Source organism: Salmo trutta, chromosome 15, assembly GCF_901001165.1.
Source record: "Salmo trutta chromosome 15, fSalTru1.1, whole genome shotgun sequence".
In the NCBI taxonomy this organism is placed as follows: domain Eukaryota; kingdom Metazoa; phylum Chordata; class Actinopteri; order Salmoniformes; family Salmonidae; genus Salmo; species Salmo trutta.
In genome coordinates, this window is record NC_042971.1 from 57,161,940 (window position 1) to 57,306,118 (window position 144,179).

At 44.4% G+C, this 144,179-nt stretch overlaps 4 protein-coding genes and 2 long non-coding RNA genes across 8 annotated transcripts; 3 read left to right on the forward strand and 3 right to left on the reverse strand.

The window, feature by feature from the left end:
- Positions 1-5,658: 5,658 nt before the first annotated feature.
- Positions 5,659-10,128, reverse strand: LOC115149425 (notch-regulated ankyrin repeat-containing protein A). The gene is made up of 2 exons (XM_029692271.1): positions 5,976-10,128; positions 5,659-5,943 (listed from the first exon to the last, which is right to left on the reverse strand). Exon 1 carries the CDS (start codon positions 9,614-9,616, stop codon positions 9,278-9,280), a length of 339 nt encoding a protein of 112 aa, XP_029548131.1. The 5' UTR covers positions 9,617-10,128; the 3' UTR covers positions 5,659-5,943; positions 5,976-9,277.
- A 942-nt stretch (positions 10,129-11,070) lies between these two features.
- Positions 11,071-14,250, forward strand: LOC115149426 (uncharacterized). The gene is made up of 3 exons (XR_003866865.1): positions 11,071-11,701; positions 11,828-11,988; positions 14,102-14,250. It is a non-coding gene; the product is annotated as an uncharacterized LOC115149426 (long non-coding RNA).
- Positions 14,251-17,220: 2,970 nt separating this feature from the next.
- On the forward strand, positions 17,221-17,706 carry LOC115148265 (uncharacterized). Its single transcript, XR_003866621.1, has 2 exons — positions 17,221-17,355; positions 17,430-17,706. It is a non-coding gene; the product is annotated as an uncharacterized LOC115148265 (long non-coding RNA).
- A 680-nt stretch (positions 17,707-18,386) lies between these two features.
- exd3 (exonuclease 3'-5' domain containing 3) lies at positions 18,387-81,120 on the reverse strand. 2 transcript variants are annotated; one of them, XM_029692272.1, is made up of 21 exons: positions 81,040-81,120; positions 78,685-78,759; positions 72,972-73,036; positions 72,329-72,490; positions 71,774-71,959; positions 71,499-71,552; positions 71,268-71,407; positions 71,074-71,180; positions 70,819-70,892; positions 70,616-70,654; positions 70,284-70,450; positions 70,001-70,148; positions 69,527-69,728; positions 65,931-66,040; positions 65,148-65,334; positions 62,662-62,810; positions 62,217-62,438; positions 62,078-62,131; positions 61,829-61,960; positions 19,288-19,354; positions 18,387-19,154 (listed from the first exon to the last, which is right to left on the reverse strand). In XM_029692272.1, exons 2-21 carry the CDS (start codon positions 78,707-78,709, stop codon positions 18,778-18,780), a joined length of 2,667 nt encoding a protein of 888 aa, XP_029548132.1. In that variant the 5' UTR covers positions 78,710-78,759; positions 81,040-81,120; the 3' UTR covers positions 18,387-18,777. The 2 variants fall into 2 exon arrangements, with proteins under 2 accessions (XP_029548132.1, XP_029548133.1); XM_029692273.1 differs by lacking the exons at positions 18,387-19,154; positions 19,288-19,354 and adding an exon at positions 59,066-59,735.
- A 349-nt stretch (positions 81,121-81,469) lies between these two features.
- LOC115149429 (hsp90 co-chaperone Cdc37-like 1) lies at positions 81,470-99,964 on the forward strand. Of its 2 annotated transcripts, XR_003866866.1 has the most exons (9): positions 81,470-81,745; positions 83,219-83,497; positions 91,996-92,086; positions 92,210-92,325; positions 92,724-92,846; positions 94,135-94,311; positions 94,416-94,487; positions 98,303-99,428; positions 99,465-99,964. XR_003866866.1 is itself a non-coding variant. In XM_029692274.1 (8 exons), exons 1-8 carry the CDS (start codon positions 81,638-81,640, stop codon positions 98,420-98,422), a joined length of 1,086 nt encoding a protein of 361 aa, XP_029548134.1. In that variant the 5' UTR covers positions 81,470-81,637; the 3' UTR covers positions 98,423-99,964. The 2 variants fall into 2 exon arrangements, 1 of the variants encoding a protein (XP_029548134.1); XM_029692274.1 differs by having other exon boundaries at positions 98,303-99,964.
- A 2,172-nt stretch (positions 99,965-102,136) lies between these two features.
- LOC115149430 (GTP:AMP phosphotransferase AK3, mitochondrial) lies at positions 102,137-116,164 on the reverse strand. Its single transcript, XM_029692276.1, has 5 exons — positions 115,678-116,164; positions 112,672-112,791; positions 105,486-105,658; positions 103,497-103,615; positions 102,137-102,787 (listed from the first exon to the last, which is right to left on the reverse strand). Exons 1-5 carry the CDS (start codon positions 115,823-115,825, stop codon positions 102,667-102,669), a joined length of 681 nt encoding a protein of 226 aa, XP_029548136.1. The 5' UTR covers positions 115,826-116,164; the 3' UTR covers positions 102,137-102,666.
- Positions 116,165-144,179: the final 28,015 nt, after the last annotated feature.

Genomic DNA, 144,179 nt, shown 5'->3' on the forward strand with positions numbered 1-144,179 from the left:
CCTAGTGGTTAGAGACAGGTAGCCTAGTGGTTAGAGACAGGTAGCCTAGTGGTTAGAGCGTTGGGCCAGTAACTGCTCGATCAAATCCCTGATCTGTCGTTCTGCTGTTAACCCACTGTTCCCCGGTAGGCCATCATTGTAAATAAGAATGTGTTCTTAACTGACTTGCTCAGTTAAATAAATAAAGTAATCCTTTAACTCTGTAGATAATGCATTGATCCAGTGGAGCTGTATGAACAATGTTCAGTTCACCTTCTTCATTCACCTCTGCTGAAGTATGAGAGAACACTTGACAACAGTGCTAACACATTCAGCATACACAAAACATACTTTGAGCAAATGAAACCCCTGCATGAGATCGTTGGCAGTGCATACCACCCTACCACACCCAGCTTCTTTCAGGCAAGATGAACACACACACACACACACACCGACACACTCCCCACTGAAACACACACAGTCATCTTCTCTGTCTCTTTTCGTTGGGGGGACTGTTAAAATCGTTTCCAAATTCCTGCTCTGATGTGTGGCAGGCACATGAAAAATCTATTAGTGGACCTCTCTGCTCTGCTGTTTAGCAGCTCTGCTTTGGGACAGCAGCCAACTCAGCCGCCGGACAATGAAAATCCAACTCAACAAAAACATCCTGCAGAAGTGAGAGCATGAGGGAGACGGAGAGAGGGGTGGAGAGAGAGAGACGGAGAGAGAGAGCGAGGGAGGGAGACAGAGAGAGGGGTGGAGAGAGAGAGACGGAGAGAGAGAGCGAGGGAGGGAGACAGAGAGAGGGGTGGAGAGAGGGAGATGGAGAGGGGTGGAGAGAGACGGAGAGAGAGAGCGAGGGAGGGAGACAGAGAGAGGGGTGGAGAGAGAGAGACGGAGAGAGAAAGCGAGGGAGGGAGACAGAGAGAGGGGTGGAGAGAGAGAGGGAGATGGAGAGGGGTGGAGAGAGACGGAGAGAGAGAGCGAGGGAGAGAGACGGAGAGAGAGAGCGAGGGAGGGAGACGGAGAGAGGGGTTGAGAGAAAGGTGGAGAGAGCGAGGGAGGGAGACGGAGAGAGGGGTGGAGAGAAAGGTGGAGAGCGAGGGAGGGAGACGGAGAGAGGGGTGGAGAGAGAGAGGGAGATGGAGAGGGGTGGAGAGAGATGGAGAGAGAGCGAGGGAGGGAGACGGAGAGAGCGCGAGGGAGGGAGACGGAGAGAGGGGTGGAGAGAAAGGTGGAGAGCGAGGGAGGGAGACGGAGAGAGGGGTGGAGAGAGAGAGGGAGATGGGTGGAGAGAGATGGAGAGAGACGGAGAGAGAGAGCGAGGGAGGGAGACGGAGAGAGCGCGAGGGAGGGAGACGGAGAGAGCGCGAGGGAGACGGAGAGAAGGGTGCAGAGAGAGCGACAGGAGCACAAGGGAGAAAGAGAATGGAGAGAGAGAGACGGAGAGAGAGAGCGAGAGAGAGAGAGAGAGAGAGAGAGAGACGGAGAGAGAGAGCGAGAGACGGAGAGAGAGAGCGAGAGCGAGAGCGAGAGAGAGAGAGAGAGAGAGAGAGAGAGCGAGGGAGGGAGGGAGACGGAGAGAGCGCGAGGGAGGGAGACGGAGAGAGCGCGAGGGAGACGGAGAGAAGGGTGCAGAGAGAGCGACAGGAGCACAAGGGAGAAAGAGAATGGAGAGAGAGAGACGGAGAGAGAGAGACGGAGAGGAGAGAGAGAGAGAGACGGAGAGAGACGGAGAGAGAGAGCGAGGGAGAGAGACGGAGAGAGAGAGCGAGGGAGAGAGAGCGAGGGAGAGAGACGGAGAGAGAGAGAGGGGAAGGGAGACGAGGTAGAATAGAAGGGCAAGCAGCAACTATGTGGTCTCAAGTCAACAGCAACTATGTGGTCTCAAGTCAACAGCAACTATGTGGTCTCAAGTCAACAGCAACTACGTGGTCTCAAGTCAACAGCAACTATGTGGTCTCAAGTCAACAGCAACTATGTGGTCTCAAGTCAACAGCAACTATGTGGTCTCAAGTCAACAGCAACTACGTGGTCTCAAGTCAACAGCAACTACGTGGTCTCAAGTCAACAGCAGGGGTGACTTTAGCCTTTCAACACAAAGCTTTAGTAGTCTTGGTTTATTTACCACTACAATACATCTAAAGATATGTACTACATGGAATTAGGCTGCAGACAGTTCTACATCGAAATAGATTTAATGCAGATAAGGAGGCTGCAGAGACAGAGACAGCACACTGTAAGCAGCACACATTTCACATTGTATAGAACACTTCCTTAGACAGTCACATTTAACTCCAAAGCAGGAAATGTCAAACTTGTAGTGTGTTTGATGATTAAAAAGGCTGCTTAAGTTCGTAATTTCCACTTTGAAATGTCAGACTTGATTTACCCTTACGAAAAAATGTCATAACCCCTACAAAAATGTCCATTAATTATAAAACACGTGTGTGAGAGAGCAAGAGACAGAGAGATACACAGAGAGAGAGCGAGACACACAGCGACAGACAGAGACCGACAGAGAGAGAGCGACACACACAGCGACAGACAGAGACCGACAGAGAGAGAGCGACACACACAGCGACAGACAGAGACCGACAGAGAGAGAGCGACACACACAGCGACAGACAGAGACCGACAGAGAGAGAGCGACTGACAGAGAGAGAGCGACTGACAGAGAGAGCGACTGACAGAGAGAGAGCGCGACTGACAGAGAGCGACCGACAGAGAGCGACCGACAGAGAGCGACCGACAGAGAGCGACCGACAGAGAGCGACTGACAGAGAGACACACAGCGACAGAGAGAGAGCGACCGACAGAGAGAGAGCGACCGACAGAGAGAGAGCGACCGACAGAGAGAGAGCGACTGAGAGACACACACAGCGACAGAGAGAGAGCGACTGACAGAGAGAGAGCGACCGACAGAGAGAGAGCGACCGACAGAGAGCGACCGACAGAGAGCGACCGACAGAGAGCGACTGACAGAGAGCGACTGACAGAGAGCGAGCGACTGACAGAGACACACACAGCGACAGAGAGAGAGCGACCGACAGAGAGAGAGCGACCGACAGAGAGAGAGCGACCGACAGAGAGAGAGCGACCGACAGACAGAGAGCGACCGACAGACAGAGAGCGACCGACAGACAGAGAGCGACCGACAGACAGAGAGCGACCGACAGACAGAGAGCGACCGACAGACAGAGAGCGACCGACAGAGACAGACAGAGAGCGACCGACAGAGAGAGAGCGACAGACAGACAGAGAGCGAGACAGAGAGCGACAGACAGAGAGCGACCGACAGAGACCGACCGACAGAGAGAGAGCGACTGACAGAGGGAGAGAGAGGGAGACCGCCAGAGGGAGAGAGAGAGCGACCGCCAGACAGAGAGCGACCGACAGAGACCGACCGACAGAGAGAGAGCGACTGACAGAGGGAGAGAGAGCGACCGCCAGAAGGAGAGAGAGAGCGACCGCCAGAGGGAGAGAGAGGGAGACCGCCAGAGGGAGAGAGAGGGAGACCGCCAGAGGGAGAGAGAGGGAGACCGCCAGAGGGAGAGAGAGGGAGACCGCCAGAGGGAGAGAGAGAGGGAGACCGCCAGAGGGAGAGAGAGAGGGAGACCGCCAGAGGGAGAGAGAGAGGGAGACCGCCAGAGAGAGAGAGAGAGAGGGAGACCGCCAGAGGGAAAGAGAGGGAGACCGCCAGAGGGAGAGAGAGGGAGACCGCCAGAGGGAGAGAGAGGGAGACCGCCAGAGGGAGAGAGAGGGCGAGACCGCCAGAGGGAGAGAGAGAGCGAGACCGCCAGAGGGAGAGAGAGAGGGAGACCGCCAGAGGGAGAGAGAGAGAGCGACCGCCAGAGGGAGAGAGAGGGAGACCGCCAGAGGGAGAGAGAGAGAGCGACCGCCAGAGGGAGAGAGAGAGCGACCGCCAGAGGGAGAGAGAGGGAGACCCCCAGAGGGAGAGAGAGGGAGACCCCCAGAGGGAGAGAGAGAGCGACCGCCAGAGGGAGAGAGAGAGCGACCGCCAGAGGGAGAGAGAGAGGGAGACCCCCAGAGGGAGAGAGAGAGGGAGACCCCCAGAGGGAGAGAGAGAGGGAGACCCCCAGAGGGAGAGCGACCGCCAGAGGGAGAGAGAGAGCGACCGCCAGAGGGAGAGAGAGAGCGCGACCGCCAGAGGGAGAGAGAGAGCGACCGCCAGAGGGAGAGAGAGAGCGACCGCCAGAGGGAGAGAGAGAGCGACCGCCAGAGGGAGAGAGACCGCCAGAGGGAGAGAGACCGCCAGAGGGAGAGAGAGAGGGAGACCGCCAGAGGGAGAAAGAGAGGGAGACCGCCAGAGGGAGAAAGAGAGGGAGAGAGAGAGGGAGACCGCCAGAGGGAGAGTGAGAGCACGAGACCAACAGAGAGCAAAAGAGAGAAACAGACAAGAGTGCCCAGGGGGTTAATAGAGAGAAGAGGAATAGTGTTGCAGAGCCAGAGAGTTGAGCTAGAGACCTTCCTCAGACTACACACACACACACACACACACACCCTCTCTCTCTCTCTGTGTGTGTGTGTGTGTAACATAAAACCTGCACACACTGGGGAGGGGACCCAGCCTTCTATAAACCAGAACTACACACAATCATGTGCGTGGCTCTTTTATCCAGCATGTGAAAAGATGAGGCTGACTGAATAACAAAGGGAGAGAATGGGGATCCGGATGGCCTGGGAGAGAGGGGAGAGAGGGAGAGAGGAGGGGAGAGGGGGAGAGAGGAGGGGAGAGGGGAGGGGAGAGGGGGAGAGAGGAGGGGAGAGGGGGAGAGAGGAGGGGAGAGGGGAGGGGAGAGGGGGAGAGGGGAGGGGAGAGGGGGAGAGAGGAGGGGAGAGGGGGAGAGAGGAGGGGAGAGGGGGAGAGAGGAGGGGAGAGGGGGAGAGAGGAGGGGAGAGGGGGAGAGGGGAGGGGAGAGGGGATCTGGGCTAGCCTGGGAGAGGGGGAGAGAGGAGGGGAGAGGGGGAGAGGGGAGGGGAGGGGAGAGGGGAGGGGAGAGAGGAGGGGATCTGGGCTAGCCTGGGAGAGGGGGAGAGAGGAGGGGAGAGGGGGAGAGAGGATCTGGGCTAGCCTGGGAGAGGGGGAGAGAGGTGGGGAGAGGGGGAGAGAGGATCTGGGCTAGCCTGGGAGAGGGGGAGAGAGGATCTGGGCTAGCCTGGGAGAGGGGGAGAGAGGAGGGGAGAGGGGAGAGAGGATCTGGGCTAGCCTGGGAGAACGGGAGAGAGGAGGGGAGAGTGGGAAGAGGGGATCTGGGCTAGCCTGGGAGAACGGGAGAGAGGAGGGGAGAGGGGATCTGGGCTAGCCTGGGAGAACGGGAGAGAGGAGGGGAGAGGGGGAAGAGGGGATCTGGGCTAGCCTGGGAGAACGGGAGAGAGGAGGGGGAAGAGGGGATCTGGGCTAGCCTGGGAGAACGGGAGAGAGGAGGGGAGAGGGGGAAGAGGGGATCTGGGCTAGCCTGGGAGAACGGGAGAGAGGAGGGGGAAGAGGGGATCTGGGCTAGCCTGGGAGAACGGGAGAGAAGAGGGGGAAGAGGGGATCTGGGCTAGCCTGGGAGAACGGGAGAGGGGGTCTGTGCCCCTCACCATTCTTCTCTATGGGTAATGGGGGCTGGCACTGCCTGGGGGTAGGGAAAAAGAAACATGCATAGACACACAGAGTTTAAAGATTTTTTTTACTGGCTTGTACACAAACGTACAAAAATATTACAGCACTCATTTTCTCAACACACATCATGATCACAGTGTTACAAACGTTCAAAAACAAAATACAGAACAAAAACAAGAAAACCCAAAATCAAAACACCATGGAACTTCAGCATCAATCATTAAACTCAGACATTTGTTTTTGTTTCGCTCGAAAAAAAGCAAAATGAAAACAGAACATGCCCCCCCCCCAAAAAACTTTAAAAAACGTCAGCACTTTCTCTCATTCATTTCCACCTATCCAGTCGTCCTCTCTCATTCATTTCCACCTATCCAGTCGTCCTCTCTCATTCATTTCCACCTATCCAGTCGTCCTCTCTCATTCATTTCCACCTATCCAGTCGTCGTCTCTCATTCATTTCCACATATCCAGTCGTCGTCTCTCATTCATTTCCACCTATCCAGTCGTCCTCTCTCATTCATTTCCACCTATCCAGTCGTCGTCTCTCATTCATTTCCACCTATCCAGTCGTCGTCTCTCATTCATTTCCACCTATCCAGTCGTCCTCTCTCATTCATTTCCACCTATCCAGTCGTCGTCTCTCGGGCCATAAATGTTATGACACTTGAGTAGAACAACCACATGCTGTGCAATTTTTTTTGTCACAATGATCTTACCATCAAATGTATTTTTCCCCTTTCATAACAACAGGAGGGAGGCAGCACTTCAGAAAAGAAAGTGCTCCAAGATATTTCAGCATATTATATAATATATATATATATATACACAGTACCAGTCAAAGGTTTGGACACCTACTCATTCCAGGGGTTTTCTTTATTATGTTTTTTACACCCTTGAATGAGTCTTGTTGTCCAAACCTTTGACTGGCACTGTATATAAAACACATACCCACCCGATCACAAAGATTCAAACAATCTTTGCCTTAACACAATGTTTCACAAAGTTAACACACAAAACATTACAGCCTGGAGTTGTTTTTATACAATAGTATTTTGTTGTGTTCCTTTTTTTTTCTATTCGGAAAAACAATACAATTTGACTTGATAAAAAGCCAACTTAATCAACAACAGTCAGTGCAATATTTAAAATATATATATACACATACATACATATATATATATATATATATATATAAAAAATATCAGGTTTAAGACAAGCGATGCATATTTTTTTGTTCCGCTAATACCAATCTATTCTTGATGTTTCTTTCTAATCGCTTTAGTTTGCTTTTCCAGGTACATGGAAGGACAATCCTTAATCCCTGGTTTCTCTCCTTACTGTAGGGAGGGAAAACTCCCAGGTAGCAACATAAAGCCACACACTCGAGGAGAGGAGCAGGCCACACACTCGAGGAGAGGAGCAGGCCACACACTCGAGGAGAGGAGCAGGCCACACACTCGAGGAGAGGAGCAGGCCACACACTCGAGGAGAGGAGCAGGCCACACACTCGAGGAGAGGAGCAGGCCACACAGGCCAGGGAAGGGGAACACAGCTCAACTCACTCGGCACACAACAGTCAGATGAATGCAGCACACACAGAGACATATACACACACACACACACACACACAGATTTTCATTGAATGACTGTGATGCTATCAGATATTTGTCTTTCACTTACTGTTGGCCATTGAGTAAAATCAAATATAAAACATACAAGCAGCATTGAAACAAACATTAGGGTGCCATGACTTTCAAAATGCAGTAGGCAGTTTAAACCATTTGTTTTATATATATATATCCTGCAATAGTCATGTAGATGTTAGTCATCATAACATGACAGTAATAAAATGTTTTTACTGCTCAGTAGTAACTATTTCTGAGCCTCAACTCCTGCAGTCACCCGGACAGGCACCAGGGGGCGTAAAAGGCTCTGCATTTTGTGCAATAAAACTTCCTGCATTTATAAGTCAGGCAATAAAATGCAATTTTTGTGACTAAATAGAAACTTCAAACAGAACGACTATATAATGCATAAAAATAAAAAAAATAGGCAATGTGTGTTTGCAACCATACCTTTACAGAAAGGCAAAAAAAACGCTTTGCTTGTCAGATTAAAGTTTGGTTGTAGTGTGGGAAATAAATGAATCCCAGATGATGATAAGAAACGGGCTTGATTAATATGAAATAGACATTATTGCTTTGCAGAAGAAACAGCATAGTTGTCTCCTAGCCTATATCACTGGGTTGAATAACATTGGCTTGGGGCCTACTGCTAAAATAACTTAGTTAAAATGTCTGTGTGGGTATGAGCATTATTTTGGCCTATAGACAGGCTTGGGATTTGGGGATAGGCTAGATCAGCGGTCCCCTCTTGGCCCATCTACTGGGGGTACTTCAGGTACAGTAACCTGAAACGGTTAGGAACCACTGTGCTAGAGGATGTGTGTCCATACTGGAGTGTTGTGGAGAGAGCAAGAGTCCAATGCTTTTGAATACTTTACAGTCGAGGTAGTTGGCAAAGAAAACCAAACAAGAAGTTAATGAGGGACAAAGAAGAGTCTCTTTAGGTAGGTCAAATTTAGGCTCATTGTGACATGGGGTCTCCACACAGGATAGTTTATACTATGATAAGCATAGAGTCTGAAGCAGCTTTATAAGTCACCCTAAATATTCTTAAACGTAACAGATTTGATTTGAAAAGAATAACCACAGAATATTCAAAATGCATCTTGTCAATGTACCTTCATAAATAGAAACCAGCCTGTATTCACAGTGATGACCAGGGTGTTGTTCGTTAAAATACTGAAAGGAGATTAAAGTGAATTCCAAATGCCACTTTCCTGACGTTTTGATACAAAGCGAAAGCAGCGGTTTATATCACATTAACCATTGACACTGCGGTCGCACTGGCCTGAAAAGACATTGATACATGCCAGCAGCCTGCTCGAAGGAGGCAGGGTGCATTTAGCTACTTTTATTATAAACAAACAAAGTAAAGCTATTGTGTAAAGTACTTAACAACATTAAGTCAATAGTTGTTACAATGATTACACATCTGGAAATGCCAGTTGGGTATATATATAGTCCTAATAATGTTGCTCTTTGAAATAGATCAAATCCTATAATTTAAAAAAGACATTATAGCCAAATACAGGATGGCCTTCATTTCCCGTCTTCACCATTTCTTCCCTTTCATATATTCCAGCATGCAGCCACAGCAACAAGTGCCATCTTTTAGTATAGAAAATCATTTAAACGGGTCCTACAAGTGACCACCGCAGCTACAGGTCGACACCTCAATACTAATCCCAATAAAGAAGTGTTTCAATGTAACCGCGACAAAAAAATATAGAAAGTCTATCGCTGCGTAAAACTAGGCTATGAGGTCTCGGGACCCAAACACTGGCTTAGTTATTTTATACGTCCCAATCTATTATACACGTTCAAGGAAAAAGCTTTAGTACCAACCCACCAAAATGGCGTTTTTTATGCTGAAGCGGATACAAGAACCATGTGGTGTTCGACTCACGAGTGAGACCCCCGTTTGGTTTTGGTGAAAGGGAAGTTACTGTGTTTTGTAGGCTATAATTTGGCACAACTATAGATCGAAACGTTCATTTACAAGAGCCTGGCTTTCCGTGTGTTTACCTGACAGCAGTGTAGCAGATCACCGTGCACCAGAGGAGTACTTGGCCTTAGTGATGAGGTATAGGACTATGTCTTGGTGTCCTCCAAAAGCGGCTATGTGTAAGGCACTCCACCCTTCCCTGTTCGCCAATCGAATATCGGCTCCAAATTTCACCAGCAGTTTTACAAGTTCGAGATTCCCGTCGATGACTGACTGATGCAACGCCGTCTGTCCTTCGGGCCCGAAGGAGTTGACGTTGAATTCGCAGTTTGTCATGTTCTGGAGCAACGAGTGGAGTTCCTGTGTGTTACCTTGTTTCACCGCCTCTTGGAAAACGATCTGAGGCGCAGAGCAAGTTGACACATCCCCCTGACTCATGGTGAAACCGGGATTTAGAGACAGATCCTGTGCCTTTCTATGTGATAGTCACTGGTTGAGTCTCTGGCGTTGGAATACTGCCCAAATACTGGATTAATATCAGTCGGTAAGGCACTTTAAAAACGTGTACACTATAGATATGATAAAACCACTAATATCCCAAAATGGACATAGACAAAATAACACACTTGGTGTGCAAAAGATTAAAGGTTGCGAAATCCAACTCCCTACAAAGTGTGTTTATAAGAGATCCAAGTGTCGCAAGGTGTCTCCCCCTCTTCCCCTCCGTTGTTACTAGCAGCAACAGGTAGTATATGATATATTGCAGAGATGGAGCAGAGCGACAGTTGACACTTGTCTTCTGTAGGTATTCTGGAAGAACGGCCACGGTATCGTTATCTCCAAACAAGGTGAATAAAATGCAGTTGAATCTGGGCAGGTTGGTTCTTCTTGTGATTTTACCCTCTTGCCTGCAGGATCCTGGAGCCGCCTCAGTTCATCTGGCAACGGTGGCTGTGTGAGACAGGTAGGATACACGTAAGTGCACTGAACAATATTCCACAACGGTTACATTCCAACGTCTACATCAAAAACACTTTTATGCACACTTTAAAGAATACGGTTGAGATACAATTCCCGATAACTATTATGTTATGATTAAAAATAGAAAACATGTGGGTACTACTTGCCTGTGACAATTGGACGGGTCCTGGCGACGACGTAGTATGAAATTCCCCCGCGTGCCCCGTGCTTCGCGTCCTTCGTGCGATCCCAGTGTGTCTCTGCTCTGCAGTGCGCGCGACGGGGATATTTGACGCGTCCTTTATTTGCATGACAATAGTATTCCATAGAATCAACTCTTGTGAAATGGGCGGAAACGGAGCGAGGTAATTGGCTACTGAGTCCGTTTGGGGAGGGTCCACAAGTGTGAAACTTTAGAGTAAGGCGTGGACTCGTGGAAACAAAATGTGTTATAGAAATAAAACCAAGCGGCATCTATAAAATTGACAATTTTACTCCCTCGCGTGAGAGACCGTGACTCAAGGGAAGATGGTGTTGAAGGAGTCATAAACGACATCGTGAAAAAATGCAGAGAAAAGCAATATAATGTTGTTTAGGAGAGCAGCGGATCCACGGGATTAGCGGGAGTATTGCGCATGGAGCCATAATGTATGTTGCAAAAACTATTCGCATCTGAAGTTGTATTTCGACGGACGAATAGTACAACCACACAAGCAGAGATATATATATGTTTTAATGTAAAAAGCAAAGCAGTTATACTGTACTGTAAATGGCCTGTTATGCGTCGTATTTCGTGCCATGGTGTTAATCAGGGCTCAGAAGGCGTTAAAAGCTTCACACAATCAAAGACGAGGTGTGATTTGCTACTATATATCAAAAAAGATGTCCAACTTCTTCTGAAACACTGAAATTACACAAAAAGTAGTAAGGGATTGTCACCATTGGTGTGGAATAAAATACTGTGTGCTACTGCCGATCGCTAGAGATCTGATACTGTACACGTAACATGTGGCCAAATAGACTCACGACTCTGAAATACTCAAAACTAAAACTTTGTTAGGTTTATACATTTCATACAAACAGATCATGTATATCCTTATCTTATATAAAAGAGGATGACAAAATACGCATGAGCCTACTTTAGGAAATAAACACATTGGCTTATTTACTTGTCTGCAGTCTAGCTCTTTTGGCAATAACGATGTATAAATTGGACAGAGAAAAACAAATGGCCACTTAAACCTCTATAAAACAACTCGAGCCCAAGTCTAGTGGTATAGCCTCCCTCCATATAATAACGCCAAGAGAAGAGACACCTCTCTGGCGGTTACAATCCATCTAAATGTCATCTGCGGATATTCCAGTTGTTTTAAAGTGACAAGAAGCAATAGAACTTCAAATAACAAAAGCCTGTGCGACTTCCTTTTGCAAGTGAAAAGAGGTGACGTTGCGCATAGAATGGCACGCATCAGCCTAGTTCAGCCGCAGCATAGCTACCGTGGGAACCGGACGGCTGCGATTGTAAGTTGTTGTCGCGCTTTGCTGGCCTGGAAACCACACAAGGTAAATTGAACCTTTTGCTCCGTTTGGTATAGGCTTCACTAGCCTGGGAGTCCTATCTATAGACCGATGTATGATACTTTAACCACCCTGTCTTTTCATAGTTAAGCAGTTTCCGTTTGTCCTCAGGTTCCCACACACTCCACTGTACACTCCACTGTACACTCCACTGTACACTCCACTGTACACTCCAATGTACATTTGGTGCACGTATGCGATGACTCAGTCTGTTGATTAATACATCCGATACGCAGGACTACTTTAATCTCACCACCAGACTCACCACAAAGGTAAATCCACATAGTAGCCTACAAATAATAACAAAACAAACTCAGAACTTTGCTGGCTCTGTTAGTACATCTATGATGTATGTAGTAATATGAAAACAATTCAGCTGACAACTTCACATAACGGAAAAGTCACAGTTGTATGGTTTCATCATACACCTACGTGGTATTTACTGGTGTGTGTGTGTGTGTGTTAATCAGTCTGCACACGTTGCCGTTTATTTGTACCATAGCTGAGAAAAACCAAGTGCATTTTGAAATCACATATCAATAAGTGCAGACCTTTGGTTCTTGTTGAGACAGAAGGAATATAAAAATGCAGGCAAAAATAGGAACCTTGACATACTCCTTATAATAGGAACCTTGACATACTGCTTTTGGAAAATATATCATACTTTGCAGTGTCTGTGATGTGTAGGCCTATTTTATTATTATTTAATGTCATATATAGGCATCTTTAGACAATACTAAACCATAGCCCAGTCATAGAGCTCCCCAAACTAGCCAGCAGAGATCCTAAACATCTCAGCAACATCTGTCCATTAATCAAAAAGCGGTGTCAGGCCAGTTGGAAAACATTTGCCCAGAACCCTGCAGGAGCCTGTCTGGTCAGAATTCCTGACGTAACGTCCTGGTCTTATTCGGAATTTTTGTTGTTGTTGCTTGTTTCTGGGGTTTTTTCTGTGGCTTTATCCAAATGGTATTCTTATTCAAGCTCTTGAAACATTTGCTCTATACAACCAAAATGTACCCTTAACATGTGGATGTAATTACCCTGCTTTGTAAAGACAGCAAAGATATGTTGTGAATGTCATTTTTTTAAACGGGCTTTTCTGTATATGGAGCAAACGAAAGCACTCAAACAATAATTGTGGATACATTTTTGGATTAAATAAGTAAATTAATGTTTTCATCGTGATGCCAAAAAACGAGTAATCTAACATTGTTTGCCCACAATTTTCTCTAAAATGCTTTGACAGGTATATAACTATTCGTTCTATTAGTAGTCTACATGGTATCTACTGGAGTGGAATCTTTGTCATTTTAACTCACACCATCATTCCAAATGTAGGATTTTACCCTACCCAAATCCATGCGCAATCCGTACGCAAAGTAGAATCAGCGGTCTCCATAGGATGACCAATAAACAAAATGTGAGAGGAATGTGACAAATGTGTTGGTGCTTCTAGCGCATCCGTAATCCGTAATCTCCCATATTTGAAGGCCCTCCATCATTTCAAGAGGTTATCGATTCGGAGCAGTCAAAACAACATTAGTAGCGTATCCTACTTTTCAAACTTCTAAATGGACAGTTACTGAATGGTATATAATAAGCTTTGTGAAATAAATACCAGATCTATCCTATTTCTATTTCTGATAAACAATAGCATTTTGTTTTATAATCGACGGAAGAGAAAACACACAAGCGTGACTTGATATAATGTGTAAAAAGTGAAGTGTTTGGAGCCGGGGCGACAGACAGGACGACAGACAGGACGACAGACAGGACGACAGACAGGACGACAGACAGGACGACAGACAGACAGGACGACAGACAGGACGACAGACAGGACGACAGACAGGACGGGAGGGGCCCCTCACCGCCACTGACTCAGAGCACAGGGATTCTGCGGAGCGGCCTGTGACGATTCAATGGAGGGAGGAGGGGCTTCAGAATCCAATTCATTACAGCACCACGTGTTTAAGGAGCGTGGGAAAGAGGCGAGTTTTTCTTCCCAGCAAAGAAAGAGCGAGGATCAAATAACAGTGCAGCAAAAAACTGCGAACAGGCAGCTTCTATACGCAGCGCGGCCAGGGATAGATAGACCCTGCAACCGGACAGGGACTGCCAGGCGAGGCAGTTTATTTCAGGAGGGCTGGAGAAAAAAATAATAGTGGTGCTAAATACTTAAAATACAAACCTACTATTCAGGGTTCATTGAAACATGTTTAAACAAAAGTATACCTTCAAAGTTAGACGTAGACTAAGCACAGAACACTTCGGGGAAACCATGAGAACGCACCATGCACTTCCGTTTTAGATGATAGATTATCCAGTCTTCTTTCCCTTGCAACAAACGCGAATTGACCTAAATCTTTTTTTCTCTCTCTACAGACGGAGGTTCCCCCAGCCATACAGAGATCACATTTTTCGGGCAAATTGCCATGCAACAGTTTCAAGTTTTAATGTCACATGCACAAGTACAGTGAAATGCCTTTCTTGTCATCTCAAAACCTAACAATGCAATAATCAATAACAATGTATTACTAGAAAAAATAAAATAAATTAAAATAAATATTAAATACACAAAGTAAGTAAGCATACTATATACAGGAAATATATTTTTTAAAGTCAGTTCCAATACCATATTTACAATGTGCAGGGATACTGAAGTGATGGAGGTAGATATGTATAGGGTAAGGGGACTAGGCAACAGGATATAAGCAGCTTGTATGTGCGTGTGTAGAGTCAGTATAAATGTATGTTCATATTAAGTGTGTATAAGCAAATGATGGAGTGAGTGTTTGTATGCTGGAGTGTCAGTGTGTGTAGGGCCCTGTGAGTGTGCAAAGAGAGTGTGTGTGATTGTGTGTAGGACACTGTGAGTGTGCAAAGAGACAGTGTGTGTTGGACACTGTGAGTGTGCAAAGAGACAGTGTGTGTGATTGTGTGTAGGACACTGAGTGTGCAGAGAGACAGTGTGTGTGATTGTGTGTAGGACACTGTGAGTGTGCAAAAAGACGGTGCAACAATTGAAATAAAAGGTCAATAAAGATACATGGTAAACTCAGTCAGTGTAACTATGTTGTTAGCTATTTATTAGTCGTATTGCTTGAGGATAGAAGCTGTACAAGAGCCTGTTAATGTCAGACTTGATGCCCCGGTACCTCTTGCCGTGCGGCAGTAGAGAAAATAGTCTATGACTTGGGTGGTTGGGGTCTCTAACGATTTTCCGTGTCTTCTTTTCCCACCGCCTGGTATAGTGGTTCTAGATGGCAGGGAGCTCGGTCCCAGTGATGTACTGGGTTGTCCACACAACCCTCTTTAGCGCCAAGTGATCAAGGGCGGTGCTGGTGTCATACCAGGCAGTGATGCAGCCAGTCAACATGCTCTCAATGGTACAGCTGTAGATCCTTTTTAGGATTTTAGGTCCCATGCCAAACTTTTTCAACCTCCTGAAGGGGAAGAGCCACTGTGAAGCCTTCTTCACGATTGTGCGTGTGTATTTGGACCATTTTAAGTCTTTAGTGATTTGAACACCGAGGAACTTGAAGCTGTCTACCTGCTCCACTGCCGTCCCATCGATGTGGATAGAGGTGTGTTCGCCCCCCTGTTTCCTGTAGTCCACGATCAGCTACTTGGTCTTGCTGATGTTGAGGGAGAGGTTGTTGCTGCAGCACCACACTGCCAGGTCACTGACCTCCTCCCTGTAGGCTGACTCATCGTCGCCGGCTCTCAGGCCTACCACAGTTGTGTTGTCAGAGAACTTGATGATGGTGTTGGAGTCATACGTGGCCACGCAGTCGTGGGTAAACAGGGAGAACAGGAGGGGAATAAGCACACACCCCTGTGGGGCCCCTGTGTTGAGGGTCAGCGTGGCAGATGTGATGTTGCCCACCCTCACCACCTGGGGTGGCCCATTTGGAAGTCCAGGATCCAGTTGCAGAGGGAGGTGTTCAGACCCCTTCCCCTTTTCCACATTTTGTTAAGTTACAGCCTTATTCTAAAATGTATTAAATAATTGTTTTCCCTCATCAATCTACACACAATACCCCATAATGACAAAGCGAAAACAGGTTTTTAGAATTTTTTGCACATTTTTAAGAAATAAAAAAACAGAAATACCTTACATAAGTATTCAGACCCTTTGCTATGAGACTCAACATTAAGCTCAGGTGCATCCTGTTTTCATTGATTATCCTTGAGATGTTTCTACAACTTGGAGTCCACCTGTGGTAAATTCAATTGATTAGACATGATTTGGAAAGGCACACACCTGTCTATATAAGGTCCCACAGCTGACAGTGCATGTCAGAGCAAAAACCAAGCCATGAGGTCAAAGGAATTGTCCGTAGAGCTCTGAGACAGGATTGTGTCGAGGCCAAGATCTGGTGAAGGGTACCAAAACATTTCTGCAGCATTGACGGTCCCCAAGTACAGTACAGTGGCTTCCATCATTCTTAAATGGAAGAAGTTTGGAACCATCAAGACTCTTCCTAGAGCTGGTCTACCGGCCAAACTGAGCAATCGAGAGAGAAGAGCCTTGGTCAGGGAGGTGACCAAGAACCCGATGGTTACTCTGACAGAGCTATAGAGTTCCTCTGTGGAGATGGGAGAACTTTCCAGAAGGACAACCATCTCTGCAGCACTCCACCAAACAGGCCTTTATGGTAGAGTGGCCAGACGGAAGCCACTCCTCAGTAAAAAGCACATGACAGCCACTTGGAGTTTGCCAAAAGGCATCTAAAGACTCTCAGACCATGAGAAACAAGATTCTCTGGTCTGATGAAACCAAGATTGAACTCTTTGGTGTGAATGCCAAGCGTCACATCTGGAGGAAACCTGGCACCATCCCTACGATGAAGCATGGTGGTGGCAGCATCATGTTGTGGGGATGTTTTTCAGCTGCAGGGACTGGGAGACGGTTCGGTATTGGTCGGTATTTGGCCATGATTTCTAAAAGTTTAGATAGCTGGCTAGACTAACTACCTAACTACAAATGGTTAGCTGACATGGCTAATTGAGTGACTGTCAGTGACTGACAAGAGAAAAACTGCTGATGCACAACCACAATGCACCTGGTGTATTCTACTATTCTTCCTTATGTTGCTTTAACCTTTAACCTGCTCTGACTGACAGTTGATGTACAGAGAAGCACTTTTACTTTACAAAACAAGACTAAGTACAGTAACAGTCAACTGAAGCAACAAAAGCCTTTATTATCTTGATGTTTGGTCCTTTGTGTTCATTTGTTTAGCATGGACGGAAAGAGGATAAAGCAGCTCACACCTCTGTTGACCAGCGACTGAAACAGAAAGGGGGCCAGGGGAGGGTTTGAGTTACCGGGGGACCTTGAGCGGTCAATCACGTTACACCACCAGTCCCAGAGGTGAGCGGTGGGTCACGTTACACCACCAGTCCCAGAGGTGAGTGGTGGGTCACGTTACACCACCAGTCCCAGAGGTGAGCGGTGGGTCACGTTACACCACCAGTCCCAGAGGTGAGCGGTGGGTCACGTTACACCACCAGTCCCAGAGGTGAACGGTGGGTCACGTTACACCACCAGTCCCAGAGGTGAACGGTGGGTCACGTTACACCACCAGTCCCAGAGGTGAGCGGTGGGTCACGTTACACCACCAGTCCCAGAGGTGAGTGGTGGGTCACGTTACACCACTAGTCCCAGAGGTGAACGGTGGGTCACGTTACACCACCAGTCCCAGAGGTGAAGTCATGTAAACCACTATCGCCATCCAATATGAGAAGAGCCTCCAGACATCTTAGGTAAGTGATTTTGTAATAGTCTTTTAGATTGCCTAAAAGTCAATGAAGCCCTCCTGTTGAAATGGAGCAATAAGATCAGCACATAATAGCCATAGACATCCAAAACATTATGAAAAGTAAGAAAACAAACTAAGATGTTGGCTGCACCTCATCTCAGGCTGGTTGGAGCCTGTCTACCACCATCCTAAGATAAGAATGAAATAAATAATTGACAGAAATACGGAACGCCATCAGTGATAACGAGAGTTACCTTTTTATAAAACCACTTATTTCATAATCAACAATAAAATACAGGATTCACAGAATATAGAATAGTATGAAGCCCCTTGTCACTTATGGAAAAGTAGTTAAAAATCAAACCGGGTTTAAGATGAAGAACATATACCGTACCAGTCAAAAGTTTTAGAACATCTACTCATTTGTGGGTTTTTCTTTATTTTGACAATTTTCTACATTGTAGAATAATAGTGAAGACATCAACACTATGAAATAACACATATGGAATAATAACACATATGTATAATAACACACACAAATAACACATCTGGAACCTCTCAAGGAGAGTGATGGAGTGCTGCATCAGATGACCTGGCCTCCACAATCACCCGGCCTCAACCCAATTGAGATGGTTTGGGATGAGTTGGACCGCAGAGTGAAGGAAAAGCAGCCAACAAGTGCTCAGCATATGTGGAAACTCCTTCAAGACTGTTGGAAAAGCAATCCTCATGAAGCTGGTTGAGAGAATGCCAAAAGTGTGCAAAGCTATTATCAAGACAAAGGATGGCTACTTTGAAGAATCTAAAATCTAAAATATATTTTGATTTGTTTAACACTTTTTTGGTTACTACATGATTCCATATGTGTTATTTCATAGTTTTGATATCTTCACTATTATTCTACAATGTATAAAACAGTAAAAATAAAGAAAAACCCTTGAATGAGTAGATGTGTCTAAACTTTTGACTGGTACTGTGTCTTAATAAAACACATACTCGTAAAAAAGCTTCCCAGACAGTAGACCGCAGTCATCACCTGATCCATTCCCACATAAAAAGACAAACCAGTCTTACAACTCATAATAACATATTGCTTCAAAACTCAAGGAAATTTGAAGGTAAAATTTGTGTTAATTCCATAAGTCTGTAGAACGGGACGTAGTAAACTAGGAAGATAAAGTTTGACGAAATGGAAAAGCACCAAAATAGGTGTGTGAAGACAGTAATCAGTACAGTAGGCCTAGTTCAGTCAGCGGCCATTTTGATCCCTGCAAGATGGACAGAGATTAGCGGTCAGAGGTTAGGGGTCGGGCCTGTTGGGTTGAAAAACTCGGGAGTATCCTCAGTATCCTCAGTGATACACAACACTTCCTGAAACTGTGACAGGACCCTGCTGAAGTGGGAGCCCTCCCAGAAGATCTTGCCACAGCCAGTGCAGATAAAGAAGAAGGGTATCCTGGGTAGCAGGCCGGGGGGTACGGTGTGCAGTTGTAACACCGCTCCCCTAGGGAAGGTGAGGGTGGTGGAGTCCAGGTCTGACAGAGGGGCCCAGCGACAGTGAGGGGAGTACCTGGGGGCCCCTGGGGCCAGGAATGGGGCCGGGGAAGGGGAGTCGTCCCAGGTTTCACCCTCCGGTGGAACAGGAGCCTGCTGCTGTTGTTGTAGAAACCCTGCAGAGAGGAATAGAAAACTCACTGAATAGAAAATATTTGTCCCGCAGGAACTCCATTCATTTACTTTTCTAAATTAAAATGTCTCACCTTTGAAACCAAAAGGTGTCTGAGGAAGGGACAGGGAACGTACCTCTCTCCTTCAGCAGGCGTGTCATGTTTTCTCTAGGCATCTTCAGGTACTGGTCACTGTTACACACCTTGAAATACATAAAGATACTGGTCACTGTTAAGGCTTCCGCATGCTTCGGTTCGGCTGACACCTAGCCGAGAACCCAATGAGTGTTCTAGCGAACCGAACGAGCGTTTCGAGCATACTCCCTTAAAAGACCTTAGCTTCAATAGTTTGTCCATTTTGAGACTCCGTAGCCAATATACACTTCCTCAAAAGTCAGAATGAATCTAAGATAGCTCAAGAAATCTGTCATTAATTTTGACGTTTTTGCAGAGATCTTAGTCGGCAGGTAGCCTAGTGGTTAGAGCGTTGGACTAGTAACCGAAAGGTTGCTAGATCGAATCCCAGAGCTGACAAGGTAAAAATCTGTCGTTCTGCCCCTGAACAAGGCAGTTAACCCACTGTTCCTAGGCCGTCATTGTAAATAAGAATTTGTTCTTAACTAACTTGCCTAGTTAAATAAAAGGTTAAATAAAAATAGGTAGCGCAATTTGACATCTAACTAAGCTGTTTGGTACAGCACAAACCCTTAACGAACACCAAAACTAAATAAAACGTTATACAATTTACTCATAATAAAATGCAAGAACTGTTCCAAACTGTTTCGGATCGGAAGCATGCGGACGACTTTACACGCCCAGCCCTCCTACACACCTTGAAATACAGAAAGAAAAGTTCATATTTATCTACTGTATTACATTGGCATGGTATTCACAAGAGACATGAATGAAGCATGGAGCTGGCAACACCACATGTACTGAATAAATGTAGCTGTGTCAACTGTAAGTCACTTTGAATAAAACCATCTGCTAGCCAAAAAGAGAGCCTGTGTAAACCTTCCTCTCCAAGGTAAGGCATTTCATGTGATGTTGTGAAGACCATCAGGCATTTCCGCAGCACCCACACACCAGACACCAGACGAGAGTCAACCAGTGTCTACCCCACAGCCAATCATTCTCTCACACACACACCTCAGCCCTCACCTCACCCAGGGGATGGAGAGGAACTGTGGAGACAGTGTTGACCCCTAGGTAGAATTCACACTTCCTTGGTGCTTTTGTGTTCTCTAGTTCTCCCATCTCTAGCCCCCCTGGCAGCACACTGGTGCTAAATGCCCTGTAAATACACCTGAACTCCACCCCTGTACAACAACACCACTTAAAGAAGGGGGCTGTAAATCAACAGACAGTCAGTATTCATTAGGGGAAAGTGTAGCAACGAAAATGAGCGTTTCTCATTGCAAAAGTTCAGGTATTCCCTCCCCGTTCCAGTCTTTTGAACTCCGCTTGGTGCCTAATGAATACCAGCCAGCTCAGTTCCTGTCCTCCGTGGACAGATTGAACTATAAGGCGGCGCACAATACCTTTAATATTAGAACATTAATAGTCTACGTTAATAACATGTATAATAATGTGTAAATGATATGATGGGCTCCCAGGTGGCGCGGCGGTCTATTTATTTTACCTTTATTTAACTAGGCAAGTCAGTTAAGAAATAATTTGTATTTACAATGACTGCCTACCCCGGCCAAACCCTAACTCGGATGACGCTGGGCCAATTGTGCGCCACCCTATGGGACTCCCAATCACTGCCGGTTGTGATACAGCCCGGGATCGAACCAGGGTCTGTAGTGACACCTCTAGCACTGAGATGAAGTACGAGTGGTAGTAGTGGTGGGCGTCTATTTTAATAAACATACACCATCAACAATTAATACATTTTAGGCAGGTCCTAAGAAACATTGAGATTAATAAAATGTATTTTCATTACAATAGAATAGCATATTTTTTATTAGGCCAATGTTACGGGTCTGTGTAGCCGTGGCTGCACCATCCAAATCAAATCAATAGTTCGTTATTTTGTTCATTAACAGACTAGACACACCTACCCGATCACAGTCAACACATATACACCGATTGGACAAAACATGAACACCTGCTCTTTCCATGACAGACTGACCAGGTGAATCCAGGTGAAAGCCATGATCCCTTATTGAGATCATTTGTTAAATCCACTTCAATCAGTGTAGATGAAGGGGTGGCACCAGGTTAAAGAAGGATTTTTAATCCTTGAGACAATTCAGACATGGATTGTGCATGTCCGCCAGTCAGAGGGTGAAAGGGCAAGACAAAAGATTTAAGTGCCTTTGAACGGGGTATGGTAGTATGTGCCAGTCGAACCGGTTTGATTGTGTCAAGAACGGCAACGCTGCTGGGTTTTTCACGCTCAATAGTTTCCCGTATGTATCAAGAATGGTCCACCACCCAAAGGACATCCAGCCAACTTGACACAACTGTTGGAAGCATTGGAGTCAACATGGGCCAGCATCCCTGTGGAACGCTTTTGACAACTTGTAGAGTCCATGCCCTGACGAATTTAGGCTATTCTGAGGGCAAAATGGGGGGGTGCGCAACTCAATATTAGTATTCCTAATGTTTGGTATACTCAGTGTACATTATAGTAAAACTATAGTGGAATATAACAGAATAAAATACAATGAATATTCTTCCTGTACAACTTGTGTCACAGGAATGTGTGGAAACTCTAAAAAAGTGATATTTTGAAATCGAGCCCAAGCCCATGTTTTTTTACCCACATTTAATCTCTTTCCTACCCTCACTCCACTTTGTTAGGGAGCAGGAGTAGGGTCTTTCCTACCCTCACTCCACTCTGTTAGAGAGCAGGAGTAGGGTCTTTCCTACCCTCACTCCACTCTGTTAGAGAGCAGGAGTAGGGTCTTTCCTACCCTCACTCCACTTTGTTAGGGAGCAGGCATAGGGTCTTATCGTCATCATGACACTGATAGAAAATAATAGCAATCTACATTTTCAAAAGCATGTCTCGTGCTCATATTTCACAACCTCCTCTGGCTTTTGGAGTTGCCTACATGAGATCGATCAAAATGAAAGTCCTACTCTTGATTTAGGCTACATTACAGCATGCTAAATGTTTCTGATCAGTGATAGATTAACATTTGATTTAGGCTACATTACAGCATGCTAAACGTTTCTGACAGTGTTAGATGAGCAAATTAATAGATTTGCCGTACCGCTCCACTTATTTGCCATACCGGCTCCACTTATTTGTCCAGCCAGAAACAGATGAACCAACTAGCCTATACAGACAGATTCAGTGAAACAAAAATCACATTGATTGATTCAGACAAGTCAGTGAAGTCACAGGATTTTGATCGGGAGTAGGCCTTGGCTACTAAGCGACTGAAGAGCCAAATAATCCACTTGTTAAACTACATAACATCCTGGCAAAATGTTCTGATCACTACTAATAAATTTGTCAACTAAACAAGATGATCATGAGCAGCACTCAGCTCAACTTAGCTAACATTTTCACAGCATAATTGTAGTCTAACCAATATCCAAATGGAGATTCAGTGAAAACAAAGATCTGACATTGATTTATCAAGACGAGTCCCAACGCTTGTCTCAAAGCAGCGCGGTTGGCGCTGACCCAATCAAAACGGTGCTGAAATGATCCTCTAGTTGACCATACGCGGGTAGGCTATTGCTTAAAATGTATTACAAGGATTGGATGACTTTGGGAGTTTCAATAAGCAACAATTTGATACATGCATTCAATTGCATTAAAAACATTTTTTATGTATTTGTCACATGCGCCGAATACAACAGGTGTAGACCTTAGTGAAGTGCTTACTTACAAGTCCTAAACCAACAATGCAGAGTAAGAAAATATCTTTTAAATAAACTGAAGTAAAAAAAAGTTACAATAAAATAACAATAACGGGGCTATATACAGTGGGTACCGGTACCGAGTCAACGTGCGGGGATACAGGTTAGTTGAGGTAATTGAGGTCATATGTACATGTAGGTTGAGTTATTAGTGACTATGTATAGAGTAGCAGCAGTGTAAAAAAGGGGTCAATGTAAATAGTCTGGGTGGCCATCTGATTAACTGTTCAGCAGTCTTATGGCTTGGGGGTAGAAGCTGTTAAGAAGCCTTTTGGACATAGATTTGGCATTCCGGTACTGCTTGCCGTGCGGTAGAAGAGAGAACAGTCTGTGACTTTAGGGCCTTCCTCTGACACCGCCTGGTGTGGGAGCTCTGCCCCAGTGATGAACTGGGCCGTACGCACTACCCTCTGTAGCGCCTTGCGGTCAGATGCCGAGCAGTTGCCATACCAGGCGGTGATGCAACCAGTCAGGATGCTCTCGATGGTGCAGCTGTTGTCGTGCCCTCTTCACAACCATGATAGTTTGTTGGTGATGACACATTAGCCTACTTTGTTCCAATATTTTCGTCATTCAGTGCTATTCATTCCCACAGTAATTCTTCATGGATCCATCTAGTTGTGGTCGAGAAAACCATGCCTTGCAAAGTTTAGAACTGCCAGGAGGATAGTAGTAACGGGCGCTGCCTAGCAACCATCAAGACATTAAGAGTGTAGTGCGTGTCACAGCAGCCTCAGCATTACGGCTACTTTTCATACCGAACAGTAGTCAGAACTTTACTGAAATTACTAGGTCGTTTGGCGGAAATAAAAGTTTCTGCTTTGATACTGACAATACCATTCAGATATAAAAAAAAAAAGGAAAACAGTTGGCGGGAAAAAAACATCTTAATTTGAAAGGGATATAAGCCATGTGAGTGTAGAGACTGCAGTGTAGTCCATGGAGGTGTGGGAGTGACACAGGTGTTAACCTCTGAATGGAGACATCGCTCTCACGCCCTCAGTATTCTACCTTGGCTGATCTCTCACTCACTCACACACACCAGCATTTCAGCCAGGAAAACAGTCACTATTTACTCAGCTCAAAGTTTCCCATGGTCGAGCAAGACAAAACCTGCTCCCGTAACTCTCCCAGCTTATCCATGTGCTGTTTTCATTCCTTCCATCCACGTTTGTTACACAGACACAACACATACACACCGTCCTCCCACACACACACACACACTGTCCACACACACACAGTCCTCACACACACAGTCCTCACACACACACACACACACACACCGTCCTCACACACACTGTCCACACACACAAAGTTCTGACACAAATACACACACACTGTCCACACAGTCCACACACACACACACACCGTTCTGACACAAATAGACACACCATCCTCATCAGACACACCATTCCCTCTCTACACACACACACACTACCATAAAATGCCACCTTGGTGTTAAAATGCGATTTTAATTTTGTTATAATGCAATCAATGCATCCTCTTTCTCAAAGTATATGAATAGCATATGCATGACTGTTTAGTAGAGGCATTGTTGTCTACAGAGAACAAATGAACTAGCCAATGTAATACTAACTACTTAAAAAATACATGTTGTCCACATAAACACAACATGTACAAATGTGTCAAATGTTTCATGGGTGTTGCCAAGGTACACTTGTAACCCAGGTCTCTATACTCTTCTTACAAGTCTGGGTATCTCACACTTTTTGGGGACAAAGCCAAAGAGAATGTCTGTTGTTGTGACAATAAGGGTATTAAGAATGTGATACTGTGTTTGAAAGGAGAGTGGTGGTGAAAAGAGTAGAGAGGAGAAAGGCAGAGGGCTAGCGAGTGAAGAGGGAGAGGAAAGGTGGGAGGTGGTGGGAGAGAGACTTTTCTTCCACCGACACACAGTCCCCGCTCTCCTCAGGCTGCTCCCATGGGAAAATCCTGGACCGCATACAGGAGGCAGGACTGGCCGACTGCTGGGTCACACAACCCAGTGCCGATAGCTAATGGAGAGCTAGTGAGCCAGCCGCTAGCCAATGGAGTGTTAGTGACCCGGGCCGCTAGCCAATGGAGTGTTAGTGACCCGGGCCGCTAGCCAATGGAGTGTTAGTGACCTGGGTCGCTAGCCAATGGAGTGTTAGTGACCCGGGCCGCTAGCCAATGGAGTGTTAGTGACCCGGGCCGCTAGCCAATGGAGTGTTAGTGACCTGGGTGGCTAGCCAATGGAGTGTTAGTGACCTGGGTGGCTAGCCAATGGAGCGTTAGTGATTTGATTCAAAAAGCAGCGAGCGGAGAGTGGAGTGAGTCAGGTAAAGATCTGCTAGGGAGGGAGGAGTAACAGCGTGGGAACTGGGGGGAGGGGTGTTGGAGACATTCTCCAGGACCAGCCTCTCTCTCCACTAGTAGTTACCTGACTTCTCTGCTATGTGCTAGTTGATATGCTAGGAACTATGGCCAACACATGGATACAGATGTAAAATAAAAAAGCACATTATCTGTTTGTTTCATTGAAACCAAAATAAACACAAGTGGGTGCAAACCAAACCATATCGTCGGTGCTTAAAATGATTAAATGAACCAAAATAAATACGGTACAGTCAGTGCTCACACATGTGGATTGTTGAGTACATGACATACAAATAAACTGGGCACACCTTCTGATTCCAGGGGTTTTCTTTAGTTCTTTACTGTTTTATACATTGTAGAATAATAGTGAAGACATCAAAACTAAACTATGAAATAACACATATGGAATCATGTAGTAACCAAAAAAGTGCTAAACAACACAAAATATATTTTATAACTGAGATTCTTCGAAGTAGCCACCATTTGCCTTGATGACAGCTTTGCACACCCCTACGTTGTCACAGCATTGATTGGCTCAAACACATGAAAAAGGAAAGAAATTCCACAAATTTACTTTTAACAAGGCACACCTGTTAACTGAAATGTATTCCAGGTGACTACCTCATGAAGCTGGTTGAGAGAATGCCAAGCGTGTACAAAGCCATCATGAAGGCAAAGGGTGGCTACTTTGAAGAAACTAATATATATTTTGATTGTTTAACACTTTTTTGGTTACTACATGATTCCATAAGTGTTATTTCATAGTTTTGATGTCTTCACTATTATTCTACAATGTAGAAAAAAGTTAAAATTAAGAAAAACCTTTGAATGAGTAGGTGTGTCCAAACTTTTGACTGGTTCTGTATGTATACATGAACTGATGTGATGGCACATAAACAAAACCTTTCAAACCATCAAAAAGTGCTTATTTTTTTGTTGTTGACTTTCCCAGTTACAACTATGGAAATTACTTGTTTAAGGGGGTAATGTGTGCATTTAGCTGCTCTGCAGTAGAAAACTCATTGAGTTTGAACTCCCCACTTTCACATCACAGAGACCCTGCAGCTCTTTGATTAGTGCATCTGGGTTAATGAGTAGGTCTGACCTGTGATGAACCCTGAACTTGGAACAGCTAGGGGCCTGACCTGACTGAATATCTATTATCTACAGTCTAACTCTGGCTAATGTCACAGACCGGTCAGCAGCCAGGCATGTTTTTCCATTTGTGTTTCCACCAGCATACAGCTTTGTGAAGTCAGATAATGTTGGGTTATGTTGATGATGTTTGGTTAGGTTGATAATGTTTAGTTATATTGGGTTATGCAGTCTAGATAATGTTGGTTATTTATCCCAGATCATGCAAGGCTATGCCGATAATGTTGCTCCATGTTGATAATGTTGGGTCATGCAGCCTGGATAATGGTGGGTTATGTAGCCTAGATAATGTTGGGTTACGTTGATAATGTTAGGTTATGTACGCGGCAGGTAGCCTAGTGGTTAGAGCGTCGGACGAGTAACAGAAAGGTTGCAAGATCGAATCCCCGAGCTGACAAGGTACAAATCTGTCATTCTGCCCCTGAACAAGGCAGTTAACCCAGTTAACCCACTGTTCCCAGGCCGACATTGAAAATAAGAATTTGTTCTTAAATGACTTGCCTAGTTAAATAAAAAAGGTTAAAAAAAAAGTTTCTTTTTACAGTGCCTTCGGAATGTTCAGACCCCTTCACTTTTTCCACATTTTGTTACGTTACAGCCTTATTCTAAAATGTATTACATAATTTTTCTCGCCTCAATCTACACACAATACCCCATAATAATAATAAAAGGTTTATAGAAACTGTTGCAAATTTATTGCAAATAAAAAACAGAAATATCATATTTACATAAGTATTCAGACCCTTTACTCAGTACTTTGTTCAAGCACCTTTGGCAGTGATTACAGCATTGAGTCATCTTGGGTATGACGCTACTTGCTTGGCACACCTGAATTTGGGGAGTTTCTCCCATTCTTACATTTACATGTTAGTCATTTAGCAGACGCTCTTATCCAGAGCGACTTACAGTAGTGAATGCATACATTTCATTTCATGCATTATTATTATTATATATATATATTTTTTTGCACTGGCCCCCCATGGGAATCGAACCCACAACCCTGGCGTTGCACACACCATGCTGGCGTTGCAAACACCATGCTCTACCAACTGAGCCACAGTTCTCTGCAGATCCTCTCAAGCTCTGCCAGGTTGGACGGAGAGAGTTGCTGCACAGCTATTTTCCGGTCTCTCCAGAGATGTTCGATCGGGCTCTGGCTGGGCCACTGAAGGACATTCAGAGACTTGTCCCGAAGCCACTCCTGCATTGTCTTGGCTGTGTGCTTAGGGTCGCTGTCCTGTTGGAAGGTGAAGTTTCGCCCCAATTTGAAGTCCTGAGTGTTCTGGAGCAGGTTTTCATCAAGGATGTCTCTGTACTTTGCTCTGCTCATCTTTGCCTGACTAGTCTCCCAATCCTTGCCGCTGAAAAACATCGCCACAGCATGATGCTGCACCACCATGCTTCACCGTAGGGATGGTGCCAGGTTTCCTCCAGACGTGACGCTTGACATTCAGGCCAAAGAGTTCAATCTTGGTTTCATCAGACCAGAGAATCTTGTTTCTCATGTTCTGAGAGTCTTTAGGTGCCTTTTGGCAAACTCATAGCACGCTGTCATGTCTGGCCATAAAGGCCTGATTGGTGGAGTGCTGCAGAGATGATTGTCCTTCTGGAAGTTTCTCCTATCTCCACAAAGGCACTCTGGAGCTCTGTCAGAGTGACCATCGGGTTCTTGGTCACCTCCCTGACCAAGGGCCTTCTCCTCCGATTGCTCAGTTTGGCCGGGCGGCCAGCTCTAGGAAGAGTCTTGGTGGTTCCAAACTTCTTCCATTTAAGAATGGAGGCCACTGTGTTCTTGGGGACCTTCAATGCTGCAGACATTTTTTGGTACCCTTCCCCAGATCTGTGCCTCGACACAATCCTGCATCGGAGCTCTACGGACAATTCCTTCGACCTCATGTCTTGGTTTTTGCTCTGACATGCACTGTCAACAATGGGACCTTATATAGACAGCCTTTCCGAATCTTGTCCAATCAATTGAATTTACCACAGGTGGACATCAAGTATGATCAATGAAAACAGGATGCACCCGAGCTCAATTTCAAGTCTTATAGGAAAGGGTCTGAATACTTATGTAAATAAGGTATTTCTGTTTGCTAAAATATTTTTTTTTTACTTTTCGGCTGTGTCATTATGGGGTATTATGTATAGATTGGTGAGATTTATTTATTTATTTAATCCATTTTAGAATAAAGCTGTCACGCAACAAAATGTGGGAAAAGTCAAGGGGTCTGAATAGTTTCCGAAGGCACAGTTGCCTAGATAATGTTGGGTTCCGTTGACTTTTGATGCCGGTGCAAGTTTCTGGGTTTTTTCAAACGTGCTTTTTCCTTTCTGTTTTCCTCCAACTTTGTGAATTGCGATATTGTTGTGTCATGTTAATAATGTTAGGTTATGGAGTCTAGATAATGTTGTGTCATGTTAATAGTGTTGGGTTATGGAGTGTAGATAATGTTATGTTAATAGTGTTGGGTTATGTAGCGTTATGTTAATAGTGTTGGGTTATGGAGTCTAGATAATGTTATTATGTTAATAGTGTTGGGTTATGTAGCCTAGATAATGTTGTGTTATGTTAATAGTGTTGGGTTATGTAGCCTAGATAATGTTGTGTTAATAGTGTTGGGTTATGTAGCCTAGATAATGTTGTGTTAATAGTGTTGGGTTATGTAATGTTAATAGTGTTGGGTTATGTATCCTAGATAATGTTGTGTTATGTTAATAGTGTTGGGTTATGGAGTCTAGATAATGTTATGTTAATAGTGTTGGGTTATGTAATGTTAATAGTGTTGGGTTATGTATCCTAGATAATGTTGTGTTATGTTAATAGTGTTGGGTTATGGAGTGTAGATAATGTTATGTTAATAGTGTTGGGTTATGTAGCGTTATGTTAATAGTGTTGGGTTATGTATCCTAGATAATGTTGTGTTATGTTAATAGTGTTGGGTTATGGAGTGTAGATAATGTTATGTTAATAGTGTTGGGTTATGTAGCGTTATGTTAATAGTGTTGGGTTATGGAGTCTAGATAATGTTATTATGTTAATAGTGTTGGGTTATGTAGCCTAGATAATGTTGTGTTATGTTAATAGTGTTGGGTTATGTATCCTTGATAATGTTGGTTTCGGCCATCTCTAGTTCTTTTCTTGGCAGGAATGTAATCAGGACAACAGGAGTTTGTCTAGGGATGGGTCAGCTCCAATTTTATATCAATGGAGGTTAATGTCAGAAAAACAGAAATTCATGATTCATCAGGAAGAATCCCATTCTTTCTCTTGCCTAGCATACGACGTTGGGGCTCAAAAGGGTACTTTAGGTTAGAGTGCAAAAAGAGGGCCAGGCAACAGAGCAATTGATTAAGAGGAGTCTTTATGTCCTTGGCTTAGCCCTTGGATCCCGGCCGGTAGTGGCTTTGTTTGGTAGTGGCTTGGGAACAGCCAGGGACTCCACACACGCACAGAAACCCCCATTGATTGTTGCCCTCCTAGCCCTCAGTGTAGTCTCAGCATTAGATAGTCACAAATACTGTTCTCTGGTCCTATAAGTTCATTCTATTTTCCCTTTCACCTCTCTCTCTCTTTCTTTACCAGGCCAGATAGGTGAGGCTTACTAACTCAAAACAGCTCAGGCAACCAACATGTTGAAAAGGTCCTTGGACAATGCGATTGGGGTAATGAGTTTTGAAGGAGGTTAAAAACAGCTAACCCCCCCCCCAAAAAAATGTATTCAACAGCTAGTCTGTGAGTGTTGCTGACCGGAAGAAACTGTTTTTTGAATGTAGATTAAAGGACAAGTAGTAGCTATAGATTGAAACATGCTGTAACAGGAGCCTAGAATACTACGTTCCATTTTATGGAATTTTGGATGACGGTAATTGGCCAACCAAATGACCGCAGTTGCCGTAATAACCGTTGGAATAGCAATCCACTCTCCTCCGCTCCTGACCGCATGAGCTGCCATAGAAATTGAATGAATAGAACGGGTATCCCCATTCAAGTCAATGGTGGCATAACGGGGGGACCGGCGGCCATTGGGAGTGTACCCATAGGAGAAAAGCAGGAAGTAAAAGTAGGAAGTGCACCCATCAATATGTTCTGTGATTTGTTGATTCAACTCAACTGACATTACAAAATAAATACATTCCATTGCATGAGCCACATCAGTCAACATCATTTAAATGAACATTCTACAATACCCAGGAGTTTACCAAGATAATTGTCAGGGTTAGAGGTTCCAAGACCCTTCTATTCATTATATTTCTATGTGTGCTGCTGCTGCATTGTGGTGGGCGTTGCCAAAGGAACCAAAAGACTTGTTTACAACAACACCTTGCTTGTGTGCCAGCCCTAACTGTGTTATGGCTGTGTTACTACTGTGCTATCGTTGTGTTATTATTAGCAACACATATAGTGCTGTAATGATCAGGTTCAATAGAACCACTAGTCATACCTCATAAAATATACTGAAAATTCAGAGACCAGGGCCCGTATTTATAAAGCATCTCAGAGTAGAAGTGCTGATCTAGGATCCCCCCCCCCCGTACATGTAATCTTATTCAATATGATAAATCGGCACTCCCACGGGTTTATTGAGAGATAAGAACAATGTTGACAATGTTGCAGATAGAAATGGAATGAACGGCGGACAGGATTCCCTACGACAGACAATCAGATCATAACTGTTCCAAAACAACGGTTAGTGAGTGCACCCACCCACTCACTCAAAGTCAACATTCTGTCTTATCTCTTCCCAAGCTTCTGTCTGACGGCTCCGTCATGGGAGCGCCACCAGATTCCGTTGCGCAACCCCGCTACCGCGGCCGCATATTTCACACCTTTGTTCTGATACAAGCACACACAAGCATGCACGGGATGACATTGTAATGTTAACGTGATTCATAATCAACTGTAAATATTGACAGTGGCTGCTGCTCTGCCCTGCAGGAGCCTCTCCCTGAGAAAGCTGTGGGATGGGACTGGGAAGGGTGTGTGGGGTGGTGGGACAAGGACGTTGCCAGGGTAGGGAGACCAAGGTGAGGTGCAGGAGAAAGCTGAGGAAGCTGTGGGACGGGGAAGGAGAAGTGAATTTTTTACACTTTGATCTTACGCCTCCTCAGGTACAGGCTGCCACTAGGGGTTTACTGTGCATGAAATTACCTCGATAGAAGTAGGATTGAGTTGATGGATAATATGCATAAATAGGGTTTTAATACCCTAGAAAAAACATGCAATGAAAAAGTCCTTGAAGCGTACAGGCAGAGATAATAAGCATTCTTCCATCAGCATGTGAAATCAATGGACGACACACGGCAATATGGAATGACCACCATGATCACTGACCGCGGTAATCATTTGGTCCAGTCAGACCAGTCTAGAGACGGGACATCTAGCTAGGTAAATAATGTGTGGTTAATCTGATAACGCACGCACGCGATGGTAGGGTTAAGTGGCAAAGATGCAGGATAAGGCATCGGTGTGTGTGTGTGTGTGTGTGTGTGTGTGTGTGTGTGTGTGTGTGAGAAAGAGCGCAGAGGGACATCAAAGCTCTCCCTCAGAGCGTCAGTGTCAACAAGAGACGCAGCGGCCTGAGGAGGTAGAACGCAGCGGAGGAAGAGAGGGGGAGAAAGAAAGACGGGTTTCAAAAAGGAAGCAGGACAAGACAGTGAACAAAAGCACAAGTAAAAAAGGATAATGGGGGTGGTGGAGGTTAAGAAGGAGGAGAAAGAAGGGAGAGAAGGTTAAGAAGGAGGAGAGAGGAGGGGGAGGTTAAGGAGGAAAAGAGAGGGGGGTTAAGGAGGAGGAGAGGTTAAGGAGGAGGAGTTTAAGAGGGAGGTTAAGGAGGAGGAGTTTAAGAGGGAGGTTAAGAAAGAGGAGAGAGGAGGGGAGGTTAAGGAGGAAAAGAGAGGGGGGTTAAGGAGGAGGAGAGGTTAAGGAGGAGGAGTTTAAGAAGGAGGAGGTTAAGAGGGAGGTTAAGAAGGAGGAGAGAGGAGGGGAGGAGAAGGTTAAGAAGGAGGAGGAGGGGGAGGAGAAGGTTAAGAAGGAGGAGAGAGGAGGGGAAGAGGAGGTTAAGAAGGAGGAGGAAGGGGAGGAGAAGGTTAAGAAGGAGGAGAGAGTAGGGGAGGAGGAGAAGGTTAAGAAGGAGGAGAGAGGAGGGGAGGAGAAGGTTAAGAAGGAGGAGAGAGGAGGGGAGGAGAAGGTTAAGAAGGAGGAGAGAGGAGGGGAGGAGAAGGTTAAGAAGGAGGAGAGAGGAGGGGAGGAGAAGGTTAAGAAGGAGGAGAGAGGAGGGGAGGAGAAGGTTAAGAAGGAGGAGAGAGGAGGGGAGGAGAAGGTTAAGGAGGAGAGAGGAGGGAGGAGAAGGTTAAGAAGGAGGAGGAGGGGGAGGAGAAGGTAAAGAATGAGGAGAGAGGAGGGAGGAGAAGGTTAAGAAGGAGGAGGAGGGGGAAGAGAAGGTAAAGAAGGAGGAGAGAGGAGGAGGTTAAGAAGGGGGAGGAGGAGGAGGTTAAGAAGGAGTAGAGGGGAGGGGGAGGTTAAGAAGGAGAAGAGGGGAGGAGGTGGTTAAGAAGGAGAAGAGGGGAGGAGGTCGTTAAGAAGGAGGAGAGAGGAGGAGAAGGTTAAGAAGGAGGAGAGAGGAGGAGAAGGTTAAGAAGGAGAAGAGAGGAGGGGGAGGTTAAGAAGGAGAAGAGAGGAGGGGGAGGTTAAGAAGGAGAAGAGGGAGGTTAAGAAGGAGAAGAGGAGGTTAAGGAGAAGAGAGGGGGAGAATATGAAGGAGAAGAGAGGGGGAGGTTAAGAAGCAGCGAGGAGGAGGTGGTTAAGGAGTTGGGGTGGCATGGAAAGGAGGGGGGGTCACCTCTACTGGTGTGAAAGCAATGAGGTAAAGTCAATAGAAAGAGCAGAGAGTTCCTGTGTCACTCTCCTCCCTCCCCCCGGCTAAATTCCCCAGGGCCAGCGGCAGTCCCTTTCAGTCTCCTGTGACACAGTAATTCTAAGTGTGGGAACTGAATCTGTCCCTTTTTCAGTGCCCCTTCGCCCCCTAAACAGTTCTCCCTCCCCCTTCTATTCCGCCTCGCTCCATCCTACCCCACCTCAGCCCTCTATCTCAGAGGCAGAGCACCCCTCCCCTCCCCAGCAGCCTGCACTACACTCATATTCATGAACTGCACACCAGCTTGCCCCCCCCACCCTCTCTCCCTCCAGTGACAGAGCTGAGCCCGCTATGCTCGCTCTCAAAGCAGTCAGTGCAACACTGCTGTCTCCCGCTCTCTGTCCCCCCCCCCCCACCCCCTTCGCTCGCTATCTCCATGCTGATAATCATGGGAACCACACTGTGGGAACCGGCCACAAGTTCACAAAAATAGACAGAGGCTGACGGAGGAAAAGGACGGGAAGAGAACAGAAAGAAAGGAATCCATCCGGGGGGAGGGGCTTATCTAGATGGACAGGTACACGGGTGTCCAATCACCTGGAACCCTCATCTTGGCCCCAACAGACAGCGTGTAATCTCTCACATCAATGGAGCTGCTACTTTGATTGGAATCAGTTGAATCTTTGTCACCGTGGTGATCACACACAGACACACTGGCTCTGGGAAGCGGTGGAAGGCCGAGAGACCTGGTCTGGTGCTGTCCTACCTCATTAGAAATGAGGGCACCCGAGTGGCGCGGCGGTCTAAGGCACTGCATCTCAGTGCAAGAGGCATCACTACAGACACCCTGGTTCGATTCCAGGCTGTATGAGTAACAAAGGGTGGCGCACAATAGGCCCAGCATCGTTCGGGTTTGGCCGGTGTAGGCCGTCAACTGACCACACCACAGTAGCGGCGCTATATAGAGGAGCTAGCTAGCTAGCCTCTAGTAGTCCCCACACTACACACCACAGTAGCGGCGCTATATGGAGGAGCTAGCTAGCCTCTAGTAGTCCCCACACTACACACCACAGTAGTGGCGCTATATGGAGGAGCTAGCGAGCCTCTGTAGTCCCCACACTACACACCACAGCAGCGGCGCTATATAGAGAAGCTAGCTAGCCTCTAGTAGTCCCCACACTACACACCACAGTAGCGGCGCTATATGGAGGAGCAAGCTAGCCTCTAGTAGTCCCCACACTACACACCACAGTAGCGGCGCTATATGGAGGAGCAAGCTAGCCTCTAGTAGTCCCCACACTACACACCACAGTAGCGGCGCTATATGGAGGAGCTAGCTTGGGAATCAGTGGATGACCAAGAGGCCCGGTCTCATCACAGTAGCTAGATATAAACTCAGCAAAAAAAGAAGTGTCCTCTCACTGTCAGCAAACTTAACATGTGTAAATATTTGTATGAACATAAGATTCAACAACTGACACATAAACTGAACAAGTTCCACAGACATGTGACTAACATAAATGGAAAAATGTGTCCCTGAACAAAGGGGGGATCAAAATCAAAAGTAACAGCCAGTATCTGGTGTGGCCACCAGCTGCATTAAGTACTGCAGTGCATCTTCTCCTCATGGACTGCACCAGATTTGCCAGTTCTTGCTGTGAGATGTTACCCCACCCTTCCACAAAGGCACCTGCAAGTTCCGGGACATTTCTGGGGGGAATGGTCCTAGCCCTCACCCACTGATCCAACAGGTCCCTGACGTGCTCAATGGGATTGAGATCCGGGCTCTTCGCTGGCCATGGCAGAACACTGACATTCCTGTCTTACAGGAAATCCCACACAGAACGAGCAGTATGGCTGGTGGCATTGTCATGCTAGAGGGTCATGTCAGGATGAGCCTGCAGGAAGGGTACCACATGAGGGAGGAGGATGTCTTCCCTGTAACGCACAGTGTTGAGATTGCCTGCAATGACAACAAGCTCAGTCCGATGATGCTGTGACACACCGCCCCAGACCATGACGGACCCTCCACCTCGATCCCGCTCCAGAGTACAGGCCTCGGTGTAACGCTCATTCCTTCGACGATAAACGTGAATCTGACCATCACCCCTGCTGAGACAAAACCACGACTCATCAGAGAAGGGCACTTTTTGCCAGTCCTGTCTGGTCCAGCGACGGTGGGTTTGTGCCCATATGCAATGTTTCTGGTGAAGTCTAGTGAGGACCTGCCATACAACAAGTCTACAAGCCCTCAGTCCAGCCTCTCTCAGCCTATTGCAGACAGTCTGAGCACTGATGTAGGGATCGTGTGTTCCTGGTGTAATTCGGGCAGTTGTTGTTGCCATCCTGTACCTGTCCCGCTGGTGTGATGTTCGGATGTACTGATCCTGTGCAGGGTTTGTTACACGTGGTCTGCCACTATGAGGACGATCAGCTGTCTGTCCTGTCTCCCTGTAGCGCTGTCTTAGGCGTCTCACAGCATGGACATTGCGATTTATTGCCCTGGCCACATCTGCAGTCCTCATGCCTCCTTGCAGCATGCCTAAGGCACGTTCACACAGATGAGCAGGGACCCTGGGCATCTTTCTTTTGGTGTTTTTCAGAGTCAGTAGAAATGCCTCCTTAGTGTCCTAAGTTTTCATAACTGTGACCTTAATTGCTTACTGTCTGTAAGCTGTTAGTGTCTTAACGACCGTTCCACAGGTGCATGTTCATTGAACAAGCATGGCAAACAGTGTTTAAACCCTTTACAATGAAGATCTGTGAAGTTATTTGGATTTTGACTACTTATTTTTGAAAGACAGGGTCCTGAAAAAGGTTTATTTGTATTTATTATGTGGTCCAGCAAAATGAAGGCAGTTATACATTTCAAAAACATCACAATACATTCATTACAGATTTTACAACATATTAAGTGTGTGCCCTCAGGCCTCTACTACCACATATCCACAACACAAAATACATGTGTATAATGTGTAAGTCATCGTGTGTTTGTATGCATGTGTCTATGTTTGTGTTGCTTCACAGTCCCCGATGTTCCATAAGGTGTATTTTTATCTGTTTTTTTTTGTTAAATCTAATTTTACTGCTGGCATGTGTTACTTGATGTGGAATAAAGTTCCATGTAGTCATGGCTCTATGTAGTACTGTGTGCCTCCCATAGTCTGTTCTGGACTTGGGGACTGTGAAGAGACCTCTGGTGGCATGTCTTGTGGGGTATGCATGGGTGTCCAAGTAATGCCTGTAATTCAAACAGACAGCTCGGTGCATTCAACATGCCAATACCTCTCACAAATACATAGTGATGAAGTCAATCTCTTCTCCACTTTGAGCCAGGAAAGATTGACATGTATATTATTAATGTTAGCTCTCTGTGTACATCCAAGGGCCAGCCGTGTTGGCCTGTTCTGAACCAATTGCAATTTTCCTAAGTGTGGCACCAAGTGCTAAGTGCCTCTTTGTGGCACCAGACCACATGACTGAACAGTAATCCTGGTGCGACAAAATCCAGAGCAGCACTTTATTATAGAGAGACTTATCACCATCCCAGCTACTGTTGTATCAATATGCTTTGACCATGGCAGTTTACAATCCAGGGTTACTCCAATAGGTTTATGGTTTAGTGAATGATTTGTTTCAACTACAATGCTTTTAGTTTTTGAAATATTCATGACTAACTTATTCCTTGCCACCTCTTCTGAAACTAACTGCAGCTCTTTGTTAAGTGTTGCTGTCATTTCAGTCGGTGTGGTAGCTGACGTGTATAGTGTTGAGTCATCCGCATACATAGACACACTGGCTTTACTCAAAGCCAGTGGCATGTCACTACTAAAGATTGAAAAAAAATAAAGGGGCCTAGACAGCTACCCTGGGGAATTCCTGATTCTACCTGGATATTGTTGGAGAGGGTTCCATTAAAGAACACCTTCTGTGTTCTATTAAACAGGTCACTTTTTATCCACAATATAGCAGGGGGTGTAAAGCCATAACACAAGTTTTTCCAGCAACAGACTAGGATCGATAATGTCAAAAGCCGTACTGAAGTCTAACACAAGAGCCCCCACAATCTTTTTATCATCAATTTCTCTCAGCCAGTCAGTCATTTGTGTAAGTGCTGTGCTTGTTGAATGTCCTTCCCTATAAGCATGCTGAAAATATGTTGTTAATTTGTTTACTGTAAAATAGCATTGTATCTGGTCAAACATATTTTTTTCAAAAAGTTCACTAAGGGTTGGTAACAGGCTGATTGGTCGGCTATTTCAGCCAGTTAAGGGGGCTTTACTATTCTTAGGTAGGGGAATAACTTTTGGTTCACTCCAGGCCTGAGAGCACACACTTTCTAGTAGGCTTAAATTTAGGAGTGGAGTGGCAATATCGTTTGCTATTATCCTCAGTAATTTTCCATCCAAGTTGTCAAACCCCAGTGGCTTGTCATTGTTGATAGACAATAATCATTTTTTCACCTCTTCCACACTTCCTTTACGGAATTCAAACTTACAATGCTTGTCATTCATAATTTGGTCAGATATACTTGGATGTGTAGTGTCAGCATTTGTTGCTGGCATGTCATCCCTAAGTTTGCTAATCTTGGCAATTAAAAAATCATTAAAGTAGTTGGCAATATCAGTGGGTTTTGTGATGAATGAGCCATCTGATTGAATAAATGGAGTACAGTTTGCCTTTTTTGCCAATAATTTTATTTTAAGGTGCTCCAAAGCTTTTTTACTATCATTCGTTATTTCATTTATCTTTGTTTCACAGTGTAGTTTCTTCTTTTTATTCAGTTTAGTCACATGATTTCTCAATTTGTATTACGTATGCCAATATATTGTGATGGATCCGATGGATTTGGATACTGCTTTCAAACAGATTTCTGCAGCATTAGTAAAGACATGATCAATACATGTTGATGATTTCATTCCTGTGCTGTGTGTAAATACCCTGGTAGGTTGACTGATAACCTGAACCAGGTTGCAGGCACTAGTTAGAGTTTGAAGCTTTCTCGAGTGGGCAGCCTGATGAAAGCCAGTCAAATATTTAAAATCACCCATGAAAGTATACCTCTCCATTGATATCACATACATTATCAAGCATTTCACACATTATCCAGATACTGACTGTTAGCACTTAGCAGCTTCCCACCAGAATTGGCTTTAGTTGAGGCAGGTGAACCTGTAGCCATATTACTTCAACAGTATTTGACATGAGATTCTCTCTAAGCTTACAGGAATGTGGTACTGAATATAAACAGCAACACCTCCACCTTTGGCATTTCTGTATATCTTAAACCATGTATTGCTACCACTGTATCATCAAAGGTACTGTCTTTTCAGAGATTGAAGTGATTTTCAGAGATTGTCAGAACATGAATGTAATCTGTTACGAGCAAATTATTGATTTTTATGAACCTTGTTTCTTAAGCTAAATATCTTAACATGGGCTTTTTTTTAACACACTTTTCTGGGATGCTTGATTATTTTTCGTGCTTTACTGGGAAGCTTAGCAGAGGTAGACATGCTCAGGTTATTTTTATTAGTGCAGGGTAAGCTGCACACAGTGGACTTCCTACTAGGGCCCACCTCCTCAGTCCAAACAGTATTACTCTGGTTCAAAGGCATATGATATAGGCATATGATTACAGCATACAATAGCTGTAGGATCAGCAGAGGCATTCAGGGCAGTTAGAGGGACATAAATTAGGTTACTTACATTGTGTCTACCAACGCCCCAAGGATAATGTACATTTGCTGAAGCATTATGACAACTCAGCGACACAATGGTAGGGATTAACTGAGCTGGGCTTGGGTCATTGATAAGTCATTGTCTCAACGCAGCCTGTGGTATTTGCATAAGCTTCTGATAAAGATATAAAAACATCAAATTCTGGTGGGTTAGAGAGCATGGTGTCACAGCATGGTCTACAGTCTGTGGGTTAGAAAGCATGGTGTAACAGCATGGTCTACAGTCTGTGGGTTAGAGAGCATGGTGTCACAGCATGGTCTACAGTCTGTGGGTTAGAGAGCATGGTGTCACAGCATGGTCTACAGTCTGTGGGTTAGAGAGCATGGTGTCACAGCATCAGATTGTGGGTTGGATTCATGTATGGGCCATACTGAACAAGACAGTTCTGTAAGTCACTTTGGATAAAATAGTCTTTCAAATGACCATATTTATACTTCCTGTATTGGCACTGCCACGCCTCTCTATTAGTCCTCACCAACCCCTCACCATCTACCTGACGGCAGGTAGCCTAGCAGGTAAGAGAGTTGGGCCAGAAACCGAAAGGTATCTAGTTCGAATCCCTGAGCCGACTAGGTGAAAAATCTCTGTGCCCTTGAGCAAGGCACTTAAGTTAACCCTAATTAGACTAACCTGGTTAAATAAAGGTTACATAAAAACGTGAATCCTCTTTCTGTTCTTCCTACACCACAACAGTTAAACTGCTGGCCAAGCCTACATTTCCTGTTCCTGTGAGAAAACTGCTTTTGTCTTGAGGAAAGGAGGGGAGGGAAGGAGGGGAGGGAAGGAGGGGAGGGAAGGTAGACGCAAGTAGCGCATCATCATCTCAACCCAACCGGGGCTAGCTAGCTATTTTTCCATTCCATTTTTATCCACTCGGTCTTTCAGTACTGGTCCGGGTCTCTCCCTCTCCCAGCCTCCCAGCCCCAGCAGCCCTTTCCCAGGCCAAAGTCTTTAACTTCCTGGGCCCTCTACCTCGGCTGTCCCCTGGGGGTGTCTCGTTTCCACCCTGGACTGCCCAGCACTCCCAAAGCAAACAGACTCCCAACCCTGATAACATCACGCAGGCAGCATAGCAGGCTGGATAGAGGACTGAGGGGAAACGCTGCCAGGATCAGGCTGACCTCCATTCCCAACACACACACACACACTTTTAACAGACGCACACGCATAGACATGGACACACACGCACATGAGCATGCTCACACGTAAAACACACACACACACCAACAATACATCACAGTGATGGATCACACAAGACAGCACATAGCCAAACGTACTCAGACAAACAGCAATACGTCAAAAACACACATCATTCTGGTCATTCTGACACACACACACACACACACACACACACACACACACACACACACACACACACACACACACACACACACACACACAGGGTTTGTGCTGGGTAATGCTGAGCGATTAGTGCTTTTTGAGGCCGGTTAGGTTCCGGTTAAATTATTACAAAATAAAGCAAGATTTTCGATTTCAGCATCCCGAGTGGCGCAGCGGTCGAAGGCGTCACAAAAGCCCGAAGTTCGATCCCAGGCTGTGTTACAGCCGACCGTGACCGGGAGACCCATAAGGCAGCGCACAATTGGCCAAGTGTCGTCCGGGTTAGGGGAGGGTTTGGCCGGACGGGATTTCCTTGTCCCATCGCACTCTAGCGACTCCCTGTGGTGGGCCGGGCGCATACAAACTGACTGCAGTTGCCAGCTGTACGGTGTTTCCTCCAACACATTGGTGTGGCTGGCTTCCTTGTTTAGCGAGCAGTTAGTCAAGAAGCAGTGCGGCTTGGCAGGGTCGTTTTTCGGAGGACGTGTGGCTCTCAACCTCTCCCGAGTCCGTAGGGGAGATGCAGCGATGGGACAAGACTGTAACTACCAAATGGATATCACGAAATTGGGGAGAAAAAGGGGTAAAAAGTACAACAAAAATATAAATTAAATAAATTAAAAAATATGATTTTGGTTTCTGTATTTTTTTCAAACATTAAATGCACAATGCATTATGTGGTTTGAATGCTGTAACAACACAGAATAAAACAATTAATACAAGTCTCATAATGGTAGTGACTGCCCATTACTGCTTAGCAACCATCAGTTATTCACATGACTTTAATAACATATTTCAGTTGTGTATATTATATTTGTTTTATTTGATGAGTGTATTATTTAATTCCAAGTCATCAGCTCATCTCTATAGAGCTGCTGTCTGACAAAAATCACTATTTAGTAGTTCATCAAAGTAAATAAGGCTGAATACCAACTATCAATCACTTAGTAAATGTATTTTCAGGTAGCGATACCTCACGAAGCAACTGCTCTCTACGTATCCCCTCACATAGCAGGCATAAAAGTAACACAGACCGGACAAGTAGCCACTCAATGGATTATGGTCATTGTACTTAATTATCACGTTTTCTGCGCTAAACTACGTAGAATATTGGCCCGTTGGAAACTACAACTCCCTACTACATCGCACAGTTTGGTCCTGATCTGATTTATCTCTAGAGAAATTGCAGTGCAATCTGTGCATTGAACTCACAGAAGAAAAAAACGGAACAAAATGGAATTCAAATAATTGAACAAAAAACAACCTACATTTCAGTTAATCACTCAGCACTAGTGCTGGGGGTCTCCTCAGGGATCAGCGTGGAGTCTCAGTTAATCACTCAGCACTAGTGCTGGGGGTCTCCTCAGGGATCAGCGTGGAGTCTCAGTTAATCACTCAGCACTAGTGCTGGGGGTCTCCTCAGGGATCAGCGTGGAGTCTCAGTTAATCACTCAGCACTAGTGCTGGGGGTCTCCTCAGGGAACAGCGTGGAGTCTCAGTTAATCACTCAGCACTAGTGCTGGGGGTCTCCTCAGGGATCAGCGTGGAGTCTCAGTTAATCACTCAGCACTAGTGCTGGGCTCAGGGATCAGCATGGAGTCTCAGTTAATCACTCAGCACTAGTGATGGGGGTCTCCTCAGGGAACAGCGTGGAGTCTCAGTTAATCACTCAGCACTAGTGCTGGGGGTCTCCTCAGGGATCAGCGTGGAGTCTCAGTTAATCACTCAGCACTAGTGCTGGGCTCAGGGATCAGCGTGGAGTCTCAGTTAATAGCTCAGCACTAGTGCTGGTCTCAGGGATCAGCGTGGAGTCTCAGTTAATAGCTCAGCACTAGTGCTGGGCTCAGGGATCAGCGTGGAGTCTCAGTTAATAGCTCAGCACTAGTGCTGGGCTCAGGGATCAGCGTGGAGTCTCAGTTAATAGCTCAGCACTAGTGCTGGGCTCAGGGATCAGCGTGGAGTCTCAGTTAATAGCTCAGCACTAGTGCTGGGGGTCTCCTCAGGGAACAGCGTGGAGTCTCAGTTAATTGCTCAGCACTAGTGCTGGGGGTCTCCTCAGGGAACAGCGTGGAGTCTCAGTTAATCACTCAGCACTAGTGCTGGGGGTCTCCTCAGGGAGCAGCGTTGAGTCTCAGTTAATCACTCAGCACTAGTGCTGGGGGTCTCCTCAGGGAACAGCGTGAGTCTAAACTCTGGTGCTGCTTACACAGTTAACATTCCCCTGCACAGTGTGTGTGTGTGGGTGTCTCTGTGTGAGAGTGTGTGGGTGTCTCTGTGTGAGTGTGTGTGGGTGTCTCTGTGTGAGTGTGTGTGCGTGTGTGTATGAGGAATCCACATCTCTTCTTAATGTCCCTCTTACACTATGACCTGAGAGCAATTTCTTTAAATGCCTGTCATGTTATGTTTACACAAGCTATATTACCAGAGACCAAGCAGCAAGAGACCAGAACACTGGGGACAAGAGCAGGAGACCCAACACAGAGCAGGAGACCCAACACAGAGCAGGAGACCCAACACAGAGCAGGAGACCCAACACAGAGCAGGAGACCCAACACAGTCAAATCAAAGTTTATTGGTCGTAACTAGTGTAAAAGTACTAGACACAACCAGTTGAGATGCATCAATAACATTGAGTCAAGGAGACTAAACACGTCTAAAGAAGCACACAGACACACACACCTCTACACCTCCACTAAAAAGTCCCACCAATTCTGGAATGGAAATGTGTCTTTCTCTGCACAATGTACACTTCCCTACATAAGTATTTGGACAGTGATGCTCAAAATTTGACTCCATACTACATTTTGGATTTGAGCGCAAAAGTACAGAATGTAAACTTATATTTGAGGGTATTTTCGTACACATCTGATTTACCATTTACTAATGAAAGCACTGTATAGATCTAGTACCCCACTTTGAAGATGTCATACGTATTTGGAAAAATGTCACTTACCAAACATTTATTCTTTGGTCCCATATTCCTAGCATGCAATAACTACATCAAGCTTGTGACTCTACAAACGCATTGGATGCATTTGCAGTTTGTTTTGATTGTGTTTTGGCTTTTAGGGTCTTTAAACTGAATTAGGAACTGTATTTTTATTCCAACAATGAATGAAAAAAGCAGGTTTTTAAACTGAAGACTGTATATGTAGATAGACTTACCTTTCCCCGTGTGAGTCGAACGCTAGCAACGCCACAGTTGTGGGTTCAATTCCTGCAGGGATCATTTACACATACCTAAACATGTATTGTATTCACTGTACTAGGGCAGACCCCAAATAGTCAAATGGTCAATTGTTTGTTCGTTAGGCTGTTGGTCGACCGAGAATGTTGTAGTCGAGCAGTTACAAATATATACAGTGGGGGAAAAAAGTATTTGATCCCCTGCTGATTCTGTACGTTTGCCCACTGACAAAGAAAGGATCAGTCTATAACTTTAATGGTAGGTTTATTTGAACAGTGAGAGACAGAATAACAACAAAAAAATCCAGAAAAACGCATGTCAGAAATGTTATAAATTGATTTGTATTTTAATGAGGGAAATAAGTATTTGACCCCCTCTCAATCAGAAAGATTTCTGGCTCCCAGGTGTCTTTTATACAGGTAACGAGCTGAGATTAGGAGCACACTCTTAAAGGGAGTGCTCCTAACCGCAGCTTGTTACCTGTAAAAAAGACACCTGTCCACAGAAGCAATCAATCAATCAGATTCCAAACTCTCCACCATGGCCAAGACAAAAGAGCTCTCCAAGGATGTCAGGGACAAGATTGTAGACCTACACAAGGCTGAAATGGGCTACAAGACCATCGCCAAGCTGCTTGGTGAGAAGGTGACAACATTTGGTGCGATTATTCGCAAATGGAAGAAACACAAAGAACTGTCAATCTCCCTCGGCCTGGGGCTCCATGCAAGATCTCAACTCGTGGAGTTGCAATGATCATGAGAACGGTGAGGAATCAGCCCAGAACTACACGGGAGGATCTTGTCAATGATCTCAAAGCAGCTGGGACCATAGTCACCAAGAAAACAATTGGTAACACACTACGCCGTGAAGGACTGAAATCCTGCAGCGCCCGCAAGGTCCCCCTGCTCAAGAATACATATACATGCCCGTCTGAAGTTTGCCAATGAACATCTGAATGACTCAGATGACAACTGGTGAAAGTGTTGTGGTCAGATGAGACCAAAATGGAGCTCTTTGGCATCAACTCAACTCGCCGTGTTTGAAGGAGGAGGAATGCTGCCTATGAACCCAAGAACACCATCTCCACCGTCAAACATGGAGGTGGAAACATGCTTTGGGGGTGTTTTTCTGCTAAGGGGACAGGACAACTTCACCGCATCAAAGGGACGATGGACGGGGCCATGTACCGTCAAAACTTGGGTGAGAACCTCCTTCCCTCAGCCAGGGCATTGAAAATGGGTCGTGGATGGGTATTCCAGCATGACAATGACCCAAAACACACGGCCAAGGCAACAAAGGAGTGGCTCACGAAGAAGCACATTAAGGTCCTGGAGGGGCCTAGCCAGTCTCCAGACCTTAATCCCATAGAAAATCTGTGGAGGGAGCTGAAGGTTCGAGTTGCCAAACGTCAGCCTCGAAACCTTAATGACTTGGAGAAGGTCTGCAAAGAGGAGTGGGACAATATCCCTCCTGAGATGTGTGCAAACCTGGTGGCCAACCAGAAGAAACGTCTGACCTCTGTGATTGCCAAAAAGGGTTTTGCCACCAAGTACTAAGTCATGTTTTGCAGAGGGGTCAAATACTTATTTCCCTCATTAAAATGCAAATCATTTTATAACATTTTTTACATGCGTTTTTATGGATTTTTTTGTTGTTATTCTGTCTCTCACTGTTCAAATAAACCTACTATTAAAATTATAGACTGATCATTTCTTTGTAAGTGGGCAAACGTACAAAATCAGCAGGGGATCAAATACTTTTTTCCCCCCACTGTATACAGTGCAGTCGGTAAGTATTCAGATCCCTGGACTTTTCACACATTTTGTTACGTTACAGCTTTATTCTAAAATTGATTACATTGTTTTTCCCCCCCTCAATCTACACACAATACCCCATAATGGCAAAGAAAAACAGTTTTTAGAACAATTAAAAAAGTATTCAGACTCTTTACTCAGGATTTTGTTGACAGACCTTTGGCAGCAATTACAGCCTCGAGTCTTCGTGGATATGACGCTACAAGCTCAGACTGGGGTGAAGGTTCACCTTCCAAAAGGACAACAACCCTAAGCACACAGCCAAGACAATACAGGAGTGGCTTCTGGACAAGTCTCTGAATGTCCTTAAGTGGCCCAGCCAGAACCCAGACTTGAACCCGATCGAACATCCCTGAAGAGACCTGAAAATAGCTGTGCAGAAATGCTCCCCATCCAACCTGACAGAGTTTGAGAGGATCTGCAGAGAAGAATGGGAGAAACTCCCCAAATACAGGTGTGCCAAGCTTGTAGTGTCATACCCAAGAAGAATCGAGGCTGTAATCGCTGCCAAAGGTGCTTCAACAAAGTACTGAGTAATGGGTCTGAATACTTATGTAAATATGATGCAAACATATGGGGTATTGTGTGTAGATTAATGAGGAAAAATACTACTTAATCCATTTTAGAATACTTTCCGAATGCAATGTTAAGGTGCCTATTTGGGGATCTGATAGTATTTCAGATTGGCTTAACGCAACACCAATAATGACCTGTGGAGATTCCTAAAGTAATGCTTTCTTCACCTCAAACAGGAAACAAAGTCAGTTTTAACATCCATTGAGAATGACAATAGTTCCTCAATGCATTTGAAAAATCTTTCTAGCCCCCTCCGTTTTGATAACAACTCAGAGTGAAAGGGAAAAATGTTATGCTCTGATTCAGTGGAAAAGCCATAAAATAGGCCTAACTCATTACTTCTCATCAGTGCCTGACTTGAACTGAAATAGGTTCCAGTACTCATTTTGGGTGCTGGTACTGTTTATATTTAGGTGCAGGAGCTCCACAATACTTTTGATATTCTATAAAGAGGAACAGGAGTTCAAGCAGTAGAACATGTGAGGTGCCGGTACTCCGCCCCGGTACTCCGCCCCGGTACTCCGCCCCGGTACTCCGCCCCGGTGAGCTTCTTTTCCCTTGCGTAAATAGCCTACAACTGTGTCTGTCCCAAGCTCACTGGCCCAAGTTCAGTTCAGTAGCTCAAGCTTCAGGCCACACCCAAGTTAATAGTTGATACAATGTTTCAAGTTCGTTGCAGACAGACCATGAGTAGCATATGTGATTTATAGGATATTTATATTAAAATCAGGATGTTTTCAACCTGCAGGATGCAATGCTTTTATTTGTTGGCTTTATGTAGGCTATTTGTACATTGTTGGCAATGGAAGTTACATTTTTATGTTTGTATCATTTTCATTTAGATTTGGATAGAATTTTGATTAACCACATGATTTTGAGATAACATCTTCATATTATAAATTAAATATAACTGTTTCACGAAAATGTGTATATGAAAACCAAAACTGCCATGCAGATCGGTAGAAATGGTAAGATAAATTGGCATTCCACCACTAGCGGTTCTGGGGGGGGGGGGCTAATGCCCCTGTGATAATTTTGGACCCCCTTGTGGCCCCCCTAAATGTGGAGTATGAAATAATTTTTACATAACAAATTTTTGCTATCGTTCTTTTTTTACATCCGTTATTAGACAGTGGCAACGATGATGATTATGAACATGGTCTTTTGTCTGCTAATGCAGTGAAGAAAACGATATGACAACGATAACGTCTAATGTAACTGGCCCCTCTAACAGTACAACTGGCCCCAGCTTGGCCCCCCCAGTTGAAATGGTCTAGAACCGCCACTGCATATACCACATGAGAAAGGTTGCCGACTCCTCATGTAGCCTTTGCGTCAGGTTAAGGTTTTTTTCTTCTGGTTATCTAGATCTCTGGTGCCATCGGAGACATGCGTCTTATTTCATCAAGACCGTAAGCGTTAAGCATCAGACAAGCTCAATGCCACCTGGGGCAGTCACATAGGGCGGCGCACAATTGGCCCAGCGTCATCCGGGTTTGGCCGGGGTAGACCATCATTGTAAATAATAATTTGTTCTTAACTGACTTGCCTAGTTATGTAAAGGTTAAATAAAACAATTAAATAAAAAAAAATAGGTGATTTTATTAAAACACATAGGATGTGTCTATATATGGAAAAATACATCTTTAACATTTTCAACCAATTTATTGATCTAAAGAACAGACGACTTTCGGTCAACCAATATATTTTTGTTGTTGTCAGGGACAGCCCTAAACTACTAGTGTCTCTGGATTAAACGAGTGGCATATTATTACTCTAACTGGAAAGAATGCCAGGCAGCTCTATAAGCTTGGTTAGTTGATTTTGCAGGATGTATAACTGGGGTCGTTGTGTGTCACAGACAGACACACACCAGCTAGCTAGCTACTGTAGGCTCTGACTAAGTTCCTCGCTGGTGTTCCCTCCGCTCCGTTCTGAGAATGCACACTGCTCAGCTCTCTCCCTGTGCTGCGGGCTCAAAAAAGTGCCCCCACACCCCCAGAGCGGGTTTCTACTCTGGAGAACATAAACAGCTCTGTCTGCCCTGGGCCAGTTCTCATGACATCACCACACAGCAGGAATTCATATTTCCTCTGTCTCTTGCTCGCTCTCCATATTTTATCCCTCCATCTAATTGCTCCCTTTCTCTCTCTCCAACTGCTCCCCCTCTCTCTCTCTCCAACTGCTCCCCCTCTCTCTCTCTCCAACTGCTCTCCCTTTCTCTCTCTACAACTGCTCCCCCCTCTCTCTACAACTGCTCCCCCCTCTCTCTCTCTACAACTGCTCCACCCTCTCTCTCTCTCTCTACAACTGCTCCCCCTCTCTCTCTCTCTCTACAACTGCTCTCCCTCTCTCTCTACAACTGCTCTCCCTCTCTCTCTACAACTGCTCCACCCTCTCTCTCTCTCTCTACAACTGCTCCCCCTCTCTCTCTCTCTCCCCAACTGCTCCCCCCTCTCTCTCTCCCCAACTGCTCCCCCTCTCTCTCTCCAACTGCTCTACCCCTCTCCCTCTGCTCCCCCTCTCCCTCTGCAACTGCTCTCCCTCTCGCTCTCCAACTGCTCTCCCTCTCGCTCTCCAACTGCTCTCCCTCTCTCTCTCCAACTGCTCTCTCTCCAACTGCTCTCCCTCTCTCTCTCAACTGCTCTCCCTCTCTCTCTCCAACTGCTCTCCCTCTCTCTCTCCAACTGCTCTCCCTCTCTCTCTCCAACTGCTCTCCCTCTCTCTCTCCAACTGCTCTCCCTCTCTCTCTCCAACTGCTCTCTCTCCAACTGCTCTCCCTCTCTCTCTCTCTCAACTGCTCTCCCTCTCTCTCTCCAACTGCTCTCCCTCTCTCTCTCCAACTGCTCTCCCTCTCTCTCTCCAACTGCTCTCCCTCTCTCTCTCCAACTGCTCTCCCTCTCTCTCTCCAACTGCTCCCCCCTCTCTCTCCAACTGCTCCCCCCTCTCCCTCCCTCCCCATCCAATTGCTCTCTCTCTCCCCCTCCCCCCCCATCTCTCTCAATCTGTCATTATTTTGCTGAAGGCCTCACATTGGCCCCTTAGTCAGACCTTCTCCATTTAGACTGTGTCAGACCACAACACTCACTGTAGTTTAATACATTACAACATGACTACAACTCAGAACACACACACAGAACTGTAATTCAGAACACACACACAGAACTGTAATTCAGAACACACACACAGAACTGTAATTCAGAACACACACACACACACACACACACGTAACTGACTACTACACAGAACACTAGGAACAGTAAGTCAGAACAGTGTTGGCTAGAGAGGAGCGTCCATTCTACAAATGGAGAAAGAGCTCAGAGCAACTGGTGGAACGCTGAAAATAATATGGGTTCATTATTGAGTGCATGAGAAGCAGCGTGTGTGTGTGTGTGTGTGTGTGTGTGTGTGTGTGTGTGATAAAGATGTTGGGGAGGGGAGGGGGGGGTACAGCGGAAATTACGCACTACTTCATTGTATTGGTGTTTGGAGGAAAAGCCCCATTGAGGGTCCCCCCTCCCTCATCTCCTCCCTCCCTCTCTCCCTCCCTCTCTCTCTCTCTCTCTCTCTCTCTCTCTCTGTCTCTCTCTCTCTCACACCTCTCTGGTCTGGCTACAGGAGAAAGCAGGGGCAGGAAGCAGCTTGGCTCCCAGACAATGGGACACATCAGGCCAGCCCAGGACCTTTCGCAGGCAGGCAGTCTCTCGCTCTCTCACAAACACACACACGCACACACAAATGCCAGCCAGCCAATCAAAACACAGCGTACAAAAGCACAAACAGAGCAAAGACAAACAGGACATTCCAGCAGCCAGGTGCTCCGGATTCCTCGCCACGGCTAATCTGAATCAGAGAGAGGGAGAGCTGGAGGGCCCAGTGTGGGGGAGACGGGGGAGGGAGGGGTGTGAACAGGAAGCGGTGGCCAGATTATTAACTCTAAAACGATCCCCAGGATCTTTAATGAAGTGTCCTTGAGCACGCCAACCCCGGGGTCCGTCCTCACACACAGTCAGTCTCTCACACCAAGACACACAGGGTCCGTCATTCTGGCTAACCGTGTAAGGTGACATGCATGGAACGGCTTCTCTCACACACAGACAGGCGGTTCACACACACCTAGAGGTGTCATCCTTGTACTATGTGATCCCTAGGCCAAAACGACTGAGAAAACAGACTAGACGTGGTTCCTTTCAGACCAGATGCTGCTGACAGACAGCTCATTTTATGGCTCATCCAGGGATGTCAACATCAGCCCGCTTCTCTTCCGGAGACTCTACTCTATTGTCTTACAGGATAGTCAGACAGCCGTGAGAATCAACTTGAACATGGGACAGTAGTCACCCTGAAGATGCACAGGTTCAATAACTGCAGCCTCTCTCTATAGGGGATTTTCCTCTCTCGACCATCACGCGCTCTCTCTCTCTCGACTTTCAGGCGCTCTCTCTCGCTCAACCTTTACCGCTCTCTCTCGCTCAACCTTCATGGGCTCTCTTTCTCGACGTTCACGGGCTCTCTCTCTCTCGACTTTCACGGGCTCTCTCTCTCTCGACGTTCACGCGCTCTCTCTCTCGAAGGGTCACGCGCTCTCTTTCGACTTTCACGCACTCCCTCTCTCGACTTTCAGGCGCTCTCTCTCGACTTTCGCGCCCTCTCGACTTTCACGCCCTCTCTCTCGCGCCCTCTCGACTTTCACAACCTCTCGCGCCCTCTCTCGACTTTCACGCCCTCTCGACTTTCACAACCTCTCGCGCCCTCTCTCGACATTCACACCCTCTCTCACCTTTCACGCCCTCTCGCGCCCTCTCTCACCTTTCACGCCCTCTCACCTTTCACGCCCTCTCTCACCTTTCACGCCCTCTCTCACCTTTCACGCCCTCTCGCGCCCTCTCACCTTTCACGCCCTCTCTCTCGACTTTCACGCCCTCTCTCTCTCGCTCGCTCTCGACTTTCACGCCCTCTCTCGCTCTCGACTTTCACGCCCTCGCTCTCGACTCTCACGCCCTCTCTCTCGCTCTCGACTCTCACGCCCTCTCTAACGCTCTCGACTCTCACGCCCTCTCTCGACCTTCACGAGCTCTCTCTCGACCTTCACGAGCTCTCTCTCGACCTTCACGCGCTCTCTCTCGACCTTCACGCGCTCTCTCGCTCTCTCGACTTTTACGCCCTCTCTCTCGCTCTCTCGACTCTCACGCCCTCTCTCTCGCTCTCGACTCTCACGCCCTCTCTCTCGCTCTCGACTCTCACGCCCTCTCTCTCGCTCTCGACTCTCACGCCCTCTCTCGACTTTCACGCCCCCTCTCGCTCTCTCTCGACTTTCACGCCCTCTCTCGCTCGCTCTCGCCTTTTACGCCCTCTCTCTCTCGACCTTCGCGCCCTCTCCCTCGCTCTCGACCTTCGCGCCCTCTCTCTGGCTCTCGACCTTCGCGCCCTCTCTCGCTCTCGACGTTCACGCGCTCTCTCTCGCTCTCGACGTTCACGCGCTCTCTCTCGCTCTCGCCGTTCACGCGCTCTCTCTCGCTCTCGCCGTTCACGCGCTCTCTCTCGCTCTCGACGTTCACGCGCTCTCTCTCGCTCTCGACGTTCACGCGCTCTCTCTCGCTCTCGACGTTCACGCGCTCTCTCTCGCTCTCGACGTTCACGCGCTCTCTCTCGCTCTCGACGTTCACGCGCTCTCTCTCGCTCTCGACGTTCACGCGCTCTCTCTCGCTCTCGACGTTCACGCGCTCTCTCTCGCTCTCGACGTTCACGCGCTCTCTCTCGCTCTCGACGTTCACGCGCTCTCTCTCGCTCTCGACGTTCACGCGCTCTCTCTCGCTCTCGACGTTCACGCGCGCTCTCTCGCTCTCGACGTTCACGCGCGCTCTCTCGCTCTCGACGTTCACGCGCTCTCTCTCGACGTTCACGCGCTCTCTCTCGACGTTCACGCGCTCTCTCTCGCTCTCGACGTTCACGCGCTCGCTCTCGACGTTCACGCGCTCTCTCTCTCTCGACTTTCACGGGCTCTCTCTCTCTCGACTTTCAGGCGCTCTCTCTCGCTCAACCTTTACCGCTCTCTCTCGCTCAACCTTCACGGGCTCTCTCTCTCGACGTTCACGCGCTCTCTCTCTCGAAGGGTCACGCGCTCTCTTTCGACTTTCACGCACTCCCTCTCTCGACTTTCAGGCGCTCTCTCTCGACTTTCGCGCCCTCTCGACTTTCACGCCCTCTCTCTCTCGCGCCCTCTCGACTTTCACAACCTCTCGCGCCCTCTCTCGACTTTCACGCCCTCTCGACTTTCACAACCTCTCGCGCCCTCTCGACTTTCACGCCCTCTCTCGACATTCACACCCTCTCTCTCACCTTTCACGCCCTCTCGCGCTCTCTCTCACCTTTCACGCCCTCTCTCACCTTTCACGCCCTCTCACCTTTCACGCCCTCTCTCACCTTTCACGCCCTCTCTCACCTTTCACGCCCTCTCTCACCTTTCACGCCCTCTCGCGCCCTCTCACCTTTCACGCCCTCTCTCTCGACTTTCACGCCCTCTCTCTCTCGCTCGCTCTCGACTTTCACGCCCTCTCTCTCGCTCTCGACTTTCACGCCCTCGCTCTCGACTCTCACGCCCTCTCTCTCGCTCTCGACTCTCACGCCCTCTCTCGACTTTCACGCCCCCTCTCGCTCTCTCTCGACTTTCACGCCCTCTCTCTCTCGCCTTTTACGCCCTCTCTCTCTCGACCTTCGCGCCCTCTCCCTCGCTCTCGACCTTCGCGCCCTCTCTCTGGCTCTCGACCTTCGCGCCCTCTCTCTCTCGACCTTCTCTCTCTCTCTCTCTCTCGACCTTCACGCGCTCTCTCTCTCGCTCGACGTTCACGCGCTCTCTCTCGACGTTCACGCGCTCGCTCTCGACGTTCACGCGCTCGCTCTCGACGTTCACGCGCTCGCTCTCGACGTTCACGCGCGACGCGGCTCTCTCTCGACGTTCACGCGCTCTCTCTCGACGTTCACGCGCTCGCTCTCGACGTTCACGCGCTCGCTCTCGACGTTCACGCGCTCGCTCTCGACGTTCACGCGCTCGCTCTCGCTCTCGACGTTCACGCGCTCTCTCTCGCTCTCGACGTTCACGCGCTCTCTCTCGCTCTCGACGTTCACGCGCTCTCTCTCGCTCTCGACGTTCACGCGCTCTCTCTCGCTCTCGACGTTCACGCGCTCTCTCTCGCTCTCGACGTTCACGCGCTCTCTCTCGCTCTCGACGTTCACGCGCTCTCTCTCGCTCTCGACGTTCACGCGCTCTCTCTCGCTCTCGACGTTCACGCGCTCTCTCTCGCTCTCGACGTTCACGCGCTCTCTCTCGCTCTCGACGTTCACGCGCTCTCTCTCGCTCTCGACGTTCACGCGCTCTCTCTCGCTCTCGACGTTCACGCGCTCTCTCTCGCTCTCGACGTTCACGCGCTCTCTCTCGCTCTCGACGTTCACGCGCTCTCTCTCGCTCTCGACGTTCACGCGCTCTCTCTCGCTCTCGACGTTCACGCGCTCTCTCTCGCTCTCGACGTTCACGCGCTCTCTCTCGCTCTCGACGTTCACGCGCTCTCTCTCGCTCTCGACGTTCACGCGGTCTCGCTCTCCACTTTCACACGCTCTCTCGCTCCCTCCTTCTCGACTTTCACGTGCTCTCTCGCTCCCTCCCTCTCGACTTTCACGCGCTCTCTCGCTCTCCTTTCACGCTCGCTCTCTCGACTTTCACGCTCTCTCTCGCTCTCTCTCAACTTTCACGCGCTCTTTCTCGACTTTCACACACCAGGCAGAGACACAATCATCTACAGGGCCTCAGGCTTTTCTCAGTCTGCAGACCGCCTGTCAGTCAGTGTTTGTGAAAGGTGTGTGTGTGACTTTGCTCCGAGCCCAGTCGGTAACTGGAGACACCAACCCTTCGCCACACAGTGGGAAATATTTGGGATGGTTTCTCCTAGGAATGTCTTGGCATGTCTGAGGAACGTCTCTCTCCCTCTTACCCTCCTTCACCCCTCCTCATTTTACATTTACATTTGAGTAATTTAGCAGACACTCTCATCAAGCGCCTTGTTCAAGGGCACAGACTTTTCACCACGCAGCTCAGGGATTCATACTTTGAGAATGTTGTCTTGGCTATGTGCTTATTGTCGTTGGAAAGTGAACCTTCAACCTGAGCACTCTGGAGCAGGCTTTCATCAAGGATCTCTCTGTACTTTGCCCCGTTCATCTTTCCCTCGATCCTGACTAGTCTCCCAGTCCCTGCTGCTGAAAAACATCCCCAAAGCATGATGCTCCCACCACCATGCTTCACCGTAGGGATGGTGCCAGGTTTCCTCCAGACATGACGCTTGGCATTCAGGCCAAAGAGTTCAATCTCAGTTTCATCAATCCAGAGAATCTTGTTTCTCATGGTCTGAGAGTCTTTAGGTGCCTTTTGGCAAACTCCATGCTGGCTGTCATGTGCCTTTTACAGAGGAGTGGCTTCCGTCTTGTCACTCTACCATAAAGGCCTGATTGGTGGAGTGCTGCAGAGATGTGAGAACCTTCCAGAAGGACAACCATCTCCACAGAGGAACTCTATAGCTCTGTCAGAGTGACCATCAGGTTCTTGGTCACCTCCCTGACCAAGGCCCATCTCCCCCAACTGCTCAGTTTGGCTGGGCGGCAGCTCTAGGGAGAGTCTTCATGGTTCCAAACTTCTTCCATTTAAGAATGATGGAGGCCACTGTTCTTGGGGACCTTCAATGCTGCAGAAATGTTTTTGTACCCTTCCCTAGATCTGTGCTTCGACACAATCCTGTCTCAGAGCTTTACAGACAATTCCTTCAACCTTATGGCTTGGATTTTGCTCTGACATGCACTGTCAACTGAGGGACATTATATAGACAGGTGTGTGTCTTGCCAAATCATGTCCAATCAATTTAATTTACCACAGGTGGATTCCAAGTCGTAGAAACATCTCAAGGATGATCAATGGAAACAGGATGCACCTAAGCTCTATTTCAAGTCTCATAGCAAAGGGTCTGAAAACTTCTGTAAATAAGGCTGTCGTCATTATGGGGTATTGTGTGTAGATTGATGAGGAATTTTTATTTATTTAATCAATTTTAGAATAAGGCTGTAATGTAACAAAATGTGTAAAAAGAGAAGTGGTCTGAATACATTCCGTATGCACTGTAAGTGTGTTATGTATGTATGTATGTATGTATGTATGTATGTATGTATGTATGTATGTATGTATGTATGTATGTATGTATGTATGTATGTATGTATGTATGTATGTATGTATGTGAGAGAGAGAGCAAAGGTGTTAATTGTGTTGCAAGGCCAAACCCAGATTCTGACACACAGATACCCTTTACTGGGAGTGTGAGAGTGTAACACACTTCACACACACACACCCAGTGAAGGGAAACTTAAAACTTGTCTCATCCTCTCACATTCTTCCTTTTTTCTCTCAGCCCATTGCCCTCTTTGTAGATCAAATTTCAAAGCACAGAGTCCTCCAATCGCCTCTCCCTCCCTCTCTCGTCCTTCTCCCTTCCCTCTTCCTCCCCCCACACTAGAAATCTCTCTTCACTCGCTCACTCTCACCCGCTTCTCTCTCCCTCTCACTATCAATCTCTCCCTTTCTCTCTCACTATCATCTCTCCCTTTCTCTCTCTCTCACTATCAATCTCTCCCTTTCGCTCTCTCTCGCTATCACTCTCTCCCTTTTTCTCTCTCTCACTATCAATCTCTCCCTTTCTCACTCTCTCACTATCAATCTCTCCCTTTCTCTCTCTCACTATCAATCTCTCCCTTTCTCAATCTCTCCCTTTCTCTCTCAATCTCTCCCTTTCTCTCTCAATCTCTCTCTCACCATCAATCTCTCCTTTACTCTCTCTCTCTCAATCCCTCACTCGTTTGTTACTCTCACCCTCTCTCACGCTGTTGCAGTTCCTGTTGCTGTTTTCACTTCTCTCACTGTGACTCGTGGGAACCTGAGTTCTGCACTGCTGCGTCTGTCTAGGGCTGGGGCTAGGCAGGCAGGCAGGCAGGCAGGCAGGCTAGGCTAGGCTAGGCTAGGCTAGGCAAGCAGATGTCTATCTCATTTATTTATTTATTTTAAAGTCCGGGGCAAACATCTGATGCATTTGACGGAAAATATAGATTGGGAAGGGTACAGCAGGGTCAGAGTTCTGCGTCCCAAAAGGCACCTTATTCCCTAGATCAGGGGTGGGCAACTTTGGTCCTCAAGGGTCTGATTGGTGTCACACTTCTTCTCCATCCCTAGAAAACACAGCTGATTAATCAAATTGTATTCTAAACTGAAGATCATGATTATGTGATGATTGGAGTCAGGTGTGTTAGCTGGAGCAAAACTGTGACACCAATCAGGCCGCTGAGGACTGGGATTGCCCACCCCTGTCCTAGATATAGATTGGGATGGGTACGGTAAGGTCAGAGTTCTGCGTCCCAAAATGCACCTTATTCCCTAGATAGTGCACTACGGCTCTGGTCAAAAGTAGTCCACTATAAAGCTAATAGAGTCCACCACTCTCTCACCACCACCAGTGGAGGCTGCTAAGGAGAGAACGGCTCTTAATAATGGCTGGGATGGAGTAAATGGAATGGTATCAAACACATGGTTTCCAGGTGTTTGATGCCATTCCATTCACTCCATTCCAGACATTATTATGAGCCGTCCTCCCCTCAGCAGCCTCCACTGGTGGTGGTGGTGGTGAGAGAGTGGTGGACTGTGAACCTAACTCTTTCCACCTATCCCCTTCATGGAATTCAGGGAGCGGAAGGATTTCAGAGATTAAAATGATATGGGCACGTCAAGGGTAAATTCTACAGATATCTAAAAGGATAAATAGGTCAGCAGAGCAGAAGTGAAAACTCCTTGGTATATAAGTAGAATGACACACACACACACACACACACACACACACACACACACACACACACACACACAGAGTTGAATCTCTCATGCATCCACAATAATATGAATAAATTCATGATTCACTACTTAGTTATCAGTAAAGTTAAATGGTAAACTAACTGTAGTAATATGATGCGAGGCGTTTACATTAACGACTTTGGAGTAGAACGTTGGGCACTAATGGACTGTTCGTCTCAGGCGATAAGATAGAAAACACATTTTGATATTTGATAGCTAGATTGATGGTAGTGCAGTGCCCCGTAACTTATTTGCTCAACCTTCGTCTGGAATGGACTCCGCCGTTCTGTTACTGTAGGAATCCCAGATGATTTCTATGAGTAACCCACGAGCCCCTCCTGAGAGCCTTGGTTATATTGTTGAGGTCTGGCCAGGTGAAAGCTCAGTTGGTAGAGCGTGGCGTTTGTAATGCCAGGGTTGTGGGTTCGATACCCACGGGGGACCACAGTATGAAACTGTATGAACTCACTACTGTTAGTTGCTCTGGGTAAGAGTGTCTGCTAAATAACTAAACGTCTGGCTATACAGAGACCAAAGACTGGCAGACTGAAACAATGATCTGAGTTCATCTCAGAAACTACTGTTACAGAGAGCTAGTCTACTCATTCCTCCCAGTTGTTAGAGTGGTCGTTTCACTAAACATTGTTGTGTCCATGTGGATGAAAGTCCTGCTGAAGAGAGTCAGAGTTGGGAATTATCGCTGGGTTTGTAAAGACTGTGGTAGGAAGGTCATGAAATGGAATCCAATCTCACAGTCACACAACTTCAAAATAGTCAAAGACAAGTGAGTGGAGAGGAGAGATAGATAGAAAAAGAGCAAGAGGGAGAGAGAGAGGGAAAGAGAGACTGAGAAAGAGAGAGAGACAGAGAGAAAATGGGGATTATAAATGACATGGTCTTTTCTCAGGCTGTGGTCAGGCTGTGTATCAATGGGCCACACAGGGGGTATAGAGGTCCACGACCAGGAATGACCTCTAGTGCCTCCCAGAGAGAGAGGCTTTCAGGGGGAGCAGGAGGTCTGAGTTGAGGCTGGTCAAGAAAGACACCCATCCACTGTGTGTACGTGCGTGCTCGTGTGTGTGTGTGTGTAAGCTCGCACGCGGAACGGGGGAGAGAGGGGGCTAAACAGGGTTTTGGTGGGAGTTGAGACTGGGCCTGGTCAAGAGAAAGACACCCACCACACAGCAAATCAAAGGACTTTACAATCAGATAACAAAGGGGTTAACGTCCCCTGGGTGGGCTTTCAACACACCCCCAGCCCCAGGGGTGCCTACGAGAGCTCAGACACGCACCCTTCCTTCCCAATATCAGCCCCTCTGCCCCGTCGTATCACGCATGCCTTCACATGACTTAACCTCCCCTTTCCCTTCACTGTTTCACCACCGACTATATAGAAGTGGTTTGTCAATGGCCTACGTTACACAAGAAACTGATGTTTAAGTGTGTATTTATTTCAGTCTATTGTCTCTTTTTATCAGAACAAGAAAGCTGCTCACTTGGCTTAGTTTAAGACAGTGGTTTTGCATAGCAGCTTTGCATGTGTCTTCAGCAGCAATCTAACATATTTCAGACCACAAACCAACTCTTAAACTAAACTAAGGTCCTCTCGCTTCCACAGATACTGTATAGGTTAGAAAAAGCAGTGTGGTCAGAGACAGAACCATGAGGCAAACTGCCTTGGACAAATGGTGGCTGGAGGCATTGAGGAGGGAGATACTTGTCCAGTAGTCAGTCAGTCAGTCACGAGCTAAAACGTTACAGGAGGTTAAAGACAATGACACATTTGGGAAGGAGGGAACACCTAGAAGGTCAGGACAGACCACCCAGGCCTTGTCTAAATTATGTCCTGTAGTCTGACTGGCTGGATTGACTGGTTGTTTGTTTGTTTGTTTTTTTTTTTTTTTTTTTTTACAAAACATTTCTAAAAACCTGTTTTTGCTTTGCCATTATGGGGTATTGTGAGTAGATTGAGGGAGAAAAAAGTAACAATTTAATCCATTTTAGAATAGGGCTGTAACAGAACAAAATGTGGAAAAAGTCAAGGGGTCAAAATACTTTCCGACGGCACTGTATCTTCAAACATCTGTAATAAGAAGCATATCTTATTTTCCCACACTTAAAAGTAGAAAACAACAAAACATCAAATTACCCCAGTACTGTTTGTTGGTAAACATTATAGGTCTGGCCCAATAGAACATGAAGAGATGGACTTCTGTAGTTATGAGAGTACAAATAAACAAATTAACAGACGACTTGACGGGATATGGTATTAATGAATCATGTCTGAACATGGATAAGAGCGTCTGCTAAATGACGTAAATGTAAATGTAACATTATCCCTCTTATTTTCTGGTATTTTCTACCCCCTCTACCTTTTCCATTTCATCCTCTCTCCAGCTCTCTCTTTCAAATCTCTTTTTTCCTCTGTCTGCATATTTCACTTTCTCTCTATCAATCTCTTTTATCCTCGGTCTGCATATTTCAATTTCTCTCCATCAATCTCTTTTATCCTCTGTCTGCATATTTCACTTTCTCTCTATCAATCTATTTGATCCTCTGTCTGCATATTTTCACCTTTCTCTGCTTTACATACATTCTACTCAGTTTCTCCCATCCTCCTCAGTCTCCCTACGCCTCCTCCTCTCTGTGGCTGACCCCTCTCTCTGCTCAGTCCATCTGTCCGTCCGTCTGTCTGTCCTGTCTGTCTGTCCGTCTGTCCTGTCGGTTCCCAGCAGTCACCTCCTGTTTACAGCACACAGTAAAGATCCCATTGTTCCAGTGATATTACCACAGTAGGCACTTCAAACATGATGATTTACAGGAAACTGGTCTCCAGCGCCGCTCTATCCCTCTGCTACTTCCTGACACACTCAATTCCTTTCCACCATTCCAGGACATTACATGTGTCTTAGAGATACTGTATAGTACTGGACATCCTCTTGGACAAATGACTGACAAATGACTCTTAACACGTCATAACTGTATTTCTTTTTATCATTCATGGCGAATACATTAAACAAAACTACCATGAGCTGGCTTATTCTGTACACGTCACCCTAGCAACCAATATGTTTCTGTTGTTTATGTTCATAAGAGTTCCACACCCTTGTTCAACAGTTGCTGTGATAGTATTATACCTAAAGAATAATGTATTATACCTAAAGAATGATGTATTATACCTAAAGAATGATGTATTATACCTAAAGAATGATGCATTATACATAAAGAATGATGTATTATACCTAAAGAATAATGTATTATACCTAAAGAATTATGTATTATACCTAAAGAATGATGTATTATACCTAAAGAATGATGTATTATACCTAAAAGATTATGCATTATACCTAAAGAATGATGTATTATACCTAAAGAATGATGTATTATACCTAAAGAATGATGTATTATACCTAAAGAATGATGTATTATACCTAAAGAATGATGTATTATACCTAAAAAATTATGCATTATACCTAAAGAATGATGTATTATACCTAAAGAATGATGTATTATACCTAAAGAATGATGTATTATACCTAAAAAATTATGCATTATACCTAAAGAATGATGTATTATACCTAAAGAATGATGTATTATACCTAAAGAATAATGTATTATACCTAAAGAATAATGTAAACAAGTCTATGATGACATAATGCACAACCACAGTCACATGATGTTATGAACAGGAAGTGATCTGGAAATAAGATGTGTGTTCTATCTAATTATTTCATTATGTAGATTATCATCTTCAGAATGAGACAGAAATTATGAAACTGTCCATGTGAAAATGAATGTAAGTGAATACACACACATATATATGCACGTCGCAGGGTTTCCGCAGCTGGTTATTGCCAGCTTTTAGCCCCCCCCCCCCCCCCTCCCCCAAACTTGTTGACGGGTCAAACTGTCCAGGAGCAAAAAAAAAGAATGCTTTTTATTCATTGATGGAAATACCAGTCAATGTGCTCTCACTTCAAAGTCAAATATTTGATTATCAACTAGCCAATATCCAGAAACTTCACACAGCCATTGAAGAAGAGGGGGACAACATTCCACAATCAACAGCCTGATCAACTCTATGCGAAGGCGATGTGTCGCACTGCATGAGGCAAATGGATATCACACCAGATACTGACTGGTTTTCTGATCCACGCCTCTACCTTGTGACCAACAGATGCATCTCTGTATTCAGAGTCTTGTGAAATCCATAGATTAGGGGCGGCCTAGTGGTAGCGCATCGGACCAGTAACCAAAAGGTTGCTTTATCGAATCCCCGAGCTGACAAGGTAAAAATCTGTTGTTCTGCCCCTGAACAAACCAGTTAACCCACTGTTCCTAGGCCGTCATTGTAAATAAGAATTTGTTCTTAACTGACTTGCCTAGTTAAATAATAAATAAATAGAAAATTAAGGCCTAATGAATTTATTTCAATTGACTGATTTCTTATATGAACTGTAACTCAATAAAATCGTAGAAATTGTTGCATGTGGCGTTTCTATTTTTGTTCAGTGTAGTTTAGGTGTAGATTCGATGGGCCATCAGCTGCGTAGGCTGACTGGCGGAGAAAAGGGGAAATTCTTACAAACGGCTTATAAACACATATTCTGTTAGGGATGTTAAGATTCTAACAATGACAGTGTGTTATATAGACTTATTTGGGGAAAGTCCAGCACAGGGTGGACATTACTTTCAAAATGGCAGAGTAATTTAAAAAGTAAATATCTGGTAAATATCTCAAATTTCCGGTAAATTTAAATCTTGCCGGACACGTTGTCCAGTGCCAAACTTTCCTAACAGAAACCATGGCACACCCACACACACAGTTGACCGACCTGACAGCGGCTGAATATGTCCGACTGGGTTGGCTGGACGTTGAAGTGTTTCAGGACTCGTACTGCCTGTTCCCGGGCTTTCTCTGAGCAGTCCAGCGCAATGCAACGGCCCTCTCCCACCTGGGACTTCAGCTAGACACACAAACACACACTGAACATCTCCTGACTCCGCATATACAAACTGTACAGTCAGAACCCTGCTCAAACACAGACGTGAGACATGCACTCTAACACGCAGTTCATATTTACCGTCTGGTACGGCTGACCACAGGTGAGTATGACTCGTCCATCTTCTTGGGCCAACTGAGGAACAGAAGAAAATATAGAGAGAGCGTCATCATCCGAGCCGGTTTCTGCCTCAGCGTGTCTGTCCTACTGTCTATCCTACCTGTGCAGCCACCCTATGGTCGTCAGTATTCTCCAGCACTACCACGTCGACCCCCAGACAGCGCAGGTAGCGCCCCAGACCCTGTAGCATGTTGTCACACACCACACGCAGCTGCTGAGGAGCCATGCGTGGGGGCAGTGGACTTTGACTCTCCTCCCCAGGCTGGGGACTTTTCTCTGGGCCTAGGGTCAGGGTTGGGGCTGGGTCTGACTCCTGGCGTGCCTGATTTTATAGAGAGAGAAAGCTTTAAACATGGGTTGTGTTCAGTAGAGAGAAACATTTTGAAAATGGGGAGATACTTCCTGACCTTTTATAGGGAGTAACACACTTGGAATTCAAGTTTCATGATGTTTTAAAAAAATGTAGCCATGACAACCCTGGCTAACCCTTAACCAAACAAAACAACAGTGGTGTCAATGTGAAGAAGTTGTAGTTAGTCTCTGACCCCTCGGCGCCGGGCCTGCTTCTTCTTCTCCTCTTTACTCTTCTCCGTCTGAAGTGAGGAAATGGAGCACAAGTCCTGTGGCAGCCCAAAGCATGCTGGGTCACGAGAGAGGGCTGAGTAGACGTCCAGTAAGCAGTACGCATCAACAGCTAGAGAGAGGAGGGAGAGAGGTGATGGTGAGAGCAGGGAGAGAGAGAGACAGACGAGAGAGGAAGGTGAGAGAGCGAGAGTGGTAGATAGAGAGGAGGGTTAGAGAGAAGGGAGAGAGAGAGAGGAGGCAGACGTGAGAAGGCGTGAGAGACAAACACTGGAAAAAATAAGATGAGAGCCATAAAGATAAGACCGAAGATCAAAAGAGAGAGATAGTATCGTCTGTCCCTTTATCTCTTCAGAGACAGACAGCGTTTAAAATGTCCACACTAGGATACTACTGAAGTATGAGGACATATATTTGGCATGCATTCTAAGAAGTAGCTATGAAATGAAGTATGGACATTGGAACGAGACTCCAGTTCAGTTCCCTTTATTGGCCTTTGCAGGAATGAGAGAGAGCGGAGAGCGAGAGAGAGCGGAGAGCGAGAAAGGAGAGCGAGAGAGAGAAAGAAAGGAGAGCGAGAGAGAGAAAGAAAGGAGAGCGAGAGAGAGAAAGAAAGGAGAGCAAGAGAGAAAGGAGAGCGAGAGAGAGCAGAGAGCGAGAGAGAGCAAGAGAGAGAAAGAAGAGCGAGAGAGAAAGGAGAGAGAAAGGAGAGCGAGAGAGAAAGGAGAGAGAAAGGAGAGAGAAAGGAGAGCGAGAGAGAAAGGAGAGCGAGAGAGAAAGGAGAGCGAGAGAGAAAGGAGAGCGAGAGAGAAAGGAGAGAGAAAGGAGAGAGAGAGAGAGAGAAAGGAGAGCGAGAGAGAGAGAAAGGAGAGCGAGAGAGAGACAGCGGAGAGCGAGAGAGAAAGGAGAGCGAGAGAGAAAGGAGAGCGAGAGAGAAAGGAGAGCGAGAGAGAAAGGAGAGCGAGAGAGAAAGGAGAGCGAGAGAGAGAGAGCGGAGAGCGAGAGAGAGCGGAGAGCGAGAGAGAGCGGAGAGCGAGAGAGAAAGGAGAGCGAGAGAGGAAGGAGAGCGAGAGAGGAAGGAGAGCGAGAGAGAGCAGAGAGCGAGAGAGAGCAAGAGAGAGAAAGAAGAGCGAGAGAGAAAGGAGAGAGAAAGGAGAGCGAGAGAGAAAGGAGAGCGAGAGAGAAAGGAGAGCGAGAGAGAAAGGAGAGCGAGAGAGAAAGGTGAGAGAGAGAGAAAGGAGAGCGAGAGAGAAAGGTGAGAGAGATGAGTCTGGCATTCTGGAGCACAGTGAGAATGGTAAAGAAGATGACAACAGGCTGATCGCAGTTGGTATGTGTGTGTGGACACCTCTGTAGCGGAGCTGGCTGGTCCTGAGCGGTCGTATCTCACAGTTGGTATGTGTGTGTGTGCCTGCATAGCAGTACTAGTATTTGTGTGCCTGCATAGCAGTACTAGTACGTGTGTGTACCTGCGTAGCAGTACTAGTATGTGTGTGTACCTGCATAGCAGTACTAGTATGTGTGTACCTGCATAGCAGTACTAGTATGTGTGTGTACCTGCGTAGCAGTACTAGTATGTGTGTGTACCTGCGTAGCAGTACTAGTATGTGTGTGTACCTGCGTAGCAGTACTAGTATGTGTGTGTGGGTTTACCTGCGTAGCAGTACTAGTATGTGTGTACCTGCATAGCAGTACTAGTATGTGTGTGTACCTGCATAGCAGTACTAGTATGTGTGTGTACCTGCATAGCAGTACTAGTATGTGTGTGTGGGTTTACCTGCGTAGCAGTACTAGTATGCGTGTGTGTGTGTGTACCTGCATAGCAGTACTAGTATGCGTGTGTGTGTGTACCTGCATAGCATTACTAGTATGTGTGTGTGGGTTTACCTGCGTAGCAGTACTAGTATGTGTGTGTGGGTTTACCTGCGTAGCAGTACTAGTATGTGTGTGTACCTGCATAGCAGTACTAGTATGTGTGTGTGGGTTTCCCTGCTTAGCAGTACTAGTATGTGTGTGTACCTGCGTAGCAGTACTAGTATGTGTGTGTGGGTTTACCTGCATAGCAGTACTAGTATGTGTGTGTACCTGCATAGCAGTACTAGTATGTGTGTGTACCTGCATAGCAGTACTAGTATGTGTGTGTGGGTTTACCTGCGTAGCAGTACTAGTATGTGTGTGTGGGTTTACCTGCGTAGCAGTACTAGTATGTGTGTGTACCTGCATAGCAGTACTAGTATGTGTGTGTACCTGCATAGCAGTACTAGTATGTGTGTGGGTTTACCTGCTTAGCAGTACTAGTATGTGTGTGTACCTGCATAGCAGTACTAGTATGTGTGTGTACCTGCATAGCAGTACTAGTATGTGTGTGTGGGTTTACCTGCGTAGCAGTACTAGTATGTGTGTGTGGGTTTACCTGCGTAGCAGTACTAGTATGTGTGTGTGGGTTTACCTGCGTAGCGTAGCTGACTCGTCCTCAGTGGTCGTCTCTCCCAGTTAGACAGCTGTTCCATCTTATCTAGGGGTTTCCCCAGGACCTGCTGGACCAGGAGACTGAGACCCTTCTCTGCTGGGCCCTCCCCAACCAGCACACCACGGGGACTCCCGCTGCTACCACGACTGCTGGTGCTACGCTGCATCTAGGGATCATACAGCATACTGGTCACGTTTAAAACAGGGAAGGCCTACTTTCAATACCGTAGTACACAGCCTGTTTTTATATAATCTTATATTATAAACTGGGTGGTTTGAGCCCTGAATGCTGATTGGCTGACAACCGTGGTATATCAGACCGTATACCACGGGCATGACAAAACATTTATTTTTACTGCTCTAATTACGTTAGTAACCAGTTTATAATAGCAATAAGGCACCTTGGGGGTTTGTGATATATACCATGGCTAAGGGCTGTATCCAGGCACTCCGCATTGCGTCGTGCTGAAGAACAGCCCTTAGCCGCGGTATATTGGCTATATACACACCACCTCGGGCCTTATTGCTTAAATGTAGTTTTGCTGCTTTTTAACCTATATAGCCTACCATCTAAAAATACAAATCTATACCCCCAGAAGAACTTGATTGTAGTCTTGACCGTGCCTCATAACTTGTAGCTAGATAGTGAAAATACTCAGATGCTCTTGGTCATGTATAGTCAGATATACCGTATGTACATAACGCTCTCTAGGGCCAACACGCTACAGCAGACCAGGTGGGTCTGAGGTGAAGTGTACTGTACCTGTTGGTGCACGTTGAGAAGATCTAACACTCCTTCCATCTTCAGAGGTTCCTCAGAGAACTGGGCCCATGTGGCCAGAAGACACTTCAGGTCCCCTGCCATCCCATAACCTGGACACAGACAGAGGAATATCACACCAGGGTTTAAAAAGTATATCATTGAGCCTGCCTGGATTATTCCATTGGTTCATTACATCGTGTCAGACGAGCTCAATAAAGCGCATCTAAAGTATTAGGACAATTACTTGAACATACAGTACCAGTCAAAAGATTGGACACACCTACACATTCCAGGGTTTTTCTTTAGTTCTTTACTATTTTCTACATTCTAGAATAATAGTGAAGACATCAAAACTAAACTATGAAATAACACATATGGAATCATGTAGTAACCAAAAAAAGTGTTAAACAAATCAAAATATATCTTAGATTCTTCAAAGTAGCCACCCTTTGCCTTGATGACAGCTTTGCACACTCTTGGCATTCTCTCAACCAGCTTCATGAGGTAGTCACCTGGAATGCATTTCAATTAACAGGTGTGCCTTGTTAAAAGTTCATTTGTGGAATTTCTTTCCTTCATAATGCATTTGATCCAATCAGTTATCTTGTGACAAGGTAGGGGTGGGTATACAGAAAATAGCCCTAGTTGGTAAAAGACCAAGTCCATATTGTGGCAAGAACAGCTCAAATAAGCAAAGAGAAACGACAGTCCATCATTACATTAAGACATGAAGGTCAGTCAATCAGGAACATTTCAAGAACTTTGAAAGTTTCTTCAAGTGCAGTCGCAAAAAAACATCAAGCACTATGATGAAACCGTCTCTCATGAGGACCACCACAGGAAAGGAAGACCCAGAGTTACCTCTGCTGCAGAGGATACATTTACATTTTAGTCATTTAGCAGACGCTCTTATCCAGAGCGACTTACAGTAGTGAATGCATACATTTCATAAAAAATTTTCCCGTACAGGTCCCCTGTGGGAATCGAACCCACAACCCTGGCGTTGCAAACACCATGTTCTACCAACTGAGCCACACGGGACCAGTTCAATAGAGTTACCAGCCTCAGAAATTGCAGACCAAATAAATGCTTCAGAGTTTAAGTAACAGACACATCTCAACATCAACTGTTCAGAGGAGACTGCATGAATCAGGCCTTCATGGTCGAATTGCTGCAAAGAAACCACTACTAAAGGACACCAATAAGAAGAAGAGACTTGCTTGGGCCAAGAAACACGAGCAATGGACATTAGACTGGTGGAAATCTGTCTTTTGGTCTGGAGTCAAAATGTTTGATTTTTGGTTCCAACTGCCGTGTCTTTGTGAGATGCAGAGTAGGTGAACGGATGATCTCCGCATGTGTGGTTCCCACTGTGAAGCATGGAGGAGGAGGTGTGATGGTGCTTTGCTGGTGACACTGTCTGTGATTTATTTAGAATTCAAAGCACACTTAACCAGCATGGCTACCACAGCATTCTGCAGCGATACCTCATCCCATCTGGTTTGCGCTTAGTGGGATTATCATTTGTTTTTCCAACAGAACAATGACCCAAAACACACCTCCAGGCTGTGTAAGGGCTATTTGACCAAGGAGAGTGATGAATGCTGCATCAGATGACCTGGCCTCCACAATCACCCAACCTCAACCCAATAGAGATGGTTTGGGATGAGTTGGACTGCAGAGTGAAGGAAAAGCAGCCAACAAGTGCCCAGCATATGTGGGAACTCCTTCAAGACTGTTGGAAAAGCATTCCAGGTGAATTTTGTATTTATTTTATTTATTGAAGCTGGGTGAGAGAATGCCAAGAGTGTGCAAAGATGTCATCAAGGCAAAGGGAGGCTACTTGAAGAATCTCAAATATAAAATATAAACTCAGCATTAAAAGAAAAGTCCCCTTTTCAGGAGCCTGTCGTTCAAAGATAATTCGTAAAAATCCAAGTGACTTCACAGATCTTCATTGTAAAGGGTTTAAACACTGTTTCCCATGCTTGTTCAATGAACCATAAACGATTAATGAACATGCACCTGTGGAACGGTCGTTAAGACACTAACAGCTTACAAACGGTAAGCAATTAAGGTCACAGTTATGAATACTTAGGACACTAAAGAGGCCTTTCTACTGACTCTGAAAAACACCAAAAGAAAGATGCCCAGGGTCCTTGCTCATCTGCGTGAACGTGCCTTAGGCATGCTGCAAGGAGGCATGAGGACTGCAGATGTGGCCAGGGCAATAAATTGCCATGTCCGTACTCTGAGATGCCTAAGACAGCACTACAGGGAGACAGGACAGACAGCTGATCGTCCTCGCAGTGGCAGACCACGTGTAACAACACCTGCACAAGATTGGTACATCTGAACATCACACCTTAGGGACAGGTACAGGATGGCAACAACAACTGCCTGAGTTACACCAGGAACGCACAATCCCTCCATCAGTGCTCAGACTGTCCGCAATAGGCTGGACTGAGGGCTTGTAAGCCTGTTGTAAGGCAGGTTCTCACCAGACATCACCGGCAACAACGTTGCCTATGGGCACAAACCCACCGTCGCTGGACCAGACAGGACTGGCAAAAAGTGCTCTGCACTGATGAGTCGCGGTTTTGTCTCACCAGGGGCGATGGTCGGATTTGTGTTTATCGTCGAAGGAATGAGCGTTACACCAAGGCCTATACTCTGGAGCGGGATCGATTTGGAGGTAGAGGGTCTAGGGCCGTGTGTCACAGCATCATCGGACTGAGTTTGTTGCCATTGCAGGCAATCTCAACTCTGTGCGTTACAGGGAAGACTTCCTCCTCCCTCATGTGGTACCCTTCTTGCAGGCTCATCCTGACATGACCCTCCAGCATGACAATGCCATCAGCCATACTGCTCATTCTGTGCGTGATTTCAAGCAAGACAGGAACGTCAGTGTTCTGCCATGGCCAGCGAAGAGCCCGGATCTAAATCCCATTGAGCACATCTGGGACCTGTTGGATCGGAGGGTGAGGGCTAGGACCATTCCCCCCAGAAATGTCCGGGAGGTGCCTTGGTGGAAGAGTGGGGTAACATCTCACAGCAAGAACTGGCAAATCTGGTGCAGTCCATGAGGAGGAGATGCACTGCAGTACTTAATGCAGCTGGTGGCCACACCAGATACTGACTGTTACTTTTGATTTTGACCCCCCCTTTGTTCAGGGACACATTATTCAATTTCTGTTAGTCACGTCTGTGGAACTTGTTCAGTTTATGTCTCAGTTATTGAATCTTGTTATGTTCATACAAATATTTACACATGTTAAGTTTGCTGAAAATAAACGCAGTTGACAGTGAGAGGACGTTTCTTCTTTTGCTGAGTTTATTTTGATTTGTTTAACACTTTTTTGGTTACTACATGATTCCATATGTGTTATTTCAAAGTTATGATGTCTTCACTATTATTCTACAATGTAGAAAATAGCAAAAATAAAGAAAACCCTTGAATGAGTAGGTGTGTCCAAAACTTTTGACTGGTAGTGTAGGTCTGGCCGACACATGGACAGACAACAGAAGGCACATCCAAGACCCATTTCATAAATGTTTTGAAGATAAATCCAATATAGACCAATCCCTTCACTCACCCAGCTTGAGGACCGTGGTAGCAGAGAAGAGGCTCCTGATGAAGGTGACAGTGGTGTTGTGTTGAGAGAATCCATGGGCACACAGGTCCAACAGGAAGACCTGGCCTGGCACTGCCAGCTGGATCAAAGCTACCCTCTGCTGGGGAGACACTGCACCGAACCCTGCCCTCCACTCCATATCCACCCCTACTATACAACCAGGCTGGAGAACAGGGGAGAGGGAATATATTTTGGGGTTGTGAATAAGGTCTACTACACCTGTTGTATTCGGCGCATGTGACTAATACAATTTGATAAATGCTATTATTTTACTACTGTTTACATTTTTCATAGGTGTTTGGTGCTTACATGGGATTTAGTCTGCAAGTTTTCTACAAGAGATCCTTTATAAACTAAAATGACAATGCTGTCGTGTACACACACACAAGCCAGTGAGGAGTCATCTGTGGAACCACCTCTCTGATTGATTGATACCTGTAGAACTGTGTCTCTGCAGCACTGTAGCCCCTCCAGGGTCTCCAGGAAGTGGACATGGTCCCTGGTGATTGGCAGCTGGTAGAACCTATCACGGTGTGCCTGGGACGGGTCCCACGACTCAGCATTGCAGCCTTTAGATACCTCCCTGAAGAAGAGGCAGAGGATTGAATGAATGAATATATGAGAAAGAGAGTGTGTATGTGGACAGCGGACAACACACAGACGTAGATTGACTGATAGATTACATTTATTTTCCTTCATTCTCTCCACATCTCTGTACCTCAGCGAGGGTGGTAGGCTCTCCTGTGTGTCCCACACCCCAAACGGCAGACGGTCTTTGGGGAGACCGTAGTGTAGTGACCACTGGGCAGCGTTGACCATCCCACCATACTTGACCATCAACTCAACCAACTGGATTTGCAGCTCTGGGTCGTCTGCCACTGTGGACTGACCATACTCGTCAATATAGTGAGCACTGAACACACACACCATCAATCAACCAACCAACCAATGACCGAGACACTGAGATTATATCATGCATGGGCCCTGTTGTGTGCGTTTAAAAAAAAGACTAAACTAAGCAAAAAGAGAAGCTGATTTCACACGGCGTACCTGTACATGGTCACGCCAGTTCTCCTCTGACATGCCTTTCTGAAAGTCAGAGACGGTGAGAAGTGAGGACATGTGAATGGGGTGGAAAGCAGAGGCCTCACAGAACATAAGGAAACATACTTTAATTGAATGACCTGATTGCAAGTAACTCCTGCTAAAGGACTGAAATGTATTGTGTTAAAGGACCCGGGCTTGCTGCTTACCTCCACAAACCTTTTATACATGAGGAAACGCATGGAGTCTGATTTACGCTTGTACACAGAGTTGGGACACAGACCTGCAAAGTGAAACCATTGGTTTCAATGAAAATGAAGAGCAGGCACACTGATGATCAGTGATACACATGGGCACCATCAGAACACATACACACACACACACACACACACACACACACACACACACACACACACACACACACACACACACACACACACACACACACACACACACACACACACCTGGGTCGATGTTGAACTTCTCCATCAGTCGAAAAACTTGTTTGCTGAGCATCTTGGGCTGGATTTGATCAGTTTGATGTTTGGAGAGGGACAAGCGGGGAAACTGCCTGCAGTGAAGCACAAGGAAACATAAACCACCCACTAACGGCACACATACACGCACAGAAAGAGTGGCACACACACACACACAATACCTGCGTAGTTGTGCTATGCTGAAGTCAGGATGGCACCAGGAGTCCAGCAGTGTGAGCATACGTTCCTCCAGTTTAGGATGGCCCCTTACAAACGACTCGGCCATAGGAAGCTTGTCCTGTAGAATCAGGGGGACACACATCTGCAACACACATGGGGGGGGGGGGGGGGGGTTATGGTTTAGTACCAACACACACACACCTTTGCTTTAATAACAGGTTCTGATCACTCACCTCCTCCATATCCACTTCATTCTGAAACTCCAGTTTCATGCTTAACAACGCAGCCTGAAAAACAAAGAAAACATTTAATCAAATACACGTTATTTAATTGTGAAAATCCCCAAACATTCATTTTTGACCCCCCCACCACAATTTTTTTTAATAGTTTTTATTAATTCACCTAACATAGCTTTGTCTGACTCCATCATGATTAACCCATTCGATTCCCATCCACCCCGTCCCACCACAACAACCAGATGAAGAAGAATAGCAGAACACCAACCAACCTCCCTGTAACAGCTGACAGCCTGCAGTTTGATGATATGCAGCCTCAGGATGCTCCGGTCCAGATTCCCCAGCTGGTAGATGTCTATGAGAGGATCCATGAAGCTGGGCTGGGCGTCCGTGAGGAGTCTGAGAGCACGACGCTGCAGCCCCAATTTAGAGACCTCTGGGACGGCCTGGAGGGTCACCTGGAGGTAGATGAGATTTACAAATGACGCTTCGTGATTATTTTCTTTAGCTCATAGTAGCGACATGTCTTAATAAACCACAAGCACACAGTGCCTTTGGAAAGTATTCAGACCCCTACCCCCTTTTTTCCACATTTTGTTACGTTACAGCCTTATTCTAAAATGGATTCAATTGTTTGTTGTTTTCATCAATCAACACACAATACTCCATAATGACAAAACAGAAACTGGTTTTTAAAAATCATATTCAAGTGAAATAAAGTGCTGGCCATTTTATTTTATGTGAACTATTTTTGGTTCCTGGCACTTGTTTACAATAGAGGATCTTCAGTGGAACTGAGCATGCTGTTTTCCTTTCCTGGGACTGACCTTGGGATGGGTGCGTCTCCAGCGCTCAAACTCCATGAGGATGCTGTGGCCCATGGTGGTGGCCTTCCCCTTCTGCCTGCCTGGACAGCCCTCCAGGACACACAACAGGTCCTCTAGGGGTGTCTGGAAGTCTGAAAAGCCCTTGAAGGCTACAGCTCGCAGCTGAGACGACAGGGATGGAGATGGATGGGAGGGGGGTTTAGATGCACTCTCCATCTGTGTCGAATCCTAACATCTGTGCATATTAACTTTTTTGCTAAAATCTCAAAATTTCCAAGTTACACATAAAGCTGTGAATTGCATAACACTTTGTTTTGCATGGGATTAAAGTATTGAATCTTGAATTTTATTTAGATAGATTTTGGTACTCACACACTTTCCCTTTCTCATTCAACATCTCTCACAATTTGCACAGTTAGTCAATATCTACAAACAATGCATGTCTGTTTGAGAGATTGTAATCTTGCGGCTTGATCTTTTACACAATATTTCAGACGCACAGTCATTCACTCAACATTCTCATAGATATATCCGGTTTAGACCTGCTCGCTCATTCCTTCCCTCAAGGTTTTCTTTCCTCACACACACACACAGACTGTGAAGTTGACGACATACACAATGTAAATGCAGCTTTCTGTCTCACCGTCTCAAACTCTTTCCTGGTCCAGAAGTCAAAGAGTTGTTCTCTCAGCGCCGTGGGGTCAGCACCTGGAGGTCACACAGGTGATATGGGGTTACATACTGACCCCTACTGACCTCTCACCCCAACCTGTCATTGGCATAGGGGTTCCGTGGCCTCCAACTGCTCTTAAATGCTAGTAAAACTAAATGCATGCTCTTCAACTGTTCGCTGCCCGCACCTGCCCGCCTGTCCAGCATCACTACTCTGGACGGTTCTGACTTAGAATATGTGGACAATTATAAATACCTAGGTGTCTGGTTAGACTGTAAACTCTCCTTCCAGACTCATATTAAACACCTCCAATCCAAAATTAAATCTAGAATTGGCTTCCTATTTCACAACAAAGCATCCTTCACTCATGCTGCCAAACCCTCGTGAAACTGACCATCCTACCGATCCTCAACTTCGGCGATGTCATTTACAAAATAGCCTCCATCACTCTAGCCAACAAATTGGATGCAGTCTATCACACTGCCATCCGTTTTGTCACCAAAGCCCCATATACTACCCACCACTGCGACCTGTATGCTCTCGTTGGCTGGCCCTCGCTTCATACTCATCGCAAAACCCACTGGCTCCAGGTCATCTACAAGTCTCTGCTAGGTAAAGCCCCGCCTTATCTCAGCTCACTGGTCAGTACAGCAGCACCCACCCATAGCACGCGCTCCAGCAGGTATATCTCACTGGTCACCCCCAAAGCCAATTCCTCCTTTGGCCGCCTCTCCTTCCAGTTCTCTGCTGCCAATGACTGGAACGAACTGCAAAAATCACTGAAGCTGGAGACTCTTACCTCCCTCACTAGCTTTAAGCACCAGCTGTCAGAGCAGCTCACAGATCACTGCACCTGTACATAGCCCATCTGTAAATAGCCCATCCAACTACCTCATCCCCATACTGTATTTATTTATCGTGCTCCTTTGCACCCCAGTATCTCTACTTGCACATTCATCTTCTGCACACCCTACCATTCCCGTGTTTAATTGCTATATTGTAATTACTTTGCCACCATGGCCTATTTATTGCCTTACCCCTCTTATCCTACCTCATTTGCACACGCTGTTTATAGATTTTCTACTGTATTATTGATTGTATGTTTTTTTTTTATTCCATGTGTAACTCTGTGTTGTTGTATGTGTCGAACTGCTTTGCTTTATCTTGGCCAGGTTGCAGTTGCAAATGAGAACTTGTTCTTAACTAGCCTACCTGGTTAAATAGAGGTGAAATAAAAAACTATTTAAAAAAAACACTCCATCAATGTTTATCACTATTACTTAAAGTGGAACTGACAGAATTTTAGCAACATAACATCTTATTAAAATTGGTTCATATACACCCCAGGAAGAATATTATACTTTTTAAAAACATTTTCTGACAAGCCAGCACTTAGATATTCTATAACAATTCTATAACAATATAGAGTAGGAAAGCGGAAGTACGTTTGGACAATTAATAGACACTGCAGTAAATAAAACATCCGTCTCACCCAGGACCGGAGTCGACGTAAACTTGTGCGCCAGAGACCAATCAGAGCTACAGTAGGCCTTTATACAAACAAGCCATTTGCCACACAAGCCTGCCATGATTTACTTTGAACTGGACTGTGTGTTTACAGGCAGTAGCAACAGCGAGACTTTAAAATCATTAAAACATATTTGCCAAAAGCCACAATATACACCTGAATGAAATTGCACTGAAACGATGTGGAATTGTAGCCTATCCATCCTTCTGCAGCTTGCATGCTTATCCCAATCAAGCACTTAAGCTAACTGGCTAAAGTAAGCTAGCGTGCTCCGTACAGACACAAATGAGAGAACACCTCACTTTGACCATTTTACTCACCCTAGCAGAGCTGGTTAGCTAGGCTGTTTACTAGAGTTAGAGTGTTCGTGACAAACTATGACTTTTTTTTGCCTACGTTTACTGACACCGGTCATATTCAGTGGGTGTCGTGCGATCGTAAATTCATCAGCTATTCTGCGTTCTGGCACACAGACGAGAGTCCTCTGAAATTGGAGTAGATAGCCAGAGTGAATTTGCGATTGTAGGAGATATGTCATTCAAGTTCTTGCTAGCTAACCAAATGACACCTGCATCTATAGTTGTGTATATAGCCACCAAAAACAATGATGAGGGTGAAAAGTCAGCCACTCACCCACTTCTCCAATGACATCCTCCTACCAGCTAGCTGGCTAACGTTAGGCTCCGTGGTTTTAGCTTGCTACCTAAATAGATACGCTAGTCTATTAGCTAGTTTGACTGTATTGACATTCCCAGGCTTAGTTACATTCAATATTTTGGAGAAAAACAGATGTGTCATTGAAACTGAAACAGTGCATCCCGAATGGAGGCAGTAAACAATGTACCAGGCCAGCTCTGATTTACAACCTGACAGCAATATTTTTTTAGACTACCAAGAAACGTATTGGTGAATTATATGAATCATGCATTGAACTGCATCCATCTATTCTGACAACAACGCGCTATTCTACATCATGGAATGTTAATTAAAATAGAACCTATTTAAAGAAACATTTTATTTTTTTATTTAATTAAGTCAGCTAGGATCCAACCCTTTTTTTCTCTCCAATTTCCGCCTAAAATGACAAACCCAAATCTAACTGCCTGTACCTCAGGACCTGAACCAAGGATATGCATTTTCTCGATACCATTTGAAAGGAAACCCTTTTAAGTTCGTCGAAATGTGAAATTAATGTAGGAGGATATAACACATTAGATCCGGTTAAAGATAATACAAAGAAAAAACGTGTTTATTTTATTTTTGCACCATCATCTTTGAAATGCAAGAGAAAGGCCATAATGTATTATTCCAGCCCAGGTGCAATTTAGATTCTGGCCACTAGATGACAGCAGTGTATGTGCAAAGTTTTAGTCTTATCCAATGAACCATTGCATATCTGTTCAAAATGTTGTATCAAGACCGGCCAAATGTGCCTAATTGGTTTATTAATACATTTTCAAGTTCATAACTCCTCAAACAATAGCATGGTATTCTTTCACTGTAATAGCTACAGTACCTTGGACAGTGCAGTTAGATTAACAAGAATTTAAGCTTTCTGCCCATATCAGATATGTCTATGTCCTGGGAAATGTTACAACCTCATGCTAATCACATTAGCCTATGTTAGCTTAACCGTCCCGTGGGGAAGGACACCGATCCTGTAGAGGTTAAGGGGAGGCAGGTAGCCTTGTGGTTAGAGCGTTGGGCCAGTAACCAAAAGGTTGCTGGATCGATTCACCGAGCTGACAAGGTCGTTCTGCCACTGAACAAGGCAGTGTTCCCCAGTAGGCTGTCATTGTAAATAAGAATTTGTTCTTAAGTGACTTGCTCAGTTAAATAAAAGTTAAATTAAAAAAGAAAAAAAAGAACAAATTCTTATTTACAATAACACTGCCTGCTGCGGGACGGGGGTTTAAAAATAAAAACATTTATAAAAAATATAGGACAACACACGCATCACAACAAGAGAAACACCACATAAAGAGAGACCAAAGACAACAACAGCATGGTAGCAACACAACATGGCAGCAGCACAAAACATGGTATAAACATTATTGAGCACAGACAACAGCGCAAAGGGCAAGAAGGTAGAGACAACAATACATCACACGAATAATACATAATAAAGTATAATAATAAATAAAGTTGTTTTTGTAGCATAAAATGGGAATTTTATGTTTTTGACTAATATGATTGTCTGTTTCAAATCCATTAAATCAAATCACATGCCGAATACAACAGGTGAAGACCTTACTGTGAAATGCTTACTTACAAGCCCTTAACCAAAAATACAGTTAAGAAAATAGAGTAAAGAAAATATTTACTAAACAAACGAAAGTAAAAAATAATAATAAAAAGTTACACAAAATAACAATAATGAGGCTATATGCAGGAGGTACCGGTACCGAGTCAATGTTCGGGGGTACAGGTTAGTCAAGGTAATTTGTAGGTAGGGGTAAAGTGACTATGCATAGATAATAAACAGTGAGTATCAGCAGTGTAAAAACAAAGGGGGGAGGGTGTCAATGCAAATAGTCCGGGTGGCCATTTGATGAATTGTTCAGCAGTCTTTTGGCTTGGGGGTAGAAGCTGTTACGGAGCCAATTATTTGGGCCTTCCCATGACACAGCCTAGTATATAGGTCCTGGATGGCAGGAAGCTTGGCCCCAATCACGTACTGGGCTGTACGTACTACCCTCTGTAGTGCCTTAAGGTCGGAGGCCGAGCAGTTGCCATACCAGGCGGTGAGGCAACCGGTAAGGATGCTCTCGATGGTGCAGCTACAGAACTTTTTAAGGATCTGGGGATCCATGCCAAATATTTTCAGTCTCCTGGAGGGGGAAAAGGCTTTGTCATGCCCTCTTCTGTTTGGACCAAGACAATTTGTTGATGATGTGGACACCAAGGAACTTGAAACTCTCAACCTGCTCCACAACAGCCCGTCAATGTGAATGCGGTCATGTTCGGCCCTCCTTTTCCTATAGTCTACGATCATCTCCTTTGTCTTGCCCACGTTGAGTTAAGAGGTTGTTGTCCTGGCACCACACTGCCAGGTCTCTGACCTCCTTCCTATAGGCTTTTTCATCATTGTTGGTGATCAGGCCTACCACCGTTGTGTCATCAGCAAACTGATGTACGTACGGTCACTGTGGGGACGACTGCAAACGAGTTTAAACGTTGTCAGTTCCCCTTTAAGGATAACTGGATTATCATTAACTCAAAAGGAGTGGGATAGGATAGTATTAACAGCAGTTGTTCAGGGTTACTGACCGAGTTTTGGAGCAGTTCTGCTTTGCTTTAGGTTTGATTTAAAGCCATAACACCCACTGAGAACTGAGAGGACAGGGCACATTTTTGGAGGGCTGGGGTTTAAAAAGGCATGGTAACAAAAGGGGAGGTGTAGACTGGGTATGTTCCTAAGCATTCCCAAAAGCTCCTGCCTCACTCTCCCCCCACCCCTCTCCTTCCCAGGCCCAGTGTTCCTGTTCCCCTCCCCCCACTGCTTTCTGTTTGTCTCGGATTTCCCCAGGAAAGGGCAACGCGGTGGTCACGGTGTAAAAAAATCCAGCCTTCCTGACGGACAGCCTGGGAAAGCAGACCAAAGGGCTTCTCTCTCTCTTTGTTTCTCTCCCTACCCACACTTTTAACACTCCGGTCTTCATGGATCTGAGCTGGTTCATGCCTACACAGCAGAAACACTTTTCAGACTCCCCAAAGCAAAGCACAACACAATGCATGGCGGAAGAACACGGCACAAATCGTATACATCTCTTTCTCCCTCTCCGTTGCTATTCTCTCCACTTTAGCAGTTATCCCCCAACCCAGTTCCACAGAGAGAAAAAATAGAGGGGGGGGCTCAGGAATGTGGAACATGTAGCTACTCAATTGTATGGGTGAGCTACTGAGTGACAGGTAAGCAGGGACTCAGAGCTGTATATGGAGGAGCACTCCACCTGGGAGAGTTTGTGTGTGTGTGTGTGTGTGTGTGTGTCATTCAACTTGTATACCTTTACACCTGCCGGGACTATCCTTCCTGTCATTCCGACAGAGGCAAAACCATACCAGAACATGTGTGTTTGTGCATTTAAGCGTGGTGTCTGGACTGATGCGTGTGTGTGGGTCCCAGACAAGTGTTTGTTTGGCTTAACTACTGACCCAATTGTTGCGTAGCCTGGCTCATTCCTCTCCAGTGGATTGCGCTGCGTCGTAAGTCTGAGGGGTCTCACGTTCCTAGGGGGGAGGAAGGGAGACAAAGTGAGGGAGGGGGAGACACGTACTGGTAGTCGAGTTCAGCAACAGACGGGATTGCCTGTTCTGGTATACAAACAAACATCAGGGTGAATGGGGACACACCCTGACTGGCACTGCAGGCCAGATTAGCAGCACCTGATTGGTGGGAATTAACAATATAACGCGTAGATACTTCCTGACTGGGGACATTTAATTAGTTATTGACTAAAGTTCAGTTATGCATCCCAAACTCAAACCATAATTTCATCCACATTAGAAATTCTGCGTTCTTTTCTTTCAGTGTCTGATCAAATCATTTTCACATTTCTTTTAAATAGGGAGACAATCTGTTTTCAGCATTTGTTTCCATGACCGATCAAAACGTACGGTGAGCAATATGTTCGGAGCATCGAGACGCAATAAAAAAAAAAAATCACAGTATCGAATTACAATACATATAGAATCATGAGAATCGCAAAACATATTGTACCAGCAACCAAAGTATTGTGATAATATTGTATCGTGAGGTCCCTGGCAATTCCCAGGTCTAATTCAAATGGCGCTGTATAAAACGGGGTCTATAAAATACTGACAGGCTCTTAAAACCTTGGGCTGGGAATTAACAGGGACCTCACAATACAATATTATCACAATACTTAGGTTACTGATATGATATGTATTGCGATTCTATTGCGATTCCATGTTCAAAACATATTTCTCACCATATGTCTGCTGCAGAGGGACAAGAGAGAGACATGAGAAAACGAGTTTTGATCAGTCATGGAAGTAAAAGTGCTGAAAACAAATTGGCTCCCTATTTAAAAAGAAGATGAAGAACAAGCTATGAGAAAAAAAACTGAGTTTTGGTGCATGTACAGCTGACTAGCGCAAAAATTATATTGTGATTTTGTTTCAAATAATATCAGGATGTGCGACTATCGATTTTTTCCTCCATCACTATAAAAAACCCAAACTTGTATTAACTTGAAAACCCTTACATCAGGGGTATTCAATCGGGGGTCCAAGATACTACATGGGGTCCATACATTTTTTTTCTCACTCAATGTTTTCATGAATATCTCTAGCAACAACAGAATAAACTAACTTTATTTCTCAACTCCTAATGTTGAGCAAATTATACTCACTGGAGACAATTACACTCGCTGGAGTATCTGACATAGGCTTTGAAAAATCACCCACGAATAGGGCTACCAGTGCAGAAAGTGGTGCTGGCTGCTGGTAAGCTTTCTTGACTTAATACATTTTTGCCAACACATGGCTAACCTTTGTTTACCAGCTAAACAGTTACTATTAGCAGAAATGTGTTTGGAGTTACCTTTCTAGCTAATACGCTATGTTAGAGTTTACATTTCCTTTTCCAATTATAATGTGGGAGGTCAATAAAAAAAAAAAAGATATACCAAATCTATTCATTTTCAAATGTTGATTACTTCTCCTTGCTATTATCATTCACCTGATGATAAGACAAGACATTTGGAGAAACATTTTATTTTTGCTAAGGTGTGATGAGGGTCCCTGGGACGCCATTTTGCCTGAGATGGGGTCCATGAACAGCAAAAGATTGAAGACCCATGTCCTACATATTTCAGAATTTCACTTGAACAAGTTAAGAACCAGAGCGCTGAAGCGTCCCCGGGCACACACCCTGTGGGAACAGCAGACCACGAAAGGACAGGCTGCCAGCTGGCTGTGGGACATGCTTTTGAGGCTGAGGATGTTTTTTTAAGTCTGACGTCTGGACTGTTTCTCTCCTCGTGGTATTGTTATTGGCTCTCACAACTGACTCGTACAGCAGTAGCGGACTCTGGTGCAGGGCGCTCTACTGTACTCTGCTACCACCTATTGGCGACTATCGAACAGTACAGCATGATGGGAAGCCCTCTGTTAGGCGGCTCCTACTAGATGAGGAAATATACACAACATGTACCCAAAGACAACCCTCTCTGTTGTAACATCCTGTTATGTTCACTAATTTGACAATTAGCCCAGAGTAGTGTGAGATGTGACAAATTATGCATGGTGGTTTGTTACTAGTAGCTAGCTAACCTATGTCCAGCTAGCTAGCTGGCCCACCCAGCTGGCCACAAATTAGCAAGGTAGCTTGCTAGCATTTTAAAGCATTTATCTCACGTGTGAACGTCACCTAGCTAAAAAGCTGTCAACTCTATGTCGATGTGATGTAACATGGGTTAAATGTAAACCGAATTGACCACAATACATGCTATGTTACAATGTTTTGAAGGTGAAAAATAGACTTACGTTATAACTTGCCTCTAGCTAGCACTAGCAAGGAAATGAAATTGAAATGATAGAGGTTTTGCACGGAAGGCTTCAGAACGGACACCACCTCGTTCTCGTCTATGACTCGCGAGTTTTAGAAAATAACAGAACAGAATATAATATAATGTTATATAATAGTATAGTATAGTGATGGAAATGGCTACCTGGTAGTTTTTACCATTATATAATTTTATACTTACACAGATATTTGAAAACAGGTAATCGTTTCCTCCACTTAATAAAATAATCTCACGGCGATTTAATTTATTTTTAAGTACTGTAATGCTCGGCTATTTCTGTCCTGAAACGTGCTCTATATTAAAACACGTATAGTAATATTGGTCATCAATATAAATAATATATAAAACGGCAAAACATATTTACCACGTGATCAAAGTTCCACACCACGTGGTACTTGAATAAAAACATGGAGGCTGCTGTATTTTTGTGCTCTGATCCAAATATCACCTTTGCTAGCGCATTGCCTTTCTTTGGAAGAACTTAGGCGATATAGCTATTTTCCCAATTGATCGATTCGGCATCGGTGTTTTGGGCGGTTCGAGACGGAGCAGCAGCGATGGAGTGGTTCGGGACTGGAAACTCCCCTATGTTTCCCGAAGAAGAAGAGGGTTACAGTGCCTCTGCCTCTTCTGTGCCAAGTAGCTTTCACAGCTCCTCACTGCAGGTATTGTGAGCCTAAATGCCAATGCACATTTACCAATTCATTCTTTACTTGATTGTTAGCTAGCTTGGTAGTTACGTCAGTCATCGAGGAAATAAAGGCACCTCCCCTGTTATTAACTAGTTATTTAGCCTGCCGCTAGCTATTCGACATACCCTTACGTGATGTTATTTTTATTTCACCTTAATTTAACTAGGCAAGTCAGTTAAGAACAAATTATTATTTTCAATGACAGCCTAGGAACAGTGGGTTTAACTGCCTTGTTCAGGGGCAGAATAACAGATTTGTACCTTGTCAGCTCAGGGATTCTTGCAAGGTCGGGTCTGTCTACACTTGACACTTACTTCCAACCTTTCAGTAACTAGTCCAACACTCTAACCACTAGGCTACGCTGCCGGGAATCAGTGATAATAATAGTTAGTCAGTATGCAATTCGTTAGTTAACAAGTCAAGTACATTACATAATGTCAACAATGGAAACGAGTCTGAGCTATTGAATCCGACTCCATCATTTGTAACTTTTTTTACTTAACGAACGACGTTTAATGACTGAACATACACTAACGTTACAGTAGTTAGTTAGTTAGCTAGTAGCCAGCCGATTAAACTCAATACGATTTAGCTAGCTTGTCAGGTTATTTTCATTGTCATCAGCCGAACGACCGGCTGTGGATATTGTCTCATTGCCAGGTTTGACATCAGCGAGTCTAAGCCAGTCCTCCTTAACCCAGCCAAGTGAGTGTCACTGACTAATTTACACTGGTCTACAGGTATTACACAGCAAAATTGGTGAATAGGGCGCTAGCTAACTACACCAAATTTGTTTCTCAGTAATACTTGCTGTAATTATGCTTTAGCCAGTCAAGCAGTAACAGCTAACTACTTACATAGCTTTCCCAGCTACTGTGGATACGATAAGCATTCATAGCTAGTGTGTGCTGTCATCTCTATTCCCTGATAGTTATATCCATTAATGCGGTATTGAGTTGACAGCTGAAGCTTCTGTGTGTGTGGTGTGCATGTTATTATTAGCTTGCAACCTGTGGTTTTACATGTCCATGTATAACTATTGCACACAGTTCACCATAACAGAGTTACAGCAATGCATCGTCATCAGGAGGAGAATGAGAGGCTTTAGGAATACTGGCCATGATTATTGTAGATGTAATATTCTGCTGCAGAATGTAATGTCAAAAATAGTCAGATATCAATCATAAGTTACTGTCTTCTCTGACCATGGTGGTATAGAGAACATAGGGTCTCTGTGCCAGAGATGGCAGCAGAATAAAATATAAAGATACTTGGATATCAGTTGTTTTATAACCTCTTCTCCCCTCTGCTCTGTGACCCCCCCCCCCCCCCTTGGTGCTGCTGCAGCGTCCCTGTGCCAAAACCAGCTGCAGTGTGTGAGGGTCTCCTTACAATGATATTAGGATATCAGTTCTTAATAAGCTAATTATCTTCTTCTTCTTCCAGGAGGTTGCCAGTGCAGAGTCCACGGCGTCCCTGTGCCAGAGCCAGCAGCAGTGTGTGAAGGCCTCCGTTTCCAGCTGGCAGTTAGTGGAGGCTCAGGACCAGCTGTGTGGGATGGAGCTGCACGGCTCCGAGAGCGTCGAGCAGGAGCACGCCCGCGCTGTTGCCGGCCAATCAGAGCTCTCGCAGACTGAACATGAGTGGCGCCGGAAGGAGAGCATGCTGGGAGGCAGCAGGAGCCCCGTGCTCACCGCTGACAGCAGCCGAGACTTGTTCGACAAGGTAACTAAGGTCGGGTCTACACTTGACACTTACATTTGACTTTTGCTATCAGAATACGAAGATCGCATTGAAGACAGATCTAGACACCCAAGTCGCTTTGTGGTCTGATTGTATTCAGATCTGGCTGACCACTTCAGGAGTTGGTTAGGAATGCATTGTGTGTGGGTTTCTCCTCAGTCTGGACACAATCAGGCTACCGAAAGCACATACAGTGGGCAACGTCATCCACACTCCTCCCACCAGCGTTTGTAGAATGCATACTAATATTTGAATATAGCCAGGGAAAAGGGAATCCAGACACGGTAGACACATTTTAAATGTAGGTGTAGATGCAGGAAGGGTTTGGAATTCATGATCAGAATACTAAAGCTGCATGAACTGTCAAGTCTAGACACAGCCTTAGGAAATGTAACGTTATGACTATAACTACTGTTCCCTGAAGGAGGAAAACAAGGTACAGCATGCTATGGGGAGTTGCACATTTGGGACAGTGGCAATTTGGCTGTTTGGGCTCTGCACTCCAGTGCTTTGGATGTTAAATGATACAATGACTGAGGTTCAAGTGCAGACTGTCAGCTTTAATTTGAGGGTATATTCATCCACATCAGGTGAACCGTTTAGAAATTACAGCACTTTTTGTACATAGTCCCCCCCATTTTAGGGGATCAAAAGTATTGGGGTAAATTCACTTGTGTATTAAACAAGACTGCGTGATATGGCCAAAATATCACTGTATTTTGTTTTTGAATAATACAGGTAAAATCATTTTCTTTATGAGTAGTGTGTAACCCTAGAATGGCAACACATACAGTGGCTTGCCAAAGTATTCCCCCCTCCTTGGCATTTTTCTATTTTGTTGCCTTACAACCTTGAATTCAAATGCATTTTGGGGGGGTTTGTATCATTTGATTTACATAACATGCCTACCACTTTGAAGATCCAAAATATTTTGTGACACAAACAAGAAATTAGACAGAAAAAACAGAACTTGAGCATCCATAACTATTCACCCCCCCCCCCCCCCCCCCCCCCCCAAGTCAATAGTTTGTAGAGCTACCTTTTGCAGCAATTACAGCTGCAAGTATCTTGAGGTGTGTTTCTATAAGCTTGGCACATCTAGCCACTGGGATTTTTGCCCATTCTTCAAGGCAAAACTGCTCCAGCTCCTTCAAGTTGGATGGGTTAGGCTGGTGTACAGCAGTCTAAGTTATACCACAGATTCTCAATTGGATTGAGGTCTGGGCTTTGACTAGGCCATTCCAAGACATTTAAACGTTTCCCCTTAATAGCAATTGTCCTGCTGGAAGGTGAACCTCTGTCCCAGTTTAAAATCTCTGGAAGACAAATGGGTTTCCCTCAATAATTACCCTGTATTTAGTGCCAGCCATCATTCCTTCAATTCTGACCAGTTTCCCAGTCCCTGCAGATGAAAAACATCCCGACAGCATGATGCTGCCACCACCGTGCTTCATTGTGGGAATGCTGTTCTCGGGTGATGCGAGGTGTTGGGTTTGTACCAGACATGGCGTTTTCCCTTGATGGCCAAAAGCTCAATTGTAGTCTCATCTGACCAGAGTACCTCCTATATGTTTGGGGCGTCTCTCACATGTCTTTTGGCGAACACCAAATGTGTTTGCTTATTTTTTTTTTCTTTAAGTAATGGCTTTTTTCTGGCCACTCTTCTACTCTTTGCAGCTCCTTCAGGGTTATCTTTGGTGTCTTTGTTGCCTCTCTGATTAATGCCCTCCTTACCTGGTCTGAGTTTGTTGGGCGGCCCTCTCTTGGCAGGTTTGTTGTTGGTGCCATAGTCTTTCCCATTAAATCCATTATTAAAAAATGGATGTTCAAAGTTTTTCAGATTAAAAAAAAATATATAATAATCCAACCCTGATCTGTACTTCTCCCCACCTTTGTCCCTGACCAGTTTGTAGAGCTCCTTGGTCTTCATGGTGCCGCTTGCTTTGTGGTGTTGCAGACTCTGGGACCTTTCAGAACAGGTGTGTGTGTGTGTATATACTGAGATCATGTGACACTTAGATTGCACACAGGTGGACTTTATTTAACAAATTATGTGACTTCTGAAGATAATTGGTTGCACCAGATCGTATTTAGGGGCTTCATAGCAAAGGGGGTGAATACCTTCCCTGTAGCTCAGTTGGTAGAGCATGGTGTTTGCAACGCCAGGGTTGTGGGTTCGATTCCCACGGGGGGGCCAGCACAGAAAAAAAAATGTATGCATTCACTACTGTAAGTCGCTCTGGATAAGAGCGTCTGCTAAATGACTAAAATGTTTTAAAAAATTTACATATGCACGCACCACTTTTCCTTTTATTTATTTTTTTTAATTTTTGAAACAAGTTTTTTTTTTTTTCACTTCACCAATTTGGACTATTTTGTGTATGTCCATTACATGAAATCCAAATAAAAATCAATTTAAATTACAGGTTGTAATGCAACAAAATAGGAAAAATGCCAAGGGGGTGAATACTTTTGCAAGGCACTGTACATTTTAAGCTATTTCAGTGGGTCTTTCTCCATTCTGATTGTTTTGTACTGTTCAATTCAACTTCAACCAAAAATAATTACTTTACATTCATTTCTGCATTTCCTGGACTCATTTGACATTATTTCCACACTGCCACGTAGGGCTGCAAGATATGGGCAAATAAAAAAGTCCTTATTTTTTTTACCAAATGTGGCAAATACGATTTGACATGCGATTTAGATCAAAACACTTTGTCGAACTGTTGGAATCATGGAAATAGAAATAATTGTGGTCACTTTGAATACAGTGTTTTGACCTGACAACAAACAAATGCCAGGGAGGAGTTGCTGTGACAGGGTAGGGACCAAAGTGTTGGTCAGTGTTTCATATGGAACCCTATAATCTTTGGCTACCTTAAAAGTTTCTTAATGTAGCCAACATATTCATGCTTTGCCTATTCTTCTTTTGATTTTGAAGACACTGTAATACTAATAACATGCTGATTTTAAGCCTACACCAGCACTGGTATCAAGCTGTATTAGCTAGCTACGTTTGCTCTGACTCAGTACATTTATTAGCTAGCTAGTGATTAGCATTAGCTGCTAACATGATTTAGCTTAAACTTGCAATTAAATAAAAACTACCCGTTTGCAGATGTAGAAACGCAAACTAATAGTGTAATTATAGAACGCTTCTGGATTTATATTAAGAAGCAAAGTGGAAACAACATCGTTGTCATTAATATCCCCTTTCCGCTAGTGATTCTGATTCAGCCCAAATTGGAGGGTACGTCCGGAGGGCTTATCATTGATTATTGTGGCTCCCAAGTGAACCAGGAAGCCTTGGTTCGCCAAGATCATTTGCCTTTTAGGCATGGACCTATGGCAACTACCATTGCACAGGGTCTTGTTATCCCAGGCCCACGGGCAGGTTTGGCAAGAGGCCAGAGATTTGGTTCCTATTGGCCTGGCCCCTGAGAGGGCTTCTCTGATTGCTAGAGCCTTAGCTCAATGTTATTGCTACAATTCAGTCTGCAAGGGCACCCTCCATGAGAGGGCTGTATACATATACGTGTCAAGCGTTTGAGCTCTGGTGCCAAGTTAAAGGACTTGTTCCTGTTCAGTGCTCTGTGAGGGATATCCTTATGTTCGTACAGGAGATTTTCGAGCAGGGGCGGGCATTCTCCATGTTAAAAGTATACATGGCCCCATCTCAGAGTGTCATGTGGAGGTTGTGCGGTTCCTGAAAGGTGTACATCGTCTCAGACTGTTCTCTAAAACTTACTGCGCTCACATGGGACTTGGCGCTGGTTTTGAAGGCACTGTGTGCACCCCTTTGAGCCTCTGGACTCAAAACAAACATCCCTGCTCATGGCTTTGGCCTCGGCTAAACATGTTGGGGACGTTTAGCCGATGTCCCATACCTGAGAGACCAGCCAGCAGTGTAGCCTCCACTCCTGAGAGTGTCCCACCTGGATAAAAGATCTGCACCCAAGTTGAAGCAACCGGGATAGACACTCTCCCCATCCGTTGACGCACTCCACCACTGACATATTGTTGGTTCTGACCAGCACAAGCTGACCCGACAAAAGCAGGGGCAAGTGCCAGATACCCATGACAATAGCAGAGGGTCCTACCACTGGGCCATGGACCACAGGCCTGACAGAGACACTCGACATGACTGGCTTAGGCTGCGAGATGCATCCAGGTCAATTTCTAGCACTTAGCGCAGGAAGGGCCGCATCAACAATAGCCCCAGGGGAATGACTTTCATCACAGAAGCCATCATCCCTAGTAGGCATAGGCACCGGCGAAAACACATTGTGCCTCAGGTGAAATTTGGTTGAGCAGTGACGGAACCCAGACACATCCGAGTGAGTCTAGGCTTGAGACACAGAAACAGAATGTGCTGAGATGGAATCCGACAGCTATTTTTCTGGTTTCTTATGAAGCCTGGAGACTGAATACGGGACAGCAGCATGGATGTGTGTACTGCTTTCCCCCGTAACTCTCCAACCACTAGCCAATTGGCTGTAATAGCCAGCGGTTCCTGAGCATTCTTAGTTTGTAGACTGAGGTGCTTGTTGAGGAAACGTAGGTCTAGAATGAGATGCAAAGTTCCGTCCCTTTTAGGAACCAGGAAATGCCGGCTATACCAGCCATCCTGGGTATTTGAACATAGGAACTGCTTGGATTGCCTAGTTCTCGAGACGGGAGGATATTTTCTCCCTCAGAACGGGCGCTAAGGCCTTGGAAACAACCAAAGTGATGACCCTGCAGAAGCGTGGGTTGAATCACAACAAATTGTAGCCTGTGCACTAACGTCACTGTTTGCATGATACAGGGCGACACTGCCATGCGCGCCGTTGGTCGGAGGAGACATAGAGCCTCCTGTGAAGGACGCCACCTTGTGGACTGGGAGATATTTGTTTTATTTTTCTATTTCCACCACTCTTGACAAACGTGAGTCTGAACGTGGAGAAGTGACACTTCATCCAACTCTCATAGGGAGACAACACTTTGGAACTCCGTTGAAAAAGAAAAAAAACATCTGTCAAGGTTTGCCTGAAACCCGGCCAACTCTGGCTACACTAGTTCTGGTCGATCAGCGACGTACCCTGAATGGCTGTGCCACCTGGGGCTTCCGTTGTCACGACGAGCCTCATTTGCTTTAGGCGGAAAGATACATTCCGATGACCAGCTAGCACCCAGTTCTGGATCGTACACATTAAAAATAAACCCAGGGGGGGAAAAAACTTTATCATGGTTACCCTACATACCAGTCATAGGTACTGGTGACAAAGCGCCTAGATGGGAATGGGACAGACGGCTCTGGAAAAACTGACCCCTTCTGTGGTAACAGACAAGGGTGATTTGTGGAGCGGTGTAGTGTTCGCTCCGACCCGTGCTAAGGTCCCTCACGCCGGGGTTATCTGAGCCAGCTGCTCTGGGGCTACTTCCTCTACTCCCTGCAACTACATCAATTGCCGGGGGGAACGCTAGTAAGCGTCATTCACCGGAATATAACCGAAGTTAGCCAAGAGGTTATTTAGGCTAGGCTAGCTATCCTCTGACCGCAGCACGGTCCATTTTGAATAAACAAGCGACTTAACGCTAAGTATACTAGACAAGAGAGCTATCCAGGAAACTCCACCGTGTGGTGGGGGGGGATAGCTAGTAATAGGAGCTAGCTCGCCTTGGCACTTGTTAGCTAGAATGGTCTCAAGTCTACGTAGGACCGGATCACCGAGGCAGCACAACGAGTCGATAAGCTGGCGACCAGTGCTGTATCGATGTGCTTCCTGCTGGGTATCACGGTCGTGTCGCCGGCGATAGCTAATGTGGCCAAAAAAAAAATTTTTCCCGGAAAATGATTTGATTTCAGACTATTCTATGAAGAGAGGCAATTGGTGCTTAACCAAGGCCGACACAGGCGGTGGGGGTCATAACCACAGAACCTGGTTACCCTCTTTTTGAGTAGCCTCCCGTAACCAACGAAAGAGCGCACAGGAGCCCGGAGGCATTCGACCCGACGAACAACCCAATCCATCTCCGCACCTCGGTCCCCCGCTGCGGTACGGACGTCCAGGAGAAGAAGTCGCTATCGGAAACACCAAGCCCTAAAGAATTGTCAAGAGAACCTGCACCCTGGACTAGTAGTGGAACAGCTGTCCCTTAGTCTCACACACAAACTGATTTGGAGCGTGGGCAGCCTGAACATGCTTCTGAAACATGCAAGACAACAAACGTGAGTATCTTTCCATTCATTGGGGGCATGGACGCGAACCCGGCTTGTTAGCCTTCGTCATTTCGGTTGCATTAGCCATTTTACTTATTGCTTTAGCCAGGCCAAGCAATTCTAAGAATAACTAATTGTTTGTGATTTGGAAACTTCTGAGAATCATACACACTTCAGCACCCCGGGGGTGAGCACGCTCTACCACAAAGGGACAGTTTAGTTGGTGCAACATAATACTTTTTTTTGCTTTAGTAGCTTGAATCATTCCTGTTCACACCAAGGTGAAGAATGGCGTAAGTGGAGGAATGAATCCGATTCTCTCGCTTATCAACAAGGCGGAGAGTCCAGCGAGGCGTGGATTTCATTGTCAGGTGTGACTTTGTAGATCCTTCAACCGAAGTTGCAACTCCCCATAGTATGTTTTACAGACGTGGACTGACTGAAAGGGACCCTACAGACACACGTTGGGGGAATCTCAATTGCATTTCCTTTATTCCTCGCGTTATTCTCCTCCTTCTCAAAATCAAATGTATTTGTCACATACACATGGTTAGCAGGTGTTAATGCGAGTGTAGCGAAATGCTTGCGCTTCTAGTTCCGACCGTGCAGTAATATCTAACAAGTAATCTAACAATTCCACAACAACTACCTAATACACACAAGTGTAAAGGAATGAATAAGAATATGTGCATATAAATATATGGATGAGCGATGGCCGAACGGCACAGGCAAGATGCAGTAGATGGTATAGAGTACAGTATATACATATGAGATGAGTAATGTAGGGTAAGAAAACATAAAGCGGCATTGTTTAAAGTGGCTAGTGATAAATTGATTACATCAATTTTTCCATTCTCAAACTCCATTGGATGAGAAAGTCCATGATCCCTCCCCTCTGAACTTCTGATGAAATGTTTTTTAAGGAGGTGAGGTGAAGAGACAGGATGTGAGGAATCATGGACATGCAATTATTTTCCCGTTGAAACAAGGTAAACCAAGTTAGATGTCTCTAAGCTAACTACCTGATCAGTACACTTCTGCTCTTTCTCCAGATGGTAAGGGGGGCCAATCTAAATTTTATCTCCTCGATGCCTCACCTCATCAAAACACATTCAATGAGAAGGTCAGAGGAGGAAGCGAGGAATGAATCAAGTATGGGTAGCTGCAGCCCAATATGCCAACCGGAGTGTGGGTGTGTCGAAAGGAGTGGGTGTGTGGATAGCGACTCGGCTAATTGGGCAGATTTGTTACCGCTCAAGACCGCTTTGCGTTTCCGTTTTGCGTGGCTGCACTATGAGTCGATAAGACGGCGACCTGTGCACCGGTGTTGTGTCGACGTGCCTGTCGACTTGAAATGCTTCCTACTTGGTATCACTGTAGTGTCGCCGGCGGTAGCTAACGTGGCCGTTATTTTTCTCACACAATTTTATTTAAAGTAGGAAAGTAGCCTACAAGAAATTACTAATATTGATAACCATCTAGATGTCACCTTGATACGTAGACTACATACAGTCTACTACTCAATGGGGAGGGCATGAATGGCGACACAGTGCCCTTCACTCCCGCTTGACAAGCACTATTGTCTGGCAACTGTGTGTGAAGTAACTACGTAGTAGCCAATATTAGGGTGACCGTCACAGTAAACACACGCATACAACTCATGAAGAAACAGTACCCGTCATCAATACTTTTAGTCAAGTTAACAATCGTGTAACGATCGTCGTGCAGGAAGGAAGAAGTGGACCAAGGCGCAGCTGGGAGCGAACACATATTTATTACAGACTGAAATAACACGGTTAAAACAGAGAATAAACGTATCGTTACTGCTCCAACAAAAAGAGACAACAACCCACAAACATCGTGGGGGGAAAAGGAACTTAAATATGATTCCCCAATCAGAGGCAACTAGCGACAGCTGTCTCTGATTGGGAATCGACAGAACCCAACATAGAAATACGCCCCAAAGCAAGGCTATACCAAAAAACATAGAAAATAAACTATAGAAATGCCACACCCTGACCAAAATAGAAGAGTTCACCTGGTCAGGGCGTGACAAATCGTCAGTTTTATAACTGAAAATGTGTAAAACTAACAGTGAAATACAACTGACTCATCCTCGTTCTTAAAAACTATCGCGCAGTGCTTTTGACCCACTCCTTTTTACACACCCAATCCTTTCCTTTTGACACACCCATTCGCCCATACTCCGGTCGCCATATTGGGATGCTGTTACCCTCTTCTCAGTGGACTGTGTTTCTCTTTCCTTCTCCTATAGAGTATTATTAATAGTAAAAACGTTGAATTGGAGGTTCACGACAAGAGCAAAACCTTTGTTCAGAAGTATGAAAAAGAATTGAGACATTTTGGTGAGTGAAGGTTTATCCTACTGCTTGTCATGGTTTAATATTGAGTGATGCAGCAGGTGTGGAATGGTATTGGTCCATTGTCTCTTGTGATTGGTCCGATGTGTCTCCATTGTGATTGGTCAGGCATGTTGCGGAGGTGGGATGACAGCCAGCGCTTCCTGTCTGACCTGCATCACCTCATCTGTGAGGAGACGGCCAACTACCTGATCCTCTGGTGCTTCAGACTTCAGGCTGAAGAGGTCAGAAACAAAATCACACTTTCCTGTGAATTTATTTGCTGCTAGTATTTGATACAATAGATTTTTATCTAAACGCCAATATCAGCTGGCCGTATGTTTCCTGTTCAGGGTTGATGTGTAAACTATTGTTTACTGACCGACAGATCTAACTGTTGTTAAAAGGCCAAACTGATTCTACCCCTTCACCATCTTTTCTAACAAATTCTATTTCTGAATGAGTTAATTTTCTACTTATGACTATGGGTCACCTATGTTAGAGGTTCTATCCTGTTCCATTTCTCCTGACAGATATTTGTTCAGGTTTATACAAACATTGACTTTATATTATAGCCTACAGACTTGATTTGTGTTATATGTATGAATTCACATTTTTCCCACTTTGATATATTCAACCACAGAAAGAGGCATTAATGGAGCAGGTAGCTCACCAGGCTGTTGCTATGCAGTTTATCCTGGAGATGGCCAGCACCTCTCAGCAGGATCCCAGAGGCTGCTTCCGTCAGTTCTTCCACAAAGCCAAAGTAAGCATCTAGCTATCCTGGCCTGTCTGCTGAGTCACGGTTAAGTCATTATACCACACCAGGCATCCTAAGAATGGGGTGAAATGGCTCCCTATTCTCTATATAATAGTGCACTACTACTACTACTACTACTACTACTACTAGGGCTTTGGTCAAACGTAATGCACTATAAAGTGACTAGGGTGCTATTTGAGGCATCTAGCAAAGGCTCTATCTAACCATCCTCGTCTGTCTGCTGAGTCACTGTAAAGTCATTATACTGCAAAGTAATATAAGGCAAATTGTTCACCTACCATATAACCAGTTGTTATTGATAAGCTAGGTTGAGGATTGATCAAATGTTTTAATGTGTGATTTAATGATCAAACTTGTCAATGTTTTGACTGATTTTAATGTTTATTATTTAATGTTATGTAACTAACGTGTCATTCACTAAAAATAGTTTGCTGGAGGAAGATGTACTGTACAGTGATGTAATGTGGTCAGATGACCACTAGAGAGAGACAGGAGTCACGACAGACTCCTACAACACCGCAATGATATACAGCTACATGCTTTCATGCCAAAACACTATTGCTTTCATGCCAAAACATTGTAAGCATTTCTGTATGATTACCAGTTTTTTACATATTGATATGATTTTAAAAGGATGCATGGTTTAATTCCAAATTATTTGTTTTTCTCAGCCGTAATCATGTATCTATAACTGAGTAACACACTCTTAATGTTTAGAAAACACATATTTTTTTTATAAGAGGCCTCCTGAGTGGTGCAGCGGTCTAAGGTTCTGCGTCGCAGTGTTTGAGGTGTCACTACAGACCCGGGTTCGATCCCAGACTGTGTCACAACCTGCAGTGACTGGGAGTCCCATAGGGCGGTGCACAATTGGCCCAGGTTATGGGAGGGTTTGGCCGGGGGCGCTTTACTTGGCTCATCATGCTCTAGCGACGTCTTGTGGCGGGCCGGGCGCCTGCAGGCTGACTTGGGTCGTCAGTTGAACAGTGTTTCCTCCGACACATTGGTGCGGCTGGCTTCCGGGTTAAACGGGCGGGTGTTAAGAAGCGCGGTTTGGCGGGTCGTGTTTCGGAAGACGCATGACTCGACCTTCGCCTCTCCTGAGCCCGTTGGGGAGTTGCAGTGATGAGACAAGATCGCAATTGGATATCACCAAATTGGGGAGAAAAATGGGGTAAAATACATTAATTTATTATGATTCCAAGTTCCTCTTGTCAACTGAGGATGATCAAGCAAGTCTCTAATTCCATTGTCATATTTTCCCCTGTGTAAGGCAGGACAAGAGGGGTACCTAAACGTCTTCCATGCTGAGCTAGAGGCCTTTAAGCAGAGAGTAAAAGAGTACACCGTCAAGTTCAAAGGAGAGACCCTCTCCAACGACGCAGCGCTCCAGAGCAGTACAGCACGCTGTCATCTGGATCCCAAAGAGGTTCTAGAATCTTTACCCCCAGTGAGTATTCTAAATGACATATTTGACATGCACCTTTTATGGTAACAATTTAATATAGTAATTTCAATGTTTTGTTCTGATATATTTCTTCCGTTCTGAAACAGGAACTGAAGGCAGGGTTCCAGCTGCAAGACATGCAGATTCTCCAGAATGTTCTCAGCACCATGAATCCACAGGTAATGGCTACATGACTCTCCTCAGTTTTCTTAGTAGACTGACTACAGAGTCAGACATGTACTGTACATGAGAATTCCATCTGTTTATTCAGCCACACTATTATTTGTTGAGAACTATTAATTACTCCTATGCCAATTGATACCACATATACAAGGTATAACCTCAGGAAGCTTAAAAAATGTCAGCTATACTGTGAGACGAGGGGCCTTATTTCTTATATAAACATTTATGGAGTTAAAAGATGGAAATATCCAAAGAGCCCAAGTTAATATTCAAGTTTCAAGCTGTGCTTTATTTTTAAAAACGGAAGTAAATTAACAGTCAGTGTGTTGCTCTAGAACAGAATTCCTTCCTAGAAGAGAGAGAGAAATAAACAAACAGGAAGAGGGTGAAAGAATATCACCCCCAACTGGCCCCTGAAAGCTGACTCCATGTCGAATCCTAAAAGAGAGAGTGAAACAAGGAAATGAAACATGTCCTCCTCCACAAATAACACTTAGTTAGCGGTTGGGGCCTGGTTGGAACTCTAGATGTGGGCCAAAGAACGCAGAAAAGAACCTCCTGTTACATAAGCATTATAATCAGCTTGAGCAGTATACTGGGTTAATCCCTGTGTGTCCCAAAATGGCACCCTATTCCCTATATATTGTACTACTCTTGCCCAGGACCCATTCAAAAGTAGTGCTTTATAAAGGGAATAGGGTGCCGTTTGGTACACATCCTATGTACATCCATTCAGAGCAGCTCAGACGGGTCTACTTTCCAAACCTCTCCCCCACTGTCTCACTAAGCACTGGGCCTATTTTACAGAGTCCCAGATCAATTCAGCCTCTTGGATCATAGTAAATACGACTATATGGACAGGGAGTGGGGAGCTGATCCTAGATGAAAAGGTCTTAGGAATCCTGTTACCTTTTTTTAGTCTTAACATCATCCTAAAACTGAACCTGTTTTAAGACACTGCCCGGGACAAACTCTGAGCCACGAGAAAAAACAACGCATAAAAGTTTATCTCAGCTGGTAATCACGACAGTTTGTGGTTCCGTTAAGTAAAGATAGTGATACCCCTCATTGACATTGTTGCAAATGATGGAGAATAACCAATTGCAATCGCCAGCTGTGAACTCTCTTCAGACGCGCACGGTGAATATGAAGGTACAGAAAATGTTGCAATGTTAAAGCGTTTGATAATAACTGTCACATGACAAGATCCCTTTGCCTACTGTTAATTTCTGCCTAATATGTTGGCATGCATAACCTTTCTTTAACCATTTCTGGTGGTTGTTAAAAGTAGAATTGACAAAATTACTGTTTTATCAACACACTCGTCACTCTCGTTTTACAACTCTAAATGGCTTTGGCACAGTAGGCATCAAGTCCATTGTGTACAACATTTCAGACAAAGCTTTGAAAGATCTATCATTTTCATCGAACACAATCAAAGTTAACATAAGCCCTAGATGCCGTCAATTGCCTAAATTATAGGCGTGCCCAATGTAGGCTTTTTAATTTAATTACAACGTGATGTTGATTTATTACCCTAGTGGTTATTGATTTATTACCCTAGTGGTTATTGATTTATTACCCTAGTGGTTATTGATTTATTACCCTAGTGGTTATATTACCCTAGTGGTTATATTACCCTAGTGGTTATATTACCCTAGTGGTTTGATTTATTACCCTAGTGGTTATTGGTTATATTACCCTAGTGGTTATTGGTTATATTACCCTAGTGGTTATATTACCCTAGTGGTTATATTACCCTAGTGGTTATATTACCCTAGTGGTTATTGATTTATTACCCTAGTGGTTATATTACCCTAGTGGTTATATTACCCTAGTGGTTATTGATTTATTACCCTAGTGGTTATATTACCCTAGTGGTTATATTACCCTAGTGGTTATTGATTTATTACCCTAGTGGTTATTGATTTATTACCCTAGTGGTTATTGATTTATTACCCTAGTGGTTATATTATCCTAGTGGTTATTGATTTATTACCCTAGTGGTTATTGATTTATTACCCTAGTGGTTATATTACCCTAGTGGTTATAAGTATTTATGCATGTCATGTGAAATCATTGTCAAAAGCACGAGATTATTAGTGGATTGATCGTATCAAAAGCAGTTGCATGTGGCGCAGGAAACACTGACTCGCTGCATTTTTCTATTATCAAGACACCTGCTGGTAACTCTTACACCTTTACACTCCAATGGTAGATTTGGTCACTGATAAATGCATAAATTGGAACGCAGTGACTGTACAGTAACATGCTATGCATGACGTTAGCGCTTTGGCTCTCTGCCTCACAGCACTAAGCTTTTGACTGACAGCCGTTCTGAACTTGAGCACCATATGCTACATTAAGTTGCCCCCATCCCTCCCACTAATTGGGCAACTTTAGCAAATGTTTTTGTCTTAGTGAGGGAAAAGCTGTAAATTAAGAGTACTATGTATTTTGAAATATGAGATGATAAATACTGCTTTAATGTTATAGAAGCAAGACAAATACCCATGAATCCTAATGTGCACTTTACATTTCATATCATAAAACTCCTGTCATATACAGTGTCAACATTTATAATCACCGTTTGATGTACAGTTACAAGATGACATGGTGTCATACCCTGGGCTGTTCTGAACAGAATGAGCCTATGTTTCCTAAATGCACTTATGACTCCTTCGTATGCACGCCAAAAGGATATTTTTCCCTGAATTGCATTGTGAAAGCCTAACACAAATGTCATATTTTTTTTTTATAGCTAAGCTAGTCACGTTGGCAATAGAAGCTTTTTAAATGATGCCCACCTGACCCAGATGGTGATTTAGAATGGACTGTTTTTAGAGTGCATAAACATCAAGTCATTCTGTGGTTGTGTTCCAAACACAACTACTACAAGTGTGCTTGCTGTAGTTCCTCAATGGTCCAGCTATGAGAGCTCAAAAAACTATTTTATAAATGTAGACTCTGCTTTTGAGTCATAAAAGCTCATTGAAATGACTTAGGAACTGTGCACACTTTGGAGAGATGTGTAGTCACTTGGAGACTCCAGTTAGACCTCTCACTCAAACCCTTGCACTTTATTTGTCTTATGTTGCTCCTACACCACATTTACTAGGAATATGAATATATTACTGAATGTATCCAGATTACATCAACAAATATATAAAAGTACCGTAAAATCAAGTGTAATGTTTGGATTCAGTCTTGTGTCTGAACTGTTGTCCTCAACTTTGGTCTAATAATTTTCCCATAATTGCTACCATGGTTATGCTTTTCATATTTCTTCTGTAAGAAACCTTTCTATTTAGCCCTATCCATATAGGCCAATTCCCACAAGGGTTAACTGGTTAGGACAGCTCGTGAGGTCTCCTAAATATCTGTCGACAAGGTGAGACTCTTATGACTAAAAATGTTTCATGCATAGCTTTTATTTTTACCCTTAAGAGTAGGAGTAAAATCTCCTCAGAACTTACGACCAATTATCTACTCTGAGGTACTTTGTGGATACGGGCCCAGCACTCCTATTCTGAGATGGTTGTTGAATACTAGTCCTGATGAAAGGTGGAATTATCAGTGTTAGTGTCAAGCTACCCCACAGAGCAGGTGGATTATCGTCCCAAACTACACTTCCCAGGGGACATAGTGTTTGGAACAGGCAACCTTAGAACTAACCCATACAGATTCATTAATCATATCGTATAAGGGTGTCTGTTTCTTCTTTAGTTAAACACAGTTATGGCTTATTGCATTTTAAATTATTTTTGTTTTCTCTTGTGAGTTGAAGTTGCTGTTTTGGTTGTACCACCAGGTGGCAGAGTACCATGTGAAGCGTTGTCTGGAGTCTGGCTTGTGGACTAACAAAGAAGGGAGAAGGTCCAAGGAGGAAGTTAATTCAGAAACAGATGACCTGCGCATGATGGAGACATAACGACTGTGGTGCTCCCTCCATCTCTCCCCTCTAGGAATTGACTCTCAATAGGAAAAGGGCTGAGCTGCCCACAGAGACTTATTTTTGTATGCAGCAGAATCTGCGCCTGAATGTGTCTTGCACTTTATATTTGTTCAAAACAAACTATTTAAAGAAGACGAGGGGTAAGTATTTTAAGGTACTCACCGTACCTTTTCTCATATAGCTGGAGTACCTCTTATGTCATATCTTGATTGTTTTAGCAGAGTGAACCTTGCTTTGTAAGGAAGTCATCTTTACACAAGAATTTACAAGAGCTACTTCAAACTTTTGAGAATTGTTTTTGTTTTATATATTTTGGAGTATTCTTGTGACTCCGTTTATCAACCTTTAGAGTATGAAGAAGGGAGATAACAGCCATCTACAGTAGGCTTCACTGGACTCACAAGTAGGTAGTCTAGCGGTTAAGAGCGTTGGGCCAGTAACAGAAAAATTGGCCGTTCTGCCCTTGAGCAAAGCAGTTAACCCCCAACAATAACTACTGCTCCCCGGGCGCCAACGACATGGACGTGGATTTAAGGCAGCGCCCCGCACCTCTCTGATTCAGAGGGGTTGGGTTAAAAGCGGAAGACACATTTCGGTTGAGTGAATTGTTGGGCAAATGACTACTTACCCCTTTCCTTCCTTTTAGAGGGGGGAAAACCTGAGCATTACAATCAAACCTGCTCTTGTCGTAAATAAAAGTGCACATTGTTTTGGTTGAAGAAACAAGAGGCCTAATCCTGGAGTCATATTTCTGCAGTTTCTAACGTTCTGTCCAACACCGCTGAGCTACTAGTGCATGTGGTTAAAACTGTCAGACGTGTGCAAACGCTCTGGGCCCATATTAACAAAGCGTGAGTAGGAGTGCTATTCTAGGATCCGGTCCCACCTCTAATTCATAATGGTTTAAAAGGTCTGATCCCCCCTCTAATTCATAATGGTTTAAAAGGTCTGGTCCCCCCTCTAATTCATAATGGTTTAAAAGGTCTGGTCCCCCCTCTAATTCATAATGGTTTAAAAGGCTAAACTGATCTCAGATCAGCACTCCTACTCTGACACTGTGGATAAGGGCCCTGTGCTCCTTTCAGCTCCTGTGTGTCCAGTTTGTCATTAGGCCAATATTTAATGCCGATATACTACCATGGTGTAGCTATGACGACTTCACTATGCAAAGCAATGAGTTTATTACTTTTGTTTTTGTTACTGCTGGTCACTCATCCTCAACTGCACACTCCAAAAAATGTCTTGCTCTGTCCATCACAGAAGAATAAGCTTCTCAACATATCAATGTATGGCTGCTAAACTCAACTGCTCACATAATTGATTTGTGAAACTGGAAATAACCTGTAGAACTTACTCTGGCTGCCATAACGTGAAAACATCCTGTACTAGTCTTTGCTCTGTTTGGAATAGAACCGCTTTAAAACAACTGCAGTGTAAATGCCTATAATACATTAGGTCTACCTGAACACATTTTAAACGTTCTGCAAAAGTCTAATGAAATAAATGAATGGAAATCTGTTTTGTTGCTTTTCACTTTTTTTTTTTCATGATAAAGTTATAAGATGTTTATCAGCCTGACAAGTCTCTTCCAGAAAGTGAGACTCGATAATAAATAATATACTTGTTTTGTAATAACTTAAGGTACTGTATATTCATACATTTATGGATATTTAAGTCATTTATCTCTTATCAAAGAGCTAATCTCGGGGTAACCCAGAACTAAAGTCTGCTCGATTAAATTCTAGGTCTATGAGATGCTAGAACGAGGAGCTCCATCCTCTCTGCAAGTTATAGGCCGAATGACTGCCCTTCCAAAATGTGAAAAAAATGCTAACACCTCGGAAGTTGTGATTTGTCCAAATAACCAGTGATGGAAAAAAACTAGGCACCAGAACTATAGCTGCTCGTTATCTATCAGTGCTCAGAATAGAAAGATCTATTACACCATTTTATGTTTACATATTCTGCCTATGAGAGATTATCAAAGAACAGGTCATAATGTGCTACAAAAATACTGCATATAATAGCTTTTCAATATAGAGACAGTCATTAGATGACAAATCTATACTTGCAAGGCCACAGTCAGACCAAATACACATAATATACAAAGTGTATAAAACATTAGGAATAGCTGCTCTTTCCATGACAGACTGACTAGGTGAATGCTGTGATCCCTTATTGATGTCACCTGTTAAATCCAAAACCCACTTCATGTGGAGGAGACTGGTTAAAGGATTTTTAAGCCTTGAGACAATTGAGGGAAGAAGATATTTACGCCGGTGTGGCCATGAGGTGAGTGTGTAAGATGGTGGACGGGGGAAAAATGTGAAAAGTGGAACATGTTTTCAGTGAATATGGAGTGGTGGGTCACAGAACTTTTGGAAGAGCTACAGAAGAAACTTGAACGTGACAGAGTGAGGATGAATTAACCGCAATGGCAGGTGCCGTGAAGACCGAGTTTGAGCCTTGTCCTGATGATTCTGACCCAGTGGGAGTGTGAATTTTGGAGAGACTGGATCCTTGCCTTCTGGCTGATCCATATGTGGTGTCGGGTTGGGTAATGTTGGGTCGGTAAAAGTGACTAATTGGCCCTCTTGCATTTCTGCAAGAGGGCGTGTGCGCTCCGCACCACACCAACGGGAACAACAATACTGGCTTGGCCTTAAGTGTTGAAGATTCCCGGTGTCTGTGACGCCCGACGTTTGGTGCGATGCAGACCCAGTGGAGAGCGTGGTGAAACAGAGAAGACACTGTACTATTGAGTTTTGATGCAGAGTCTTTAACAGATAAAGTCAAGTTAGGATGTGTCGAGGAGGGGGGGTGCAACTCAATATTTTGAAGGCATTCCTAATGTTTTGTACACTGTATATTATATAATTATTACAACCAGGCATCAGCTAGTTACAGCTTTTCAAATAAAATCTCACTTGTTAGGTTTCTATCCAACTGGCGACAGATTTTCATGTGAAAATTTTAGAATCCGTATAAAAATCAGTGAGTGATGACGTAGTGTACACAATGTACTGAATAAAAATCACAAACTATTGCGTTAGATAGGAAATGTGCCTACTCTGGTCTTGGCACCTGTGACCTAGTCCACATCTCCTATATACAATGTGGGTAGGCTGTGCAGGTTGGCTATCTACATGAGATTATTATGGATCAGAGTTTTTGTATTTGTCAAACGGCAGTCACGCATCGATCACCATGTCACCAGATTAAGACCCTCGATATTTATTGGAAAGCAGCATCAAGCTTATCATCGTGCAACTTATTTCATCTGTAGCCTAATGAACTGTGTGGTTTCCTGAGTTGTAGTGTCACACGCTATATCATCGCGTGACTCCAAATGTACTTTGATATGGTTATTATATCAATATTTGCGCATATAGACATTTCCACTACTATTTACCGCATAATACATTTTACTGACACAAAATCCCACCATGTAGAACCAACAAATTATCTGTCAGCATTTTCAAAATCACACCGAAACCTGTTTCCATCACAGCTGTCGTGATAATTGTATTTCATTTTATACGATATGACTTCACTCAAATAAAACTGGACGGAAACGTGGTTACTATGGTAATATTGCTACGTTTCACTTGAACCATGCTAACAATTTAAAATGTCAGCTTAAAATGGTGACAAATGTTTCCCTACAATCAGTGTCGTCAGTCATAGGCATAAAATCACTATTTTTTTTAATGTATTAATTGCATGGTGATTCACATTTTCGATCATTTAAAAACTACTACATGATAAAGTACAGTCAACAACAGGCACTTGGCCCTACAAACATTGATTAATTCAAGACCACTTCACATAATGGCACTTTACCCTCAAGCCATGTCCTGTCCACACACACACACACACACACACACACAACCACATCACCTGGCAACAAGTTACATATGGAGTACCCTGGTCCCAGATCCGTTTGTGCGGTCTTGCCAACTCCTACGATCGATGTTTAGCTTGACAGTGACCATAGGAGTTGGCAAGACAGCATAAACAGATCTGGGATCAGGCTACATATGGAATGAACAGAGATAGAATGTGACATTGGTTGAACAAGTGGTCCTCATCCAACTACAATATGTTGTACTAAGTGGCATGGTCTTATATAGGCACAGAGATACTGCTATGGTTTGGACCAAAGAGTTGAGTTCCATTTAAATTGTGGTAAACTAATCCATCCATTCCCAGAGTGGATTCTAGGCTTTCCCAACAACCTTTTCATTTTGGGGGAAGAGTTTTTTGGACAGAAATGCCTGAATGTGAGGCCAGATCTTGTTGGTTTCCGTTCCTGAGAATGTCTCCAACATCCCTTTGCTCCTGTTGGTAGAAACATATATTAGTACCTCATGACAGTCATCATAATAAACATAAGCAGTAGTTTTGAAACAGGTAGGTACTCCCTGATTGTCTCCAGTAACAACACATATTTCCGCATTCCATTGCAAAATGAATGTGGAAATCACTGGAATGAATTCACTGTCTGATCTTCTGTCTGAGCCTGAATCCTCTGTTACAGTCCCAAGCTATTTCAGTTCTCAGACCGGCCCCTGTAGTAGGGTTAATTCAGAGTTCTCTTCCCGTTGTCCAGTTACCAGTGACAAAGAGCCCCAGAAGCCATCTTATAAATAACTTGGATGCTTTTAACATCCTATGTACACAGGAGCTCTTGACTAATGTTTTCCTTCTTTAATTGGCCACAGAAATAGATGTGATATGAATCAATCCTGACATTCAGTCATGCACAATGTCTAGTTGAGATTAATGTCCATTTGTTATGACCCAACTTCGAAAGGGCAGATAAGCCTTAAAGCCTATGATGTAAGAAGATAAACTGCAACGTTATTACACAGTTACAGCTTATATAATAATGAATATAAAAGCTAAAAGGTATATATATATATATATATATATATATATATATATATATATATATATATATATATATATATATATATATATATATATATATATATATGTGTGTGTGTATGTATGCATGTATATATATAGCTCAGGTTTGGGACCTTACCTGTAGTACTCCAACACGGGTTGTGTCTGGATCTCGTAGGACTTCAGCCTCCTGGTGATGGTCTCTGGTGTGTCATCGTCTCTCTGAATCAGAGGCTCTCCAGTGACGTCATCGAGGCCCTGTAGCCAGGAGGGCAACCAAAACAGACCAAACAGTGAGTGTGTTAACATATGCCATTTAACAGATACTTTTATCCAAAGCAATTTACAATGGTGCGTGCATACATTTCCATATAGGTGGCCCAAGCAGGAATCAAACCCACGGTCCTGGCGTTGCTAGGATCTTACACAAACTGAGCTACACTGAGGTATATAGCCTAGTGGTTAGAGCGTTGGGCCAGTAACCGAAAGGTTGCTAGATCGAATCCCCGAGTTGCCCCTGAACAAGGCAGTTAACCCATTGTTCCTAGGCCGTCATTGTAAATAAGAATTTGTTCTTAACTGACTTGCCTAGTTAAACAAAGGTTAAATAACAAATAAATATTGGACGTAGTAGTCCAACATACTGACATAGTGGTATGGTATGTAAAGTGTAAACACCAAAGCCTAAACCAGTGCTGCCTGTTCTAAGAAATGCATGGAGGGGGAACTGAACATTCATGCAGAAACCTGTATGGTTAGCAGAAAGCAAGCGTGAACAGACCCTTGAGAAAGAGAGTAGACCATATACACCTCCCTCCCAGATCAAGCAGCCTCTGAAGTGCAAAGATTAGTAAGAGATTGTCATCTACTGAAGTTTCATCCTGTTTGCACAATTCACGTGAAACGCTGCTTTTTTACTACATTTGCACCTCTATTGTATGAAGCATTAGTCCTCTCAGACTCAACACGTTGGAATACAAACACTACTGTAGGTAAATGTTTAACCTGAAAGTCTTATTATTCAAATTGCATTCAACCTCCTACCAGCATGTTTGTAATTGCAAAAAAAACAACACTAACACAGGTATAATGCACAGGCTCACAATGCACAGACTCTAAAGAGCAGAATACAGAAAGCTGCAGGGAGAGGTGAAGGAGATTTAATTCAGTGTTCTTTACATGGTCAAGAACAGTCGCTCTTGTCATTAGCTAGCTTTAGCTAAATATCAAGCTGCTCTTTTAAACGCTCCTAATTCCCCATGCAACCACCAATTTTAAATCGTAATGCTTTGTGCATGTGCTTCAGCCTGTTTGGAGTGCCAGGTGGGCAGGGTTTGCAATTTTAGGACCTTTTCTATTGGTTTCATTGCGCCAGGCAAATTCAATCAAACACAGCTAAAGTATTTGAAATTATTCCAAATAGTATTTGAACCCAGGTGTGCTAACAATGTCTTGTTTGCTCCAGTTTAATTGCAAGGAGGAGAGCAAAGGTCCCCACTTGGATTACCACAGCAAACAAATGCCACCCTGGATGCGTTCAGAAATGGCACCCTATTCCCTGTAAAGGCCATAGTGCTCTGGTCAAAAGTAGTGCACTATATAGGGAATAGGGTGTCATTTGGGATGCAAGGTTGTTTATCTGTCTAATCCCTTCTTCTGCCATCTGTCTCTTTCTCCTCTAAATCTCTCAGGCCGCAGGTACATGCAGTCTGTGCCCTACTTTAACGTTCCAGGATCGTTTTTTACAATTTTAATACCCATATTTTGACAGCATGATTGACTTGTAAGGGAGCCAGGCGCTGTCAGGTTGTTGCATGGTGAAAGAGCAGCTTGACATTCAGCTAAAGCTAGCTAACGACAAGAGCAGCTAAAGCTAGCTAACAACAAGAGCAACTGTGTGGTGGGAGAGATGGAACAATAAAGCGGTCTTATCAAATTGTTTAAAAAAATAGTGTATAAGTGTGTTTTTACTATTCTGTTACATGGTTATTACATGTGTAATAATTTGAATTATGTCGTAATAAGGCCTGTGTGTTAAAACTTGGCCACATACATTTGGAGCAGAAGCTTCAATATAGCTCAGTAGTATCTAGCCGTCAAATACATCTGTGACTCAGACTATACTTACAGAGATCTTCGGTGGGTTGAAGTCGATGTTGTAGACGCGTCCGCTGGGCAGGTGGAGCCAGCGAGAGGTCAGTCTCTGTTTGATGGTCTGGAAAGGAACGTCAATGTTGATGACTGTGTCCACACTGCACACGCTGTCTAGAGTCTCCGCCTGAGCCACGGTGCGGGGGAACCCTTCCAGACAGGAGAGACCAGTGTAACCATAGAGATATATAATACACTAGAGTGGATGATGTTATAAACCTTCATAGCTTGAGAATGTCCATTCTAGAGTTTTATGTTCACAATCTTCCCAAGGGGGAACCCTGACAGCAAAGTAGAGGCCCAGAGACATGGCTCTTTTCCAATTTATCTTTCTGCGATTCCTATCATCTCTCCTTCTTAACCGTATAGGTGGAGAAGGTCCAAGGTCCCTTTCCTCGTACCTTCTTCTCCAATGCGTTTCAAGTTCCTTGGTGTCCACATCACCAACAAACTATCATGGTCCAAAACACACCAAGACAGTCGTGAAGAGGGCACGACAACGCCATTTCCCCCTCAGGAGACTGAAAAGATTTGGCATGGGTCCCCAGAACCTCAAAAAGTTCTACAGCTGCACCATCTAGAGCACCCTGATCGGTTGCATCACCGCCTGGTATGGCAACTGCTCGGCTTCCGACCGTAAGGCGCTACAGAGGGTAGTGCGAACGGCCCAGTACATCACCGGGGCCAAGCTTCCTGCCATCCAGGACCTATATACTAGGCGGTGTCAGAGGAAGGCCCAAAAATTGTCAAAGACTCCAGTACACTTAGACTGTTCTCTCTGCTACCGCACGGCAAGCGGTACCGAAGGGCCAAGTCTAGGTCCAAAAGGCTCCTAAACAGCTTCTACCCCCAAGCCATGAGACTGCTGAACAATTATTCAAATGTTATTCGCTGTTTATTATCTATGAATAGTCACTTTACCCCTACTTACAGTGCCTTCAGAAAGTATTCAGACCCCTTTACTTTTTCCACATTTTGTTACGTTATAGCCTTATTCTGAAATGGATTACATTTTTTTTTTTAAATCCTCAGCAATACACACACACACACACACACACACTACCCCATAATGACAAAGAACATTTTGCAAATGTATAAGAAAAGAAAATACCTTAACATAAGTATTCAGACCCTTTGCTATGAGACTTGAATTTTGACCTCAGGAGCATCCTGTTTCCATTGACCATCATTGAGATGTTTCTACAACTTGATTGGAGTCCACCTGTGGTAAATTCAAATTGATTGGACATGATTTGGAAAGGCACACACCTTTCTATATAAGGTCCCACAGTTGACAGTGCATGTTAGAGCAAAAACCAAGCCATGAGGTCGAAGGAATTGTCTGTAGAGCTCCAAGACAGGATTGTGTCGAGGCACAGATCTGGGGGAAGTGTACCAAAAAATGTCTGCAGCATTGAAGGTCCCCAAGACCACAGTGGCTTCCAATATTCTTAAATGGAAGAAGTTTGGAACCACCAAAACTCTTCCTAGAGCTGGCCGCCCAGCCAAACTGAGCAATTGGGGGAGAAGGGCCTTGGTCAGGGAGTTGACCAAGAACCCAATAGTCACTGACTAGAGTTCCTCTGTGGTGTTTTGTTAATTTATTTATTAAATGTAGTCACTCCCTGAACTTGCTTCCCGACTCTCAGCATACATCGTTACAGAATGACGACTCAACAAAGGGAAGCATCGGGGAATGTTTGTTTTGTTTTGTTGTTGGAGGTGATGTCGGGTCCGGGTGTCCAAACCAGAGCTACCTGGGAGGCCTCAGCTGGTTTGTCGGGTTCCCCTGCCTCAGTGGGCTCGACAGGCTGCCATGCCTCGTTGTCTTGGTCGGTGTCCTGTGGCTGGAGTCGCATCTTGGTCAGGGAGGGTGTACTGTCACATGTGCTCCTTCTCTGGCCTCTATGTCACCAGGCTGCTCGTTATGGCACACACCTGTCACCAGCATTCCACGCATAATGACACTCACCTGGACTCCATCACCCCCTTGATTACCTGCCCATATCTATATATTATATCTATCTATCTCACTCCCTTTGGTTTCTTCCCCAGTCGTTATTGTTGCTGTTCCATGTCGGTGCGCTGTTCGTGTTTCTTGTTTTGTTTATTTATTATATGTATTCACTCCCTGAACTTGCTTCCCGACTCTCAGGGTACATTGTTACAATGTGTCTCTTCAACAGCACCCTGGAGAGGCGCGCTGGGAATGGACAATAGCAATATTTTGTGTCCTTGCCTTTGACAAAGTGGGCATTGCTTATCATAGAGTGGCATCAGCACTCACCTAAAAAGCCCATATGCCACTGGTTGAGAGAAAGGTGCGTCTTGGTCAGTTTAGCGACCACCTAATCCTGCTTAATGAGCAGGCTGTCCCTGGACACAGAGACATAAAAATGGTATCCAATAGTGCATCTGACTCTGGGGTACTAGATGAAGGGCCTCATTACCAAAATCCCAAAGTATCCCTTTAACATGATGCATGCATGACTGTACTATTTGCCATTATCTCCCACTTTGACAGCTATTTTGAAATGGAAAACCGCCTTGGGCCAGGCTGAACACAAATTGATCTGATAGTCCATCCGCCTAGCATCACATATCATTTGTGATATTGGTGACTGGAGTCTGACAATTTTTTCAGCCTTCCTCCTACCCCGGTCAATAGCCCTGCACCACCCACAGCAACTTGCCCAAGCCTCCCTAATTTCTCCTTCACCCAAATCCAGATAGCTGATGTTCTGAAAGAGCTGCAAAATCTGGACCCCTACAAATCAGCCGGGCTAGACAATCTGGACCCTCTCTTTCTAAAATTATCCGCCACAATTGTTGCAACCCCTATTACTAGCCTGTTCAACCTCTCTTTCGTATCGTCTGAGATCCCCAAAGATTGGAAAGCTGCCGCGATCATCCCCCACACTCTAGACCCAAACTGTTACAGACCTATATCTATCTTACCCTGCCTTTCTAAGGTCTTCGAAAACCAAGTTAACAAACAGATCACCGACGATTTCGAATCCCACCATACCTTCTCCGCTATGCAATCTGGTTTCCGAGCTGGTGCACCTCAGCCACGCTCAAGCTCCTAAACGATATCATAACCACCATCGATAAGAGACAATACTGTGTAGCTGTATTCATTGACCTGGCCAAGGCTTTAGACTCTGTCAATCACCACATTCTTATTGGCAGACTCAACAGCCTTCGTTTCTCAAATGATTGCCTCTCCTGGTTTACCAACTACTTCTCAGACAGAGTTCAGTGTGTCAAAACAGAGGGTGTTGTCCGGACCTCTTGCAGTATGCAGACGACACCATTCTGTATACTTCTGGCCCTTCTCTGGACACTGTGTTGACGAGCTTCCCTGCCATACAACTCTCCTTCCGTGGCCTCCAACTGCTCTTAAATGCAAGTAAAACTAAATGCATGCTCTTCAACCGATCGCTGCTCGCACCTGTCCGCCCGTCCAGCATCACTACTCTGGACGGTTACAAATACCTAGGTGTCTGGTTAGATTGTAAACTCTCCTTCCAGACTCACATTAAGCATCTCCAATCCAAAATTAAATCGAGAATCGGGTTCCTATTTCGCAACAAAGCATCCTTCACTCATGCTGCCAAACATACCCTTGTAAAACTGACTATCCTACCGATCCTTGACTTCGGTGATGTCATTTACAAAATAGCCTCCAACACTCTACTCAGCAAATTGGATGCAGTCTATCACAGTGCCATCCATTTTTTCACCAAAGCCCCATATACTACCCACCACTGCGACCTGTATGCTCTCATTAGCTGGCCCTCGCTTCATATATTCGTCGCCAAACCCACTGGCTCTAGGTCATCTATAAGGCTTTGCTAGGTAAAGCCCCGCCTTATCTCAGCTCACTGGTCACCATAGCAGCATCCAGCCGTAGCACGCGCTCCAGCAGGTATATTTCACTGGTCACCCCCAAAGCCAATTCCTACTTTGGCCGCCTTTCCTTCCAGTTCTCTGCTGCCAATGACTGGAACAAATTGCAAAAATCACTGAAGCTGGAGACTCATAGTTCCCTCTCTAACTTTAAGCACCAGCTGTCAGAGCAGCTCACAGATCACTGCAGCTGTACATAGCCCATCTGTAAATAGCCCATCCAACTACCTCATCCCCATTCTGTTATATATGTTTTTTGCTCCTTTGCACCCCAGTATCTCAACTTGCACATTCATCTTCTGCACATCTATCACTCCAGTGTTTAATTGCTAAATTGTAATTATTTCGCCACTATGGCCTATTTATTGCCTTACCTCCCTTATCTTACCTCATTTGCACACACTGTATATAGCCTTTTCTATTGTGTTATTGACTGTACGTTTGTTTATCCCATGTATAACTCTGTGTTGTTTGTGTCGCACTGCTTTGCTTCATCTTGGCCAGGTCGCAGTTGTAAATGAGAACTTGTTCTCAACTGGCCTACCTGGTTAAAGAATGGTGAAATAAAAAAGTTAAAGAAAAATATAGGTCCTGGTTGGCAGGAAGCTTGGCCCAATGATGTATTGGGCTGTACGCACTACCCTCTGTAGCGCCTTACCGAGCAGTTGCCATACCAAGCGGGGATGCAAGCAGTTGCCATTCCAAGTGGGGATGCAACTGGTCAGGAAGCTCTCGATGGTGCAGCTGTAGAATGTTTTGAGGATATGGGTACCCCTGCCAAATCTTTTCAGTCTCCTTTTCAGTGCCCTCTTCACGACTGTCTTGGTGTGTTTGGACCATGATAGTTTGTTAGTGATATGGACACCAAGGAAATTGAAACTCTCGACCCGCTCCACTACAGTCCCGTCAATGTAATGGGGGCCTGTTCAGCCCTCCTTTTCCTGTAGTCCACGATCATCTCCTTTGTCTTGCTCACATTGAGGGAGAGGTTGTTGTCCTGGCACCACACTGCCAGGTCTCTGACCTGCTCACTATAGGCTGTCTCATCGTTGTTAGTGATCAGGCCTACCACTGTTGTGTCGTCAGCAAACTTAATGGTGGTGTTGGAGTCGTGCTTGGCCACGCAGTCGTGGGTGACAAAGAGCATAGGAGGGGAATAAGCATGCACCCTTGAGGGGCCCTGGTGTTGAGGATCAGTGTGGCAGATATGTTGCCTACCCTTACTACCTGGGCGTGGCCCGTTAGGAAGTCCAGGATCCAGTTGCAGAGGGAGGTGTTTAGTGATGAGCTTTGTAGGCACTATGGTGTTGAACGCTGAGCTGTAGTCAATGAACAGCATTCTCACATAGGTGTTCCTTTTGTTCATGTGGGAAAGGACAGTGTTGAGTGCGATTGAGATTGCATCATCTGTGGATCTGTTGGGGTGGTATGCGAATTGGAGTGGGTCTAGGGTTTCCGCGCATGATGGTGTTGATGTGAGCCTGCCTTTCAAAGCACTTCATGGCTACCGACGTGAGTGCTACTGGGCGGTAGTCATTTCGGCAGGTTACCTTCGCATTCTTGGGCACAGGGACTATGGTGGTCTGCTTGAAACGTGTAGGTATTAGACTCGGTCAGGGAGAGGTTGAAAATGTCAGTGAAGACACTTGCCAGTTGGTCTGCACACGCTCTGAGTACACGCCCTGGTAATCCGTCTGGCTCCGCGGCCTTGTGAATGTTGACCTGTTTAAAAAGTCTTGCTCACATCAGCTATGGAGAGCATGATCACACAGTCGTCCGGAACAGCTGGTGCTCTCATGCATGATTCAGTGTTGCTTGCCTCAAAGCGAGCATAGAAGGCATTTAGCTTGTCTGGTAGGCTCGCGTCACTGGGCAGCTCGGTTTCCCTTTGTAGTCTATAATAGTTTGCAAGCCATGCCACATCTGACAAGTGACAGAACCAGTGTAGTAAGATTCAATTGTAGTCCTGTATTGAAGCTTTGCCTGTTTGATGGTTCGTCGGAGGGCATAGCGAGATGTCTTATATAGGTCCGGATTAGTGTGCCGCTCCTTGAAAGCGGCAGCTCTAGCCTTTAGCTCGGTGCAGATGTTGTCTGTAATCCATGGCTTCTGGTTGGGATTTGTACGTACGGTCACTGTGGGGACGACGTCGTCAATACACTTAATGATGAAGCTGGTGACTGAGGTGGTCTTATTGCCAGCATCAGTTTGTGGTGGTAAATAGACAGCTATGAATAATATAGATGAGATCTCTCTTGGTAGAGCTTATCATGAGGTAATCTACCTCAGACAAGCAATACCTAGAGACTTCTTTAACATGAGACATCGCGCACCAGCAGTTATTGACAAATAGACACACACCCCCGCTCCTCTTCTTACCAGACGTAGCTGCTTTGTCCTACCGGTGCACGGAAAACCCAGCCAGCTCTATATTATCCGTGTCGTTGTTCAGCCACAACTCAGTGAAACATAAGATATTACAGTTTTTTATGTCCCGTAGATAGGATAAGCTCGACCGTAGATCATCAAGTTTGTTTTCCAGTGATTCCATGTTGGCCAATAGAATCGTAATGGCAATTTACTCACTCGCCTGCAAATCCTAACAAGGCACCCCGGCCTTCTCCCTCGGTATCTCCGCCCCTTTCTTCACGCTAATGACAGGGATTTGGGCCTGTTCTCCGGAAAGCAGTATATCCTTTGTGTCGGACTCATTAAAGAAAAAATCTTTGTCCAGTTCGTAGTGAGTAATCTGTTCTCATGTCCAGAAGCTCTTTTCGGTCATAAGAGACGGTAGCAGCAAATTTATGTACAAAATAAGATGCAAACAATGCAACAAAAAAAAGTAAAAATAGCACAGTTGATTAGGAGCCCGTAAAACGACAGCCATTATCAAGAATAGCTTAATGAGTGCAGGTGCTGCTTACTGTTCAGCAGCAAGCTGTTCAAATAATGTAAATGTTTCTTAGAAACAAATCCAAAGCATATTCCTACTCACTTGAAGGTGTCTGAAGTGTACTTGAATGCCTTTTTAAAACATATGCCTATTGCCTTGTCTATGTTGATGTGTCTAAATCTGAGTGATGGGTGGCCTGGCTGGTCTAGCGGTAATGCTGCAGCCTCCGACACACTTCATCGTTTAAGTCCGACCTATATTCCCCTTTGATACAACCTTTCTCTATCTTTCCCCATTGTCATCCTCCCTCTCGCTCTCTGTTGGCGTAATGCGTGTGGTGCAGGTGCTTACTGCTTACCGTCCAGCAGCCAGCTGCTCTTCTCTATGCTCCTCATCTCTGTCAGGATGAGACGGGAGATGACGTCATCAGGTACCAGCTGACCCTGATCGATGCATGACTTCATCAGAAGACCCAGCTCTGCAAGAATTCACGGTGGAACATAAAGATCAGAGCTGTCATCTTTAGTATTTAAACATGTACACATTATGCACTTCATCAGAAGACCCAGCTCTGACAGGAGAGGAGACACACAGAGCAACATTGAGCTAAGACCCAGCTCTGCCAGGAGAGGAGACAGAATAACACAAGGATCAGAGCTGTGATCTTAACTTTTAATTATCATGTCAGAAGACCCAGTTCTGAAAGGATAAAACACAAAGCTGTCATATATAGTTTCCTGCTCTGCCAGAAGAAGATATACAGGAACACAAAGAGCTCAGCTCTGTCATCTTTATTATGCATTCTCTGAGAACATATTCTACCAAATCTTATCCTGTCCAGAATATAGTTTATATCTTATATAACATGTACATTAAAGACAAAAATATCCTGTATCTTTACCAAATCAAGAAAAGACTGACAAAATCACCCCAATGGATTACGATATGTACTGAAATAAACTATATTTCTAATAGGTTTATAAAAACTTTAGTAGATTATTCCAGGCCAGAATTAGTTTTCTCCTTGGCCTTTTTCCCTTTAATTCAGGGGTTCTCAAAGTGGGGTCTGAGGTATTTCTTTTTTTCCTCTTTGTTTAACTAGGCAAGTCAGTTAAGAACAAATACTTATTTACAATGACGGCCTAGGAACAGTGGGTTAACTGCCTTGTTCAGGGGCAGAAGGACAGTTTTTCCTTGGCAGCTTGGGGATTCGATCTAATTTTTTTAAATGAATATGACTAACAACAACTTAAAATGTTTTGGCCGAGCGATCTGTGGAATAAGTTAATACAATACAATGTAATATTATGAATCCACAATTTATGTTTTCGGAGGCTCACATGAATATTGGTATCCACAGTACTCCACCAATTGAATCTTTAACTGAATACTTCATGTATTCTACATTCTTGTTCTTCTATTTTTTTTTTACATAAACACACTGTAATTTAAGCTTTAAATTAGCTTTGGGGGCTCCCGAGTAACGCAGCGGTCTAAGGCACAGCATCTCAGTGCTAGAGGCATCACTACAGATACCCTGGTTCGATTCCAGGCTGTATCACAACCGGCCGTGATTGAGAGTCCCATAGGGCGGTGCACAATTGGCCCAGCGTTCATTGTAAATAATAATTTGTTCTTAACTGACGTGCCTAGTTAAATAAAGGTTAAATAAAAAATACAATAAATGATTAGAACTGCAAAGTTCTCTCTGCCTCATGTAAAAATTTGTAGAACTGCAGGAAATTAGCTTGAAAAGTACAAAATGTTCTCTCCAATGCCAAGAGGCGGGTCTTTGAAATGTTAATTCTCAGAGCCCGAGGGCAATGCACTGCCGAAGTCATAACTCCTTGTATGCTATTTCTTCATCTCACTCGAGTTGTGTTCTGATTATGAGGGGGTCCTTGATTCATTTTCTATCATAAAAGCGGTCTCCGGCCCCAAAAAAGTTTGAGTCTTTGTCTGACTCCAACAGCAGAAAATAATTTCTGTAACAGTCGGGAGAGGAGGTTTTGAGGCCTGGGCCATATAAGGAGCAGCATAGAATGCTAGCCTACTGTGCACAGTGGAGCTCATCTCAGGCTAGAACAAAGAAGCTACACACCACACTGAAAAAAATACAGGTTTGCATTCTTTGAACCTTTACATTCTTTGAGGACTTGGCACATGGCTTGTTGTGTGCCAAGTGTGTACGTACTTTAAAAAATGTACTATTAAACTGATAACTACATCACAGATTGTATGGGCAATAAAACAAAGTCTTTCGTCATGTTTAAAATGTGGGTGTTCTGAAAGAACTCTATAGTCCTCTATGTGTTTCATATCATTCCAGAGTGGGGAAAAAGGGAGCAAGGGGAAGTGTGAACAAAGTCCTTGAAAGTCAGTGGTTTGCTATCTTCTACTCCTCAGTTTATGATGGTCCTCACATCTGATGGGACTTCAGTCAAGATAAGACCTAGAGCAGTGTGATAACGAGTTACATACCACATGACCTTCACCGTAGAAAGCTCAGGTCTACTATAGCTGTAGATCTGCTGTATAAATTGTTTCAAAATAAAACTTTTTTTTAACAACTCTTCTTTCCTCGCAATAATAAGAGATCGGGGTCTCCAGTCATGCTCTTCCTTTTTGCATCAAGATAAGAATATGATATATGATTGTGGAACTGGACTGAACGGTTTCTCTTATCATAGCCAGACCAGAAAAACACTTTTTTTTTTACTGAAGGGGAGAATTTTGTTTGCAAGGTATCGGTATATTACCATCTCTGTAATCTTTGAAAAAAGTAATATTTTGTTTAACTCTTGATCTTTATCCTTCTCCCAGGGGGAGTCGGATAATAGCCAACCACCATCGTCGTTTTCAGGACATCGCATGCTTCATTGCATCATCTTGTGGATAACAATTTGTTTATTCCCTGTTACATTTTGTGCATAACATCCAAAATAATCTGATTGCATCCGATATTTTCATATTCATTTTAGTTTATGAATGATTATTTTTTACAATTATTAATATCACACACCAACAACTTACCAACTGGCCACACACTGGTTGAATCAACGTTGTTTCCACGTAATTTCATTGAAATGACGTTGAACCAACGTGGAATAGACGTTGAATTGACGTCCGTGTCCAGTGGGTCTGAACATGGTAGCAACATCTATGCAATCTAATGTGTCGACTGCTGCTGTTCATGCATGAGAAACACCTAACACAAGCAAGTGGGAACAATCTGACTACTTCGAGAAAACTGACCAGGCTATGTATTACTTCAAATTCTGCTTATTTTTATCAGTCATAGCAGCCATTTCCATGATCTGCTTTATGTGGAGAGGTTTAGAACTGCAGCCTGGTCTAATCTTACCTGTTTGGGCTTTAACGTTGGCTCTCAAAAGGTCTCCACTTGAAAGATGCGTTAATCCGAAACGTTTTACTATGCGCCCCGACACTGTGCCCTTCCCTGAACCTGGAGGTCCCATGATAACCGTCCGGAATATCCTTTGTAGAACCATTTTCCAATGTTATTGTTGTAATCAGCACGTCCTTCCCATAAAACTGAAATTTGTGCGTTGAGACAAGAGAACTTCTGTTCGAGCGGAATTCTCCACGCACCCTTGGTGGCCAAGTCTATCCACTGTGTGCAAAAGTGCAATCGCCTACTGTGGACGACTCCTGTAGCAGTTCTAGTTTGGCTCTTGAAATCAGCTCTTTTTTCGAAGACCTTGACGAGGAAGAAGTTTATAACGAGAAAACGGCTTCCGTCTCGCTACACGGCGAGGACGCTCGCATCCACACAGCCCCAGTCTAACGACGTCAGGAATAATAGCGCACCCTGGCGGGCTTTGGGGCTGACATCCACCAAGACGTGCACTGTTTGGCCGGCTGCTACACGCGCTCACAGTTTTACATCAGAATTAGACGTTCATCCATGTTTCTCAAAGGTCACATTTCGAAGTTGTTCCATTGACTTGTATAACGGGTCACCTGGCTTGTATAGCCAGCCCACTATAGACTATTTCCTGCCTTGACCTTATTCAGGTCCAGTGATTAATAAAACACATTACATGAAGAAGAAAAAAAATATCATAGTAGGAAATGTGTCCTGTGAATTGTTTAACACACTCTTATGTAATTCGTATGGTGCCTGGGTTAAATAGAAAAGCGTGTTAGCAAGTGTTAATACTGCCTGGCTGGCTGCCATTTAATCCCTCATCAGATTTCAACTTCAAATACTGTACATTGGACCTGCTGAAACCGGGAAGGTGCACAGGAGACGGACTGTTTTCCGTTACAGAGCTGGCTGTAGTAGCCTAATCCCCATCATCATTTCCCAGATATCTGTGCATATGGTGAAATACGAGTTTTTATTGCCTACTCTGTAGGAATTTAATTAATAATACCCTTTACCCTAGATATGTACCACATTATTTTCTGTTGTTTGGTGTTTTCTAAATAAGGGTATGCCATGTGCATTTATAGCCTTTTATTTAGAACAAAATAGTCGTAGGCCTATTGTTCTTTAGTCATTGTGTTCCTAGTTTAAATTTGTGTTGCTGTTCTGGTACATTAGTGTTTTTTATTTTGTGATGTTTTGTGTTGACCCCAGGATGAACAGCTGCTGCTTCAGCTACTGAGGATCCGAATAAAAAATCACAATAACATAAAATACAATTTGGAGAGATAATGGGTAGGTTCGAACGATGTACATATGCTTCCCAGCAGAAACACTTCACAAGAGTAAGTGCATAAATTATGACGTTCGTTTTGGACTTCGGTAAGGGTTTTTTCGTCTGTTCTGTCACACAACATTTTTTCTCGAGGCAAACCGAAGTTCCGGAGCCGAAGTGTACGCCCCTTCGTCAATGATTGGTCAACTGTAGGTATTCTTCAATAAAGTCTTTGTTGTCATTCAACAAGAGACAACTTGTTTTCATGCATGTGGGTATGTTTAAGTCAGCGAGTGAAGTCGGGGGAGGTGCATCTATGACAGCCGGAAGTCGGGCACTGTAGCGGTTCTTCAACAGCAAGGCTCAGATCAACATGGCAGTGTCAACATAGATCAAATCAAATTGTATTGGTCACATACACATGGTTAGCAGATGTTAATGCAAGTGTAGCGAAATGCTTGTGCTTCTAGTTCCGACCGTGCAGTAATATCTAACAAGTAATCTAACAATTTCGCAACAACTACCTTATACACACAAGTGTAAAGGAATGAATAAGAATATGTACATATAAATATATGGATGAGCGATTGTCGAACGGCATAGGCAAGATGCAGTAGATGGTATAGAGTACAGTATATACATATGAGATGAGTATTGTCGGGTATGTAAACATTATATAAAGTGGCATTGTTTAAAGTGACTAGTGATACATTTATTACATCCAATTTTTAATTGTTAAAGTGGCTAGAGATTTGAGTCAGTATGTTGGCAGCAGCCACTCAATGTTAGTGATGGCTGTTTAACAGTCTGATGGCCTTGAGATAGAAGCTGTTTTTCAGTCTCTCGGTCCCAGCTTTGATGCACCTGTACTGACCTCACCTTCTGGATGATAGCGGGGTGAACAGGCAGTGGCTCGGGTGGTTGTTGTCCTTGATGATCTTTTTGGCCTTCCTGTGACATCGGGTGGTGTAGGTGTCCTGGAGGGCATGTAGTTTGCCCCCGGTGATGTGTTGTGCAGACCTCACTACTCTCTCGAGAGCCTTACGGTTGTGTGCTCTCGATTGTGCATCTGTAGAAGTTTGTGAGTGTTTTTGGTGACAAGCCAAATTTCTTCAGCCTCCTGAGTTTGAAGAGGCGCTGTTGCGCCTTCTTCACCACACTGTCTGTGTGGGTGGACTATTTCAGTTTGTCCGTGATGTATATGCCGAGGAACTTAAAACTTTCCACCTTCTCCACTACTGTCCCGTCAATGTAGATAGGGCGCTGCTCCCTCTGCTGTTTCCTGAAGTCCACGATCATCTCCTTTGTTTTGTTGACGTTGAGTGTGAGGCTATTTTCCTGACACCACACTCCGAGGGCCCTCACCTCCTCCCTGTAGGCCATCTCATCCTTGTTGGTAATCAAGCCTACCACTGTAGTGTCGTCTGCAAACTTGATGATTGAGTTGGACGCGTGCATGGCCACGCAGTCATGGGTGAACAGGGAGTACAGGAGAGGGCTGAGAACGCACCATTGTGGGGCCCCAGTGTTGAGGATCAGCGGGGTGGAGATGTTGTTTCCTACCTTCCCCACCTAGGGGCGACCCGTCAGAAAGTCCAGGACCCAGTTGCACAGGGCGGGGGCGAGACCCAGGGTCTCGAGCTTCATGACGAGTTTGGAGGGTACTATGGTGTTAAATGCTGAGCTGTAGTCGATGAACAGCATTCTTACATAGGTATTCCTCTTGTCCAGATGGGTTAGGGCAGTGTGCAGTGTGATTGCAATTGCGTCATCTGTGGACCTATTGGGGCGGTAAGCAAATTGGAGTGGGTCTAGGGTGTCAGGTAGGGTGGAGGTGATATGATCCTTGACTAGTCTCTCAAAGCACTTCATGATGACAGATGTGAGTGCTACGGGGCGATAGTCGTTTAGCTCAGTTACCTTAGCTTTCTTGGGAACAGGAACAATGGTGTCCCTTTTGAAGCATGTGGGAATAGCAGACTGGGATAGGGATTGATTGAATATGTCCGTAAACACACCAGCCAGCTGTTGAGCGCATGCTCTGAGGACGCGGCTCGGGATGCCTTCTGGGCCGGCAGCCTTGCGAGGGTTAACACATTTAAATGTTTTACTCATGTTGGCTGCGGTGAAGGAGGGCCCGCAGGTTTTGGTAGCGGGCCTTGTCGGTGGCACTGTATTGTCCTCAAAGCGAGCAAAGAAGTTGTTTAGTTTGTCTGGGAGCAAGACATCGGGGTCCGCGACGGGCTGGTTTTCTTTTTGTAATCTGTGATTGACTGTAGACGCTGCCACATACCTCTCGTGTCTGAGCAGTTGAATTGCGACTGTACTTTGTCTCTATACTGACGCTTAGCTTGTTTGATTGCCTTGCAGAGGGAATAGCTACACTGTTTGAATTCGGTCATGTTTCCGGTCGCCTTGCCCTGATTAAAAGCAGTGGTTCGCGCTTTCAGTTTTGCGCGAATGCTGCCATCAATCCACTGTTTCCATTTGGGGAAGGTTTTAATAGTCGCCGTGGGTACAACATCACCGATGCACTTGCTAATAAACTCACTCACCGATGATAATTGGCAACAGATTAGACCTCAGCAAGAATAGAAATTCCAGCATTCTCCTGCACGTCATCTCTAGTCGACACTGTCAGCTACCCTTCACCAGCACGATGAGAGACCTTATGTGTACAATCCATGAACTTCTTATGCCCCCTTCCTCTGTTTTAGCTAGCCACTGACTACACTTTAGCTTGCTAGTTAGCAGAGCAGTAGATTAAAACATATTTTGTTTTACTTAGCCTAGATAATAGTTTGTACAGTATATCGACTTTTGTTGTCTATTTCAGACCTTATGGCATTTTTCAAGGATGAGCATAAGAGCATTAAAAGGGGACAAGACCACTATAAGTCTGGCCATGTGGAAAAGTGCCTCTATAGTGAGGGGCAATTTACCAGTTTGGTCAGGGTCGGCATGAGGGATAAAGGGTATCCTGTGTCGGTGAGTGTAGCTCAGTGGAGGCTCCTCAGAGGAGGAAGGGGAGCACCATCCTAAGTGAATTTCATAAAATATAGCGAAACATTTCAAAAGTTATCCTTTTAGATAAAACTATACAAAATAAATTCATGTCACCAAATAATTCATTAAAACACACTTTTTTGCAAAGAATGTCTACAGTAGTCTCAACAGCACTCTGTAGGGTAGCACCATGGTGTAGCCGGAGGACAGCTAGCTTCCGTCCTCCTCTTGGTACATTGAATTCAATATAAAACCTAGGGGCTCATGGTTCTCACCCCCTTCCATAGACTTACAACATAATTATGACAACTTCCGGAAGACATCCTCCAGCCTATCAGAGCTCTTGCAGCATGAACTGACATGTTGTCCACCCTATCAAAGGATCAGAGAATGAATCTAGTACTGAAAGCATAAGCTACAGCTAGCTAGCGTTGCAATGCATAAAATGTGGTGAGTAGTTGACACAAAGATAGAGAAAGACAGTAGTTGAACAGTTAATAAATTAATTTCTTCAAAAAATGGAGGAACAAGAGAGAGAGCTAGCTATATATATTTTTTCACTTTTACTTACTTAGCTAGCAAATGCAGAAAGCTAGTTTAGCCTACTCAAACACCCATCTCAAACAGATGGATGCTATGTCAGCTAGCTGACTATGACTATCCAACACTGTAACTCTTCCAAGACAAGCTGAGCGTTTGGTTTTACTAAGTTATTGCCACCGGGGCCAGCCGGTGTTACTGACTGTACACTGTACTGCATGATTGTAGCAGGTTTACTGACACGTTAGTTCTATTAGCTATGTTGACTATGACGTTACTTTAGCTAATATGGTGACAACGATGTAGGCTGTGTGTAGCGGGTTAGCGGTTATGATGTGAAGGTTTGGATTGGAAAGGTTTTCTTGCCTGGTCACAGACAGCTGATGTGTTGTACACTGAAGTTCACAAGCAAAGGGAAAAGGTGAGAAGAAGAGAGAACGTAGATGCGAGAAGGAATACAATAAACTGTTTATATGTGGCTATGAAAGTGAACTGTTTGCGGTTTGCATGTGGTTTGCATTTTCTTAAATGGAAGCAAACGGAAGGAAATGAGGATAAACATACCTGAATTTGTCCAATAGAAACTCCCATTTGAAACTGTTGGACTAATGCTTACACCCTATATCAGCTAGATGCGGGTAAGAGTGTGCAAGGCGGTATTGAATATGTCACTGTCTGTCCATGTGTCACTGTGTCACCTCAAATCTTTCGCTCGACCTGTGGGCAGCTACGTTGTAAACTTTAATTCATAGGCTAGGTCGTAGAAACCTCATGATGGGTATAGGAAAAATGTGAGTATCATGTAGTAGCCTAAACCTATCGCTGTTACATTGAACTGGGTGAATGGAATATGAATGACAGTCATCCAATATGCTGTAATAGAAATAAGGACATGCTCATGAAACATTTTCGCGTCCTCCCTAATCTTAATCGGCACCGACCGCCACTGGTGTAGCAATTAAGTTAAGTTTGAACATCTTAGCAGTACAATGTGTTCTATGCAGCTGTCAACATTCTACAATGAAAGAGACACTTAATCCATTATATAATCATTAACCAGTTTATCCCAGATACCAAACTTCGAAGAGTGATAACTCAGTTCTAGAATGTTGTCATTGATGAGAATGAATGTAAAATAATCTATTGACATTCAGAATGGACTTTGTTTAGACATCCAGCCTGTATTCTAGTTTCATGACCAGAGTCAAATCTTCAGAGGCACAGTATTTATTTACTCAGAGTGGTACATGCATTCACAGTGGTACATGCATTCACACTGTCTTGATTTATAGGATCCTTTATAGGATCCTTCACACTAAATTATTGATATGTCAAGTGATAAAATCCCTGCACTTGTCCTCATGTGAAAATGACAGTTTATTCAATATTCTACAGCTGTAATGACACCAATCAAATCAAACTTTATTTATATAGCTAATTTCTTACAACGCATGCATTTCAAGGTGTTCAAAGTCATGCATTGAAAGGCATGAGGCACTTAACATCCTTCCTCAATGGCAGGTGACCAGGGGATTCTCTCTACCACATAAAAATGCCTCCTTGGAGCTCATAAGTGTAGCCATGCAGCTTATTTTGGCGGTTCACAATATCGGCTGTACGTAAGTGGAATGCTAGTGGAGGAAGCCAGCCGTGCCCAACCAGTTGCAGTCAGTGGAGGAACTGTACCCGGCCGAACACTACAACCCTCTGTCCCGAGAGCCCACAGAGGAAAATCTTCAGTGTCTAAGGAACAGTCTCTGGGGCAGGTTTAGTGGAATGGCATGTCTCCTTAACCTGAGGCAGAACAACCGCTACCCTCCCTGTCATCCCTGTCTGTACCGGACATTGTTAAAAAACAAGGGCACTTGTGCTACAACCGGCCATGGCCGGGAGTCCCATAGGACGGCGCACAATTCGCCCAGCGTCGTCTGGGTTAGGGGAGGGTTTGGCCGGCAGGGCTTTACTAGGCTCATCGCGCCCTAGCGACTCCTTGTGGCGGGCCCCTTAAAAATGGGGAGAAAAAGGGGGTAAAATACAATTTTGGAGCATGAGGGCATCTTGGCTGGCATGGCATTGTCGTTGGAGCAGCAGGCGGCTATATGGTAGGCAACAGTTGGACAGCGCATCAACCCCAACTGGCACACCATGAGGAGAGGGAAGTTGACGGCCAGCAATTACGGCGCAGTAGATGGTGTAAAAACGATTGGAACCCTTTCTGGGTTTTACTGATAGTTTTTATGGTTATAAGGACTCACACTGGGGTACTCAATGCAGGTGATGGCTACATGGTGCAGTTAATGAGAAGCAATGGCAGCGACTTCATCAAAAACTGCATGCAGTTAACATATTTTGTGCTTTCAAGAGAACTGGGAACTCTGAAAAATAACTTGGTCAAATCATGACATCAGTGATCTTCAGGTCATAAAGTCAGAGCTCTAGAAATATGCTCGCGTTTCTGACTTGGAATTCCGAGTTGAATGACCATTCAAAACGATTTTCCCAGTCTGAGCTTATTTTTTTTCCAGAGTTGCCAGTTGTATTGAACGCAGTGAAGTCGGAAGTCAGAGATTTCCAAGTTCCCAGTTGTCTTGAACGCGGCAGTAGCCTAGTCGCAAGTGGGAAGATTTTTATAACCATAATGCAACACACTTTGAAAACTTGACAAAAGTGATCCGCTCGAACGCGCCCAATGATTTTATGCTACATAAATTAATGAACAATTGCTGATATTTTCTTACCCCTGGCACAGTCAACAGGTTTGTCAATATTGTGGGAAAGCATTTCTATCACCGTGTGAGCAGCGTTGACCCTCTCATACTGAACCTTGTGCGCTATGCTGTTTGATAAAACCTGCCTCTGGTCGTATAAAATAATGACAATGAAGAAGTGTTGTAGCGCCACCTGGAGAAATACTCCTTCATCGTCCTGCTTTTGGGTTTTCACTAGTTACCACAGCCACGAAGTCAAAAGTGTTTATCGTTGAAAAATCAATTAATACAAAAAAATAGTTTTCTGGTCTTAATGTAAGGGTAGGCATAAGGTTAGCAGTGTGGTTAGGGTTAAGGCCAGGGTTAGGTTTAAAGTCTGATTTTAAGATACATTGTAGAAGTTGGCGGGGGGTTAGCCAATTAAGCCTTTGTGGTTGTGGTAACTAGTGACGACCACCAACATGTGTGGAAATAACAACACGGCGAGCTGGGGGCTCACCAACGATGGTTGTAATCTTTTCAGACAAACACCAGTGTTATCAACGCTAAACTGCAAAAGAGTCAAAATACAAAACATACGATCTAAAGAGGATAACACAGGACTCAGAGGTAAGTGGGCTACAAAACATCGTCGCAGTATTACACGCTAGTTGGGTGTTACTACGCAGTTACAAGTTCATCCATGCCAGCACGCCCAAGTAGACTGAGTTGTTGCTTGTTGGCACAAAAAAACAGAGAAATTAGTCAACCGGACAAGTTATTGAACAACATTTTATGCAGGATGAATAAGGAACATAATAATAAATATGTATGTGAACCTTTTTGATGACATGTCGTTTGTACTCTAATTTATAATCTGTTTTGTTTGTGTTCAACCAAAGACTAACGATGTCAATGCTTTTTGGTAGAATATGCTTTTTTTTATCACCACATACACCTTTAATCCTGCAAATTAGCCCATAGTTATTGGTAGACGCACAGTCAATTTAATGCTGCATATGCCATAGACAGGATGTTGTTGTCTAAACCTTTTATTGACTGATTGTATTGACTCTTATCTTCTAGATTTTGTAGCTTCATCAGGCTTCTGGTCAAGGTAACCTAAGGGACCAACATTGAAATCAAGTCATGAGAGGATGAACGGCTACAGCCAGTGCATATCACCCCCCCATGCATATCACCCCCCCATGCATATCACCCCCCTCATTCATATCACCCCCCCATGCATATCACCCCCCCCATGCATATCACCCCCCCCATGCATATCACCCCCCCATGCATATCACCCCCCTCATGCATATCACCCCCCCATGCATATCACCCCCCCATGCATATCACCCCCCCATGCATATCACCCCCCTCATGCATATCACCCCCCCAAAGACTGATGTCGTTGGTGTTGTTTGTACTCTGCAGCCACATACCTGTGAATGCATGATGCATGCATGTACATCAAACTGTCCATGGCAGTTCACACTTCAGTGTCACACACACACACAGACACCCACATGAACTCATCAGCCCTTCACGGATAATTAACATATTGGTATTACTAAAACATGCAGAATATTTTGTAAACCTGGCCTTGTAATATTATTGATTATCAGTAATGATCTCTCCTTGTAACATGAATGTTGCCCTCCAGCTCTTGAATGTATTTTAAGTTGGGAAATGTTTCCAATATATTTTGGAGGCCTTGGACCCCTTCACATTGTCATAGATGTTGAAACAGCATTTGCAAGGCACATGCTAGTGTGGGTATAGTTGCGTCTGTGGACACAGATTAAGTTGAAGTGGAACCTCCCTGTTTCAAAAAATGTTCTCCCTACTGAACACAACCTTATCCTGATTCTGCCCCTGTAGGAACGGTGCTGTTCTACCTGCTGTATGGCGGCGTGGTGGAACATGACTAACACCCAGCGCTCTCTGGGTAATTAACCTGGTTTTCCTGCTCATGCTGGCTCCCTTCATGAAGAACCCTTTGAAGGCTGTGCTGAAGGGGGTCACCAACGATCCCATGGACTTCTCGGTGAGACCATGTTCCTTAAATACCTTAAAAATACTTTGTGAAAACTGCTGGTGTAAAAATGTCTTTAAAAATAGATATGATTGATTATATCTGCCTGCTGAAAGGATGATATTGGTTGCATTCCGATTCTTCCCCCTTCTCTCAGAAGTGTGCACTCGTAGAGAATCGGACTGCAGCTACTTCTGTAGCCTGGTGTCCTTGATCAACCATATTTAAACTATTCGGTATCACCAAAAGAACGTTTCCAGTCAACAGAGTCGTACCCAAGTGGCACAGCGGTCTAAGGTACTACATAGCAATGCTAGACGTGTCACTACAGACCCTGGTTCGTTCCCAGGCTTTGTCACAACTGGCTGTGATCGGGAGTCCCATAGGGCGGCGCACAATTGGCCCAGGGTTGTCTGGCTTAGGGGAGGATTTGGCCGGGGGGTAGGCCATCATTGTAAATAAGAATTTGTTTTTAACTGGTTTGCCTAGTTAAATAAAATTATTTTTAAAAAAATGGTATCTCTAGGAACAATACTTACGATTCGACATGTTGAATGTCCTCCCATTGGCCACCTGTGGGCTGCAATTGTAATCCATTCTAGACCACGCAGTCACGTGAGAGAGAGTTCACTACAACTTAATCTCACACTTCTACAAGCAGAAAATGGGAGACCTTGGATAAAAGCTTATTTTAATTACCACGTTTTCTGCGCTAAACTATGTCGAATATTGGCCTTTTGAAAACTACAGCTCCCTACTACATCACACAGTTCAGGCTTGATCTGATTTCTCTCTACAGAAACTGCACATTGAGCTCACTGAAATAAAAAATTAAGGAAATGGCATTTAAATAATTGAACCGACATCAGTCTACTGATTGAGAGAAGATGAAGTCTATCAGCCCAACAGATGTCTCCTTATAGCGCAAGCGCACTGCCTGCTCCACTTACCTGTTGCTAGCTTTAGCCCAGGGGTCTCTAACAGGTAGCCCACCAATGAGCATCTGCCTGCTCTACTTACCTGTTGCTAGCTTTAGCCCAGGGGTCTCCAACAGGTAACCCACCAATGAGCATCTGCCTGATCCACTTACCTGTTGCTAGCTTTAGCCCAGGGGTCTCCAACAGGTAACCCACCAATGAGCATCTGCCTGCTCCACTTACCTTTTGCTAGCTTTAGCCCAGGGGTCTCCAACAGGTAACCCACCAATGAGCATCTGCCTGATCCACTTACCTGTTGCTAGCTTTAGCCCAGGGGTCTCCAACAGGTAACCCACCAATGAACATCTGCCTGCTCCACTTACCTGTTGCTAGCTTTAGCCCAGGGGTCTCCAACAGGTAACCCACCAATGAGCATCTGCCTGCTCCACTTATCTGTTGCTAGCTTTAGCCCAGGGGTCTCCAACAGGTAACCCACCAATGAACATCTCGCCAATCAATTCTGAAAGTACATGCATTTTTTTCACGTGTTCCATTGCAAACTGTCATAAACATAAAGCTCCTGGCTACTATCCAATCAAAGCCACATTGACATTGTCCCACCCCTGGTTAGCCACTATTTGCTTAAAAAGCCAAATGTAGGGGCCTCCTGAGTGGCGCAGTGGTCTAAGGCACATCATCACAGTGCTAGCTGTACCACTAGAGATTCTGGGTTCGAGTCCAGGCTTTGTCGCAGCCGGCCGCGACCGGAAGACCCATGGGGCGGTGCACAATTGTCACAGCGTCATCCGGGTTAGGGGAGGGTTTGGCTGTCCCATCGCGCTCTAGCAAGAAAGTAAGTAAGCATTTCACTGTAAGGTCTACACCTGTTGTATTCGGCACACGTGACAAATAAACTTTGATTTATTCATTCACTTTGTGTAGTTTCTTATCATTAAAACACTCAAATACTTTAACTGTTCTCCTAGATTTATTTGTTTCTACATTTCTACATAGAAGCACATCATCTACCCCTTGTAAAAAATGGCAGCGTAGAGCCCTGAACTATAATATGAAATAAGCCATATCACTCAGCCTTTTGTGACAGGGTAGGCACTTTGTTAATTCTTCATGTTTAGCTGTAGGACTGTTTATCTGTTTTGACTGTTGCATCTAAATGAAATGAAGCAATATACCCCATTACTTCTTACTAGTAATTCATTTCTTGTTTTAGAAAAACAAAGCATGCTTATGTTTTTTTGTAATTATGCAGCAAAAAAAAAAATGTCTAGAAAAAAAATCTGTCTGGTAATTTTTTGAATCAACCTGCCATGGTAGCCGGTGGACCAAAAAGTTAATTTCCCACCCTGTTTACAATGCAAGAAGATACCGGTAGCTTCCAGCTTTGTAGGCAAACCTTTCTTGTTAGCTTACAGCTGAAGCTAACATCAATTCACTACCCTAGTAACATAACGCAAAATATTACTGATTTCAAAGCTGATTGTCACCAAAAGCGTTATTCATTCACTTCAGATCCCCCGCTTCAGGTCTCTCTCAGTCAAGATCATCTTTGCTCCAGACTCAAACTGACTGTGTGAGGATGAAGTCATTGGTCTTAAAGGGACAGTGCACACTTTTATAAAATAAGAAATAGCGTGATTAGTATAATAAAATAAATCCCAAATTAAACAGAAACAGTCACTTATAGTGAGGCATATGCTTATTGATAAGGTTGTTTTCCTGAGTTCCCACTTGATTGATTGTTTGGGTTTGTTGATTGATTGGTGTACCCCCTCAGTTCCCCAGGCTTTGGGCTGACCCTGGTGGCAGAGACCTGTTCCTCAGTGCAGAGCAGTTGTCCACCCCCCTGGGGCAGGGAGACCCCGTGCTGCCAGAGGACCTGAGATGGAACTGTGCCAAACTGCTGTTGGAGGAGATCTACAAGGTGGGTGACACACACACCATCAATCCAACTCCACGTCACATGACGGGGTGAACTTCCTGTCAATAACCAGGTTTCCATCCAACCATAACCAAAATCACTACAGGGCTTATGGAAACAGGAAATGTCAGTACAATTTCATAAATGTCAATAGACAATTTGTTCGTTCGACATGGTGGGATCTTTTTGTCTGTCAAATGAATTATGCGGAAGATGACGGTGGAAGCACGTTTATGCGCAAATATTGATATTGTAGTTAACTTGGAGTGATGTGACGATATGGGCCAACCACCACGACGTGGTGAAATAAGTTATGATGAACTTCACATGGGGGTTAAGTGCACTATCATCATTCAAATTTCCAATAGGATAAATATCGAGGGTAGGCTATTATTTGAATGCTGGTGGCATTTATAATTGGTGATTGGCTGCCAATTATCAACTAAAATGATCTTGTCCATATCTCATATAACCCCCTTTCTTCTCTAGAGAGCATGCACCAAAACCACATTGTGTAAGTTTGCTATTTATCGCCAAGGTTTTTTTGTGACAAAACATTGGAGTTGAAATTGCGATGGAAGCCTATTTAACTTATCGTTGCTTTTGGATGAAAACCTCGTCTCCAAAACATTTAACTTTTCAAGAAATGGAAAAAGCTGCCATAATCTACCATTAATAACGAACATACCATTTCAAAACTTAAGAAGCCATTTTGAATAACTGTTCTTGGTCCTAGAGTCATGAAATGTTCAGAGTACATTGAGGGGGTTACTGCTTTCAAAACACGTAAAAAATATGAAAATTGTTAAACATTGAATTATGAGGTTTTCAACAGTGATGTTTGTGTTTTTATTCGATACATGGGAACTTAACAACAAAATATTTTTTGTGTGCACTACGTCATCACTCACAGCCTTTTATCCACAACAAGTCAGTTTGATGCAAACACCTCTGGTGGGAAAATGTGCATATTGTTTTTATGTAGATTTTAGAATATTTGCTTAAAAATCTAGTTATAAGAATAGCAACAAAACTGGCTCTTCGTTTGTAGCTCTTTTTAAGTCATGTTTAAGCTCTTATTGTTGGTGAAAGGACTATTTATTTAGCCATGACGCCCCATAGAGGTCAGAAGACCTCTTTTCCAAGGCCCGTATCCACAAAGCATCTGAGTAGGAGCGCTGATCTAGGATCTGTCCATCTAATCTTATTCATTATGATCTAAAAGGCTAAACAGATCCTAGATCAGCACTCTTACTCAAAGATGATTTGTGGATATAGGCCCTGGACTAGGTATAACTCTCATTACAGCTGTTGTGTACAGTTAGTACAGTACACTGCATGCCAGGCACAGAGTGGCTTTACTTGGACTCCTTAATTCCCACGTTTTAAATCACCATCTGTTTATGTATAAAACAAAACGTTTGCTGTTCTTAGTGTGTGGTATGTACCATCAGTGGTGCACAGAGGGAAACAGACAGACAGCCGTCCCTCAAATAAAGATTAGACTTGGCTCATCATTACAGGGGAATGTAGGTAAACAGGCTGGATGCAGTGTTTTACATGTTGTGATTGAGTCAAGACCTCAACTGTGTTACAGATCCTTATGTGCTGCGGACATCTGGGCCGGTATTTACGAAGCGTGTCAAAGTAGGAGTGCTGATCTAGAATCAGTCCCTCCCATGTCCATATAATCTAATTCATTATGACTCACAAGGCAAAACTGATCCTAAATCAACACCTCTACTCTGAGATGGTTTGATAACACAGGCCCTGGTCTGTAAGTTATAACCAGTGCCTGCATGGGATTATCTAACACGAGTTGGTGACGGACAATGAAGCCTTGTGGTGTGAGAAATGTTAAGACTGTGTTAGGATGTCAGTCTAGACTATAGTGATTACCAATCTAGGGACACATTACACTGCATGTTCTATGTAATGTGCTTAATGGAGTGTTTTTAAATGGAGTGTTCATTAACGTTTATACGAGAGTGCAAAAGCATTCAGACCCCTTGGATTTCTTCACATTTGTTTGTGTTACAAAGTCGGATTAAAATGGATTTAATTGTCTTTATTTGTCAACAATATGCACACACACACTCATAGTGGAAGATAAATTATATATATTTTTAAAGATAAATAAAATATGAATAACTAAGTATTCCGCCCCTTTTTTGTTTAGGCAAGCCTAAATTAGTTCAGGAGTAAAATGGGCAAATATTGCACAATCCTGGTGTGCAAAGCTCTCATAGACTCAATGCCCAAAGTGTTTCTAACAGGTATTGACTCAGGGAGCTGAATTCGACTATATTTTAGTTAATATCCTTTTTTTTATTAATCTTATAAAAAGTGTTAGCATTTTTCTTCCACTTTGACATTACAGATGATTTTGTGTAGATTGTTGACAAAAAATGACAAATCAATTTGAATCCCACTTTGTAACACAATAAAATGTGAAGAAATCCAAGGGGTCTGAATACTTTCGCAAGACACTGTAGTTTTGTGATTTAACGTGTGAAGAAATGTGTTCCACGTCTTTAATCACCAGTGGAATGCAATAAGTGTTAATGTTGGTTAGCTAAGTGGTTGGTTTAAAAAGGCCATTAATTTAATATTGAGCTTCAATCAAAGCAAATTATTGGTCGGCGCAACAATAATCTAAATTAAAGTCTCCCTACCATAATATCTAAGCCAATATGACACCAATGTCGATGAAAATGTGCAAATCACCTTGATCGGAGATAGACAATGCACTCCCTGCCTCTTACAGAGAACCACATACTTGATTTTTAACAGGGTCGTTAGCATTAGGGAAAAAAGTAATTTTTTAGCCCCGACCTAGCTCAACATCTAGGCGTCATATAAGAACGAGACTACAGCATCCATAAAGTGACCATTAGACTTGCCACCTTTCAGACTGAATAAGTTTGTAGGGGCAATAGTTTTGATTAAATGTATAATTTATCGCTCTCACATGCTAATTTCTGTCCATTAAGAACCAATGATGTGCTACCTTTTTGTAGCGTTTCTGACAATGCTAACATCTTTTTTTTTTGCCAACGCTCAGAGTTCTAACACTGTGTCGATCAACTCCGTTGCTCTGCAACAAGGCTTGCACAAGGCTGCCAATCAGAAGTGTATGGAACAAACCTAGGCTACTGTAGATAGCTAGCTATATAGTGGTATTCAAGCTGATGTTAATCAATAAATGCAAACAGATATTTTGATTAGCTAGCTAACTAACGTTAGCTTGTTTGTCCAAAGTCCAACAGCAAGCCTATGTAGCTAGGTAACATCAGTCAGCTAAAAGCTAGCTAGATACTGAACAGGCAAAGAAACGTAGCTAGCTATATTTGGTTCTGAAAAGTTTTTACACAGATTACTTCAGCCATTAGCTAGCTAGCTAGATAGAGCCAGAACACAACAGCTGACCTTGTCACAGAAGCTAGCCAATGTTAGCTAGCTCACGTCCAAATGCCAGTCCTACATTCCACAAAACATAGCTAGCTAGCTAACGTACATCAGTTCAAAACCAACACCAACTTTGGGCAAATTGCCACGCTGCTACCTTACATGGGCGTGTATTCATGGATGCCAAGGGAAAACATTTATTATTTTATCTTTCATCTCTGTGTTTCATAAATGTCCTTCAATTTACAAGAGGCTAAATATATCTCACTGGAGAAAGCATCCGAGCAAACGAAACAGTACCCGTAGCATTGAATGCAAGGGAAGCCTGTAAGCAATTGTCTTCCCTTGATAAGAAATTATAAAATAATAGCTAAACTGAGTGAGCTCAGATGTGAATGTTCCTTGCACACCAAAAAAAAAGTCTCAAGAGAAGCCAGTTTGGATTTGGCTTCACACCAATCGCATCAGAAGCCAAACGTCATTAACAGAAAAAAATTGAATTGTTGCATCTCGTCGTGTCGTTGTTCTCCGGTGGCTAGCTGGCGATTTCCTAAATTAGCAATGGATGGAGATGGGGTTTTACTTAATTCTCCGTACTGGCCACTGATTATAACGGTGATTCTGATCCAACCATATAAATGTATAGGATGCATAACTCTGCAACACTTTAGGCTAGAAACAAGCTGTAAAAGGCACAAAAAAGACGTGTCTCTAGTGTACATAGGATGTCTTTGTTTAGTCTCTATGGCTGAGTTAATAATAAAGTCATTGACTTTGAGGTTGTATAACTCAGCCATTACGACCTCAAAATCAATGACTTTATTATTATATATACTGCTCAAAAAAATAAAGGGAACACTTAAACAACACATCCTAGATCTGAATGAAATAAATAATCTTATTAAATACTTTTTTCTTTACATAGTTGAATGTGCTGACAACAAAATCACACAAAAATAATCTATGGAAATCCAATTTATCAACCCATGGAGGTCTGGATTTGGAGTCACACTCAAAATTAAAGTGGAAAACCACACTACAGGCTGATCCAACTTTGATGTAATGTCCTTAAAACAAGGCAAAATGAGGCTCAGTAGTGTGTGTGGCCTCCACGTGCCTGTATGACCTCCCTACAACGCCTGGGCATGCTCCTGATGAGGTGATGGATGGTCTCCTGAGGGATCTCCTCCCAGACCTGGACTAAAGCATCCGCCAACTCCTGGACAGTCTGTGGTGCAACGTGGTGTTGGTGGATGGAGCGAGACATGATGTCCCAGGTGTGCTCAATTGGATTCAGGTCTGGGGAATGGGCGGGCCAGTCCATAGCATCAATGCCTTCCTCTTGCAGGAACTGCTGACACACTCCAGCCACATGAGGTCTAGCATTGTCTTGCATTAGGAGGAACCCAGGGCCAACCGCACCAGCATATGGTCTCACAAGGGGTCTGAGGATCTCATCCCGGTACCTAATGGCAGTCAGGCTACCTCTGGCGAGCACATGGAGGGCTGGGCGGCCCCCCAAAGAAATGCCACCCCACACCGCCAAACCGGTCATGCTGGAGGATGTTGCAGGCAGCAGAACGTTCTCCACGGCGGCTCCAGACTCTGTCACGTCTGTCACGTGCTCAGTGTGAACCTGCTTTCATCTGTGAAGAGCACAAGGCGCCAGTGGCGAATTTGCCAATCTTGGTGTTCTCTGGCAAATGCCAAACGTCCTGCACGGTGTTGGGCTGTAAGCACAACCCCCACCTGTGGACGTCGGGCCCTCATACCACCCTGATAGAGTCTGTTTCTGACCGTTTGAGCAGACACATGCACATTTGTGGCCTGCTGGAGGTCATTTTGCAGGGCTCTGGCAGTGCTCCTCCTGCTCCTCCTTGCACAAAGGCGGAGGTAGCGGTCCTGCTGCTGGGTTGTTGCCCTCCTACGGCCTCCTCCACGTCTCCTGATGTACTGGCCTGTCTCCTGGTAGCGCCTCCATGCTCTGGACACTACGCTGACAGACACAGCAAACCTTCATGCCACAGCTCGCATTGATGTGCCATGCTGGATGATCTGCACTACCTGAGCCACTTGTGTGGGTTGTAGACTCCGTCTCATGCTACCGCTAGAGTGAAAGCACCGCCAGCATTCAAAAGTGACCAAAACATCAGCCAGGAAGCATAGGAACTGAGAAGTGGTCTGTGGTCCCCACCTGCAGAACCACTTCTTTATTGGGGGTGTCTTGCTAATTGCCTATAATCTCCACCTGTTGTCTATTCCATTTGCACAACAGCATGTGAAATTTATTGTCAATCAGTGTTGCTTCCTAAGTGGACAGTTTGATTTCACAGAAGTGTGATTGACTTGGAGTTACATTGTGTTGTTTAAGTGTTCCCTTTATTTTTTTGAGCAGTGTATTTTTTTTAACCTTCAATAGTAATTGAGTCATATTTTACAATGTAAGGCTGTCGCAATCAATTGAGCTGTTCACCTTCTGAAAACTGCAGACAATTACTTTTGACTTACCATGGTAAATTATACACATACTTTAATAGTTAGTTCAAAACTGATTTGAGCTATTAGAGAGCAACAGCCAGCAGACCAGGGTTTAAACCAGCAACCCTTGCAGTTATGCAAGCACATCACCTGTGCCATTAAGGCACAGACCTTTTGTCAGAGGCCGAATTAATGGTTCCAATAGCACTGTCAATTAAACTTTTTCTTTCCCCCAAAAAAATCAAGCTTTGCATGTGGAAATGTTTAATAATGTACCTTTTTTAAAGAGCGACTGCCCCTAAAAACCAACTAATCCCTTTCATCGATCGCCCCAACGATTCAAAGGTTCAGGGTCGTTTTGAGACTGAAAATCCCTATACGGATTGACCAACTAGGGTTTGCATGCCCTTCCGAAGGATCCTACCAAGCGGAATAGGTGGTTGGTGTTCGTTGGTCCCCAGTGCAGTGGTGGTGAGTATTCCGGTAGCTAGACCATAGACATCTGGTTATGTATGTTTGAGAAGTTGTATTCAAAAATACCTGGCTTGATAAACTAGTAGGCTAATTCCCCAGCCAAGAAGATGCAGCTAATAGAGTTATTTTGGTTGTAAAGTGCACTAGCAAAAAGCTTTGCCCTTTCTTCAGAAAACAAAATGCAATTGACCACTTGGCTCTCTATTATATGACCCTGTCACAGGCCCTCCCAGCCAACACCACCTCATCAGATTTCCTGTTGCAGTTGTTGGAGACATGTCCAGATGGCAGCAGAACATGCAGCATAGTGAAGACTTTCATCAGTATCATACAGACTTGACTTCACTGTGAGCATTCCTATGAATGGAACAGTCAGCCACATGTTGGCAAGTATCCGGTTAGACAAACCTGTCATCGACAACAGCTTTCACAGGCTCATCATTTGTACAAATACAGAAGGTAACCCACTTCATTACTTTGATACATTTGAAAACCCAATAGTGAAACATAATGTATATAAACTGGCATTATTTGCTTGCTTGTTATTTATTTGCTTGTTACTTCTTAGATGCATATAATGTGCCTTCAGAATGTATTCATACCCCTTGACTTATTCCACACACTGTATATAGATTTTTCTATTGTGTTATTGACTGTACGTTTGTTTATCCCATGTGTAACTCTGTGTTGTTTGTGTCGCACTGCTTTGCTTTATCTTGGCCAGGTCGCAGTTGTAAATGAGAACTTGTTCTCAACTAGCCTACCTGATTAAATAAAGGTTAAATAAATAAATAATTGTTTTTGTTGTTACAGCCTGAATTTTAAAATGATTTAAAAATTCAAAGCCAATTTATATATACCCCATAATGAATATCTCATTTACATACAGTACCAGTCAAGTTTGGACACACGTACTCGTTCAAGGGTTTTCATTTGCACTATTTTCTACATTGTAGAATAATAGTGAAGACATCAACACTATGAAATAACACATCATGTAGTAGCCAAAAAAGTGTTAAACAAATCAAAATATATTTGAGATTCTTCAAAGTAGTCACCCTTTGCCTTGATGACAGCTTTGCACTCTCTTGACATTCCTGCACTCTCAGATCACCTACCATTTCGAATCCCACTGTACCTTCTCCGCAATGCAATCTGGTTTCAGAGCTGGTCATGGGTGCACCTCAGCCACGCTCAAGGTCCTACACGATATCATAACCGCCATCGATAAAAGACAAAATTGTGCAGCCGTCTTCATCGACCCGGCCAAGGCTTTCGACTCTGTCAATCACCGTATTGTATCACCGTATATTGTTATCGGCAGACTCGACAGCCTTGATTTCTCTAATGATTGCCTCACCTAGTTTACTAACTACATCTCAGATAGAGTTCAGTATGTCAAATCGGAGGGCCTGTTGTCCAGACCTCTGGCAGTCTCTGTGGGGGTGCCACAGGGTTCTCGGGCCGACTCTTTTCTCTGTATATATCAATGATATTGCTCTTGCCGCGGGTGATTCTATGATTCACCTCTACGCAGAAGACACCATTCTGTATACATCTGGCCCTTCTTTGGACACTGTGTTTACTAACCTCCAGATGAGCTTCAATGCCATACAACACCACTTCCGTGGCCTCCAACTGCTCTTAAATGCTAGTAAAACTAAATGCATGCTCTTCAACCGATCGCTGCCCGCACCCGCCAGCTTGACCAGCATCACTACTCTGGACGGTTCTGACTTAGAATATGTGGACAATTATAATACCTAGGTGTTTGGCTAGACTGTAAACTCTCCTTCCAGACTCACATTAAACATCTCCAATTGAAAATGAAATCTGAAATCGACTTCCTATTTCGCAACAAAGCCTCCTTCACTCATGCTGCCAAACACCCTCGTAAAACTGACTATCCTACCGATCCTTGACTTCGGCGATGTCATTTTACAAAATAGCCTCCAACACTCTACTCAACAAACTGGATGCAGTCTATCACAGTGCCATCCGTTTTGTCACGAAAGCCCCATGTACTACCCACCACTGCGACCTGTATGCTCTCATTGGCTGGTCCTCGCTACATATTCGTCGCCAAACCCACCTGCTCCAGGTCATCTATAAGTCTTTGCTAGGTAAAGCTCCGCCTTATCTCAGCTCACTGGTCACCATAGCAACACCCACCCGTAGCACGCGCTCCAGCAGGTATATTTCACTGGTCTTCCCCAAAGCCAACACTTACTTTGGCCACATTTCCTTCCAGTTCTCTGCTGCCAATGACTGCAACAAATTGCAAACATCACTGAAGTTGGAGACATATATCTCCCTCACTAACTTTAAGCGTCAGCTGTCAGAGCAGGTTACCGATCGCTGCAGCTGTACACAGCTCATCTGTAATTAGCCCATCCAACCAACCAACTACCTACCTTATCCCAATATTTGTTTTTGTTTTTCTGCTCTTTTGCACACCAGTATTTCTACTTGCACATCATCATCTGCACATCTACCACTCCAGTGTAAATTGCTAAATTGTAATTACTTCGCCACTATGGCCTATTTATTGCCTTACCTCCTTACTTCATTTGCACACACTGTGAACAGATTTTTCTATTGTGTTATTGACTGTACGTTTGTTTATCCCATGTGTAACTCTGTATTGTTGTTTTTGTCGCACTTTGCTTTATCTTGGCCAGGTCGCAGTTGTAAATGAGAACTTGTTCTCAACTGGCCTACCTGATTAAATAAAGATGAAATAAAATAAATGTAAAAAATTCTCTCAACCAGCTTCACCTGGAATGCTATTCCTACAGTCTTGAAGGACATATGCTGAGCAGTTGTTGGCTGCTTTTCCTTCACTCTGCGGTCCAGCTCATCCCAAACCATCTAAATTGGGTGATTGTGGAGACCAGGTCATCTGATGCAGCACAACATCACTCTCCTTCTTGGTCAAATAGCCCTTACACAGCCTGGGGGTGTGCTGGGTCATTGTCCTGTTGAAAAACAAATGTTAGTCCCACTAAGCGCAAACCAGATGTGATGGCATATCGCTGCAGAATGCTGTGGTAGCCATGCTGGTTAAGTGTGCCTTGAATTCTAAATAAATCACTGACAGTGTCACCAGCAAAGCACCATCACACCACCTCCTCCATGCTTCACGGTGGGAACCAAACATGCGGAGATCATCCGTTCACCTGTTCTCCATCTCACAAAGACACAGTTGGCTGTTGGAACCAAAAATCAGACCAAAGGGCAAATTTCCACCAGTCTAATGTCCATTGCTCGTGTTTCTTGGCCCAATCAAGTCTCTTCTTCTTATTGGTGTGCTTTAGTAGTAGTTTCTGTGCAGCAATTCGACCATGAAGGCCTGATTCACCCAGTCTCCTCTGAACACTTGATGTTGAGATGTGTCTGTTACTTGAACTCTGTGAAGCATTTATTTGGGCTGCAATTTCTGAGGCTGGTAACTCTAATGAACCTGTCCTCTGCAGCAGAGGTAACTCTGGGTCTTCCTTTCCTGTGGCGGTCCTCACGAGAGCTAGTTTCATCATAGCCCTTGATGGTTTTTGCGACTTGAAGAAACTTTCCAAAGTTCTTGAAATGTTCCTGATTGACTGACCTTCATGTCTTAAAGTAATGATGGACTGTCATTTCTCTTTTCTTATTTGAGCTGCTGTTGCCATAATATGGACTTAGCCCTATTTAGTAAAGACCATCTTCTGTATTCCAAATACAATGCTATTTCTCTGTAAACAAATTAACAACAGACTTTCAGCATGCTTATAGAGAAGGGCACTCAACATGTACTGCACTGACACAAATGACTGATGATTGGTTAAAATACATTGATAATAAGAAGATTGTGGGAGCTGTACTGTTAGATTTCAGTGCAGCCTTTGACATATGACGTATGTGTTATGGCTTTTCAACCTCTGCGATATCGTGGATTCAGAGCTATCTATCTAATAGAACTCAAAGTGTTTTCTTTAATGGAAACTTCTCTGTCAAACATGTAAAGTGTGGTGTACTGCAGGGAAGCTCTCTAGGCCCTCTACTCTTTTCTGTTTTTACCAATGACCTGCCACTGGCATTAAACAAAGCATGTGTGTCCTGTATGCTGATGATTCAGCCATATACGCATCAGCAACCACAGCTAATGAAGTCACTGAAACGCTTAACAAAGAATGTTTTGGAATGGGTGGCCAGTAATAAACTGGTCCTGAACATCTCTAAAACTAAGAGCATTGTATTTGGTACAAATCATTCCTTATGTTCTAGACCTCAGCTGAATCTGGTCATGAATGGTGTGGCTGTTGAACAAGTTTAGGAGACAAGTTTACCTTAGATTGTAAACTGTCATGGTCAAAACATATAGATTCAATGGTTATAAAGATGGGGAGAGGTCTGTCCGTAATGAAGAGATGCTCTGCTTTTTTGACACCACACTCCTAAAAGCAAGTTCTGCAGGCTGTAGTTTTGTCTAATCTTGATTATTGTCCAGTCGTGTGGTCCAGTGCTGCAAGAAAATATATAGTTAAGCTGCAGCTGGCCCAGAACAGAGCAGCACATCTTGCTCTTCATTGTAATCAGAGGGCTGATATAAATACTATGCATGCCAGTCTCTCTTGACTAAGAGTTGAGGAGAGACTGACTGCATCACTTCTTCTTCTTATAAAAAACATTGTGTTGAAAATCCCAACTTGTTTGCTTTGTCAATTTACACACAGCTCTGACACACACATTTATCCCAACAGACATGCCACCAGGGGTCTTTTCACAGTCCCCAAATCCAGCACAAATTCAAGAAAGCGTACAGTATTATATAGAGCCCTTATTGCATGGAACTTCCTTCCATCTCATATTCCTCAAATAAACAGCAAACCTGGTTTAAAACAACAGATCAAGCAACACCTCACGGCACAACGCCTCTCCCCTATTTGACCTAGATAGTTTGTGGGTATGCATTGATATGTAAGCTACGTGTGCCTTTCATTTTTTTTTATGTAGTTCTGTCCTTGAGTTGTTTTTGTCTATTGATATTCTGTATTATATTTCATGTTTTGTGTGGACCCCAGGAAGAGTAGATGCTGCTTTTGCAACAGCTAATGGGGATCCTAATGAAATACAAAATACCCCTACCTTGTCACAACACAACTGATTGGCTCAAACACATTAAGAAGGAAAGAAATTCCACAAATTAACTTTAAACAAGGCGCGCCTGTTAATTGAAATGCATTCCAGGTGACTACCTCATGAAGCTGGTTGAGAGAATTCCAAGAGTGTGCAAAGTTGTCATCAAGGCAAAGGGTAGCTACTGAAGAATCTCAAATTTAAAATATATTTTGATATGTTTAACACTTTTTTTTGTTTAATACATGATTCCATATGTGTTATTTCATAGTTTTGATGTCTTCACTATTATTCTCAATGTAGAAAATATTTTTTTTTAAACTGGAATGAATAGTTTTTCCAAACTTTTGATTGGTACTGTAAGTATTCACACGCCTGAGTCAATACATGTTAGAATCATCTTTGACGTCAACAAAATCTGTGTGTCTTTCTGGGTAAGTCTCTAAGAGCTTTGCACACCTGGATTGTACAATGGTAAATACATTTTTTTTTAAATCACTTTTTTCTTCAAGCTCTGTCAAGTTGGTTGTTGAAAATTGCTAAACAGCCATTTAAGTATTTCCATAGATTTTGAAGTATATTTAAGTCAAAACTGTAACTAGGCTACTCAGTTGTCATTCAATGTCGTCTTTCTAAGCAAATCCAGTGTATATTTCAATCAATACGTCAATCAAATGTAATATTAAGCTCTTTTTACATCAGCCGAGGTCACAAAGTGCTATACAGAAACCCAGCCTAAAACCCCAAACAGCAAGCAATGCAGAAGCACGGTGGCTAGGAAAAACTCCCTAGAAAGGCCAGAACCTAGGAAGAAACCTAGAAAGGAACCAGGCTCTGAGGGGTGGCCAGTCCTCTTCTGGCTGTGCCGGGTGGAGATTATAACAGAACATGGCCAAGATGTTCAAACGTTCATAGATGACGAGCAGGGTTAGATAATAATCACAATGGTTGTAGAGGGTGCAACTGGTCAGCACCTCAGGAGTAAATGTTAGTTGGCTTTTCATAGCCAATCATTCAGAGTTAGACAGCAGGTGCGGTAGACAGAGAGTCCAAAACAGCAGGTCCGGGACAAGGTAGCACGTCAAGTGAACAGGTCAGGGTTCCATAACCGCAGGCAGAACAGTTGAAACTAGAGCAGCAGTACGACCAGCTGGACTGTGGAAACAAGGAGTCATCGGGCCAGATAGTCCTGAGGCATGGTCCTAGGGCTCAGGTCCTCCGAGAGAAAGAGAGTGTAAAAGCGAGAGAAAAAGAGAGAGAATTAGAGGGAGCATACTTAAATTCACACAGGACACCGGATAAGACAGGAGAAATACTCCATATAATATAACAGACTGACCCTAGCCCCCTGACACATAAACAATTGCAGCGACACTGTGGCCACGTCCAACAATACCCCCAGACAGAGCCAACCAGGCAGGATATTGTTACGGAGTCTAGTTGATAGGTAATCAACTAGCCGGACTGTTCCCCGGACTCCGCGTGTAAGGATTTGTACAATGCATGAACAAGGCTATTGAACTAGACATTGGTGTCTGTCTTTATTACTTTATCCAATATATCATACTGAAACAGATATAACCCCACCCACTTTTCCAAAGCCTGCGGTTATGGAACCCTTCAACCACCAACTTACTACCCTGAGACAAGGCCGAGTATAGCCCCCAAAGATATCCCCCACGGCACGAACCCGAGGCGGGCTCCAACCAGGAATATCACGTCAGTGACTCAACCCACTCAAGTGACGCTCCCCTTCTAGGGACAGCATGGAAGAGCACCAGTAAGCCAGTGACTTAGCCCCTGTAATAGGGTTTGAGGCAGAGAATCCCAGTGGAGAGAGGGGAACCAGCCAGGCAGAGACAGCAAGGGTGGTTCATCGCTACAGTGCCTTTCCGTTCACCTTCACCTTCCTGGGCCAGACTACACTCAATCATAGGACCTACTGAAGAGATGAGTCTTCAATAAAGACTTAAAGGTCGAGACCGAGTCTGCGTCTCTCACATAGATAGGCAGACCATTCCATAAAAATGGAGCGCCATAGTAGAAAGCCCTGCCTCCAGCGGTTTGCTTAGAAATTCTAGGGACACAAATACGCAGATTTAAAGAGGAGTCCGTAATTTGCTTTCTAATGATCATGATCTTTTCCTCAAAGAAGTTCATGAATTTATCACTGCTGAAGTGAAAGCCATCCTCTCTTGGGGAATGCTGCTTTTTAGTTAGCTTTGCGACAGTATCAAAAATAAATGTAGGATTGTTCATATTCTCCTCATTTAAGTTGGAAAAATAGGATGATCGAGCAGCAGTGAGGGCTCTTCGATACTGCACGGTACTGTCTTTCCAAGCTAGTCGGAAGACTTTCAATTTGGTGTAGCGCCATTTCCGTTCCAATTTTCTGGAAGCTTGCTTCAGGGCTCGGGTATTTTCTATATACCAGGGAGCTAGTTTCTTATGACAAATGTTTTTAGTTTTTAGGGGTGCAACTGCATCTAGGGTATTGCGCAAGGTTAAATTGAGTTCCTCAGTTAGGTAGTTAACTGATTTTTGCCCTCTGACGTCCTTGGGTAGGCAGAGGGAGTCTGGAAGGGCATCAAGGAATCTTTGGGTTGTCTGAGAATTTATAGCACGGCTTTTGATGATCCTTGGTAGGGGTCTGAGCAGATTATTTGTTGTGATTGCAAACGTAATAAAATGGTGGTCCAATAGTCCAGGATTATGACGAAAAACATTAGATCCACAATATTTATACCACGGAACAAAACTAGGTCCAGAGTATGACTGTGGCAGTGAGTAGGTCCGGAGACATGTTGGACAAAACCCACTATACTGGACTTGCTAAATGTACAGTAGCCCTTATCCAGATATCCAGTTAGCTAAACACTCATTCAAATAACTCCGTGGGAAGCAGGGTGCAGTTTTGGAAGTTTACTTGAATCACATTGTGAAACTGCAACAAACACAAAAGTACATGTTTTCAGTTACAGTAGTATAGAGCACAGAATGTTTTCCACAATAACTGCACTAAATGTATAAAATAAAGAATAAGAGTATTCAATCTAGAGCCAAATATAAAATAAAGTTACTAGAATGCAACTGTATGCTTGATGTTACTCAGCTAGATATCCCTAGGGAGAAATAGCATTGAAGCTAATGCAAAGTAGCTAACAGCTAACTCAATTATTCGTCTTTTACAGAAACATGAAAATTATATTTGATAAACATTTATCTTGTTTTAATAAACAAATGTACTTACAGATATTGCATCATACAAAGTTTATAAAGATGGATTGTAACTACTCTTACACTTGCACATCTTACTTTACTTCTGAAACTGCTTCCTGTCACATGACACAAACAGGTCAATTCTAGACTGCTGAACTTTAACTGCCACTAGGGGGTGCTAAACAACAGGTCCAGAACACCCACTGAGTCGATGATGCCTCCGAAAGCCTTTTGTAGTGGGTCTGTGGACTTTTCCATGTGAATATTAAAGTCATCAAAAATTAGAATATTATCTGCCATGACTACAAGATCCAATAGGAATTCAGGGAACTCAGTGAGGAACGCTGTATACGGCCTAGGAGGCTTGTAAACAGTAGCTATAAAAAGTGATTGAGTAGGCTGCATAGATTTCATGACTAGAAGCTCAAATTGAAATTTGGTATCGTAAATGTTAGCAACACCTCCGCCTTTGCGGGATGCGTGGGGGATATGGTCACTAGTGTAACCAGGAGAGGCCTCATTTAACACAGTAAATTCATCAGGCTTAAGCCATGATTCAGTCAGGCCAATCACATCAAGCTTATGATCAGTGATAAGTTCATTGACTATAACTGCCTTGGAAGTGAGGGCTCTAACATTAAGTAGCCCTATTTTGAGATGTGAGATATCACAATCTCTTTCAATAATGACAGGAATGGAGGAGGTCTTTATTCCAGTGAGATTACTAAAGCGAACACCGCCATATTTAGTTTTGCCCAATCTAGATCGAGGCACAGACATGGTCTCAATGTGATAGCTGAGCTGACTACACTGACTGTGCTAGTGGCAGTCTCCACTAAGCTGGCAGGCTGCACCCTATCTCTATTTTGCCTTGTGTTCTAGATTATTGTCCTGCCAAAAGGTGAATTTGTCTCCCAGTGTCTGTTGGAAAGCAGACTTAACCAGGTTTTCCTCTAGGATTTTTCTTGTGCTTAGCTCTATTCCATTTCTTTTTATCCCCTAAAAATCCCTAGTCCTTTCCAATGACAAGCATACCCATAACATGATGCAGCCTCCACTATACTTGTAAATATGAAGAGTGGTACTCAGTGATGTGGTGTGTTCAATTTGCCCCAAACATAACGCTTTGTATTCAGGACATAAAGTGAATTTATTTTTCAGTTTTACTTTAGTGCCTTATTTCAAACAGGACGCATGTTTTGTAATAATTTTATTCCGTTACAGGCTTCCTTCTTTTCACTCTGTCATTTAGGTTAGTATTGTGGAGTAACTACATTGTTGTTGATCCATCCTCAGTTTTCTGCTATCACAGCCATTAAACTCTGTAACCGTTTTAAAGTCACCATTGGCCTCATGGTGAAATCCCTGAGCAGCTTCT

Bases quoted from the DNA above. Each gene is read 5' to 3' on its own strand.
- LOC115149425 (XM_029692271.1), bottom strand. From the start codon at position 9,616: ATGAGTCAGGGGGATGTGTCAACTTGCTCTGCGCCTCAGATCGTTTTC.
- exd3 (XM_029692272.1), bottom strand. From the start codon at position 78,709: ATGAGCCAGGCTACGCAACAATTGG. The intron at 70,451-70,615 runs GTACGCCGTGTG...GAGTATGGTCAG, and splicing joins ACTGGCGTGACCATGTACAG to TCCACAGTGGCAGACGACCC. The intron at 19,155-19,287 runs GTACGTTCCCTG...TCCTCTCTGCAG, and splicing joins ACGCCTGCTGAAGGAGAGAG to GGTTTCTACAACAACAGCAG.
- LOC115149429 (XM_029692274.1), top strand. From the start codon at position 81,638: ATGGAGTGGTTCGGGACTGGAAACTCCCCTATGTTTCCCGAAGAAGAA. The intron at 92,087-92,209 runs GTGAGTGAAGGT...GTGATTGGTCAG, and splicing joins AAAAGAATTGAGACATTTTG to GCATGTTGCGGAGGTGGGAT. The intron at 94,312-94,415 runs GTGAGTATTCTA...GTTCTGAAACAG, and splicing joins TTCTAGAATCTTTACCCCCA to GAACTGAAGGCAGGGTTCCA.
- LOC115149430 (XM_029692276.1), bottom strand. From the start codon at position 115,825: ATGGTTCTACAAAGGATATTCCGGACGGTTATCATGGGACCTCCAGGT. The intron at 112,792-115,677 runs GTAAGATTAGAC...GAATTCTTGCAG, and splicing joins CAACGTTAAAGCCCAAACAG to AGCTGGGTCTTCTGATGAAG. The intron at 103,616-105,485 runs GTAAGTATAGTC...TCCTGGCTACAG, and splicing joins TCAACCCACCGAAGATCTCT to GGCCTCGATGACGTCACTGG.